General features: G+C 42.4%; 1 protein-coding gene across 10 annotated transcripts; it reads left to right on the top strand.

Moving 5' to 3' along the window:
* The first annotated feature begins 24,738 nt into the window (after positions 1 to 24,738).
* Positions 24,739 to 95,721, top strand: hspa12a (heat shock protein 12A). 10 transcript variants are annotated; one of them, XM_040033849.1, is made up of 14 exons: positions 24,739 to 25,123; positions 31,171 to 32,193; positions 49,925 to 50,001; positions 50,436 to 50,560; positions 55,438 to 55,624; positions 68,847 to 68,951; positions 69,384 to 69,500; positions 77,642 to 77,813; positions 77,965 to 77,973; positions 84,815 to 84,904; positions 86,401 to 86,505; positions 86,583 to 86,841; positions 89,792 to 89,895; positions 91,609 to 95,721. In XM_040033849.1, exons 3-14 carry the CDS (start codon positions 49,930 to 49,932, stop codon positions 92,238 to 92,240), a joined length of 1,977 nt encoding a protein of 658 aa, XP_039889783.1. In that variant the 5' UTR covers positions 24,739 to 25,123; positions 31,171 to 32,193; positions 49,925 to 49,929; the 3' UTR covers positions 92,241 to 95,721. The 10 variants fall into 10 exon arrangements, with proteins under 10 accessions (XP_039889783.1, XP_039889782.1, XP_039889778.1 ...); XM_040033848.1 differs by having other exon boundaries at positions 50,433 to 50,560; XM_040033844.1 differs by lacking the exon at positions 31,171 to 32,193.
* The last annotated feature ends 10,630 nt before the right edge of the window (positions 95,722 to 106,351 follow it).

The following is a 106,351-nucleotide window of genomic DNA, read 5'->3' as shown; positions in this document are numbered from 1 at the left end:
GGCCGCTCTTTCTGCTGCTGCTGAATTGTCTGAGCTGAGTTGGGGAAGTGTTAGTGAGAGTGTCACACACGCTGCATCAGCTCCGTCAGTGCAGCACAGGATGGCAGTCTGCAACAGGAAGCCTGCAGCCGTTCACAATGAAAGGATGAGCATGCTGAGAAATGGTTCAGTGCAAAGTGAAAAACAAACAATTTTAGTGATCAGATAGACTTGATGAAAAAAACGAATATTGGCGTTTGACGTAGGCAAAATGAATGACCCCAACAGGATCGAAGAAAGCAGCTGTTTCTGTGAAGGACGTGCGATAAAACACTTTCATGTTAGATTGGATTGTCGCTCCCTTAACCTGTAAAAAAAGTTTTCCCTTCCCATCTCCCCCGACTGTAGAGGAGGTCAGCTATGCGCCACGTTAAACAAAAATAAAAAACAAACAAACAACTTCATTAATTAATTTCATTTTTAGAATATTGCTGAACGATAATATTCTAATATTTTCTTGCGGTCTGGGAAATGATCAGGACAATATTTGGAATGAGGCCTTAACCCCCGCGCGTTTCATTACGCCCAGTGTCAAGTTATTACCGGCTGTGAATTGAACTCGCAAACATTCAATCTCACCACTGATGCCAACAAGGCCATAGGGCCGGCAGAATTCCTGACATCAGAAATATCTGACAACAAAAATACAGGAGCAAATGAAAAAAATATTCACAATGGCCAAGTTATGCTGAAATCTCCGCTGGCCTCTCCCCTCGCTATTGCTTCAACTTTATATTGAAAGCGCAGGATGCAGCAATCATCACCGTCATTACTGTGGAAGTGCTCGTCCCACACTTCCACAGTAAACTTTGGATTTGAAATCCCATTGGACAGATACTTTTCTTTGGACGAGCGCCTCGGGGGCTCGTTTTCTCTTTGTATTCAACATTTTGATTCATCATTAAACAACAAATTCAGCTGTAGTCCATTTATTCTGCTAACAAACAGAATCCAGTGTGAGCCTGCCGTCAGATGCTTTTATTTTGAAAAATGTCAAATTTGGTTTAATACAGGGAGAAGACAGGGGGGACTTTTGTGCGCGCATCGCAATAAACACTGGACGTGCAATAAGCAGTGACATAAGATCTGACAGGTTGTTGCTGTGTGCGCTCGTGTCGCCGCAGCTCGTGGCTTTGTGAGCCAACGTGTCTGCAGCGACGGCCAAGGGTGACATTTCCAGCAAGTGGCGCGGATCACTTCCACATAAATAAGGAAGGATCAGAGAGTCAAGAGCTCCTTCATGGACACAGAATGAGGTTTACGGTTCAACTGCTGTATACATAAACACACCTGTCCCTGCCTCTTACAGTATGCGCTCATAACTCGGTCCACACTCGGGTTTTCTCCATCAAATGTCGGCTTTTCAAATACCACGTCTAATGTCATCTCTATTATAGATTACAGATTACCAGCATCCTTCTAATAAACCAACAAATCACACACGGTGCATGAAAGACTATAGATACAGGCGTGTGTGTGCGTGTGTGTGCGCGTGTGTGCGCGTGTGTGTGCGTGTGTGTGTAATTTCTTTTCTTTTTTTGTAAAAGAACAGAATAAAGACCGTGAGATCAACGATCATTTATTTAGTTTGATTTTTTCGTTTCCTTTTCACCGGACGGTCACCTGTGGCAGCTGGGTCAGCAAAGGGCGCCTTGGTTCCCTCACCGAGCATATCCGGTGTCCATGGTACCAGAACTGTATTTATGCCACTACAGTAATTATGGAGAGATGGCACCGTGTCGTATTCTAAAGCCACCTCTCTGCGGTTAAATCATTTGAACCTTTTACTTCTGCTCATAAAAACATTTTCGTTCAATCGAACATCAGCTCTAAATCTCACTTTTAGATCAGGTCTGTTCTTCAACTCAAACGTACTGATTTTATTGCCCTAATTAAAAACGTGTCGTCGCTGAAAATCAGAAACTCTTCAGTTACACTGCATACTGACATGCATCTCATCTATCAGGCCTGGAGCGAAACCTTTAGAAGTAAAACAAACTAAAACTCATCCAGGACTGTCAAACTGAAACACTTTTAACACACCAGCTCCTAAAAATGTCCATCTCTGTGCCCATGAAGCCGAGCCCAGCCTCCTCCTGGACGCTCTCACATCTGAGACTGTAATGGGCCCATCATCCGTTCCTTTTTGTTCGTCCTCTCGGAGATGGTAGGCTACATCAGCAGGGTGCCTACGGGCTGATAAAAAAGAGATACAACAGCAGCTGCCACGAAAATGATTCGCGTGTGATGACTAGTTTGGGCTAAGTGACACAAATGGCATATGAAATTGTGCTGCGTGAAAAGTGTCTAGCGCTCATTTGTCACTTAGAACTCTGAATGTCTTTTTTAAAGTGCTGGTGCCCATTGAAATTGTCAGCTCGCAGTTACTGAGGAGCTCTGGGAATCCTCACACGGGCTTTGTTGGCAGGATGAGGAATACATTCTTCCCCGGAGGTTTGGCCAGAGGATGGAAGTCCTACCCAAAGCTTCTTGGAAAATCACAGTTTACGCCAAATTTTGGTGTTTTAAAACGAATAAAATGCTCGGGGATCGTATCTTTTGTAAAGAAGAAACGCACGACGATCTTTCTAATGTTAAACTGCAAGTGTTCTGTCTTTCTCTGCTGATCATCCTTTCATACAGGCCATTCAGAGTCGCGCAGACGACTCATCCCATCGCAGTGAATGGGATGGTAACTGTTTATGTCAACAAACACGGATCATTCAAACGAATTCCCGTTTTAATTATCAGAGTGCTGACGTTAAACAGCTTACGCGGGGTCTCCACGGGTCACGCGAATAAAAGTCCGGCCTAATTAGCGTATTTTTCCCCTCCAGCCCAAAAAAAAGAAAGAAAAAAAGCAGGGGGCTCGCCCAGCTCTCCGCATGGTCGCCTTCTCTAATTGCGTCTAATTAAAATCCCATAGTCATGTTTTCAAACTTTACCAGGTGTGGCTTGAATGGGAACACTGGTGAGCTTCGACAGTCTCAGGCTGATATCTACACAAGAGTCGTTTGTGGTGGTGAAGCGCAGCGCTGATGTGATGCTACACATTTCCTCTGAATGTTGCTGTGTGTGTGTGTGTGTGTGTGTGTGTGTGTGTGTGTGTGTGTGTGTGTGTGTGTGTGTGTGTGTGTGTGTGTGTGTGGCCAGATTTCTGCTTTCTGGACATGCAGAATAAAGAACAGCAAAAACAGCTACAGTCGCAACAGGACGGCATCTCTCTGTAATCTCCTTTTTTAGATTAGTGATCCTCATCAGTTTGATGCCAACACACACAAACTTGTCACGGGTTCAAATATTCTGCAGCTCTCTCACACACGGCTTACGAAATATTTTAAACGTGTAATAAGTCATCAGTTTTTCCATAAATGTTATAGTTCCCATGAATTATGAGGCAACTGCAGATTATCAAAAGGCTTAAGAGTCCACAGACATGTTTTAAACAATCTTGTTACATTTAAACCACTGTAACGCACTCATATGTCGTCATTTGTCAGCCGTGCTTTCTCTGCGTACACACCTATGTTTTCTCCACGCGTGCTTAAGCAGCCTAAATCCCCTTAATCGAGGATATGGGATTTATGTGTGTGTGTGTGTGTGTGTGTGTGTGTGTGTGTGTGTGTGTGTGTGTGTGTGTGTGTGTGTGTGGGCTGAAGCGAGATGCAAATAAAATGGATTCACCCATATTTATATCAACGCTAAAACGATAAGTGGGTGTAGTTCCCTGTTTTCACAGGTGCATCCAGAGTAAGGCAGCCCGAGTGAGTGCGGGTGGCTGTGCCGGCCATAGCCCCGTATTCAGACTGCAGCAGAGGGAGAGCTGCTGGGGAACTGTTCACCGTGCTTAGGAGGACGACGTATTCAGGACCGTCAGAGACGACTCAAACGTTAGTTTGCACAATGTACTCTATGGCACATCTCTCTCCCTCTGTCTGTCACTCACACACACACACACACACACACACACACACACACACACACACACACACACACACACACACACACATACATATATATATATGTCATAATGAAATACTTCTTTCAGGCCAGCAAGGTGTCTCTACTTTCTGCACGTACCGCCCTCTAGTGGCGCACACAAATACTTCATCTTCTTTACCGTCATCCCATAACATAGTGTGAAGTTTGAAGTACAAAAACAGAGAGATTTCTGTGTGTATGTATATGTATATATATTTACACACACACACACACACACACACACACACACACACACACACACACACACACACACACACACACACATATGTATGTGTGTGTGTGTGTGTAAATATATATACATATATACACACACACACACACACAGACAAATGTATATATAGGCCTATTTGTCTCAGCAGACAAATATTAAGGCAGGAATTTACTTCGGTGTCACAGTGTAACACTTCTTTATAAGAGGAGGATTTACCTCATTTTACACACACAAAATTAGTTATTATTTCTTTTTTTCTGGTGACATTATTTTGTAAATTTTGTAAATCTAAAATCAAGTAATCTAGGCTACTTTATGAAAAGAAGTCAGGTTTGTAAAATGCACGATCCTTTTTAAACCATGTTGAATTACAGGAAGCAGAAGCAATGAAAAAGAAAAGGCTGGGTTGTAAAAGAATATTTTCTATATTGTTCTCTTCTTCTTTATCAAATATAACCTACATCATAAGGTTAACACAAGTCAATGTAGGTTTAGTAAATTGTATCGTTGTGTATTTTTCAAATGTGTTTTTTTGTTTCGCTGCACTTTTTTGCACGGTGGCTTTAAAGTGTTTTTATTTTATAATGATAATGTAGAAACATGCTTGTAAATTTAAAGACCATTTTAATTAAACCACTGCTTTAGTTTTGCAACGAATGACATCAGTTAAAGGGTCCATTTGTAAACATCGTGGTCACTGTCAGTGCTAAGCTAAAAGTGCTTTATCAGTGTGATAATACTGTACATGTGAAGTGTTGTGCATGAAGACAAAGAGAAATCTGACAAAATGTGCAGAATATTACTCGCAGATTTTTTTTTAATTTTACTACACATTTTAGGACCTTGTCTATTTTTTCTCTCATGGAGAGAAAATCCAACATTCACATAATAGAAATTTATTTTTAAAGAGCTTAAGAAATTAAAATAGGCTAAATTAATTTACAAAATTAAATAAAAACACACACACACACACATACACACACAGACAAGACTCAGTAAAAACTGCAATAGCTCAAAAACTGCTAACAAGACATTTTTGTTTTCAATATTAATTAAAAGTGTAATAATTCCATAAACCTTAAACATACAATTGCAATTTCTTAATGAACTGGGTAGCTCTCTATAAATGAACACATTATGATTATACTCAAATCATGCACGTGAGCAAAACAAGTCAAACTCACTTACCCTTTGTGGACTCCATCCTGCAGACAGTTTTGGTTTTATGTGCAAGATTTTTGGGGGGATGTCGCCCTCTTAAGTTTTTTGTTGTAACCCCAATTTACTACTCAAAGCATAAGAAAATTACAGTTTTAAAAAGTGTCTCCATCTCTCTGGATAAGAATGAAGAAAAGACAAAAAGTCATATTTTCACTGGAACTGTCCTTGGAGTGCAAAGCCAAGAAGCAACCTCTGCCCTCTCTGTTTTCAAGTGGACATCAAATGAACTAAAGTTTCTCTCATCTGTCCGCCACAACACATCAAGACATAAGGCAGTGTGAAACAATACTGAAAGACACAAGTGGGGAAGGCCTAATACTGAGCGGCCACTAGATGGAGTAAGATGCTGAGCATCCTGTGAAACAAAACTCATCCTCAAACGATGCCAACCTCAAACTTTGGATCATCCCGAGGATAAAACACAAACAAGCACACAAAACAGAAGAAGAAATACACCAGGTCCTACTGATCTCACGTTAGTGGTGCAGTGTAGTGGAGGTCTGGGAGCTTTCTCGAGCACTTGTGACCATCACTTCATTTCTCACATTCTGTTGATTTGCGCTACACTCCTTGAAAACCTTTAAAAAACAAGCATCAGTGTTATCAGAGCTACAATTCAGTTTGATGTAATCCTGTCTTTGGTTAGGGGGTTAACCTGTCTAAATGTGCACACATTTGGAGTTTGTGGACTGAAATGGTTGTAAGTGAATGAGGGGTTAATTTTGGCCAGGGAGGTCCACGAGGTAGACTCAGGTTTGTCTTCCTTTTTTCGTTTTTTATGGCTTTGATTTATTTGTTAATTTAATTCAAGTATTTATCTTTAGCATGATTAGATTTACATTTTTTTATATCTGTGCACACACGCTCGTGCATCATATTTATTGTTTGTTTCTATGTTTCTAAAGACTGAACCAAAACTCTTTGAAACAATGTTACACCTCGGAAGTGAGAACGTGTTGGAAAAGCGCATCATTGTGGGCCGAAAACACACATGGTGCAGTGAGAGGAGACACAGTTGGTCTAATATGGGCCATAGGAAGCACGCAGCAACACTATGTAGCAGCGTGTACCTCTGCGTGATTAAGTAAACTGATAATATGTTGGGCATGCTAATGTTTACATATGCCACATACTTATCTAGTAGATTTTACATTGTTGTGTAATTTTTGTGCATTTTGTTGTGTTCAAGTGACACAAATTTGTTCCATAGTGGTGTTGCATAAACACTTGTTATCTCTGGGCCATGATACAAAGAACCACATCCTCCTATTTGTGGTTGGTTTCTTCTTCTTTGTCTCTGATTCTGTTTGTTGTTTTTTGCACACTTTGACAATTTCTGACATGTGGTGTTTGTGACTTCAGAATCGTTTCTTACCAAAAAGATTTTTGTTGCATACTTGACATCAGGAGGAAAAATTAATTCTGGTAAAGGAGATGAGACAGCACGGTATCTATATCAGAAGGCTAGGTGGGAGCATCAGGACAACGATATCAGAAATGTCTTCTTGGAGAAATATGGGTTATTATCTCTCTGTAGGGATCGTTCTGAGGATGATTTGGACTCTGAACATAATATAGACACAATAGACATTTAATATTTTGTCCAGTCAGGACATTAGTCCATACAAATAAAATCCTTTAGATTGTTGGCAACCCAATGGCAAAATGTTACAGGAATGTTAGCCTTAACTCAGTCATTTAAGAATAGGTCCATTTATTTTCTAATTGATTTTTTTTTGTAATCTTTCATCAGTCATAGGCATACTGATTCCATGTTATCAATAGCATTTGCTTGTATATTAAGAATTTACCAACAGTGAGTTGTAACCACTACTACTAATTTACTCTTTAAATTGTTTTAATTGTCTTTATTTTTTCTAGGGAGTTCAGGGGCATTTAGGGCTTCTTCATCTTCCTCAGAAAAAGCTTGTAGATGTTCACCAACAGGCATATGTGGCAAGGACCTGACACACACAAACAGCTTGAATGTCCATTTTATTCACAATAGCCACCAGGACAGCGACAACAACAATAATGGAGGCTTTTCAGTCGACGTGTCTTATGCTCAGCCCTCCTTCTCCGGTCCAAACAGGCTACTAAAAAAAATAAAGCATGATGAGCAAATTACTCTCAGCTGCCCTGCCAGCCTTCCCGGCACTGCACCACCCCGCCTCTGCAGGGGAGCCACAAACAACACACCGCCACATACTTCCACCACCCAACTGAGGGCATGGAGCCATCTGACTGAGCCTACTCCACCTCCCGTCCCAGAGGGTGTAACAGGAAATCAGCCAAAACCATCTGTGCCTCTGGCCTATGGATCATCTTGAGCTTACAAGGCTGGGGAGCCAGATAGCACCATCTAATCCGGGCGTCGACATCATTAATTAGGTGAAACCATTTCAGTGGTCTGCACAGAGGGTGGATGGGCATGCCAGGGGGTAAGTAATGAAAAGAGTTGACCGCCCACCGGATTGCCAGACACTCCCTCTCGACTGTGTTGTATCTGGCCCCTCTCTCTTAGATAGTTTCTGGATGCTGTAGACAACAGAGTGGTTGACCTCCCTTACCTCCTGGGACAAAACGGTCCCAGTTCCATGTTCGAGACATCTGCCTGCAGAATAAAAGGCAGGGAAAAGTTAGGGGTGTGGAGCAGGGACAGCAAGCCTTTTTCACCTGGTCAAACAGCGCCTGGGACTACTGAACTGGATCTGAGGCACCTTTTCAGGTGAGATTGGATAAGGCGCTGCTCAGCTTCACAAAGCCGAGCATGAACGAGCGGCAATAACCAGCCAACCCTCAAAACTCCCTCACCTCCTTTTTGGTCCTGGGACACGAGCAGGATACAATGGCGTTAGTTTTCCCGGTCTGTTGACACACCTGCCTGCTTCCCAAGTGGTAGCCCAGATACTGTACCTCTTTCTGTGCAATCGCACACTTCTTCATGTTGGCCGTGAGCACTCAGGTACTCCAGGGCTGCGATCACCCAGTCTACATGTTTTGCCCAAGTGTCAATATGGATGGTAACTTCATCCAGGTAAGCATTAGCATATGCAATGGCTGGAAAGTGGCTGGGGCTCCAAACAAGCCGAAGAGAAATGCAACAAATTGGTACAAACTGTACGGGTGGAGAAGGCTGTTTTTTTTTCCGGTGGAGACCAGAAAATCTGCCTGTAGCTCTTAGTTAAATCCAGTGTCATGAAAAAAACGAGCAGCGCATCACTGCTCCAGTGAGGGTAAGCATCAAACTGTGACACTTCCTCAACTTGTGGTAGTCCACACAGAGTTTTACAGACCCATCTTTCCTCACCACAAGAGCTATGGGGTTGCCCCATGTGCTGTGGCATTTTTCTATTACTCTGATCTCCAGCATAACAGCCAATTCCCTCTGAACTATTTGCAAATATGTTCAGGTAACCTGTCTGTGAAGGTTCTCAGTCATCCAGGTCATCGTAGACTAAGGAGCTTCAAAAGAAAAGCGTCTGGACTTCTTTAAGTTGCTTGAAGACGTTTCACCTCTCATCTGAGAAGCTTCTTCAGTTCTAAGGTCAAATGGTGGAGAGTCCCAGATTTAAGCCCTGTGGGAATTTCCCCCCGAGAGGGGCAAAAGGACCGCCTAATGATCCTCTGCCTAACGACACAAGCCAGGGTGTGAAACTGGGTGTGGGTCCCAATCAGCCAGAGTTTCGGGTGAGTTCATTGTGAAACCTGGCCCCACCTTATCATGCGAATTCCTGAGGTCAGATGGCCCAGGGTGTGAGTGGGCGTTAAGGCGTCTGGGGAGGGAACTCAAAACTGGATTATAGATGGCAGACAGTTGGTGTCGTAAGCCCCGCCTCTGTTCAAAGATGGTCGCTCACAGTGGACGTAAATGGCTTCTTTCACTCCTCTTTCAAACCATCTGTCCTCTCTGTCCAAAATGTGAACATTGGCATCCTCGAAAGAGTGTCCTTTATCCTTAAGATGCAGATGGACTGCTGAGTCTTGTCCTGTGGAGGTGGCTCTTCTGTGTTGTGCCATGCGCTTGTGAAGTGGCTGTTTGGTCTCTCCGATGTAGAGGTCTGGGCATTCCTCGCTGCACTGTACAGCATACACCACATTGTTAAGTCTGTGTCTTGGCGTTTTGTCTTTCGGGTGAACCAGTTTCTGTCTGAGCGTGTTGCTGGGTCTGAAATGCACCGGGATGTCATGCTTGGAGAAAACTCTCCTGAGTTTCTCTGATACACCGGCTACATGGGGGATGACAATGTTGTTGCGTCTGTCTTGTCTGAACACACCACCTCACAGTCAGCATCCCCCACTCGCTGTGTGACCACAAAGGGTCCCTGCTACTTGGCGAGTTTTCATTCCAACATCAGTGTCAGTAGAAAAAGTTCTCCTGGCTGTTGTGGATGCTGTAGGATATGCTAGCCCGTCCCATGCTGAGCTGTTGTGAGGTGGGACCCTGCAGAACTGCAGGGTCGGGATTTACAAAGTGTAAAGCTCGAGGCTTAATGACCTTTGTACAAGCACTCACACCTCTTAGGAGTGCAAAGCTACGAGCACAAACAGCAGTGTAGAAAGTTCCAGGCAGCCAGAGTGTGTCTGTCCAACCAATCAGAGAGCTCATTACATCACACTGCGTGGCTAATTTGCATTGCTTCAGGGTTTCAGAGATAAAATAGCTAATTCAGTAGTTAATCCAATAGTTAATCCCAAAACTAATCTATTTGCTAATATAATAGCAAATAGATTAGCAAACAGGAAAGGGAAATGGATTTTCAAATTAGGAGTGGAAATGCTATTTTAAATGTCAGAAATAAATCTTTGATTTTTAAATCCATTTACTTATTTCTGTTTTTTAAATTGTGTTTTAAAAATAAACGATTTTAAAAATCTATTTTTTAAATTTGAAAATTGAAAATGGTTTTTGAAATGAGGTTTTATTAATTGATTTGAAGTATTTATTTATGGATTAATAATTTGTTTGGAAATATTGATTTACAAGTAGTGTTTGTATTTTAAATTAAATTATTAAATGAAAAATTACTTTATACATTTTTGAATGAATAAAAGAATAAAAACATTAATTTGTAAATGAGTTTACAAATGCATAATTATACAATTGATCATTTAAGCACAAAATTCTTTTTTTCAATGTATGGAGCTCTTGTGGTCCTCCATATCAGGACACCCTGTGCCTGAGGTCGATGATCAATTTTGTAATCGTATCATTAGATCTGTGGCCATTCTTGACACTCGGGTGAATAGAGGGGTGAGCTTTCAATTGATCACCACCTGGTGGTGAGTTGGATTAGGTGGTGAGGGAGGACAATGAACAGGCCTGCTGCACCCAAAAGTATAGTGGGGGTAGACTGGGAATGCCAGCAGAAGCCCCAGTCCGCTAGATGTTCAACTGTTACCTCTGGCAGAGTTTCTGCAGCTTTCTGAGGGAGATTGGGGATTGTTATGATGATTTCTGATATGAGGTTCAGTTCTACAGTGGTGATCGCAGGGTGTGCACAGGTCAAGTGCCACTATGACCCTCCAGAAAATAACGAGGACAGGGGATGATCGTTCAGCTCTTTAATGGCAGATTTAGTGTGGGTGTGGGTATGTGTGTATGTGTGTGTGGTTCTACAAACTGAATGGAAAAACAGAACACAAATTACAATCAAATTATAGACAACAATAATCACCATATAACATATTACGGCCACATACTTGTCTTATAGGCCCTACTACTAAGCTGGCGGCCTTTACTTATAGTCTGAACCATATTTGGCAACAAAGAAAATAAACATCTTCCCATCACTTAACTCTTGTGCCCCACTCACTTATGGTGCCAACTAAAGAAGGCAAATACACATAACAAATCACCAACTCAAACCGAACTCAGTTTGGCCTAGGCAAACTTAGCTTAGCTATAGAAAATGTACAAACAGAGGATGTCCAGAGCGATAAAACATACAGGCTATCCTTCTTGCACAAGAAATATCCTGTAACTCACCAGTCTTATGGACGCACACTCTCATTGAACCCACATAAAACTGCTCCCGAGCATAACTTGTGATTCACACCGCCTCCATGAACACCATTTTTCATCCCAGTCAAAACATTACTCACAAAACGGCCGCGCCCTCTAGTGGCGAGACAGAAAACTGCAACACAGTCGCGCCTTCAGAACAGGGATATTGAGTCTGAATGGACCGTGTTCACCACCTCCATTGATGAGGCTGCTGCACTGAACTGTGGCTACAAAGTGGTTGGTGGTCCCTATGATTACCTATGTTAACTTTTTGTCTAAATTCAAGATGGTGTTAAATAAAGGTTCCGGCACTGAAGCCCCTGCACTCCGCCTGCTCAATTTCAAACAAGCTAAGCGGAGCATGTCTGATTACTCCATAGAGTTTTGGATTTTGGCTGAAGTAACTGGCTGGGGGCCGGAGGCATTTCGGAGCGCGTTGCTTTTCCCCGAGGAACTGAATGATGAATTAATCATGCGTGACGTCCCTGCCTCTTTTGATGAATTAATGTCACTGTGCTTCAAGGTGGATGGGCAGCTGCGTGCTTGCCAGGCGCCATGGAACGACAGCTCCCACGAGGCCGTGGGGCAACTCGGTGCGGGCTCATCGGCTGAACATGGACCCTTTCGGGCACCAGAGGGCGCTGACAGGGGGGAACCAATGCAGACTGGCAGCTCACATCTTGCAGCTGCGGAGCGCCAGCGTCGCATCTCAGCCGGGGAGTTGCGTAAAAGGTCATGCCCACCAGTGAGGGTAGGAGTACTGGTGGGCGAACTCAGCCATAATAAATCTCCTCCACACCTAACATTACCAGCCAAGATTTCTGTCCACACTAAATGTCATTCTCTCTCTGTTTTGATTGATTCCAGAGCAGAACAGAATTTCATTGATTAAGATTTAGCTCAGCAACTCTGTTTGAATACGGAAAACCCTTGCCTCATGCCCTGCGTGCCACTGCTCTATCAGGGCAGCGTCTTCCTGACATCACACACATCAGCCATTAGTCCTCACCCTTTCCGGCAACCATTCTGATGGAGATTTGTTTCTTTATATTCAAAGTCACTCAGACACCGTTAGTTCTAGGGAACCCCTGGCTTCAGCAACAAAACCCTCACATTAATTGGCAGAAGGGATGCATTACTGGAGGGGGGGGGGCTGTCACATGACCTGCCTTAAGGTTGCGTCACCTCCCAGCACATTGATCTCCTCTGAGCTGCCTGTGTCCTCCAATCTGTCGAACATTCCTCCTATTTATCACGACCTTGTGGAGGTTTTTCGTGCATAGGCTATATAACATTACAATTAAGAACAAATTACCCGCTGCCGCTCCTCACATCTGCCTTTGAGCTCCTTCAGGGGGCCATGATTTTCAGTAAGCTGGATCTGAGAAATGCCTACCATTTGGTCCGTATTCGCGAGGGCGACAAATGGAAAACTGCATTCAATACTGACCTGGGACACTTCGAGTATTTGGTCATGCCATTCTGTTTCACTAACGCCCCAGCAGTTTTCCAGGCACTGGTGAATGACGTTCTAAGGGATTTCATCAATCGGTTTATGTTTGTGTACCTTGATGACATTCTGATCTTCTCCAAATCCCAGTCCAAGCACGAGGTCCAGGTCAGACAGGTCCTGCAACATCTTCTGGAGAACCGATTTTTCGTCAAGAGTGAAAAGTGTGAGTTCCATGTCTCCACAGTTGCCTTTTTGGGCTACATAATAGAGAAGGGGGACCTTCGTCCAGATCCGGCCAAAGTCAAAGTGGTGGTGGAATGGCCTGAACCACCTTGATTTTGGCCTTGATTTTGTGACTGGGTGTTATGCCACAGTCTAGGGGTACAGGAACTAAACATAAGGGTTAGAAAGGAAGTGACCCCGCCCTGGTCTCCGAAACCATACCCAGAAGCCAAATTTTTGAAGAGAAGTGTAGTTTAGTTGTGACCAGTGTTGGTCAAGTTACTTGAAAAAAGTAATCAGTAACTAATTACTGATTACTTCCCCAAAAAAGTAATCCCGTTACTTTACTGATTACTTATTTTCAAAAGTAATTAATTACTTAGTTACTTAGTTACTTTTTAAAAACACGATTTACAACCTGAAGAGGTGATAAAGTGATAGATCTTTCAGCCCAATTCTACTTTTTCTGCATAATCCATCATACAAAATGTAATCAAATGGAAAAGTCTCTTTTTAAAACTTGTTTTATTAGTTTTAATCTTTTAACTTTATGCATCAAGCAAAAGTTTAATTATCTGCAGCATTCTCTGACTTGAAGAAATTAGTTTAACATTTAAACCTATTTTCTGCACATTCCAGCACATAAAATAAAATATTTTTTGTGTTTACACTCAGTCTTTCAAATAGATGCAAGTAAAACACAGCAGAACATAAATAAAGTCAAAGACTCAGCGGTCCTTTTGCTCTATTTTCACCTGTAAAGCAGGACTACGGTAGGCGGAGGTTTACCCTGGTGCAGGTGTGCCGTGGTCAGTGGAAGAATCCGCGAGTTTCTCTGTGAGTTTCCCATTACGTCGTAGCTACTCGGTGCTTGCTCGGAAGTTTAGGGGATTTTTCGCTGTAAAAAGAAGTTTTCTTCCCACGCACAGCGGACACTAATGTTTTTGTCACTTTTTATGGAATCAAACTCAAAGTAAGGTCAGTACTTCCACGCTTTAAACGCTGCACGCTCATACTCTCTCTGCACTCGATATATGATCCACTGTTGATCTGCACACAGCTGTTGTCACTAACGGCGCACTCGCTTACGTCACTGTCGTGAGACATTCTCGCAAAAAATCACGGTTTTAGTAACGCAGTAACGCAGCGTTCCTACGGGAAAGTAACGGTAATCTAATTACCGTTTTTGCAATAGTAATCCTTTACTTTACTCGTTACCTGGAAAAAGTAATCAGATTACAGTAACGCGTTACTGCCCATCTCTGGTTGTGACTACACTGAAAACTTAACCCCGGGGTGAACAAAGCCCAAAATAACAAACAAAACACGCCAAGTCAGGAAAGGAAGTGCTATCTAAAACCGTAGGTGAAGCAAAAAACAAACAAAAGACAAATGCTACACCTAAAACCCTAACTGAAATAAACAGAAGAAAACAATACAAGAAAAATTACCGCAGCTCACCCCTTCTGTTTCAGCGCCTATTTACAAGTGAAAACTAATTTGCACACTATATACAACCTCCGTAAATCTCAGGAATAACACACACAAAACACACGGTTTGGAAGCCAGGGTCAGGTCTGCTCCTGCTGGTGAGGGACCATACAAAACAGCCACATGATCAGGGGACCAATCAGCCGCCACCAGCTCTCCAATCAGGAAGGACCTGTAGATTCTTAAAGACATAGCACGGAAGAAAACTCTAGACGGCCAGGGCCATAACACCGGGCTGCCTCCCTCAGCAGGTAACACTGTAATCCTTACCATAATTAATCGTTTCTCCAAACCTGCCCACTTTATAGCCCTGCCCAAGCTTCCCACGGCCCTGGAGACCTGCTGCTCACCCAACATGTCTTCCATCTACACGGGATTCCTTCTGCTGGTGAGGGAGAAGGAATCCCCTTCTTAAGCTGTATGCCCAGCTTAAGAAGGTATGTTTTAGCCATCCTGAGATAAATTGAAGCCTGTTCGCTAAGACGTAGTGCTGAAAGTTAGGCAGTTCTAGTCCTCCTTTATCCTTGGTCTTTTGTAGTGTTTTTAAGCTTATACGTGGGGGTTTATTTTTCCAAAGGAATTTGGACATACATGAATCTAGAGATCTGAACCAATCTTGTGGCGGTTTAGTTGGGCTCATTGAGAATAAATAATTTATTTTTGGTAAGACCATCATTTTTATAGCGGCAACCCTTCCCATGAGTGATATGGGTAGACATTTCCATCTAGCCAGATCACCTTCTACCTTCTTTAAAAGTGGGATATGGTTTAATTTAGTTAGATCTGCAAGCTTGGGAGAAACATTAATACCTAAATATTTTATATTTCCCGATTGCAGTGGTGTAGAAGAAGAATAATGGAAGGAGCAATTAATTGGAAGGACTGTAGATTTTGACCAGTTAATTGAGTAATCTGATATTCTTGCAAAAGAGTTTATCAATTCAATCACCCCAGAAAGATTGGTTTGTGAGTTTTGGAGAAAGAGTAACACATCATCCGCATAAAGGCTGATTTTATGTTCCATGTTCTTGCATTTTATGCCCTTAATTACTGTATTCTGACTAATTGCTGCTGCTAGTGGTTCAATAAAAATTGCAAACAGTGAAGGGGAGAGTGGGCATCCCTGCCTGGTGCCCCTCAGGAGACAGAAGCTGGAGGATGTCTGGTCATTTGTTCTGACACAAGCTGTTGGGGAATTATATAATATTTTTAACCAGTTAATGAAAGAGGATCCAAAACCAAATTTGTGTAAAGTTGCAAATAGAAATTTCCAGTTAACTCTGTCAAATGCTTTTTCTGCGTCTAGAGAAAATATTGTAGTTTCGATGTTTTTACTGCATGAGTAGTCAATCAAATTAAGTAATCTACGTGTATTTGTTGATGAGTGCCTACCTTTTATGAAACCAGTTTGGTCAGGATGAATTAAGAGGGGGGTTATTTTCTCCAGTCTCTTTGAGAGAGCTTTGCAGATTATTTTAAGGTCTACATTTATAAAGGATATTGGACGATAGCTTGAGGGATATACAGGGTCTTTGCCTGGTTTTAGCAGGAGATTAATGTTTGCAGAATTCATATTTGATGGAAGTCTGCCCTTTTCTTTGATTTCCAACATCTTGTATGAAACCAACCCTCAGTCAACATCGAGTCTGTCCCTATGACAACGGTTAGTCCACCTGGTACCAGTTCAACCATCAGTGATTCTGGGGCACCGGTGGACTCTCAAATGATAGCGTGCCCCCTTGGCCGGTGGCGATGCAGAGACACCTTTGAAGGGATGTCCGGCTGTTGGCTAATCTATTTCTATTTCTATTTATTTATTTATTTTTATAGCACTTTTAATTACAACAGAGGTGTTGACCTAAGTGCTGTACAAACATACAAATTACACAATAAAATAACACAATAAAATAGCAATATCAATTAACATCAATGCCAAATAGCTAATAACAAATAAATACATAAATAACTCTCATGCAGTATTAAAAGCCAGTGAGTAGAAATGTGTTTTAAGATAGGATTTAAAAAGGTTAAGGGTAGGAGCCTGTCTAATGTGGAGAGGCAAATCATTCCACAATTTAGGCGCTATGACCGCAAATGCATGATCACCTCTAAGAACCAGCCTCGAACTTGGTGTGGCCAAGAGCAAAATCGCCCGATGACCCGATCTAAGAGCTCTAGGGGGCATATAAGGCTGCAGTAGGTCTGACAGATACCCTGGGGTCTGTCCATTCAGTGCTTTATAAGTCACCAATAATATTTCATAATTGATTAAAAACGTACAGGGAGCCAGTGAAGCGAAGCAAGCACCGGGGAGATATGTTAATTTCTCTTAGTTCATGTCAAAAGACGAGCAGCGGCATTCTGAACCAGCTAGAGCCTTGATAGACAAATCTGACTAATGCCTACATATAAAGAATTACAATAGTCCAGTTGGGATAGGATGAAAGCATGAATTGCCCGTTCTAGGTTTTTAAAAGACAAAAAAAAAGATCCATGCCATGAACTTATACCACGAAGCGTGCTTATCACCCACGTATGCATGGATGGCCATTTTGAGAGTTCTGTTCACTCTTTTGGTCTCTTTAGTTTGTGGATGATAAGCCTTAGTGAGGCGATGGGTCAACCCAAGAGTGGAGAGAACATTCTCAAACAGTTCACTGATAAAAGGTGAGCCTCTGTCAGAAAAAAGGTACCTAGGGGCCCCGTGTCTAGCAAACACCTCGCTATTGAACTTACTGGCTGCCACTTAAGCAGTCGCATCCCGAACAGCACACAGCTTGATCCACTTGGAGAAGTAGTCCATGAAGACCAGTATGTAAGGGTTCACCAAAGCTGTGTGAGGCAGTGGTCCGACAAAATCGAGCCCTGTGTACACCCAGGGTGTAGTGGGGACCATGAATCCCACTGGCTTTCTTTGACTGGGTTTTGTGAGTTGACAGACTGGGCATGACAGAACGTAGCGCTCAACCTCAGCTGACATCTTGGGCCAGAAAAACAGAGACTGCATTCTCGCTAGTGTCTTAGCAATGAATGTGAATCTTGTAAGCAAACTTGCAGCTTTTTCGACTTATTCATGCAAGTTTTCCACTTTAAGGTTGAGGTCAAGAGGTGTAGAGTGAGGGATGATGTACTTTGTCAGGCTTGGAGCTTCAGCATCCGAGTCGCAGCCATCTTCCTCATTCCCTATGTCTGGGTGGGACGCCATTTCAAAAGTGTGTGGCCGAAACGACTCTCTCCCACAAAAGCGTTCACACACCGTACCTAAGCATCAATATCAGTCAAACGGCGAGAGTCCGTGCACCCTCCGAGGCTTTAGTGTTCCACCCTTCATTGGCTACCTGTTAAATCCAGAATTCAAAATCCTGCTCCTCACATACAAGGTCTTAAATAATCAGGCCCCATCTTATCTTAATGACCTTGTAGTACCATATCACCCTATTAGAGCACTTCGCTCTCGCTCTGCAGGCCTACTTGTTGTTCCTAGAGTATTTAAAAGTAGAATGGGAGGCAGAGCCTTCAGTTTTCAGGCCCCTCTTCTGTGGAACCAGCTTCCAGTTTGGATTCAGGAGACAGACACTATCTCTACTTTCAAGATTAGGCTTCAAACTTTCCTTTTTGCTAAAGCATATAGTTAGGGCTGGACCAGGTGACCCTGAATCCTCCCTTAGTTATGCTGCAATAGACGTAGGCTGCCGGGGATTCCCATGATGCACTGGGTGTTTCTTCTTCACTCACTATGTGTTAACAGACCTCTCTGCACTGAATCATATCTGTTATTAACCTCTGTCTCTCTTCCACAGCATGTCTTTATCCCGTCTTCCTTCTCTCACCTCAACTGGTTGCAGCAGATGGCCCCGCCCCTCCCTGAGCCTGGTTCTGCCGGAGGTTTCTTCATGTTTAAAGGGAGTTTTTCCTTCCCACTGTCGCCAAAGTCCTTGGTCATAGAGGGTCATATGATTGTTGGGTTATCCTCTGTATTATTGTAGGGTCTAGCTTACAATATAAAGCGCCTTGAGGTGACTGTTGTTGTGATTTGGCGCTGTGTAAATAAAATTGAATTGAATTGAATTGAATTGAATACCTTTTCCTTCTCTGTCACATTGGGCCTGCCATTTTTCCTTTAACGTCACCTTTACTGTTTTTTATATTTATATCTACATGACTTCTTCTTGTTGCACTTTTGCAAACTTATCGGCCTCTTCCTTTCCATCTACACAGATACGTTCAGGAACAAAAAAAATGTATTTCTATTCCTCTATGTTTGATTCTATGTATTGAATGAATTATATCAAAACAATATCTTGTCTTCCAAACACATTACAAATATTGCCATCAGTAATTTGTGTATTCATTGCAAAGCTTCTTTCTGGAATACCAAACACAACACCCACTTTTTTATCTAATAATTTGGATGCATCAGTACATATTTCCACATGTTCTGAATACTTTTCCCTTATATGATCACATACCTGGGTTTTTACTCAGCCCTCTTTGCGTATGCAATAAATGAAAATCAGGAGTTGTTTGGTCATATAGCAATGGCAATAAAACTGAGAATGGTACTGCTCGACTTATATTTTTGTTACTAATTTGTCTCTCATTCATTTTTCCCTTATAATCCAACCAAAACTGATTATTTGTACACTTCCTTTTTCTTGACAGGTTTAATTATACTCTGTGCTATATATGCTATGTCCTTTTAACTTTACTAAGTAATTTAAAGCAGTTTGGTGTCTTCTGATTTCTAGCAGTTGTTTACCCATTTTAAAGTCACAGTGTGGACACTGGTGTAGTTTGAATGACCCCACATCACAGCCTCAGCGCCTGATACAGAATTTTAATTTAAAGCTATTCAACAATGTTTTAGCCGCTGAACCACAAACCAGAACTGATCTAATGAGACCTTTATATAAAGCCTTTAATGCTGTCCACTCTGCACCCCACTCGCTGCCTTTTGAATATCTTAAAATATTCAAAACCCTTTTACATTTCTCAGTTATTTCCCCAATGTGTGTTTTCCATGTAAGCCTTTTATTGCACCAGATACCTAAATATAAAAAAATCCACCTTTTCTGTTTCATTTCCATAGAATTTGAGATTAAACTGCTAATCTACTCTCTTTTATGTCAAAATAATCCACTTTGTGTTTGTAACAGAGAACATAAATCCCCATCCCAGAGCCCAACCCTCCTCTTTTGGAGTTCTTGCTGTACTTCAGTCATGATGAACCTTATATTTCTTCCTCTCTTCCAAATGACTCCATCATCTGGAAACAATGAAACTCCCATTGATTATATTATTAAATACCTCATTAATCAATATGGAACATATTATTGGACTAACAATACTTGTGGATTACCATTCTGTATCTCATAACCTGTACTGAACTCTCTTCCTACTCGTTCAAACATTCCTGATCCATTTCTACATTTTTCCTGTCGATCTGATGCAGCTTGACCAGGAGTCTTTCTTTCACATCCTATCATGTGTCTTCTCAGTATCTACAAACACAGCTGATACTCTCTCCTTGGGTCGTCTTACTTCATGTTGTAGACACAGAGCTGGATCCATCTTGCTTCTTCTTTCCTAAAACCACTATGAGAATATTTGATCCTACCATTAGTTTCTAAGAAATAATCTTTCATTCACTATTTTTTCCATTATTTTCTCCTAATGAGATGTTAAAGTTATCGGCCTGTAACTCTCAGCTAAGCTTGGATCCTTTCCTGGTTTACAGATGGAACAACAACAGCCTTTTCCCACTGATTTTTTTACTTTCATCCCATATTTTGTTAGATAATTTTACTATTCTACTCTTACCAAACTTACCAAGGTTTTTAATCATGCAGTAACTAATTAGATCTGGTGCTGGAGCTGTATTACTTTCTTTAAAGCATTATGTAACTCTGCTATTGAAAACATGACAGTTATCAGTCCTTCATGTTCACCTCTTTCTTGTAGGGCCTCCAAATGTTTCCTTTGTGTTTCTGCATTATTTAACTTTCTATGCTGTGAACTTTGCAAATGTTCCTGCCAATAGTTCGGCTTTACTTTTGTTATCAACTATTTATCTTTCATTATTGGATAACCACACTCTTTCCCGTAGACAGACATATATTTATTAGTTGTCCGGACTCACTCCAAAGTGTTACAGTATTTCATCCAATATTCCCTCTTATTCCCATTTTAATTATTCTTCTAACTTCTGCCTGTTTCCTTTTAGAGCCTTACATTTTTAACACACATTATTATTATTTTCAGTGTTTTAAATGCTTTATTCCTGGCTTTAATTATGCTTTACATTCTTGTGTCCAACACACAAGAATGTCACACACTAACTTTTCCTTTTTATTACCTCTTTTCTTTGGGATAGACTTTAAAGTTTAACTGATTAATTGGCTGATCAAAATCAACATCTTCCATCTCCATGTTGTCATTATGATGCCCCATAAAATGCTGTGTGAGTTAAGTCACTGCACCAAACTGTTCTCCCTCCAATCCAAGAAATGGAATTCGTTCATTTCTCTCTTCTTTAACTTTTTACATGGATTATAAAAACGGATTACTTTGATGCTTCCTTCCTTAGACCATACCTCCACAATCATTACTTCAAATTCGACTGCCGTGGTTAGTTTATTATACTTTACTCAATGAACATTGCACATTCTCGTCCATTTCCACCAACTCTAGAAATCTAGATTTGGTTTAAACCAATGCGTACACATGATATCTGGATTTAAATTTAATGAACACATCTGTGCCCTGAAGCACCTGTGCATTTGCAGCTAAGTTCCTGGCGTTCCATTGAAGGATTAACATTAAGGTATAACGTGTGAGTCTGATGAACCTTCTCCATGACTAAGATCCCAGGACAGATCCTTCATATCGGAGAACTGATCTTTTTTGTTTTGGCTCGTTCTGAACCGTTAATGACAAGTTGGACTATTTGGATTCCAGCCTGCTAAGTGCTTTTTCCATCTGGTCCTTGTTCTTTGTACCTCTACAGCCTTCCTTCTCGCTGACTATTTTCCTTTCCTTCCTTTTTACAACCCGTTGGTAGTTTTGTAGTCATTTACCAAAACGACAGATGGTGAGTATTTGGCACTTTTCTCCCCAGTAAAAAAACAAAAAACAACACAACAAATCAAACAAATAAACACAACACCCACTGTAACCATATTAATTTATTTCCTTGTAAATCCATAATCTAATAAGACATAGTACTTTCCTCAAATGACACAGTGTGTAGTGTCTTATAATCCTTATTAGACTGTCTTTGGTAGCATAAATAAGCAGGTCAACTAGTAGTTACAGTATGTAAAAGCTGTTAAAATACAGGTAATATAATAAATACTGCACAGTAAGGATCTGTAAGACTCCCACATGTCTAAAACCATAACTGTGAATCATTTAACCAATAAAACTCTTAAAAGTCATAACATAAATCAGCTATGATCATGTAGCTTAGTAATAAAACGTTAGAATTATTGGGCAGTCAAGAACATCGTGTGATTGTTAGTGTGCAGTAAATGTTTATACACAAATGCATATAGTTATCTTAATAATAAATGTAAGTTAATTTCCATCAGTTATAGTCTTCTGTTCATGCATGAGTCACTCAAACGCACCACTTCCAGTACAAGATACAGATTAAGGAGAATGCCCCAGTTCACCTGAAAAGTTTGGTACCAGTGCTGCAGAAAGTGCTGGAACTGGGAATAACTAAAGTTTCCAGTAGCTAGTGGTGCATCCCCACTGTTCTGACAAACAGAAAGATTTTTGTATTGATTTCTGGGAAATAAATGCCATTTCTAACTTTTATCCTAGAACTGGTGACCGTTTGGATAAAGGATATGTGGACACCACCCAATCATTTCCTGTTCCCACCACTGAGAGGAAGGTGAGAGGTTTGTAGGCCTGGTTGGATGGTATAGAAAACTTTGTGTCCCGATTTGCAGAGAGAGTAAGTTGTGTTGAATGACCTCAGCAAGAAATTGGGTCCTAACAAGGTACACTGAACAGAGGAATGTGAGAGAAGCCATAATCCCCCAGCCTGTTCTCCACAGCCTTGACTTTGACAAGCAATCATCCTGCAAACAGATGCAGAAGGCGTTTTTTGTTTGCTGCTCAAAGAGGCCACTGGTGCTCTCAGAGCTGCCATGTTTGCTGGTAAACTGAAACTTTGATCAATAAAAATAAACTTGGGCTGCACTGAATTGAGTACAGCCCATGCAGCATGGGCTGTATACAACCCTGGCAGCATGGAGAGCTTTGATGTTTTGCCACGATGATCCATATTTCTATAACACATAGAAATCTAGTCCAAACTCCACAGGATGACGGTCCTGCCCTGAACACACTGATATGCCCACTCTCAGCAAAATTTAGAGCGCCACCTACTGGAAACAAGAAATGTCAGGTCAACATGTTGCCACTTAAGAAGCATTGCTCCTCCTTCTCTTCTGTAGGGCTAGCTAGAAGCTGAAGTACTGCGACTAGAACTTTTGGACATCTGCACTGGCCCACGTTAACACCCGGCAGCAGCAGCGCTCTCTTCAAATGTTTGAAAGTATCACGCCTGGTTTGAAAATGTAAAAAGTAGAAAGTACAGATACTTTTGTTAAAATCTAGGATCTAGAAAAACATCAGAAAAATAAATACTCAAGTAGAGACAGCTACCTGAAAATAACGTACCTGCAGTAACGACGTATCTGTACTTCCTTACCTCTCACCTGTATTATAATGCCTTGTATACCACTTCACACAGACTGTCACAATCTGTATGGGGTATGCAGATTGTGTTTGTGAACTGGACCAAAGAGAATCACACACATGCAGAATAATAACCAAACCTAAAATTCTAAAATTCACAGATCTGGTTCATTTTCTCACTGCACAAATTATATATAAAGCAATAAATAACCTGCTTCCTGACAATATTCTAAAAATGTTTTCTAAAAGGGAACGGGGATACAATTTGAGGGGGGGATTAAATTTAAAACATCCTCGTATCCATACAACATTAATAAGTTTTTGCATCTCTGTGTGTGGAGTGAAGCTGTGGAACAGACTAAGTAAAGATATGAAGCAAAGTCCGAGCATGGCGCAGTTTAAACAGCGGTTTAAGGAGATGGTTTTTACAGGGTACAGGGAAGAGGTAGAGATTTGATAGGGTGTTCTTGTCCAATATTTTCATGTGTGTGCGGGTGCACGGGTATGTTGGTATGGGTATATATATATATCTGTAGGTTGTGTATCCTTTGAGGTGTTACTGGGGTTATTGAAAATGTGTATATGTGCGTATGTGTATATATGTATGTATGGATAGATAGAAACATATATGTATATATATAAAAAAAAGTACACATGACATATAATGTAATTGCAAGGAGGTATTTCTGTAGTCTATTGATACTAGATAGTGGAAAAGGGGTGGGATTAAATAAGATTATGCTCCTTTTTGAACATGAAAGTTATTTGGAGTTGTGGTTGCTCGTGTTCCTTTTGTTTTGCTTTGTTCATTTATCTCTTTTAATTCTATGTTGTTGTACTTTTTCAACATGTTCAAAATAAAGATTCAATCAATCAATCAATCAATCAATCAAAACCTAAAGACAGTTAAACAGAAGTATCCATCCATCTTATCCGGACTGGGTCGCGGGGGCAGCAGCCTAAGCACAGAAGCCCAGACCTCCCCAGCCACCTCCTCCAGCCTGTCCGGGGAACACTGAGGCGTTCACCGGCCAGCCGAGAGAATCTCTCCAGCGGGTCCTGGGTCTGCCCCCGGGGCCTCCTGAAAAACCCAAAACACAATAATAATCCGAAGACTCGGGACCATGACAACAAACATGCAAACGTTTGTTTGTTTTTTAATTAAAGTAATTAAAGTGGAGGGGGGAAATGATCGACTTGTATGACTCTAACCTGAATGTATTTCACGTATTCACTCGTTTGGTAATTTTTTCATGGGGTTTTAGTTACACTAGTCTGAATGCTGGTACAGTAGGTAGTGGGGGGTACAGCGGTAGTGGGGTACAGTGGGTAGTACTGCATCTTTTGCGGCTGCACCGAGCAAAGCTGCCTCAGACCGGACAGGGGCAGCATTCCTGGTCAGGACAGCCATGAATGTGATGGGAGGGGCGGACAGAGCAGCAGCAGCAAATCTGGGGTCCAACATCCTCTGTGCTGAAGCTTTTCTGCACCTCTCCTGCTTCTAGACCCTCACGAACCTCAACCCTGTCCACGAATATCTCCAGGTCTTATGCACACAACGGCAGGCGGTAAAGCGAAGCTCGGGGGGCACCGCGTTAGTGACGAAAACCACATTTTGTTTGATTTTTCCCCACTTTGGCCCGGTGCGCCTCAGCAACCAGGAAAATTGCTTGGTGTAGCTGTATCGGAGAGAAGGCTCGAGAGGAGGTGAAACTGCGGGACACGATGACCGAGAAAGACGCATCGTCAGAGAAGATAATCTCAGGTGAGTTAGCTTATCCCGTAGCCTCTACAAACACCTCTGTCGGTACAAGCCGCGGTGCTCTGATAGCAGTTGCGCAGCTGCTTTTCGGTGCAGTCGCCTGTCAGACGCGGAACTCTGATATTTGTCCGACGGTGGCACTCTGCGCTTCGGTCTAGTTCTGGCCAAAACGCGTATGCGACACCTTTGCTGCAGTGCAGAGAGGCTGTGTGCGCTTTGAAACCCTGCCTGGGATTTCCAAGGGCACTCGTGTTGTGCAGGACCTCGCCCGCGGACTTGCACCGAGCAGGGACATGTACGAACATGGCGATGTTAAAAGTTCTCGCTTTCTCTGGCTCGTGTTTTCCGACTGAGCTCGGTGTGGCAGGTCGTTACCGCAGACACAGACCAGGTCTGTCCTCCATGACGGTGCGGGGTTTGGTCACGTGGCCCATCCCACCGGAGCTGTGACTCAATGCAGCAAAAAAAGAAGTCTGCACCACATCCTCAGGTACTGCTCATCCCCGCCCAGTCGGAGCTGGCGCGGCGTGTGATGGAGCTGGAGTCCTGAGCTGTGGTTCACATCAGCGGCGTGCATTAGTCTGCTGTGTTAAAGTTGGTATCAGTGGCTTGAAGTCGGTCATTTTATTATTGCTTGCTGAAATAACACAATTGTCAACAGTTCTGTGTGTCGCACTCCAGATGTACATTTAAGCATACCAAGCAACATTTATCAGAATCAGCGCACTTTATTAATCCCTAAGGACATTATGTGGGTTATAGTTGCTCCACTATAGTAACAGAAATACTTAACAATACAATATGTTACAGATTTACAGACATCAGAAAAGACTTTTATTTTGACAGTTTCAACCTGTGGGGTCACCCGGCACCATTTTATACGATGTACCCCCCACCAGCACTTCTCTACCTACAGCATTTTAATGATTTCTTGTATTATATATGAGCTGAAGTTGTGCTGTTTGTGTTGTGACGAGTTTGAATTAGGCAGAAATTCCAAAGCCCGGCTGGTTAGAGTGTGCAGAAGCTCTTTCCTCACAAAAACAAAAGAAAATGAAAAAGCCTGGGCCGGAGATTGGCAGCTCTCCAGACTTATGTAACGTCACTGAATGAAAGCCATAGAGACTCCACCCTGATGATGTCTCGCAGGAATCAGAGCTTCATAGAACACTTTGTTTGGCTTGGACTCAGCTAAAAACGACTTCTTGTGAGAGTTAATCTCCTAACTTGTGAGGTAATAAAGTCATATGACCATGTGTTTATCTTCCATCTTCACAGCAACACTTTGGTTGGCGATGCTGTACTGGATGAACTTTCGTAGGAGTTCACACAGTTCCCAAAAAATGGAAAGGTTGCCAAAGATACAAACACTTCTTCATGTCTCACTCAGCCATGATAGTCTGCAGCTGAATGATGCCTGATTTGCTGCTCTAGAAGATAGAAGGAAGAAAACAACACTTTGTAAAGTGGCTGAATCAAAAAGACAACATTAGCCTGCTAAGAACAAAGAGTTTTGGCGTTTCAGTCAGTAGTTTACAGATTGACCTAAAAAGGAAAAGATACTTGGATCAGTCCTGGGAGAAGGCACAAATCCCTTTGGGCTATGATTCAAGGAATATGGCATAAAAAAAACCTTAAACATGTGGCACTACCTGCTGTGGTGGGCCACATGTTTAAGGTTGCCTCGACAGCATTTATGATGTTGTTCCCGCTGTTTGTAGCACTTTCAGTTTCAGGAGCTAAATTAGGCACAAATCGGAGCTCCTTCTATCTGTTGGTAATGTTCTCGTGACATCGCACCCAGGCACGTCAGGCATACTAACTACAATTTTACTTCCCTAAACAGTATAGACCGTGTACTTTAAAGACAGAGTTGAATATTTTCAGAAATATGTTTATGCATATGATGGTAAGTCTGGATTATCTGCCTTCATATCACCCTAGCCCAGGGGTGGGCAATTCCAGGCCTCGAGGGCCGGTGTCCTGCAGGTTTTAGATCTCACCTTGGGTCAGCACACCTGAAACACAAGATTAGTTCGTTACCAGGCCTCTGCAGAACTGCAGGACATGTTGGCTGTATCCCAATTCAGGGTCTGCAGCCTTAAAGGTCCACAAGGGCCGCGTACTTAAAGACCGCTAAGGCCGGAAGTGCGAGGCTTGTGAAATGGGACGGTCTGGTCTCTGTCGCGCTGCCCAGGTTGCCTAGCAACCATGATACTAACAGCTGGAAACGTGTCATACAGCTTTGTTTGACAGAAATGAAGGAGAACATATTTTGTTCATTTGTTTGTTTCTACATGAGCTTTGATCATTCTCTGTGAGATTAAGCTCAGCTATTGGACGGCGTATATTTTAAAGTAAAGGCTTTAAAACCAAGTTAGTACAAACGTCACTAATGTCACATAACTTTGCCGACATGTGGCCAACAGTAATGTTTTAATGTTCTTCGTTATTAAACATTTGCACATAAATAAGTGACATTATATTCAGTACATACTTAAAGTTTACTCTTCGGCCGCCCCTCATCCGCCGTTTTTTTTCGGCAAAATTATCCACACCCACCGCCGCGCTATGCATTCTGGGATATGTTGGGCCACGAAGTCTACACCGCCACATCCTTAAAATTCAGGGAAATGAAGGACGCATTTGAGGGCTACATTTCGAGCAGCCTTCGAATTGGGACAGCCTTCGTCGCGTCGCGGTGACGTAATCGGCCTTAAAATGCGGCCTTTAAGGCTGCAGAGCCTGGATTGGGACACAGCCGTTGAGGAGCCAATTTAGCCATTTAAATCAGCTGTGTTGGTTCAAGGACACATCTAAAACCTGCAGGGACACCGGCCCTCGAGGCCTGGAGTTGCCCACCCCTGTCCTGGCCTTAGGATCCTCTGCTGTCACACCAACCCTCCGCATTTCCTTTTCCTCCTCCCCTCTCTCTTCATTTGTCTTTGGCTAAAAGTAGCACAGTTTCCACCGTGGTGGTCATTGTTGACCCAGGCCTTGACTGATCCAGTGTGGAAATGTTAGCGATTATCAGCATGTTTGATTTGTCAGAGATGCTGGATGCCCTTCCTGGTACAACCCATGCTGGGTTTAGGAGCAATACTAAAAGTACGCTGGCTTGTGGCTCCCTCATTATATTGGGGTGGGGTCTTGGCTCTATATACTAGACCAAAAACAACTTGCTAATGGCCAACCTACCACTGGCCTGGACTCACTGTGCGAATTAATAAACAGGGGTTTCTGCCACGGCGGCTCGTATGCCTGTGTGCTGCTGAGGCCATGGAAGGCTGGCTGAGGTAACGCTGTGCAGTTATCACACACATCTGTACATGGAAGTTCAGCTTGACCGTGTTTCTGTCAGTCTGCAGCACCATCTTTACAAAACAACTGTCTGATACATTGAATGACCATATATACATTTTTCCCCCTGTGGGCCTTTTGGTATTTCAGCAGTTTTCTGAGCTCTGTGCTGTGGGGGTCACTGTGGGCTGTTTGTTATGACCGTAAGGATAACGAGTGGGGATAGCTGGGTCCTGGAGAGAGAGAAGCACCTCACACATGTAGACCTACCCAGCTTTACACAATGTTAAACAGCGCATATCAGCTTTATTGCTGCTGATTACATCGTAGGCTTAGCAAAGCTTCACAGCAGAATCAGCAGTTAGACAGGACGATAAAGGAAACTCACTCACGCCAGATAAGAACTGCTGGGATAACTGGTGTTGCCATTTATGCTGTTCTCTGTCTGGTGGCTGTTTATTCAAGTCAGTTCTGTTTATTTAGCGCCAAATCACAACAACAGTCACCTCAAGGTGGTTTATATTGTAAGGTAAAGACCTACAACAATACGGAGAAAACCCCCCAAAATCAGACGACCCCCAAATGAACAAGCTCTTTGTGGACATTGGAAAGGATGAACACATAAAGAAGCAAACCCCACATAACCAGTCGCTCCAGATATTTTTGCCACCATCCCTCAGGTGACGTTACACGGCTACAACATGGAGGCGTGGTCCTGTGGCTCTTATAATCAAACAAGATTATTATAGTTAACGAAAACTAAAGTAAAAGCCAAAATTAGATGTGCAACAACGTTTTAGTTAACTGAAATCAAAGTGATGTGATTTTGAAGCACTGGCTTTGATGGACATGTTACCAGACTGGGAGTCAGCTGCTTTGAAACAGTTTTGTGTTTTTATTGTAATACCTATATTTTTTCTAAATCTGCCCCGAGGCATTTACCATCCATACAATAATAATTACAAGGCCTAATATCAACACTGAAACTATTAAAGCAGAACTAAAACAAGCAAACTCACTCTGGAAACAAAGTGAAACTAAGAACAAATCCAGAAGAACAAAGTAGGAACAGACTGCATCATGCACACATGCATCGGGGTGTTGTGGGTATCATGCCCAAGGTTACTTTGACATGTAGGTGTGGAGAGCCAGGGGTCAGATGGCCCTACAACCTGAGCCATAGCCACACCTTAAGATACAAACACAAAACTATATTCACTCTCACATGGAAAAAAACCACTTATCTTCCTTAAAAGCAGTTGGTCCTCAGCAGGAGCTACTGCTTGTGGAAAACATTGTCAGAAACACTTTGCACATTTCTTTCTCATGTTTAACTGTCAACTGTAACTTGGTGTTCACTCAGTTATAAGTCATTGCTAAGCATGGATGGATGAGTGTGGGAGCTTTCAGAGCCAGTGTGTTACCTGCACTAGGCCAATGCAGGCCACACCCCATGGAGAAAGGATGTAGCGGTGATACTTAGCCCCTTCTACTTACAGTTAGAAGGGGCTTTGTGGAACTTAACCTCAAAATACATATAAAGACATTTGTTAATCAATCACCGCCCTGCCTGAGCAAAACACCAAAAAGAGGGAGAATCATCCCACTCCCATAAAGATGTGCCGTGGAATGCTGGAGAGTAAATGGGAGCCAGAGGCTGTTTCCAGGATTCATTCTCTGACATAATCCATGTGTTGAGGGAGGGGCTGATCTGCAGCGGAGCGGGTCACAGGATGGGGGAGGGGCTTCTGTCAGGCAATCAGATAGTAAGTTTTCTGGAGGGAGTGCGGAAACAGCTCATTTGGAAACAAAACATTGTTAGGACGTCTGCGTTGTGCCGTATTCCTACACGACTCTTAACATTCTGCTGTCTTCTTTTGCACTGCCCAGTCAAACAGCGTGATTCTACAAACTATACAACATTAAATGCACAGTTTCATGTGTTGTTTCATATCCTGTTGATGTCTAAAAGTCATCAGTTTGTTAGTTCTTATACCGCGCTTTTCTACTCTCCCTGAGCACTCACAGCACTTTGTACAACATGCCACATTCACACAGGCACCTTTTTCTCGTCTGTCTAATATTCACACTCCAATCAGAGAGCTGTTTGGGTCAGTGTCTTGCTCAACGATATTTGGAGACTAGAGCAGCCAGAGATTGAACCACCAACCTTACTAATAGTAATACTTCACTATTATGTTTTAATAGTAGAAAACCTCTAAGAAAAACCAGTTTGAAGTGTCATGTGTAGGTCGTGGCATCTGCCCAGAAGTGTCCAGTAAATGCTAGTTTCAGCTAGTGAGTATAATGAACATTGTGTATTTAACAGTCAGTGAGCACTGTGGCAGAGACCACTGCCATCAGACGAGAAAGGTTTCATGACATCTTAACAAAAACATCAGAACAGAGTTGTGTGTTGATACACACTACCAGTCAAAAGTTTTACAACACCTCATTTTTTCCAGTTTTTTATTGAAAATTACTCTGTTTAACGTCTCATTGCACTCTGAAATGAAAGCATGGTACAAATAAGCAACTGGAGTTAAAAAATAAATCATGGAATTAGTTTATAGACCAAAATGCTTTGCTTTCACTCTTCTGTCCAGTTCATCCCAAACCAGCTCGATGGGGTTTAAGTCTGGAGCCTGTGCTGGACACTCCGTGTTTCCAAACTTACAGTCTTGTTCTTTTTTCCTGAGGTAGTTCTGGCACAGCTTGGACTTATGTTTTGGGTCATTATCTTGCTGTAGGATGAAGCCCTGACCAACTAGGTGCATACCAGAGGGTCCTGCATGGAGCTGCAGAGTGCTGTGGTTCTGGTTCAGGGAGCGTCTCTGTACGAGTCACCGACCCTGGATCCAGCAAACGGCCCCAGACCGTCACACTTCCTCCTCCATGTTTGACAGTTGATGCCACACACTGTGGACCCATCCTTTCACCTACTCCACGGCGTACAAATGAATTGATGAACTGAAGATTTCAAATTTTGATTCATCAGTCCATAATACCTTCTTCCAGTCTTCAGTGGTCCAATGTTTCATGGCCCAGTCTTATTCTGTTTTACCAATGGCTTTCTGGCTGCAGCTCGTCCTGTCAAACCTGCAGCTTCTCTTCACAGCTGAAACTGAGACTTGCTTACTACAAGCACTACTAAGCTGCTTGAAGCTGTTGTCCTGTGAGCCGCCTATCACTGATTCAGTTGTGACTTAGGGTCTGCCAGACCTCTTCCTGCCAGAGTTCGTTTCTGAGTGCCTGTACTCACTGACACCTTGACTTTCTTTGCAGTCTCTCTGTAGGACAGACCAACATTTATAAGTATTATGATGGTCTGTCTCTCTTCCATTGTTAATCGCCTTTTTCTCACCACTTCTGTACCAAAACACTACTTTCTGCAGTACAATACTGTTCAGCTGATGCTCATGAGGGTCTGGTACCACAGTGTGTTCAACACTGCTTTATGCAGACAGAGGGGGAAGTAATCCAGAAAAGTTGGACCAGCTGTAGGAGTTAGTAGCACCAGCTTACAAGACTTGATCAACCTCCATTGCTGCAGAACAGCTTTAAACTGTTAACCCATGTTGTCCCTGAAAAACGTCTTTTGTATAATTCTGAAATGTAAATTGTTTTTCAGTTTTGGGTAACCTTACCTGTTTTTTTAACCTCTGGCAGTTCACCACTTACCTTTGGACCATTTCAAGCTGTTGATTGGACCTGAACAACTTGAATTGCAATAAACAGCTGGAAGAACTGGGCTGTTCTGAAGCTTTTGACAGGTTGTGTATATATAAACTGTAAAATAACAAGTTTTGTAAATTGCTTTGTAAATTTTAGAACAGAACATTTAATTGTCAGTAGATATATGATGCATCAGAAAATAATCTTTACACTTGCAGCTACTGTTCATGTTCATACTATAACAAGTTTTTCAGAACTATACAGGCTATACTTCAGACTGATCAGTCGTTTATGCTAACCATTTAGCACACAGGTATCAGATGTTTATGCTGCCCCGGGTTCTAGTCTGTTACTTACAAAGCTGTGGACTGTTGGATACATTTAACATGTTGTGTTGTCCTAAGCTATTGTTATTGTTACAGAATCCGTGGATGTCGGTTTATGTGTTTTCTTGGTTCTGTAACCCTACTCTAGGTTACAGCCATCGCGAATCTGTCCCACAAATGTGAAGCCTCGTTGCCTAGTTATGAATATTTGCTCAGTCTTAAATAATTCATGCTGTGTTTCAATATGCACACATTCCAGGAAACGCAGGGCTGCAGAATCTAAAAAACATGCATGTGATACAGTAAGAGAACTCCAGACATGCTAACTACGAACAGGCTCCTGTTAATGCAGGTTTGATGGAGTCAAAAATAACTCCAGGTAATGATGATATCAGCGCTCTATTTTTATCTAACCTGGGTGTAGGGAGTTATCTTCAGTGCTCAGCCCATATCTGAGTGCAGCTTTTGTTGATGTCAGTTCTTCCATTACAGACAGGCAGGAAGGAAAGCCATTGTTCTGCAGAGAGTTTGAAGGCATTTCCTTCGTGTGACCTCTTCAGGAGGCTGCGTTCTTTCTGTCTGCCATCTTTCTACGTCGTTACTTATAGAAGTCTTTATTTTAGTGTACAACAAATTGGGTCTTTCAAATCTAAATATTACACTAAAGGTTATGATGTCTGTGGCTACTTTAAGTTTTATCGTGAATTGAGTTTGAAGTACTTGGTGTAAGAAAAGAAATGTAAAGGGTAGCTGGCAGTCTCTAATCATGTTACTGTGACCACTGAGCAGGTGGTGCTAAAGTTCCTGGTAAAAAGAATTCAGATCCAAATGTTATTGGACATCACCTGAAAACTTAAATGTTAATATAAAAATGTGAGAGGCTAAGAGGGGCTAAGGCCAGGAGCGCTTAGGAAGCAAGTGGGTGGATATGAGGATTTGCTGCAGACACAGACCTACACGACACCGCTGCCTGAGAGGGTGCTTTTGGTCCGGTGGTATGAGCCATTTCAGTTAGACGTGTTGGTGCCAGCCCTACTAAACATGATCGCCGGTGCAGTGTAAAGGGTCATCATGCCAAACGCAGTGGTACAGGGATGCACTTTTTCCTGTTCAGGTGTGATAGTATAGCCATAGTACTGATCCAATACCAGTGTGATTCCTCAGTATGAAGAAGGCCTCAGACTGCCTGTGTTATGGCTGTTTTGGTACCATTGTCATGTCACAGGGGTTGTATTGAAAAGATAAAAAGTATGTTGTACAGCTCTCTCTCCATGCCCTTTCATATAATATGGCTTCTTGAAAAAAACCTTCAATGTCAGCTTTGACTTTGTGCTCTAATAATGAAGGTTTTCCAGAGAGGTGGGCCACAGAGAGACTGGAAGTCCCCCAGCTTTCCCCTGTCATCACCTCTGAGAGGGTTAAAGGCTCTAAAACAGAGTCGTTAAAAAGATTAGTGTCGGACATCTGTGTGTGTGTGTGCGCACGCATGTCTGTGTGTGTGACTTTTAAAGTGTATGATTTAAGAAAAGGAAGCTGTATTGGCTTTACTGCAACTGACAAACACGGGGGAATACTTTATTTTACATTTTAAAAGTAGAGGGGGCGTGGTCTGCGGTGCAGGGAGGGCGGACGCACCTGCACGGCATCCTTAATCACGCCCACCGAGTTAAAAACACGGGGACTCAGGGGTCGGTGTGTTGTTAAAATGAGTCTTAATGTGAAAAGGTGCTAAAGACACAAACCAAATGAAACATGAAGTGAATTCTATCCATATGTGATTGAATGTTCAGATGATTTTTCTTCTCACCTTTGTTGTGTTAGATCATAGATTTAATAAGATGGGTGCAGCGTCAGGCCTGGACCTGCTCCAGCCTTTCTCCTTCAAAGGACAAGAGAATAATCAGCATTAGCTCAGAGTAGGTTAATTACATCAGTGTAGTTCCATTCATTTGGCGTTTGCTTTATTAATCTGCTTTAATAAATATCTTTTAATTAAAGTGTAAACTGGGCAGCACGGTGGTTAGCACTGTTGCTGCACAACAAGAAGGTCCTGAGTTCAATTCCACCATCAGGCCGGGGTCTTTCTGTGTGGAGTTTGCATGTTCATGTACCCTGCCTCTCGCCCAATGACAGCTGGGATAGGCTCCAGCGCCCCCGCAACCCTGAAAAGGAGAAGTGGAAGCAGCTGGATGGATGTTTAAAGTGTAAATTGTGGAGGAAAGAAAGGAAACAGCAGAAGATATTCATAGGCTATCAAATCAAATATGGTTAACTTGCATTTCATTTACAAAAAAGGGAACAGTTTCTTTTTCATCATAGTTTCATTTTAGTACAGAAAATAACTGTACATCAAAGTTATTTATTGACCTGCTCGCCGTCAGACTCATCCGGGCCTTGTTTTTGGCACAAGAGCCACATTTCTCACTGATGCAGGAGAAGCATTAAAATCTATGTGGATGTGACCCCTGAGCAGTGTAGCAACACTGTGTGAAAGAGAATTTCTCCATGCCAGTAAACAAGCCGAACAAAAAGCACAATGACACAAATGCAAGAATCACTCGTTTCCACTTCTGCCAACTAGAGCTTATGTTCTAAGTGTTCCTTAGATGAGACAAAAATGGGAAAAGAAACAGAAAGAGGAGCGTGAGTGTGACCCAAACAGATTAGTTTGTTAAGTAAATTAGTGATGAGATGCTTAAAACGGGCAGGAACTAAACTCAGGGAGCTGTGAGGGGTGGAGACATGCTGCTAAGAGAAGATGGGAGCTGAAATCTCATGTTGCTCGTTTCATCTTTCCCATTAATAATGATGTCATGTAGTATGACTCAGGATCATCGCGGGAGAAGAGTTTAAGGAGATATTCACTCTCATGTTCATCATCTTATTTACTGAGTGATAGAGAAATATATTACAAGCTGAGAGGAAGGACCTCATAATGCCTTTGTTATGAGCTGGTTCATGGACTGATTCTTATATGGCACTTTTCTGCTCGACCTGGTCCCTCACAGCACTTTGTACAACCTGCCCCATTCACCCAGTCACACAGGCACTTTCTGCTGATGAGCCACGCCCAGTCACGAAGCACAACTACAGTCTTTCACAGTCGTTCTGCTTCAAAGCCACACGGTCAATTATTTAATGGCAGTGAGCAGGAAGGGAGAAGGGACGACTAGGACCTCAACGCTATAACGTCATCATCAGATAAAGATGCAAAATTCAAAAGAGGAGACAACGTAGAGGTAACAGTGCACATGAATATAGTGATTAGAACTAAGTTAGAACTTACTTTTAAAGTGCTGGACTAACCTTTTATACTAATGAGGATCAATATCTTTAATACTGTTTTTACCTTTACTGTTATACAAAGGGTTCAGAAGGGAGTGATTTTACTTGAAGGATATTTATTAAAGTAATTTAACAAATTTAGCAACAGCAGGACCAAATATTTCAAGATTCAAAGTGTTTATTGAAGCCTAGAAATATGGTATCTAAGCAGATTCTTCCTCTGGATGGCATTACCTTGGCCTCCAGTAACGCTGTGAGGAACCTTGGAGTCATTTTTGACCAGGACATGTCCTTCAATGCACATATTAAACAAATATGTAAGACTGCTTTCTTCCATTTGTGCAACATCTCTAAAGTTAGAAATATCCTGTCTCAGAGTGACGCTGAAAAACTAGTTCATGCATTTATTACTTCCAGGCTGGACGACTGTAATTCATTATTATCAGGAAGTCCTAAAAACTCCCTGAAAAGCCTTCAGCTGATCCAAAATGCTGCAGCAAGAGTCCTGACAGGGACTAGAAAGAGAGAGCAGATTTCTCCTGTTTGGCTTCCTATGGCTTCCTGTTAAATCCAGAATTGAATTCAAAATCCTGCTCCTCACATACAAGGTCTTAAATAATCAGGCCCCATCTTATCTTAATGACCTTGTAGTACCATATCAGCCTATTAGAGCACTTCGCTCTGCAGGCCTACTTGTTGTTCCTAGAGTATTTAAAAGTAGAATGGGAGGCCGAGCCTTCAGTTTTCAGGCCCCTCTTCTGTGGAACCAGCTTCCAGTTTGGATTCAGGAGACAGACACTAACTCTACTTTCAAGATTAGGCTTCAAACTTTCCTTTTTGCTAAAGCATATAGTTAGGGCTGGACCAGGTGACCCTGAATCCTCCCTTAGTTATGCTGCAGTAGACGTAGGCTGCCGGGGATTCCCATGATGCATTGAGTTTTTCCTTTCCAGTCACCTTTCTCACTCACTATGTGTTAATAGACCTCTCTGCATTGAATCATATCTGTTATTAACCTCTGTCTCTCTTCCACAGCATGTCTTTTATCCTGTCTTCCTTCTCTCACCCCAACCAATCACAGCAGATGGCCCCGCCCCTCCCTGAGCCTGGTTCTGCCAGAGGTTTCTTCCTGTTAAAAGGGAGTTTTTCCTTCCCACTGTTGCCAAAGTGCTGCTCATAGGGGGTCATATGATTGTTGGGTTTTTCTCTGTATCTATGAAGCGCCTTGAGGCGACTTATGTTGTGATTTGGCGCTATATAAATAAAATTGAATTGAATTGAATTGAATTTATTGTCATGTGCACAAAGAAATCATTTCTCTGTACAATGAAAGTCTTTCTCTGCTGTCCACACATTAATATGTGCAAACAGAACTAGAACAGGTAAAATACAAATAGTATAAATAAATAAATGGAGACAAAAATTGAAGTGTTAAATAGATGTGTGTGCAAAAGAGCTATGAGCTCAATATGCTGGTTTAATATGTGAGATGACCTGATGTGCAAAAATTATTATTACTGTAAAATAGGTCAGCTGTTCAAGAGTCTGACAGCAGTGAGGAGGAAGGAGTTGTTGAGTCGGGACGTTCTGGATTTCACACTGTGTGGGGTGTGTGTGGGGGTCTTTGAGGGTTTGTATTTTGGTTTGAGTCCACCTTGTTACTTTAAAGTTGAGTCCTTGTCCTTAGGTGGTGGTGGTTTTGGTTGTTGGATCGTGTCTTTGCTCCTGTATCTTCCTCTGTGTGTCTGTGTTCATATAGCTCTGAGTTCCTGTACCTTGCTATCTCTCTCCCTCCTCTCTGCATCTCTGTGTTCTTCCTGTGTTACGTTTACGGTCCGCGTCTTGGGTCAGTATTTTCAGTTCCGTGTCCTTCCTGTCTCGTTATGCGTACTTGTCCTCAGCTGTGCTCCCCGTGTGTTCCCACTTGCCTCATTACCTTCTGTGTATTTATGTCAGAATCTCCCTCTGTTCTGTGTGGCTTCGTCCCTCAGTCTTGTGGGCATTTCCCTGTGGTTTGCCCGCCTCCTTGTGAGTTAGTTTTAGTTCTTCCCAGTGTACTTTCGTATCGCCTTTGCCTTTCTGTTAATAAAGTCGTGTTTTGAGTTTGACCTCCCGTTTACGAGTCCAGCATTTGGGTCCAATCCTGCCTGCCTGCATACATCATGACACTTTGTCCCTTCCAGTGATCACTGCAGTGTCGTCCGCGAACTTCGGTATGGTGTTATCCCTATTGGAGGCAAAACAGTGTGCAGGGCTGGACTGGGACAAAAAATCGGCCCGGGCATTTTGACTAGAGACCGGCCCACCAAAAATGTGACGTCATTCAGGGGTAAAACCGCAAAGGATTCTGGGAACTTGTGGCAAGAGGTACTAGCGCATGCAGGCTTTCAATAACTTCATAACTTCTTACCTGAAGTTCAGTTCCTCTGCCACTATGACCGCCGGCCGCCTCGGTCTCTCCTCCTCTTGCCTCCCCTTTCCCTTATCCACCTGCTGGCCTCCACCACTTGCTGATGTTGCTAAATCTGTGGAAGCTATGCCATAGCTACCGCCAAACAATTCAGTTATTTTTACACATTTGGCAGCGTCTGCCTGAAGGGCTTGTTTCTTTTTGGCCCTATTTTTTTCTGCACCTCCTTTCCTTTTTTTGTTCTCCATTTTCTTTAGTTCGTCTATAAGATTGCTAAACAAGGGGGAGGGTGCATCCGACCTCCTCGGCTGTAATTGGTCCAGCCCAGAGTCAATCATGACCAATTGGCCAATCCAACACCTTTCATTATTTATACCCTTCCAAAAAAAAAAAAAATCGATCAGCCCATAAAAACAAAAAATCGCCAGCGGCCCACCGGGCAAATGCCCGGAATGCCCGATGGCCAGTCCAGCTATGACAGTGTGGGTCAGCAGTGTGTAGAGGATGGGACATATAGTCACAAAATAATGATTAAATCACCTAAGTGTAGTTATCTAATTAACTTACTCTGAGCTGATAGTTAGTGAGCCAACATAATCCCTCTCAATCCAGTTATATCGAAATATTTACTTCTTTAAAACTTTATCACTCACAGTTTACTCAATACAACTACACACACACACACACACACACACACACACACACACACACACACACACACACACACACACACACACACACAAACAATCCCTGTGTGAAAAACATTTGAGAAAAGGAACATCATATCAACAGTGAAATGTGGTTGGTGTTATCTTTGGCAAATATTTAAACTTGTTTGATGATCTGAAACATTTAAGTGTGACCAACATATAAAAAGGAAAACAGGAAGGGGACATGTATGTGGGAGCGTGTATGTGGGAGCGTGTATGTAGGAGCACGTATGTAGGAGCATGCAGTGGCTGTAATTGCTAAAAGGCTGTTCCGGCACGACCAGGACGACTGTGCGTGGGGGTCTCTGCATAGCTTCTATGAATGTGTGCTCAGATGGTAGAAGAAACAGCACATTCTCTCCTCATGCTCATTTTGTTCTTGCCCCTGATGAATGTGGCTCTTTGATAGCTGATGTGTTTTGTGTTTGTGCCCTCTGGTTTGCTTCAGTGAGTTTAATGAGGTCCCCCTTCTGCTATTGTAATGGCTGCCAATCTTTGTGTGTGTCTCATCTTTGCATTTTCATATGCTGCTATTTTCTATCAAGAATCTTCTGTTTCTGTTTAGTGCGAACTTTGATTTGTTTTTGAGTTTATGACAGTGAAAAGTGAACTAACACACATAATAGGGTCAGGTTAGGTTGTTGGTAAGATTGGCTGTCGAGTAAGAAATAAAGGCTCTTTAATTTCTTTATGGTATGTAGTATGGTGGAGAGATGGAACCACAAATCCAGAACAAATGCATTTCATGAAAGTTATAAATGATTTTATAAGTATTTGAATCCCAAGCAAAACACAACTTGGCACATGGTGGAGAAACCCTTGCTGGTTAGCACAGTGGTAAGATGTTTCTTGTGGATGGTGTGCAGTGATCTGAGGAGGGGCTTCCTTATCACAGAGGAGGAGAATGCTTTAAAATCAAAGTACAGAGGCAGGCCTAGTGGACGTCTGGAGCTCTGTTTCCTGAGAGAAGGGATTTCATGTTTTACTCAAGTAGACGCGGATCCTACAGAATCCACTTATTTTTCAGCTCAAATTCAGAGCTGTATAGAATTGGAAATATAGAGACACTCCCAATAACATTATAAGATCACTCCCTACTCCTCTGGAACAAAGGACACAAAGGACCAATCAGAGCAGTGGAGATGATATGCATCCACTTTAAATGATAAGGACTTCACTTCTTTGTAGCCTCATTCAGCATTGTTTACTGCCACGTATTCAACATACATGCCTGTAAACAACACTCCAGAAATGTCTCCCCTTTTAATTTGGGATTGTGCAAAAACATACCTTCAAGAACGAATGATAGCGTATACAAGCCAAACAAAAAGAATTGGAAAACAAGGAAAGAAACCTGATCATACGCATAAACAGCTGGGCTCAACAAATATTCTGAAGGAACTGAGTACAGCACATAGAGAACTCAGTAACTTATCCGGTCTGTAACTCATTAACCATTTCTGGGTCCAAAACTCCGTCCGCTTCAGGTCCCAAAGCCAAACAGCACTGCAGCATCACTGAGAGTTAAACTGTCTAAATTCTTTCATCTGTAATAAAATGATCAGCGTTGCTGCTTTACCAGGTGTAACAATTACGTTTAACATCCAGGCATCCATGAAAACAGGATTTATTACATTTAACAGAGTTAGAAGTTACCAGGAAGTTAGCGGAAGTTAGCTCGCTAGTTTCGCTAGTTAACTAAACATGATGTAGCACGTTCTGACTGAGAAATTTCTGAAAAATTCAAACGTACAGCTCTGCTATCACTTCCAACATAAATGAAGACAGAAAACTAAACAGCAGTGACGTTTGTAGGGTTACTGAAGTTGGGCTAGCTGGTATATGCTACGCGATCGCTCCTTGAGCTGCTCCAATCAGCTGATTGTGAAATGAAAATGGCGCCTTTGCTCGGCTTGACTTCTACATGCCTGCGTTGTGTTGTATTTTATGCTATTATATCAGCCCTGACGTTTAATTTATGGAGCTATGCTGCTGTGATTTACGTTGTTCCTTCCTTACTTCTTGCTACCTACTAAACGTGCCCTAGGCAATTCCAAGAAGAAATCGAGGAAAAGAGGCTGTAGGGCCGGCATCCAGGTACACATTAGATGAGCCTACAGATCGGCGATTTCCCGACTGGTCTGCAGGCGTCCCCGGTTTCTGCTGCCGGTTACCCTTCCGGATTTGGTTGGAAACGCATACTCGCATCCACTACAGCGTGGATCCTGCCCATCTGATGCTCTATTTTTTGTCGATTACCTCTCCACCGCTGTGTCCTTGCAGCCTGCATCGCAAAACCGGTGGTTGGTCCCGCCGGTTCTGTGACGCTGCTGGAAACCACGCTTGCGGACACGGTGTTTGCTGTCAGTCGGATTGCGCTCCCGAACGCCCGCTCCATCGCAAACAAATCATTCTGTCTGAATGAGCTCTTCACAGGAAAAACCTGGATTTTCTGTTTCTCACTGAAGCATGGCAGAGGGATGGCGAGTTTATTCACCTAAACGAGCTGCGTCCTGCAGACTGCTCCTACTTGGGCACCCCCGTTCAGGTCGCCGTGGTGGAGGACTTGCTGTCGTCTTTAAGGAGAGTTACAAGCATGCAAACTGAAAACTATTCTTCTTTTGAGTCGCAAACAATTAAGGTGGGCTCTACACCTTGTGTTTTAGTCTATCGCCCTCCTGGCCCTGCTACTGTGTTCTTAAAGGTTTTTATGAACTTCTTATCTTCTATTATCAAGCTGGAGAAAGTTTTAATTCTTGGGGATTTTCATATTGATGATGCCTCATCTAACTCTGCAGCTGAACTTTTATCTATATCTAATTCTTCTTTTAACTTTGCCCAACCTGTCTCTGGTCCAACCCATTTAAAAGGCCATACCTTGGACCTTGTCTTTTCCTTGGGCCTCAACATTGGCAATGTGTTTGTTGAAGATGTGCATTTGAGTGATCATAACTGTATCTTTGTTGAACTTAATTTTAGCTCTAAACAAACACCTGTGAAGTTAAAAACTCATAGACACATCACAACTGAGACTACTGCTGAGAGGTTCTTCATTATGTTTAACAATTCTCTACTTTATACTGGAAATGATGTAAATACTCTTATTCAGTCCTTTAATAGGGAATGCGCATCCATTTTGGATCAAGTGGCACCTATTAAAACAAGCTCGGCCTTACAAAAGAAGACATGCCCTTGGATAAATGAGTCTATCTTAAGCTTAAGGAGAATATGCCGCAAAATAGAACGACTATGGAAGAAAACCAAACTTGAAGTACACAGGCTCCATCTTCGAGATCTCATGCTCTCCTTAAATGATACAGTGAAAACTGTTAGATCAGAATATTTTTCTAGAATCATATCAAAAAACAAGAGAAATCCCAAGTTTCTTTTTGACAAAATCAGTGCTATTGTGTTCCCAGATGTGGTACCTTTAGATGTACACTCTAAGGTAGAAACTAATAAACTCCTCTGATCTTTTGTTGATAAGATTAAAGAAATCAATGCTAAAATCTCCCCAAAGTTTTCTTGTTCTCTGAGTGAGGCACTCCCTTTGTACTCCTGGTCGACTTTTACAACTGTGACATATGATGAAATAGCAGCCCTGGTAGACAAAATGAAGCCGTCCTCAAGCCCCTCAGACATTATCCCCACTATGCTTTTCATCAATGCTTTTGACACCATTGGTCCTTGGGTTGTGAACCTTTTTAATGTTTCTCTTCAGACCGGGGTGTTCCCCAGCTTTTTTAAAGATGCCACTGTGGAACCAAGGCTCAAAAACCCAATCTGGACCCAACACTACTTCAACATTTAAGACGTATCTCCAACCTCACATTTATGTCAAAACTCTTTGAGAAGGCAGTTGCTGTCCACCTTACAGCATACTTGGAAAAGCACAACATCTATGACCGTTTTCAGTCTGGGTTCCGTAAATTGCATTCCACTGAGACAGCACTACTGAAAGTCACTAATGATATTATGATGTCAGCAAACTCCGGAGAATACACAGTCCTAGTCTTGTTAGACCTTACCTCAGCCTTTGATACAGTCAATCATACCATCCTGATAAACAGACTGAGAGACCTGGTTGGGATGTCTGGCTCTGTTCTACACTGGTTTTCATCTTATATAACTGAAAGGAGTTTTAGTGTGTCTGTAAATCAGATCATGTCGGAATATACAGAGCTGCTGTGTGGAGTTCCTCAGGGCTCTGTACTGGGACCTATTCGGTTTTTAATATACATTCTTCCTTTAAGCCAGATCATGCATCCATTGGACGTAAAACATACAGCTTATTGCACCAGCAGCATCTGCTCTTATATAACTATCATTAGCTTACAGCATTAAGTGTTTAAGTTGCTAACTAAAACTAAAGACAATATGACAGTTTATTCACTTTTCGGTTTTCGGTTTCAGCCAAACCGATTTACTCAGGAACAAATAAAATACTGAAAAAAGCCAAACAACAACATTTTTAAGTTATCTAAGTGACTTATATATCATGTTTAACCTGAGTAGAGAAAGACGGCAGTGGGTTTGAAAATGATTTGCCGGGAGTCCGGTGTTCTCACGGGCTCTAGTGAGCCTTGCCCCCAGCTAGCTATTGACCTGGTGGGTAACAGACGTCTCCGAAAATGTCGGAGCGCTTTTGAATATGTGGTGTCTTGATAAACTGAGCAGATATTTGAGGTTTACACAGCTACATTCTCACCTGAAAATATGTTAAACATTTATTTTGTGACCCAGAAAGAATAATAAGAGTAATATTAAAACTAACTAGCTGCCGCCATTGTTGGAAACTGAGCAGCGACGCGCTATGAATTCTGGGATAGGTTGGGCCACGAAGTATATACCCGACCCATCCTTCAAATCTGGCGCATTTGTCGGCTGCATTTGTCGCTGTCTTCGAATTTGGACAGTGTCGCTGTAACGTAATCGGCCTACACATACGGCCACAGGAGGATGCGGTTCCTGAATTTGGACACAGCTACGATACCGGACACAGCTTCTTCTTCTGCGGGGTTTAACGGCAGCTGGCATCCTTGTACATGCAGTGCTGCCATCTTCTGTTTCAGTCCGGATCTTACAAAGCTTCAAATGACACATCGACTATTAAATTAGTCGTCGATGATTTTAATAGTCGACGTAATCATGACTAGTCGACTAATCGTGGCAGCCCTAATGATAATACATGGTTTTGTCTGCACAAGACTCGACTCACTGTAATGCACTCGGCTCTCACTCACTGTAACGCACTCGGATCTCACTCACTGTAACGCCCTTATGAGTGTAACACCGAGTGTGTTACTCACTGTGACGCACTCATGAGTGTAACACCGAGTGTGTTACTCACTGTGACGCACTCATCAGTGTAACACCGAGTGCGTCACTCAGCTCCTCACTCACTGTAACGCCCTTGGATCTCACTCACTGTAAGGCACTCGGATCTCACTCACTGTAACGCACTCGGATCTCACTCACTGTAACGCACTCGGATCTCACTCACTGTAACGCCCTCGGCTCTCACTCACTGTAACGCACTCGGATCTCACTCACTGTAACGCCCTCATGAGTGCAACACCGAGTGTGTCACTCAGCTCCTCACTCACTGTAACGCACTCCGATCTCACTCAGTGTGTTACAGTGTGGTTTGCTAAGCAGACAACAAAAAACACCTTACCCGTGTGGTCGAGGCAACCAGAGGGAGGGCGCAATACTCCAACAATGGCACACTGTGTATGCTGACCGTCTTAAACAGAAAGCCAGCTTCATCAGCAGAGAGTCGACATACCTGGTCATCACCTGTTTACACTTTTACCTTGGGGGAATAGATACTGGACATTTAAAACCAGGAAAGAGGGAAGAGCAGCTTCCTCCTCATGGCTGTGGCCTTTATTAGCAAACTGTTGGGACTGATTTAGTGCACGGGCACATGCACAACTTTGCAATCCTTGCAGTCATGTAAAAAAACAGAATGTCTGCACTCTCATAACAACAACACAACGTTTGCAAATATTCCTGTTGTTTGTGCATAGCTCTTTTTATTCTTAGATCTTTATATTAGTTTTTTGCCTTTTTAAAGTGAAGTTTATCCCTTTTTGCTGGTTAATTGTCACCAAACAAAATGTCTTTGTATCTTTCTACAATGACAAATATATGATCTTAAATGTTGAATGTGCCTGTTCAGCTATGTTATTATGATGTCAGTTGTAGTGCTGGGTGTCATCACTGATTTCTACAACAGTTCGGAGTAACAAGATTTCGATTTGATTGAATTCAATTCAGTTTTGACTCAGACAGGCAGAAATATTACATTTATCTTGGATATGTACTGCTGAAAGAAGCTTGTAAATTATAAATATTTAATTCTAATTTTTTTTGACTGTTTCTCTGTAATTACAAACTCGGTGTAAACTATCTTGGTATAAAACAAAGCTGACACTGTGAGACTTCATCAGAGGTGTGAGCATCACAGCAGATGCCTTTGTGTCAAAGTAACTGAGGATGAAACAGAAAAACATGATGGAGATTTTCCTGGCCTGGCTTTTTATAGCAGGATAGGGAGAGCAGATGACCACGAGGGGATACCTCTCCATGGGGGAGCTCGATGGCCAAGTTGTAGGACATGTTGGTTGGACCAGTGAACATGATACTGGTCTGGTATCAGATTGGGTAGGGATCTGAAGTGTGTGTGAAGTGACAGGAATGAAACGGTCGACCGGGGTTAACAGAATGTAGAGAAGCTAGATTTTGGTCAGTGGAGTTGAGACCTCGAGAGAGGTGAAACGCTTCCTTAAGCAGGAAGCCAGAGGCGGTGCAGCTGTAGCTCTCTGGAAGCAGAAGTGTTTAAAGACCCTTCAAGGTCGTCACATAACTCGTTGGTATGTCTTTAGAGTGAGATCTACTGTCTCATTCAGTCTCAGGAGCCTCACATCCAGTCATCTCATCTCGGACGTAATCGGCCAATCCCTCCATTAAAATTGATCAGAGTTTTGAATTTCTGTAACAAACGTTTGACAAGTTTGCCTGCTGCATGCCTTTTCTAGTGTTTTTGAAACATCTTTGAGTTCAGCCCTTTGTAGCCTGATTCTTATCATTTCCATCAAATGATGTGGCATGCTTCACATTCCTAACACATTACACCATCCATAGCAGTGAAGCATGATTATTTTCCATTGAGATCTGATGTGTTTTCATTGTCTTATTTACTATCATCTGATAAATTTCTTAGCTATATTGTTTTCTCCTTATTCACCTTGTTTTTATGGAAATGTGTTTCAGTGGTAGTGATGCAGGAACTGTGTTGCACATTAGTGCAAAGCTGTGACAAGTTAGTAACATTTTAAGCCATGTTACACGCAGCTTTCTTTTCAGGGGCATGTGTGGATAAATATGACAAATATGCATTTGATACTTGCACATATTGGTAGCTTCTCATTTACCAAACCTGAACGTCTTTCCTTTGTGTGGTGGATAATCGTGCTCATACTGTCTCAACTCTCACAATCCAGAAATATGTACTGAACAAACTTGTGACAATGAAAGCTCGTTTACAGAACGCCTGGCATTAAAGGAATGTTTGGATGTACATAATAATATTCATGTCCTGATCGTTAACAATCCTAAAAGCCATTGGGGTGCTCTATGGCAAACAAATACTTTAGCTTGTGTTCCTTGAGAACAATAAAGATATAGACTCTGCTCTGCTTGTGCTTTTATTTGACCAAAAAGGGCAGTGAGATTAAAAAGCGTGCAAGAAAAGCAGGAACACTCCGACCTGCATTGTACTTAACTCGATGTGCTCTACAGTCCCTTATAGTAGTATTACCCTCTTGGTCCTTGTCATTGGTTGGCTTGAACAAAGCATGGTCATCTGGAGGGTTTTCTGCCAGATGAACAGATCTAACCCTGACCACAGGCTTTCCTGTGTTGCACCAAAGCAAACTGCAGGAGGAAACTAAGAATATTTTCCAAATGAAATTGAAATGATTAAAAACACATTTCTAATCTGTGGATCTCAGTCCCCTGTCACTTGTTTGACCCAGTCATCCACTACAACGTGCCCTCAGTGTGGACTCTTCATACTAATTTACCAGGCTTTTGTCTCTTTGTTTAACAGGTTGATGAAGGATTAAATGTTACTTTTTGCATTTTCTTGTTTGATCATTTGGAAACATAAGGGCATGACTAATAGTTTAACCTTTACGTTGGAAAATGAAATCTTAGGTTTGAACATCATATAGAGTAAATGTAATAAATAACACTTTGTTTTTAAAGCTTAGTTTCTATTTTGCCTTAAAATTGATAGATTTGTGAATTAAAGTTCAGCGACTTGAACTCTATAAAAAGTTCAATGAACTTTAATTATTTTTAGTGGATTGAATGCAGTTTAATTTAATGTGCACTAACAGTCCATCATGTTTGTTTGTCTAAAATATTTTCAATCGATAGTTTTCATATAGATAGTATAGAAATGTGATTAATGGGGAAGAATGATGACGTGGTTGGACAAACCCAGCAGTGTTATCACTGTATGGAAGACACAGGGTTGCCGCAGGATGACTTAAATTATTGTGTGATTGTCGTGGATGAGAGAACGGATGAATGCTGGAGGGGAAGAATTAGAATTTCAGCGTAAACATGCCTTAGACATTAAATGAATCATTGAACAGAAGTGAACACTCTGCTGGCACAGAAAGATTGAAATATTATTTATTATAAGATTACCGTTACTTTACTTTGCTAATTGTGATGAGATTTTTCGACCCTTTGTTGGGAATAAAACTCCAGGTTGTAAAGTGATTTGGGAGAGTGGACTGTGGCTAGATGGAGTCTAGCCACAGGTGGTCTGTAATTCTGCACTGTAATTGCCTGGCAAAGTGTATTATGGGTCTTCAGACCACTCATCCACTCTGTAGGGGATGACAAGAGAAAAGGGTGAATGAGCTGGAAAAATAGGATGGATAACACGATGTCCCGCCGTGAGACAATTCTGCCAGACACTTACAATATGTCTGGGGAGTATTATTATTGTATGCATTCAAAGAACACTTTCACTGAAGGTTATTAAGCCAGACTAATGAAAATGATGGAAGCAAATGGGTAGACAATCTCCTATTCTACTGAAATGCCATTGTGTTTTGAAGACAGGTGTAACAGACATTTTCTGCACTTTCCACACAGAAAATGTTGTCATTTGGCTGTTTGACACCCACAAAGCAGCATCCTTTCACTTCTGGGCCATTTACAGAGTTCATGGTCAGCAGCGTCTGCAGGAACACGGTTTTCTTTGGTGTTCTGGGTCATTTTTTTGGTGCTTACCAACTATGGAAGCAGCATGTCTTAGTTTCAGAGCCTTATTGCCTTCTTGTGTTCAAGAAAAAAGTCAGTGTGACCATGGAAATCTTTAGTCAGCTGGCCTTGATAACAATTTGTTAGGTTTATCGTAGTATTGTGCTTAAAGTGTGCAGCTAATTTAAGTCAGTGGCTAAGCTAGGCTTCTGTTAGCAGTGTCCTTTGAATTACGGTGTCGTCTGGATGGAGATCAGGACAAACCTGCTATTAGTCGCTGTCAGTTGATTATTTAACCAACAGGAAGTTTATTTTCAGGTTTAATTAAGTACTAATTACTAAGTTAATGTAAGTCTGTCATTTTTAAATAAAATAATATCTAAAAGTTGTCCCCTAACAGGAGTATGGCTGCATCGCAGGGTTGAGTCAGGAGTCGACTGATGCAGGAAGCGTGCTGTGCATGTTGTTTTTGTAGATGAATGAATGGTTGTCTCCAACAATGTAACATTTAAAAAAGAGTGCGTATGGCCTCAGCCTTAGAGGCTCGTTTGTGGGTAATGTGAAAGGTCAGAAAATACAAGGAGATACATTGAATGTTTTAGTTTGGGATAAAAAAGATGAGCAGGAGAGAAAATGAACCCGTATCATAAAAATGTTCATTTAACTAGCTCTATATCATATAGACAGTGCTGGGAAGGTTACTTTTAAAATGTATTCCACTACAGATTACAGATTACAGATTACATGCCCCAAAATGTATTTTGTAACGTATTCTGTTACATTACTCAGTGAGAGTAACTATTCTGAGTACTTTGGATTACTTAATATATTATCAAGCTTTTTACAACCACATGAATGTACTATTGCTGTGATTTATTACTATTACTGAAGGTTACTCTCCACACCAACACCAGCTAGATGTTTAAATCTTAATATAAATGAGTAACAGTAGGTGGACATTAGGTAAGGCTGCACTTTTTGCAGGGATCTCGTGTAGAAACTATTCGTATATAAAACAGGTCCGCGGCTCCGAACCGTAGTAAAGGGACCTCTGGCTAATACGTCGGGTTCGTGTTGGCTCGTAGCTGAAAACTAGCTTTACTTTGTTGTCTGGGTCAACTTTGCTAGCGAGAGACAGAGAGAGGCGTTGAAAGGCTCCAACTGAACTTATTGTTTCGGAGGAAAACACGAACACAGCGTACAGTCGAGTCTTAACAGCTTACTTACAGCTGGGCTCGTCAGGCTCTCTGTTTGGCTGCAGTGGTTATTATTATATTTACATGCTTCATACCTGGAAGCATGCCTGGAACAGTCTGCCTATTACCATCATATTAAATCATTTTTTGAATAATACTTTCAAAAAATCTTTCTTCACGTCATTATGCGGGCTGCAAGTAGAGGTGACCTGGGCCGCGAGACTGAGACACAGGCACTGAATGGCACCTTTTTAAACGGTAACTTTTCAACTGTAACAGAATACAGTTACTCATGTTGTATTTTACATACGTAACACCGGTACATGTATTCTGTTACTCCCCAACACTGCATATAGATGTATAAATGATGACCTGCAGATCTGTAGTCCTTGTTCACTGCACAGTAGCAAAAGCTTACAGCTGCACAAATGCACGGCATAAAAAGAAGGCGCATAAAATGAAAACGTGTAAAAGGAATAAATTTCCTACTGATGTTCAAATAAAGACATGCTTTAAAAATGACACGACAGCGTGTAACTTTATATAAATACTCAATAGAAAGTGAACTGCATCGTAGGACTGCATAATAAATCCTTTGCTGTCTTCATGTACAGATGCAATGGCTGATCCTTCTCCAGCAAAGAGCATGGGCGACCCTGGAATTACACCTCTCTCTCCTTCACACACTCAGGTGACTCATGTGTTCATGTTTGTAATTATTGTTCCTACAGGACGAGTGTGATCTGACACGTTTCTTGTCATTCTGGTAATCTGATTACCGTTGTATCATGCTTGAGTGCCACAACACCTGGCATTGGAGGGTCATGGTCTATTTAACATATCCTACAGCAGTAACAGCAAAGTCCTTACAAACTGTTAGGTAGAGACCGTCTGCTCTTCACTCATATATGTTACGTAACAGCAGGACACCAAGACTGAGTAAATGCTGAAATAAACCTGCAGTCTCCATCATCATGGTGCCATTCAAAGTGAACACTGAACATCCTGCAGATATTTACTCATTTTGATGTTATTATTTTTTATTTGCATATACTGATTGGTTGTTTTGAACTCATCATATGTCCTAACACCATCAAACTGTCTGTTCCTCTTTGTGCACAGCAGAATGATACAGACCAGGTACCGTCAGGACCGTCCTTTGTGGTCGTAGTTGCCATTGACTTTGGCACCACATCCAGCGGTTATGCTTACGCCTTTGCTAAGGAACCAGAGTGCATTCACACCATGAGGTAGGCTGACACTGCAGTGGAAACTGAGGTGGAATGTGATGGTGGGCTGGTGGTGCACTGAACTTGATCAGTTCGGCTGTGAACAAAAATTAAAAACAGTCTTTTATCACCAAGGCGGAAGGAAGATGTTCTGGCAGGCAAATGAAAACTAAATGTAGCTAATTGGACATGTGACACAGAAAAGTGTCAGCAAAACAGACAAAAGAAGGAAGAATATAAACTTGAAGTTACTTTTTAATGTTTAATCGATTGCGCAAATAATTTAAAAGATTCATTTCATGATGAACATCCAGCATAAAGGTAAAAACATTGCTTTTGTTTGCCTGTTGGAGTTTAATCTGTGAGACTGTGTGCGGAGACCTCTGGCAGGCACAGAGGTAACTGGAGCTGCACAGTGCACTGCCTCAGCCCAGGCAGCGCTGACACCGTGCAGTTCCCCGGGGGCTACCTAGCCCCTGGGGAGGCCCTGGAGTGAATAACTGTACCTAAAGCAGCTAAGTTGTGAGAAACACCCTGGGTGGGAATGAGATTTTCTCCCTGCATAGAGATAATGGATGGCTGAGAGGGCGACAGAACTGGAGATTGAGCTACAGGTAGCAGGGACGCTGAAGACTGAGCTGAATGCTGCTGGGCACGGCCCCGGAGTAAATAGTCCCAAAGTCAGAAAGCCCACGATTAACGTCTCTTTCACTCACCACAGCCGGCAATTCAGAAGTCTCCGGGTCTAGCTGAGGCGAAGGGCGTCGGCGGCATGATCGCCGCTTCCCTTTTGAAGGCTGGACCGACGGGCCGGACAGAACGTCCTCCGGCGGGCTGGTCGGTTTGTACTGTCACGGCTCGCGGGATGAGCCGTGTGGACCCAAGATGCTGGCAGCTGAGATGCAGGGGAATTTTATTGAAGGTGGAGATACAAACAGAAACGGCAAAGGCGTGGAGGAAACTAAGCAAAACCTAAACTGGAAAAAACCAACAAAACAAACCTGAAACGTTAACTGGAGACCCGAGGAGAAAAACATAGGAACACGCAGATACACGGGTTGATGGAGGGAAATAACGCAGACGAACCGGCAACAGGCTGGAGAACACACAGGGCGTAAATACACACAGCAGTAATCAAGGGATGGGAGGGCAACACAGCTGGGAGAAGTCAGAGCTGATGAGACAGGGGAAACTTACCGAACACACTCACATGAGACAGAGACCTTCAGAATAAAACAGGAAACTCACAGAGCCAGACAAGACACTGAACTTAACAGACAGATTCACAAGCAGAGTGACACCATGGACAGACGGAGGGAACACAGAGAAGTGTGAGCACAGAGTAACTCTGGGAAACCAAATAACAAAACCTAAAAACAAGGACTCAGCAGTACTACAAAACTATGAGCTAGAAATACTAGGACAGAAACCAAAACACAAACACTCATAATTCATAATAACATGAAAAGTAAAAGTACAAAACCCAAAAACACTGGGTCACCGAACCAGGACTGTGGCAACAATTGTGCCGATTAGTTGGTTAGTTGACTAGTAACTGCTCAGTCCTAATATACAGATGTATATGTATATATTCATGTCTGACCTCGAGGTGATAACTTAGACAGGAAGTCACCTAGGATTTTCATGTTGGTGCCCAAACCACCTGAACTGGCTCCTTTTCATGTGGAGGAGCAGCGGCTCTACTCTGAGCCCCTCACTCTCTCTCTAAGGGAGAATCCAGCCACCCTTCAGAGAAAATTTGCTGCTTGTATCCATGATCTCTGTCTTTCCGTCACTATACAAAGCTCGAATGCTTGTGCTCTGTAATTGACAGCTAACTATTTGTGCCCTCCTCAACAAGACAGACTGGGAAGACTGGGAACATTGTACAGGGATCGTAGCAACGTGCTGGCCATCCCATACTCCCAAAGCACCCCCCCAGGATACTCTGGGGGATGTTGTCGAATGCCTTCTCCATATTAACAAAAAACATGTAAACAAGTTGGGGAATCCCCCTCAAATATCATTTAGAACTGGCCCAACGTTCCAGAATGGAAACTGCATTGTTCCTCTTGTATCCAAGGTCAAACAAACTCTGCACCTTGGCATAGACTGTTCTCAGAGAGGCTTAGAGTGCGGTCCCCTGGAGTTGGAGCACATACTCCGGGCCCTTATTCAAAGATAGGAACTATCACCCCAGTCTGTCAGTCCAGAGACACCGCTCCAGATCTCCTTATGATACCATCACTGTACGTTTAGGCATGCTACGCTTGGTCTGTCCAGGACTCGCCCCCACTACCTGATCCAACGCACCACCAGGTGTCTTGATGCTCAGTTCTGTGCATCTGGGAGAAACGTTTCATCACTCATCAAAGTGACTTCTTCAGTGGCCAGTCTTTTAGTGATAAGGATGTACACATCCTGGAGAGAGAGCAACACTGGAAGTCGCTTGGATGAGTGACTTTCAGCTTCCTATGAAAACTTCTTACCCAAGACCAATTTGTCTTGGGGACACCCTACCAGGTCTCGGGTGAGTCTTGTACTCAAGGTCAAGGTCAGAGGTTATGTTCTCTGAAAATCTTGTGACTGTGACAGCTTAGGCAGGAAGTCACCTAGGATTTTCAAATAATTCTATACGTGCATCTTTTAGGACACTAAAAGCTTTAGAAGCACAACTTCATATTAGAAAGTTATAAATGTTTCTGGATACTGGATTGTCAGCTTTGAAGCAAAGCCATGGAAAACTAAGACATAATGAATTCTTGCTTTTCATTGTGTGTTAATGAAATATTAAAAGTAACAATACAAGGAGTTTTGTTGTGATGATGGTGGGGTCGTAACTCCACAACAACACCCTGAAATGTCTTCAGTTTAATACAAAGGTTTGTGTTGAATGTCCCTCAAAATTACCAAAAAAGAAAGAAATAAGAGAGCTGTACAGTTATAAGTTCAGATAAAACATTCACAAAGGCAAAAACATTTTGATATATTAAATTCATTTTGAAATGTTAAATATCTTCTGCATCTTTTAGCCTGAAAGGATTTTTTCCACAGCTCTTGAACTTTTATGGGCTTCCTGATCTTGTCCTTGGGTGGGTAAACTGTGATTTCTGTTCAAGTTCTGTTTTTATTTGATTATGTTATTCTTGCTTTAAGTAATTAATATTACTAAGTATTAAGCTATTAGTATTTGAATAGAGCTGTTTGTTGAATTTAATTGAATTAAACAGAGAAGACCTTTAATGAGGTAAACTGGAAGCAGCGATCACTTTTGGGAATCAGATACAAAACATATTTTAGCTTGTTTACCACATAATTCAGTATGTGTTACTGAATACGCAGCGGTCGAACAAAACAGTACAGAAGAAATCCTATATCACACGTGACATTACCATCATGTGAGGGGAGGCTCGAGTGAGTACGGGCAGACTTTTTGTTGGTGTTCTGGCTAAAAAAGATTAAATAGGCTACTGTGAAGTCGTAACCACAACTTTGCTTATTACACAAAGAGATACAAAAGATTTATTTTTTTTCTGGCACTTAAAAATCGTACGAAAACACCAATAAAATCCATTTTGTGAAAACTAAAAATAAATAAATAAAAAAACGGAGCACTTTTCAACTTTAAGGACATGTGTTGGAATGACCATAAGTCCTTGACTTAGAGACTCAATAATTATTGTATTGTTTAAAACGGTATGCATGTATTACGAGAGCCGTAACAGCTGAACAGCCCTTTGTCTAGACTCGTCGTCACCAGGGATTGCATTTATTTTTCCAAGCTGCTCCAACACTGCCTGCTGGCATTTACAAACAGCAGGAAATTTGCCATTTTAAAAAGTGTGATCTGTACTTGTGCCCAAATTCTGCTGGTCCTCCGGTAGAACCAGTCGCTGCAGACAAATTATATAAAGGAAAATGAAAACACCTGTAAGCGTTTAGCTTGGATATGTCCGAAGGCCAAAGGGGAAAAGGCGGAGCCAAAAGCAGACTGAAGAGATGGGAAGGTTCACAGGAATGCAAGGTTTATTTAATCTTTTCCTCAGGACAATTAATCACAGGTCCAGGGGAGAGACTAGAGTCACTGGCTTTACTAAAACAGGGGAAGAGGTCTAAAAATACTAAAGAAAGCAATTGTGGAAACGATAAGTGTTCGCATTCTGATTGTTTTGTGTGATTTTGAGGTGGATGGGCTCAACCTTGGAGGAGAAGTGCATCAAAAGTCTGACGAAAACATGTGACCGAAGACCAACTCCTTAAGGCTTTCCTGGACAAATTTCAAGTTGCTGGGGTCAACCACCTCAAAACTGTACCCCAAAGTGTAAAACGTGGCATTTCATGTTCCCACTAGGTGGCGCTGTGCCCTCTGTCAAATAAATCAGTTGAAATGTGTTCAGGGGCTGTGGTTTAGACTGACCAAATATGAAGCCGATAAAATCCCAAAAGTACAGTGGCTGGTTATGGCAAGATCGTAATTTATAATAAAAAAAACTTTGAACAGGTGTGAGGCATGTGCAAATTTTAATGAGTTTGTCAGTATGTTAAATCCTTCAAAAAGGCAGTGAAAGACAGAAAATAAAACAGTGATTACTACAGGGCCTTCACACTTTAAGGTTTAGAGGCGCAGGAACAATAGGGCCCTAATAATAGAAGTCCTCTGTTTGTCCATACGTGCTGGGGTGTGAGCCAGCCAGTGGGTTCATAAGGCCTCAGAGAACTCAAAGAACGATTTAAAGGTTTATTTACAAGTTTGCCGTGAGTTGTGGAATGATGCTTAATTCTTCCTGAATAATCAGTCCTTACCCAACATCTGTGACAATCGTTAACAAGTTTAGCTGCTGTATTCACTTAAAAGCAGATTTACTGCACATATATTGATAACTGTCGTTTTTTTCCAGGCGTTGGGAGGGTGGGGACCCAGGCGTATCCAATCAGAAGACACCGACCACCATCCTTCTCACTCCAGACAGGAAGTTCCACAGTTTTGGTTATGCGGCTCGTGACTTCTATCACGACCTGGACCCCAGCGAATCCAAACACTGGCTTTACCTTGAAAAATTCAAAATGAAGCTCCACACCACTGCAGTAAGAACACTGACATTAAATTTCACTTTCTAGTCTTTCTGACCACTCATACTGCTTCACAGTAAGGATAGCCAGTCATTAGCATTATTCTATACATACTACTTAAAATCACACACTAATATACAAAACAGAGGAATTCAGAGTCATTCATTGTTCAGTATTTTGCCCAACACATAGCATATACACACATTACATCATGAGTATAGCAGCTCGTTAGGTCACTCTTCTTCCAGGCGGGATCAGCACAGGCACACTCCGTCGTCACCACTCAGTGACTCATCTGATGGAAAATGTGACGGTCCTGCTGTTCGGGCAAGCTAATCGAACAAATCTTAATATCAGACAAAGATGAACCAAGTAAATACAAAATGCAGTTTTTACTGCTCAGGTGTAAAAGGAGGGCGTTCAGTGTGGACACCCAAGTTTGTGAAAGGCATATCTCAAGAGCAAGGCAATGTAACATTTTGAAATTGACACCATAGGCATATGATTTTTATAGGTGATGTGTTCTAGCTTGCACTGGTTCATAGTGGAGTGTGAAATGGTAGGAATGAGAATCAGCCCCTTCAGAAGCTATGGGTCCTTAGCAAGAAAAGGTTGGTGTGCCCATTCCCGATCGGTGATGAGTTGTTGCCCCTAAGCCTTACCCTCACCTGTGGTCATTAGTTTTGAGTAGTGACGGAACGGATGAGATTGTGGATACAAGTGGTGGAAATGGCTTTCTCCAGAGGGTCGATGGATTCCTTAGAGCAAAACTGCTACTCCTCCACATCAAAAGGAACCAGTTGAGGTGGTTTGGGCATCTCATAAGAATGCCACCTGAGCACCCAGTGGGCGAGATGTCCCAACAGGTGTCCGAAGATGTCCGAATGCAACAGTGTTCCCCTGTATAGGCTGGGGAGAGGGAGGTCTGGGCTTCTCTGTGTAGGCAGCTGCCCTTTCAACCAAACCCCATATAGGCATTTTTCCCATTGGGAGGAGGAGTCGTTAACCCGAGTGAGTGGTTTTGTAGCAGGAATGGTCCGAGCTGCAAATCCAGAGCTCCGAAGCAAACGTTGGGCAGGTGAAAGGCAGTGATAGTGGACGAAATCCAAATTCTGAATCCATCCATACATCCATGTAGATGCTAAGAATGACAGCCTCAACATGGCATTTAACCTGTTACTAGACTCAAACTGTAAAAGAACCCACCCACCACTTTAATCACACTCTAGATCTTGTTTTAACATATGGCATAGAAACTGAACATTTAACAGTGTTTCCTGAAAACCCTCTCCTGTCTGATCATTTCCTGATAACATTTACATTTACAATAATTGATTACACAGCAGTGGGGAGTAGACTTTATCACAGTAGATGTCTTTCTGAAAGCGCTGTAACTAAGTTTAAGAATATAATCCACCCACTGTTATCATCTTCAATGCCCTGTACCAACACAGAGCAGAGCAGCTATCTGAACGCTACCCCAACAGAGGTCGATCATCTTGTTAATAATTTCACCTCCTCACTACGTACGACTCTGGATACTGTAGCTCCTGTGAAAACTAAGGTCTCTAATCAGAAGTACCTGATTCTGGATGGCATTACCTTGGCCTCCAGTAACGCTGTGAGGAACCTTGGAGTCATTTCTGACCAGGACATGTCCTTCAACGCACATATTAAACAAATATGTAAGACTGCGTTCTTCCATTTGTGCAACATCTCTAAAGTTAGAAATATCCTGTCTCAGAGTGACGCTGAAAAACTAGTTCATGCATTTATTACAGGATCAGACCAGTAGCAGAAGTGGTAAGTGAATTATGTGTGTACTCAATCCATGATAACAGGGTGGACCAGGACAAGGGGTTATGTGACAGCACGCAGTGGAGTGTTGAGTCTAGTTCCTGATTTAGCCTTTCTGTTTGGCTGTTGGTTTGTGGGTGGTACCCAGAGCTCAGATTGACTCTGGCGCCTCGAGCTGTGCAGAATGCTTTCCAAACTTGTGAAGTGAATCGGGGACCTCGATCTGAAACTATTTCCTGAGAGATGCCGTGGAGTCTGAAAACACGATCGACTAATAGCTGAGCATTTTCTATGGCAGTGGGCAATTTTTCTAGTGCAATGAACTGTGCTGATTTAGAGAACCTCTCTACGATGGTGAGAATGACATTCCTCCCCGAAGAGGCAGGGAGACGGTGAAGAAATCTAAGCCTATGTGTGACCAAGGGTAGTGTGGTGTCAAGGTAACTTTATTCATACCCATAGCTAAATTTGCTTTACAGAAAAAATGACAGCATTTGGCATCCCTTCAAAAACACACATACCTAATAAAGATATAAACCTCCCTGTGGCACATATAGTAATTTAATATTTCGAATCAAAAACAGTTCTTATTTAGTTCAGTGACAGCAACAGGGACAAAGCTGTTTTTATAACGCTGTGTCCTGCATCTCGGAAATAGAAACCTCCGTCCTGAGGAAAGAAGCTGAAATTCACCCCTTAGAGGATGGGAACCATTTTTAAGGATTGATAAAGCCATCCTCTGTACCTGCTCAGAGTACAGGGAGGCTAAACAAGACTGTGGCTCTCCTAACAGACGACTGGACCATCTCACTATCTGATTCAGAGTTTTTCTCTGTGACAGAGGTCTGACCGAACCATGCCACCAAACAAAAGGATAAAACAGACTCAATAAAAGAACGAAGTTAAAATGTTTTGGTCAATGTGGAAATGAGCAAGTTTCCTAAGACAATAAAGGTGCTGGTGACACTTTTTACAAACTGATTTGCAATTTTGATCAAAGTTCAGTTTTTCATTGATTATGGTCCCAAGATATTTATATGATTGTACTTGCTCTATTTTCTGACCTTTAATTAAAGTGACTGCGTGCCCATTTTGTTGTTTCCTAAAATCAACAACCATATCTTTTGTTTTAGATATGTTCAGCTGGAGATAAGACTCCTCCCACCACTGAACAAAGTCATCAATGACTGGACCGTGGTTAGTTTCACCCTCTTTCAGTAAGCTGACAATAACAGAGTCATCTGCATATTTAATGATGGCCCTGTTTTCATGTCTGCCCCGACACATGTTTGTATAGACAAGTGAATAATAAGGGCGATAAGACGCAGCCTTGAGGAGAACCTGTGGAGGAGAACACTGGGTCTTTTAATTAAAATATGGGGCTGTGTTGTATTAAAAGCCGAAGAAAAATCAATGAAAAGAAGTCTTGCAAAAGTCCCTTTACTCTCTACATGTTTAAGAATTAGATTTAGTAAAGTCAAAAGTGCATCCTCCACTCCTCTGTTGGGCCTGTATGCAAACTGCATTGGATCCAGCTGACCTTCAGTCTCTTTCATAATCACATTTCTGATGATTTTTTCAAAGACTTTCATGACAACTGAAGCGAGGGCAACAGGCCTGAAGTCGTTTAGATTTAGGGACAGGAACCACGACTGCTTCTTTCCAAAGAGAGGGCACATGTTGTATTTGCAAGGATTTGTTAAAAATAACCTGAAATATAGGACTGAGTTCATCAGCACAAGATTTAATTAGGCGGCCACTAATATTATCAGGACCCTGGCTCTTGTTCACACTGACTGTATGAAAGGCCTTTTTGACATCGCTGAGTTCAATGATAAAGTGCTGAGTATCTCTCAGTTTCTGTTTCAGTTCCAAAATATCCTCGCTGAAATCAGAAGAACTAAAACGAGCATAAAACATGTTTAAAGCGTTTGCAAATCTCTGTCTGAATTAAAACCATCTAAAATGATCTGACTGCTGCTCTGGGGATTTTGAAACCCTGCTATGGTTTTCATACAAGTCCAGGCAGACCCAAAATTTTTTGCAGCACATTTGCTTTCAAGAAGGTTTTTGTAGCTCTGTTTTGCTTTCAAGATCTCGATTTTCAGTTGGTGGCTGTCTGAAAATCGGTAACAGCCCCCTCTTTAAAGGCCTGTCTCTTTTTCCTTAAACAGGATTTGACGCTTTTAGTGACCCATGGCTTATTGGGTAGACTTTAACGCGCTTACGGGGTATAATCATGTCTTTACAAAATACTGCACAAGAGCTAGTAACATCCACCAAAGCGTCGAGATCATCTCCACAAGACTGAATAAAAACTTCCCAATCTGTACACTTAAAACATTCCTGCAAGGTAAGCACAGATTCTTCTGACCATATGTCAACATCCTTAGTCTTTGTCTTCTCTCGTTTTAAGACCGTTTTATAGATGGGCAGAAGATGCACACAGTTATGGTCAGAAGATCCCAGAGGAGGAAGCGGGAGGGATTTATAAGCATTCTTCACCGATCTGTAACAAAGGTCCAATATTTTATCCCGTCTGGTAGGACAGGATACATATTGATACAGATTGCCCAAAGTTGATTTAAGAGAGACATGGTTAAAGTCCCCCATTATAAAGTTTGGTGCATCAGGAGAAAGCGCCTGCAGCTTCTGCACTACGTCTGAAATGATGCTGCAGGTGGAGGCGGGGTGAGCCCTGAATGTAAGCTATGGTAATAAAAAGTTGTGGAAACTCACGAGGGAGATAAAAAGGGCGCAGCGACACGGATAAAAGTTCAACATCTGGTGTACAAATACACTCTCTAACAGTCACAGCGCTACAGTAACGTTTGTTCACATACAAGCATACTCCCCCTCCTTGAGATTTCCCTGTTACCCGTGCATCCCGATCCTGGCGAAAGGGAGCTCCAAAACCGTCAATTGAAAAATCGGCGTCCTGGTCCAGCTCCGTCGGACATGTCTCGGAAAAAGCCATCACTCAGCTGTCCCTGAAGTCTTTCTGGAACCTGACGTTTCCCTGGAGTTCATCCAGCTTGTCCCTAAGAGACTGAACATTTCCAAGGATAACAGACGGCAGGGGAAACCGACTGACCTGTTGTCTCCTCAGACGCAATTTAACACCTCCACGTCTCCCTCTTTTCCTCTTCCTCTTCTCACTCGTTCTGTTAGAGTCTCTATGTATAAAATCCGGCATACATGAGGTGAGGTCCTTACCATCATACGGTAAGTTAAGTTGTAACAGCTCGTCGCGGGAGTAAACAATCCTCAGCTGACTCACGGCCTCGCCCACATCATCGGAAACAAGCCAGCACAGTAGAAATCCAACCACAGTGAAGAAAAAAGAATCCATGACGTTCTCACTGTTGTGGAGCGTCACTTTGTAAGAAAACTGTCACTTCCTTCAACCAAAACACATGCCAGCGATAGAAACGAAAAGAAACGATACGAACTTAAAAACTTAGGATGCCAAGCTCTCGCTCACTGCCGGTCGCTGCGTGCGCATGCGCCCTGGATTGGTGTGGTTAATGGGTGGAGTAGGCCTGAGGTGCTTGGTGGAGGACTTGTTACAGGCGCAGGCAGGACAAATGGCAACAGACTCTCTCACATCTTTGTTTAGGGATGGCCACCAGAAATGTTGTCTGAGAAAAGTTATTGTCCTTCTCACTCCTGGGTGGCACACGAACCTTGGATAACCCAATGGGCCCGATGGATAACAGCGGTTATCCATCGGGCCCACTCTGCACATCCATCCCAATCGATATTTCCCACATCATAATTTTGTTCTGCGGTGGGAGAAAAAGGCGCTCGGCTGGAGTTTGCCTTGGGGATCAGACCTGTGAGACAGTATGCCCCTACACCAACCAGGTGGTGGGAGGACCAGGTGAACGGTACCTTGGGTGAAGCGAACCAAGGGAGCGGAGCGGCGACTTGGCTGTAGTTTCTTATGAATTACCTGTGGGAATTGGCAAACACTAGAAAAGAGTTTTGGTCAAGGGGCCATTTGAGCATGCCAAACAAAGGGTGAAAGCACACGGATAATGTGAGCCATGGTTCGTACTTGGCGTGTTGTTGGTTGTAGTGTTAGATCGCACAATCGGGAAGGGAATAAGCTGGAAAATGGGCTCTCTTTTTATCGTTTCCCCTTCTAGAAGCAACGTCAGGCATCACATGTATCGGATATTACCAAAAGAAGACGTCAGGCCTGGATAGCAGCGGTGAGACGAGCTGATATGGAGTTCTCTACCATAGATCTCTGTTGGTGTACTGCTGGATAAGATAGTTAAGATTTGCTGCATTTTGGTAAATATGTGCCCAAGTGTGGTTGTCAAACCTCGGTGAAATGAAACTTGCTCTTGTTAAATATTCTTAAAAATGCTGTGTTGTTTGTACAGTTCATTGTAACCCATGTAACTTTCTATGAAGTGTTTTCAATAAAACGGAAAGGACATACAGCGGGGAAAATAAGTATTTGACACATCAGCATTTTCATCAGTAAGGGGATTTCTAAGTGGACTATTGACACAACATTTCCACCAGATGTTGCCATCAAGCCAAATATTGAATTCATACAAACAAATCAGAACATTGAAGTATACAAGTTAAACCATAATAAATAAAGTGAAATGACACAGGGAATAAGTATTGAATACATGAAGATAACAAGGGGCAAAATGACATAGAAAGCCAGGAGATCACCTGAAATCTGTCAGTATTGATAGAGAAATCCTGTCCCCTATCAGTACTAATTGATATCAGCTGCTTTAGTCCTAATTGATGGCCTATAAAGGCTCCTCATTACCCAGAAGGCACACAGGAAAGACTTCATGATGGGTAAAAGCAAAGAACTCTCCCAAGATCTTCGTAATCTTATCGTTGAAAAGCATTGTGATGGGAATGGTTATAGGTGCATTTCCAGAATGCTGAATGTTCCTGTGAGCACTGTGGGGGCCATTATCCGGAAATGGAAGGAGCATCAGTTCACCATAAACCTGCCACGATCAGGTGCTCCACGCAAGATCCCTGTCCGAGGAGTCCAAAGAATAATCAGGAGAGTTCTCCAAGAGCCAAGAACCACTCGGACAGAACTTCAGGAAGACCTTGCATCAGCAGGTACTGTTGTTTCAAAGAAAACTATAAGCAATGCACTGAACCGCCATGGCATCCATGCACGCTCACCACGCAAGACTCCATTGCTGAACAAAAAGCATGTCAAGGCTCGGTTAAAATTTGCGCAACAGCATTTGGAGAAGCCTGTGGATTATTGGGAGACTATAGTATGGTCAGATGAAAGCAAAATTGAACTTTTTGGCAGCCATTCTACACACCATGTTTGGAGAAGGAATGGCACTGCTCACCACCCCAAGAACACCATACCAACAGTTAAGTTTGGGGGTGGTAGCATCATGGTTTGGGGCTGCTTTTCAGCAAGGGGTACTGGCAGACTTCATATTATTGAAGGCAGGATGAATGGAGAGATGTACCGGGACATTCTGGATAAAAATCTGCTGCCATCTACCAGGAAGCTAAAAATGAAAAGAGGGTGGACATTTCAGCAAGACAATGATCCCAAACACAAGGCCAAGGTAACAATGAAGTGGTTTCAAAGAAAGAAAATCAAGTTGCTTGAATGGCCCAGTCAATCACCTGACCTAAATCCCATAGAAAATCTATGGAGAGAACTGAAGATTAAAGTTCATAAAAGAGGCCCAAGGAACCTTCAAGATTTAAAGACCGTTTGTGTGGAAGAATGGGCCAGAATCACTCCTGAGCAATGCAGACGACTGGTCTATCCATACAAGAGGCGTCTAGAAGCTGTAATCACCAACAAAGGCTTTTCTACAAAGTATTAAATAAAGTGTGTTCAATACTTATTCCCTGTGTCATTGCACTTTATTTAATATGATCCAACTTGTATACTTCAATGTTCTGATTTGTTTGTATGAATTCAATATTTGGCTTGATGGCAACATCTGGTGGAAATGTTGTGTCAATAGTCCACTTAGAAATCCCCTTACTGATGAAAATGCTGATGTGTCAAATACTTATTTTCCCCGCTGTATGTTTTTTGGTTTTTTATTCAAGACTTGTTCAGATGTACTTAGTAAGTACATACACATGAAATGCAAACTATTAACATGGCTACGCACAGCTGGCATCAGTCGTGACCCACAAAATAAAACACTGTTAGTTATTTAGAGCAGCCCTTCTTTTGAGAAATATTTTCCCACTAGTTCAGGAGGACTTTCGGACTGCCTCGAAGAGATTCTGGCAAACCGTCAGGCGTCTCAGGAGGGGAAAGCGGTGCTCTACCTGCGCTGTGTATAGTGCTGGCGGAGCGCTGTTGACGTCGACTGAGAAAATTGTCGGGCGGTGGAAGGAATACTTCGAGGACCTCCTTAATCCCACTGACACGTCTTCCGAGGAGGAAGCAGAGTCTGGGGATGAGGGGTATGACCCGCCAATTTCTGGGGGCGAGGTCACTGAGGCAGTTAAACAACTCCTTGGTGGCAGAGCCCCTGGTGTTGATGAGGTCCGCCCCGAGTTCCTGAAGGCGCTGGACGTTGTAGGGCTGTCTTGGTTGACACGTCTCTGCAATGTTGCGTGGAGATCAGGGGCAGTGCCTGTGGACTGGCAGACCGGGGTGGTGGTCCCCATCTTTAAGAAGGGGGACCGGAGGGTGTGTTCCAACTACAGGGGGATCACACTCCTCAGCCTCCCTGGGAAAGTCTATGCCAGGGTGCTGGAGAGGAGAGTTCGTCCGCTAGTCGAACCTCGGATACAGGAGGAACAATGCGGTTTTCGTCCTGGTCGCGGAACACTGGACCAGCTCTTTATCCTCTCGAGGATACTTGAGGGTGCATGGGAGTTTGCCCAACCAGTCTACATGTGTTTTGTGGACCTGGAGAAGGCATTCGACCGTGTCCCTCGGGGTGTCCTGTGGGAGGTGTTGCGGGAGTATGGGGTGTCTGGCCCATTGCTACGGGCCATTCAATCCCTATACAACCGTTGCAAGAGCTTGGTTCGCATTGCCGGCAATAAGTCGGACTCGTTCCCGGTGGGTGATGGGCTCCGCCAGGGCTGCCCTTTGTCTCCGGTTCTGTTCATAATTTTCATGGACAGGATTTCTAGGCGCAGCCAAGTGGCGGAGGGCTTTCGCTTTGGTGGCCTCAGAATCTCATCTCTGATTTTTGCGGATGATGTGGGTTCTGTTGGCTTCATCGGGTGAGGGCCTCCAGCTCGCACTGGAACGGTTCGCAGCCGAGTGTGACGCAGCGGGAATGAGGATCAGCACCTCCAAATCTGAGGCCATGGTTCTCAGCCGGAAAAGGGTGGAGTGCCCACTCCGGGTCGGGGATGAGTTCCTGCCCCAAGTGGAGGAGTTCAAGTATCTCGGGGTCTTGTTCGCGAGTGATGGGAGAAGGGAGCCGGAGATCGACAGACGGATTGGGGCTGCGGCTGCAGTAATGCGGACGCTGCACCGGTCAGTCGTGGTGAAGAGGGAGCTGAGTGTAAAAGCGAAGCTCTCAATTTACCGGTCGATCTACGTCCCTACCCTCACCTATGGCCACGAGCTGTGGGTAGTGACCGAAAGAACGAGATCGCGGATACAAGCGGCGGAAATGAGCTTCCTCCGAAGGGTGGCTGGCCTCTCCCTTAGAGATAGGGTGAGAAGTTCGGCCATCCGGGAGGGGCTCAGAGTAGAGCAGCTGCTGCTCCACATCGAAAGGAGCCAGCTGAGGTGGTTCGGGCATCTGGCAAGGATGCCCCCTGGGCGCCTCCTGGGCGAGGTGTTCCAGGCATGTCCCACCGGGAGGAGGCCCCGGGGCAGACCCAGGACACGCTGGAGAGATTATATCTCTCGGCTGGCCTGGGAACGCCTTGGTATTCCCCCGGACAAGCTGGAGGAGGTGGCTGGGGAGAGGGAGGTCTGGACCTCTTTGCTTAGGCTGCTACCCCCGCGACCCGACTTCGGATAAGCGGATGAAGATGGATGGATGGATGGATGGATAGTTCAGGAGGACACACCTTTTGGAAGAAGTCTTGTGCTTTCTTCAAACGCGGTTCCCAGAAATCCACATCAGGGAAGATGCGTATCACAGCAAACTCTCTTTGTGGCCGAAGGCAGAAGTCTGTCCTGTGCAGCCAATGCCTGCTTTATGCTGTCCGTTCAGTGTTTAAAAGGACAGTTAAAATCCAGATACATCTTCCCACAACAGTCACACATTGTGAGTCCGTCTGGAGATGCTCCGAGTTCTGGAAAATTTGTGTTCACTAAAAAACCGCATAAACTTTGCTGCCATTGTCTCGGTGTAGGCCTTTCGTGCGTCCTCTTCATGTGTAACGCCCCATCTTGTTTGCACAGTAGACACAGACTTTTCGAGGTTACACACACGATTCACAACACTGGTGTGTCCAAACTTGTAGCAAGTACAGCATGCATCACTGAAGCTGCGACTCTCCCTGCACGCCAGCGAAACCAAGCAGGGGTCTTGTGCTGAAATCTGTGTTTGTTGTGATTCGTGCCCTGCTAAAATAGTGCCGCTCTCCCACAATGCATTGCGGCTTTACGTCAACTCCAAAGCCCTATAGAACCACATATTATAGAAGCCAAAGGTTCAAATTAGTTGGGAGCACCTTCACTTTGTTTTTCACAGAAAACAGTTCTGTATACTGGATACTAAATTGCGTTAACATCAACGGCTAACGTGTCTAACATAGTGTGAGAAATGCAAAAATAAAGAAATAACCAGGGGCAAATATGTTTTCTGTGCTCTGTATTTCTGCCGATGGCCTTTGGCTCAGAGCCCGTTACTGCTCATAATTACAACACACTTTTCTACCACAGTCAACAGCAGTGTTGGTCAAGTTACTTGAAAAAAGTAATCAGTAACTAATTACCGATTACTTCCCCCCAAAAGTAATCCCGTTACTTTACTGATTACTTATTTTCAAAAGTAATTAATTACTTAGTTACTTAGTTACTTTTTAAAAACACGATTTACAACCTGAAGAGGTGATAAAGCGATAGATCTTTCAGCCCAATTCTACTTTTTCTGCATAATCCATCATACAAAATGTAATCAAAGGGAAAAGTCTCTTTTTAAAACTTGTTTTATTAGTTTTAATCTTTTAACTTTATGCATCAAGCAAACATTTAATTATATGCAACATTCTCTGACTGGAAGAAATTAGTTTAACATTTAAACCTATTTTCTGCACATTCCAGCACATAAAATAAAATATTTTTTGTGTTTACACTCAGTCTTTCGAATAGATGCAAGTAAAACACAGCAGAACATAAATAAAACCAAGGACTCAGCGGTCCTTTGGCTCTATTTTCACCTGTAAAACAGGAGTGGCGTGGGCGGAGGTTTACCCTGGAAGAATCCGCGAGTTTCTCTGTGAGTTTCCCATTACGTCGTAGCTACTCGGTGCTTGTTTGGAAGTTTAGGGGTTTTTTCGCTGTAAAAAGAAGTTTTCTTCCCACGCACGATGGACGCTAATGTTTTTGTCACTTTTTATGGAATCAAACTCAAAGTAAGGTCAGTACTTCCACGCTTTAAACGCTGCACGCTCATACTCTCTCCCCTCGATATATGATCCATTGTTGATCTGCACACAGCTGTTGTCACGAACGGCGCACTCGCTTACGTCACTGTCATGAGACACAGTAACGCAGCGTTCCTACGGGAAAGTAACGGTAATCTAATTACCGTTTTTGCAATAGTAATCCCTTACTTTACTCGTTACCTGGAAAAAGTAATCAGATTAACGCGTTACTGCCCATCTCTGTTCAACAGTTACTGAAGTAAAAGGATCATTACGTGGAAATTCAGGGAGTCCCTCCGAGTCTCTCATAATCAGCTTGTTTTTTGTACAATATTATTATGATGAGGAGTTTTCTGAGTTATAGGCCCTCTATAGAGATATGTAAAAATGTTTCACTTTCTATTTTTTTTTTCCAGCAAGTACAGGTACAGACGTGAGCCATGTGAAGTTTGAAAATCGAAAAAAAGACCACTGCCATTCAGCCCACCGTGAGCTTAAATATGTGGCTACTTGAAACATGCTGTTGCATCTGATAGAGACCTTTTTTTACATACATTATGAAACTGAGTGCATCTAATGGCTGTGAGTCCTTCAGTGTCAGAATAGTTGGTGTCACTTCACAGACAGACACTTGGTGATTTTTCCTCCAGCTGTTTTTGTCAAGTTTAGATGTTTACCCGTGACTCATGCATGTTACAATAACTGATAAGCAGAGGTGTGGACTCGAGTCACATGACTTGGACTCGAGTCATTAATTTTATGACTTTAGACTTGACTTGAAAAAATGTTCTAAGACTGTGACTTGACTTGGACTTTTACACCAATGACCTGGGACTTGAATTGGACTTGAACCGGTTTACTTGAAAAGACTTGATATTTCACCCCAAATCTAAAATTTAACATGCATATTATATAGAAAGTGTGCACCATTAATTCAGTTCATTCATTCATTTATTCAAACCACACTCCGTACATATGTGTGCGTGAGCTGTAGCACAGCCAATCAAATTAACCAGATTTTTTTAAGAAGAAAAAAAAATGCTCAAAAATGCTGCAAAGAGTTATTTTTTTTCAGGTACATAAACTATGAAGTAGTCAACAAAAAACCGAAATGCAATATGCAAAACATGCAAGAAGAGAATCACAGACAGAGATGGAACAACTTCCAACTTTGTCCGACAGTTGAAGTTGCATAAAGAACAGTAGGTGGTGCTTCTCTTTTGCTACGATGGGATAGCTGACTTCATCTAACTAGCAAATGTTGTCCAGGCTACGTTGATGATACTGTTTGGTTTTAATGTGTATGATATTTTTGTCATGCTATTTTAAAGCCGGTCCTACAAGCGCATCCAAGAATAACATGCAGCTTATCTCAGAACTGTCGGTGAAAATTATTCTTGGAGCTAAGTTTAATTGAGCTGCATCTTATAGAGGTGCAATTTCACAATTTGTGTATAATTTCTAAGTTCACTATTTCGTCATGTGTTGAGAAAAACACAGATTTAAAAATCACATGGTCTAATATTTACATTTAGCATATAACTGCAACATGCTTTTTTCCGTTTTTTTTTTTTTTTAAAGACTCGAAAGGACTTGAAATTCAAAGTTTCAGACTTGTGACTTTACTCGGACTTTTACACCAGTGACTTGAGACTCGACTCTGACTTGAGGGTAAAGACTTGAGACTTACTTGAGACTTGCAAAACAGTGACTTGGTCCCACCTCTGCTGATAAGTCTAAATTGGTCATGGATGAGAGGTCGTTAAGAATGTATGGAGTAGATTGTACAGCGTGGCGTGGTAGTAGACGTGTGTGGACAATCCACAAAGGGAATAGAAAAGAAACTCGCAGTGAAATATTGACTGTGATGTCTTCTCTCTGCAATCAGAACCTGTCCATCAACACTGACCTCCATGCAGCTAATGGGAAGCGTGTCAAAGCTCTGGACATCTTTGCCTATGCGTTGGCTTTCTTTAAGGAACAAGCACTGAAGGTAACACATGTTTTCTGTTCTCTTACTCATGCAAAGTAATATTTTCTGCTTTGATTAAGCTTCTGTTGACAAACATTGGGAGATGTGTAGAATTTAAATCAAAGCAAAATGCATTGATTAGCAAATCCTTTAAGGCCTATTTTATTTTCTCATTCTGAATTTTATGCATTTTAGTGTCAAAGCTTTATATGTTAGTAATTCTGTTGGGCACACACTGAGCTTTAGCCTGAAGCCTGAAGCCCATTCATAAACACTTCACAAACTTGTGACATTATAAATTAAAGGGTACTACAGTGATAAAGCATGCACAGTGGACCAATCAGAGAGAGATGACTGCTTCTAAGCTCAGAGGTTCTGACTGGTGGCATGAACTCACAGTTAAACCTGAAATGCATAAGGATTAAGTGGCACGTTTAAATATTCTTTCAACAGGAGCTGAGTGATCAGACAGGCGGCGAGTTTGACAACAGTGATGTCAGATGGGTGATCACAGTTCCTGCCATCTGGAAAATGCCTGCAAAGCAGTTCATGAGGGAAGCTGCTTACAAGGTAGACTCCTCCCCCACTCACCCACAAATGTGGTGGTGATTTTAACATTAAGTAGAAGTACTGTTGAGTGTCGTTGTGTCCATACCTGTAAATCCATCCATCCATGTTCTGCTGCTTATCTGGGTTCCCAGTCACAAGGGCTAAAATCTAATCACAGATACCCAGACCTCCCTCTGCTTGGCCACTTCCTGGAGCTCTTCTTGGGGGTACACTGAGGTCACTCTAGAGATATAATCACTCTAACGTGTCCCGAATCTATAAAAATCCTCCTGCCAGCTGGACATGGCAAAAACACCTCACTTAGAAGATGTTGGGTCTGCCCCACATAGCAAAATTGGTATGGCCCAGATCTGGCCCAAACAATGTGCTTACACATGGCCCACATACCGCAAAGAATGACGGCCCTTTGGTGGCCCAGATCTGGTTTGCCAGATGTGGCCCACACATGGGCCAGCACAAGGCCAGTTGCAGACACGCTGGTGGTCCTGTGCTGGCCCATGTGTGGATTACCTCTGGCAAACCTGATCTGGGCCACCAAAGGGCCGTCATTCTTTGCGGTATGTGGGCCATGTGTAAGTTGTGTGCAGACACCCTGACCCTGTGTTGGCCCAGACCAGTTTCAGCTCTGGCCCCAGATGTCAGCCTAATGTGTAGCTTAACCAAGACATGTGCCGGAACATAATAGTGCAAAAGTAACATGACAAAACTCTGTTCAGACAGTGAATGGATTGACTCTTATATAGCACTTTTCTAGTGTCCCAGATTAATCAAAGTGCTCTATACAACATGCCACATTCACCCAGTCACATAATTTTCTCTAAACAGAGTGCTTCCTAACTACATTCATGCACATTCACACTCTTGACATGCAGACTGGAGGAGTCAGGGATTGAACCACTAAGCTTCCGATCAGTAGGTGACCTGCTCTACCTCCTGAGCTACAGCTACCCACTGGCAACGATGAGTAAACCGTCACTAGGTTTTGGATAAAGTGTACACTCACAAACCTGTCAAACTTGCATTTGAAACATTGGCTACCATAGCAGTATAGTATTGCAACATGGCATTTGGGTCTTCTAACTAAAATAGGAAAATAGGAACATAAATAGTGCCATCATTGCCAGACCTGACCCACATCTGGTTAACACACACCCTGCCATGACACCGGTCAGTCAGAAGTGCCGGCTTGATGCCAGGTCCAGGGACGACCTGTTTTTTATGGGCCTGGGCCACATACACCAAATCACAATTGGCCCAGATATGGCATGCCATCACATAGACAGTGCCATCTATGCCAGGCCTGGCCCATATCTGGATGACATACGTCTTATCATGCCAGAAGTCAGCCAGCAGTGCCTGCTTGATACCAGATCTGGGCCAGACCTCCTTGCTATGTGGGGCGCTTCTGCAGGCCCGCTAGTTCAGAGACTTATCACCCATGAAGAAAGCAAAACAAACAGTTCAACCGGTTTTAACTTGCTAGCAAGGGGAGCCTGTTTGCAGCGCCTCTGCCCTCGGTCTCAGACCACTCCAAAGAACCATCTTTCCCTGCAGCCTTTTATTCTGTGACACACAGTTTCACAAACACACATTGTAAAAAAAACCCTGTGGTGCGTCATAAAACTAAGGCACTGAGTGTGTGTTTGTATGCATGTAGAAGCATGCGTTTGTGGATGTGGGTGTTTTTGTGTGATTTCCTGCTGATCACAAAGGGTCCTCTTCCCTCACCCTGTGTATGGCTTAATCCCTCTAACGGTCTAACCATACACAAGCACAGGTGAGGTCATAAATGGCAAGAAGTAAACATCCTCACTTAATAAGAAAGCAGAACCTTCACGTAGGATGTGCCTGCAGTTAAACACTATAGCTATTGCGTCCCCCACCTAGATGTAGGGAAGGAACAGAAAAATCTGTAAACATACAGGTTAAAACAAGGTTTACAAATTTAAGTACTACAATGACAACATTTAACAATTTCAACCCAACAGAAGATGTCTAAGAAAATTCACATCTTGCCTGGTAGGCAAAAGGTCCTGTGTGAGGGGATGACTAAGAGCAGTCAGAATACTTGGATGACAAAACCAGAGGACCAGTTTACCTGGGACAGGGTTACAGAGGCCCCGCCCTGGCACCCAACCAGGGGCAGATTCTCAGGAGCGAGTGAGTGACCCTCCAATGTAATTCATATGTGACACAAGCGCCACAAAAACGGTGGACATTGAGGCAAGAATATACCTGCTCAGACTCATGGACCACGGCGGTTTTTTTGTAGCCATTTCTCCCATTGCTGCGTTTCAAAAATGCCGTTTTTGATTTTTGTGAACGAGACACTCTCGTGACTCATCTAGTGACACGGCTGACCAGCCAATCAGTGGCATGCAGTCTAACTACGTCACATTTTAGTACCTGCTCGGATTGCTTGAAACCCCAGCACACCTGGTACTAAAAAAGTACCTGGACCAACTTTGTTGGAAAATGACAATGGCGAGGTTATTCCTTCCCTATTGTAGCACGCTGCAAAAAGTTTAGAGATCAAGAGCTAACACAGTTAAAGGCAAAGCTTAAAGATTTAGAATAAGAGCATATAGTTCAGAAAAATCATTCTAGTATACAAGAACTCAGGAAAAGAAAACAACAAACAGGTCAAATGAAATGAGGTTTATAAAGCAACGTATTAGGAGGCAGGCCCAAAAGCATCATAACTGCTAGCTTAGAAAATAATATTCACGAGATTAAAGATCCATGAAAACAAACAGCTACAACCTGGATCATATTTAAAGAAAACAGTATTATAGGTTCCTTTACTCCCAACAAGCGCAGGACACCAAACACATAATTAATGACTTTTTAACCTCATTGGCATTCAGTCCCTCGGCATTGGTAGGATGAGCTCTTATTAGCGATCCTACTGAGGTAGGATGGATTTAAGGCGTCTCCTGTCGTAGACGGGCTGCCACTGGAACGGTACCAGTCTGTGGGGGAACATTTACTCTCTATTGTAGAGATTAATATTTTTCAAAATACAAGTCAGCTGGTAATCATTACAAATTAAATAATTGGGAAGAAAACTGGCTAGAGACTAACCAAGCTCTATGATGCTAATTATAGTTGTATCAGTAAGGCAATTACAGAAGACTCCCTATGGAATTAAATCAGTTCAAATGAATATGCTCAGATAATGCAAGAGATACAATAATATGGATACTGAATTAAAAATATCTCATGATTCATTTGGAATAACAAGAAACCGAGGGTGAAATTCTCTGTCTGCCTGAGGAGAGAGGGGGGCTGGGCTCCGCCTTTGTTAGGGTTTACTACTCTTATTGGCCTCTCGTATGTTGTAGCCTTATTATGAAGCCAAGTGAAAGAACATTGAACTTTCTGCAGTAGATAAACCAATACAAAGAAAGGCATTCATTCGATGGGTAACTCTGCCCCTTAAAATACGACTAAGGAAACAAAAACCTCTAACCTACAGGATGAATGAGGCCAAATTGCTCAAATATCTGGGATATGACTTTGCACCAACAATAGAGATGGTTCCAGCTTCTTTAGGTGTGACCTCCACATATAAAGTCACCAAACAGGGAACTATGTGACGTAACAGCCTGTGTCAAATATACAGACTGGAAAAATGATGTTTGTAGATATATCATCAAATCTGAGATTTTTTTGTGCAAAGGAATTAAGAATTCAGATCTTAAAGACGTATCGCACATTACTCCAATTTATATTAATACATGATGGCTTAATAAGTAGATACTTTAGTGTTACTTCACTGAGCAAGGACAACAGCGACTACATGAGACAACGATCAGAAAGGACATGAACATTTCCTGAGGATACTGGAAAATCTGCCTACAAAGTCAGGATCTACAAATGCCTGCACTTGCAGAGATTTTTGTTGGGAAAACATCTTTTGCTTCAAAGCAAAGCACACAGTTGATGGATGATGTGAACCCTGCCTTAGTTGTGCTTTAATCAACTGCAGTGGGCTTCTCATGATCCCAGGAGCTTCTTCCTTGTTGGTTGGAGGTTTCTTCCTGTTAAAAGAGAGTTTTTCCTTCCCACTGTTGCCAACTGCTTATTCAAAGAGAGTCATTTTATTGCTATGTTATTGCAGGATCGCACCATTACAGTTCAAAGCACTTTGAGGCGACTGCTGTTGTGATTTGGTACTATATGAATGGTACTATGTGGATGTCACATTTTGGGTTATTTACACCAAAATACTCAATTTTGCTCTACAAGGGCCTGATATCCACTTACGAGGACATTATGCTGCTACTGTTCTATCAAATTTTAAACAAATATCCTCGTATGTGGCTCTGATTTTTCATAAAAACTAAAATAATGTAAAAAAAAAAAAATCTGGTAATTCTTTGTTTTTACATTCATCGGGCCCCAATCAGCCCAAATATCAAAGAGAAATTAAAAATGCTGCCGTGGAAGAGTTCAGGTCTTAGGAGGTTAAATTGAATCAAACTCTTTTACATTTCAGTCTTAGATCAGTTCAGAGAAAACTTCTTGAAATTGTAGGAGACAATGCTGCTGTTTGCACCCCTCTGCACATTTAGAGGACAACGTCTGAATGCATTGTTGAGACCATGTTTTATAAAACCAGTGTTTCAGGCTTTGCATCTGTAAAAACATCTTCTTAATGTTATGCTTAGATGATAAATTAGCTCAAGTCAGACTTGAAATACATTGTTGGAAACCCTGAAGATGATGAGGAAAATGGAAGTTTAACAACAAACTGCTTGGTTGAAACAAGTCTTAACTGTTCAAACCACTAAATGGAAATTCTTACAAAGCAGACTTTTGGTATTAAATTTGTTTCAGGTGACATTTACAAGATCTGTAAGAGTCTTTGTTGATACCACGGCATCATGTTTGTCTCTGACTGCCAAACCCGTTGTATGGCTGTAGCTCAGGTGGTAGAGCAGGTCACCTACTAACCAGAAGGTTAGTGGTTTGATCCCAGTCTGCATGCCAAATATCTCAGGCAAAGGTACTACTCCTATGTTTTTCTGATGCCATCAGGGAACGTAAATGTTAGACATTTGAAACAGCGTATTAAAAAGTGAAGGAGGTAAGTTGTGTGAAGTGCTCAGAGTAGAAAAGCGCTGTATGAGAATCAGTCCATTTACCATGGCTGAATGCGCCTGGTACATGCGCTGGACACATGTGCTGCAGCTGTCCAAGTAAAAGTTAGCTGAAGGGAAAGTTGTTGCCCTGCTGGAGATCACTAAGTTTGGGTCAATACAAATTTGGTTTCCACTGTGCCACTCAGCTCCTACATTTTCCACGTCTCCAGCTGCTTTTAATTGGTGGCAGCATTAGTTACAGTAAAGCCACTGCTTTCTTCTCTAACTGCTTCAGTGCAGCTTCTCTGGACTTTCTGTTCAAAGCAGAGCGGCTGATTTTGTACATTTAAAGTAGCCATGAGATGAAGTAAGGAAAGAAAACTAAAGGAAATGTGAACAACGACACAAATGTGAGATGCAGTCGTTATCACTTTCATCTTTGTTTTGGTGGACTGTGATTTGTAACAGCTGCAGTTTTCTGTTCTGTGCTTACACTGCACGTGTCATTCCTCACCAGCAGTTCTTAATCACTGCTTCGTATCACAGCTAATGTGCAGCATTAGTCACAGCACATTCTTCACTCTTGATTGCAGCGTCGTATAATCGCCATATTATGCATTCATTGCATTCCTTGGCCTGTTGCTTCCTGTGAGTAGAAAAAGTTGTTAATTGAACTTTATTGTATTTAACTTGGGACGGCTGTAGTCAGATTTATTTTCAGTTCAGTTTTATTCTTATAGTCCTGATTCACAACACAAGGCACCTCAATGAACTCTGTATTTAAAGTTTGGCATATTGTTAGAGAGATAATCAAACAATGTTCCATCCACCTTTTTATTTTATTTATATTATTTTTTCCCCTCATTGTATTTTGTTTTCTCTTCTTACTTTTGCACCTTTGTGGTCCAGCTACCCAATTTCGCTGTGCAAGAAACTGCACAATGACAATAAAAAGCTCTAAGTCTCTCAGTCAGTGTTTAACAACAGTGGGAAGGAAAACTCCCCTATAAGAAGAACGAAACACCAGTAGAACCAGACTGAGGCACCCGCTGGGGGTGAGGATAAAACAACTAGAGCAGAGAGAGTGAGGACAAAAGGCGGCCTATGGGAAAAAGAGCAAGAGTTTAATATTTACTCATGATTAAATATAGTGGTGTCGAAAAAGGTGAGTGAAGGAAAAATGCTCGGTGTATGATGGGAAGCCTGCCAGCAGCCCAAGCCTATTGGAGCATTACTAAAGGTGGTCATTCAGCACTAACTAAAAGGAAAGCTTTAAAGCTGAGTGTGTGCCTGTTTCACTAATCCAAACTGGAAACTGGAGGCTCTGCCTCCCATTCTAATTTTAAAAATCCTAAAAACCAGAAGTACAACTGCAGTCTGAGACGGAAGTACTCTGGTAGTGATGATGATCAATTAAATAATCTATAAATACATGAATTTGCTTTTTTAGCTCCACTCCAAGTTAGGTGCACTAATAAGAAAGTGAAATCAGTCGCCACCGGCTGCATATATACAACAGCAAACAGCACCTGGAAAGAATGTGCAACAAACATGTGTGAGTGTTTGTGTAGATGTCTTTGACATCCTTATAGTGAGAGTGAGAAGCTGCAATAACACAACCAGGAGCCGCAGGACCCAGGAGACCATAGAGTACTGATCCGAGGCTACACATCACAATGACAACTGCGTGTCCACCCCAGGACTAAGAAGAGGGAGGCCCAGATGAAGCACCATGGCTAAAGATCAAGAGCCCTAGAAGACCAGAGGCAAGGGGCAGCCCACCCTGCCATAGGCCAGCCATCCCAGCATGAACGGGGCTGCAGGTGCCCAAAAACCACCCAACACCAAGCAGATCCACCTCCCACGTAGAAGAGACTGAGCCACCCCAGACCACAAACTAGGGTGCAGTAAGGAGTCAGCAAGTCCCAGACCACATCAGCCCTCTCTGAAGTGTGGGTGAGCAGCCTGCAGCAACTGTGCTGCGAGCTGTGTCCGTGTTATATGGTCCTGCACGCCTGTCCAAATGCTCTGGCAGTGAATATGTGAAGACACATGGTTTAGTTATGGTATCCCAGCCTCACCCAGCTGTGCCTCTTAGGGACTAGAAAGAGAATTCAATTTAAAATGATGTCTTTGCTAGACATGGAAGCAAATACATCATTTATACTCCTTACTTCCTTATACATTGCCAAGAAAACTGTTCTGATGAACTGGAAACCAAAAAACTGCTTATGTGTCAATCTATATAGAAATTTACTGCATGATCAAATTAATCAGGAGGAAACTTTTGCTTCTTCAAAAAACCAATGACTTTGTTTCTCTCTGGTCCCCACTGATCAGTTACATCACCTAGTGGGGGTGGGTGGCTGTATTTTCTTTTTCTGGTCAATATATTGTTGTAAGTTGGTGTTAGCTGAGTCTGTCAGAGAGGTGTTTATGCTAAACCTTTAACGCTGTTACAGGTCTTACTGCTAAAGCTAATGAAAGGCAAATCAGAGAGTGTTACGTTTCCACAGAGTGTTTGTTCCAGCTTTGTGTTCTGGCTTTTGTTTTGTAAACTTTTATTCTTGATGGTGTGTTTTTCTATTTAAAAATCCATATGCTTGTCTAGTGACCAGTCCATAAAGGGTTTATTAGGCATCAGTGAAAACAAATAGTGGATTTTTAATTGTTGCAGCTCTCTTCATGAGTGATGTAGTGATGTACGAATAACCAGAAGAAAAACTTCTATATACGCTAAATTGTGAAACAGTGTAAGTGTCAGACTAAAAAGAGGAAGGTTTTAATTGTAAATATTTTAATTGTGACAAAGCATAAGAGACCTGATGAGCTTGTAGCTTAAAAGAGAAAACCCCATTTTCTCAGGGGGCTGTAACCTATCCCACCTGTCACAGGGTCAAAGGTGAGGTACAGTTGTGACTAATAATTCAGCAAACACGGGGTACCTCAGTGTATACTACATGTGGACACAGTAGAAGAAGCTGAAAAGACAAAAGAAACCTTTTCTTGTCCTTTAAAGCTGAAGCGCATTGTGTTGTGCATATTCTTGTCTAGTCTGGTCTGGTATCCCGGGAAAACCCTGAGCAGCTGATCATCGCCTTAGAACCTGAAGCAGCATCAATCTATTGCCGCAAGCTCCGCCTCCACCAGATGGTGGACCTGGGCACCCAGACCACACAGAATGGCTTCAGCCCCTCTGACAATGTGGGCAGTGGGATGAGCCAAGGTATGTCTCATTAACAGATATAAGAGATTATTCTGAAGCCACGAGCATGTTTTCATTCATACATGCACACAGTCATGTTCAGTGTTTGATTTCCGATGGCAACATTGTTACTGGCATCATAACATTTTCCCTTATGTTGTTTTCTTTATAGCATCACCAGGTAATTATTACACAACTTTTCAAAAACGATTCAAACGCACACCAACTCGTTTCTTTTGAGTCTTCACATTTCCCTTTATTTTTGCTTCTTCTCTGAGAATTGTGTTGTACTAATCAGCTTCTTCAGATTTATTATCCATCAATCCGTACATTTTCTGTCACGTATCTAGGTCACGGGGGCAACAGTCTAGACAGAGCCCAGACCTCCCTCTCTCCACCATCTTTTCTAGCTCCTCTGGGGGACACCAAGATGTTCAAAAGCCAGCCAGGAGATGTAATTGCTCCAGTCTGACCTGGGTTTGCTCCCCGGCCTCATCCTGGTGGGACATGCCCAGCAAATCTCACCTAGGATGTGCTCAGGAAGCATCCTGGTTAGATGCCTGAAATGGCTCCTTTCCTTTTCGAATCTGAGGTTTGACTAATAGATCCTCTCCAGCTCTCTGGCATACATCCTCCCAGGGGGCTGAGAAGCTTGAGGCCCAAAAGTTGCAACACACTCTCTGGTACACCCTCTTGAAGAGGGTCAGCCAGTCCAGAGGCAGTGTCCTTGCAGTGTTGCAGATGCGTGTCAGCCATGCAACACTGCAACAGAAAGTTGGGAAAGTCAGGGTGAATCTTGGATGTTGGATAGAAAACACTCTGCTTCACGGCTGAGCATGTCAGTCCCTGCAGTCACATCCCCTCCACATTAGTGTTAAAGTTTCCCAGTATTAAATTCGGTTCTTTTGTATTCTTTACGGCCAAAAAGACACAGCTCAGAAGTGGTCCTGAACACAAAACACACAACCCCAGGTCTGAAGCACAAACGGAAGCCTAGGTATTTATACACTTGCTCTCTACGTCACACCACACTTTACGTTTCGATCAAACAGCCTAGTTGGTTTCACTTTCTACTGCAGTTACCACGCTTCTGCAAAAGCATGCAGTCTCCTGTCAGCACTTTTGGCACAGAGTGTACTCAGAGTTAGGCCTTTCTTATATAAAGCAATATAATCAGCATATAAGCATTTAAGATTATAAATGTAAACCTCAACACCAGTAAGACAGTCGAGTCATCAGGTGGGACCAGTGTCTCTCGCCCTCAAACACCAGTTTGGGCGCTCTCCCACCAAAAAGTGGACGGCACATATATCTAAAACCAGTTTCAGCAACTGGGGGTTGGACCACCAATACGTCCACCTTCAGCTGCTGCCTGGTCCACAGCGCACTGGTCCCCTGCAGCCCCTCCTGTGTGAAGGGGTACAACCATGTGGCTCGTTCGGGCTGAGCATGGCTGGGCCCCGCGGGCTAAGGCCAGACCACCAAATGCTTGCTCATGTTGCCCCCACTAACCCAAAACATAGGAATGTCATTTGCAATCGAAATCTGTGCAATAGTAATTAGGGCTGAAATTACATGAAATTTCAACCTCCCATCTGAGCAAAATGACTTTATGTTATGGTTTTATTAGGCCTGGAACGAGTTAAACATGTGGCCTGTTTTCTATGCTTCCACATTAAAAGCAGGACAGAATCGTTTCTAGTCTATCAAGCAGTGTGCCAATGATGCAAAGTGAAAATGTTAAACTGATCTATACAAAAAGGAGCAGCAATGAGCTCTCTGTGCTTTCTTTCTCACGTATTTAAGTTTTATTTGGTGCAAAGCATGTGTTCATCACCACAACCAAAACAGAAGACTTACAAGGTTTATCAGTCCTATCGTTAGTCTGCATAAAGACAAACTCCACATTCAAAGACTCATTTTGGCCCTGCTTGTTTCCATTTGCATTGTTGGGTCTTTTGTGTATCCATGGATACGAATGAGTTTGCTCTAGTTGTGCACCTTTGCAGCACACTTTTATACACGTGCACAAGACCAAAATATACTGCTTGTATACTGCATGTATACTGCATGTATACTGCATGTATACTGCTTGTATACTGCATGTATACTGCTTGTATACTGCTTGTATACTGCATGTATACTGCATGTATACTGCTTGTATACTGCTTGTATACTGCATGTATACTGCTTGTATACTGCATGTATACTGCATGTATACTGCTTGTATACTGCTTGTATACTGCATGTATACTGCATGTATACTGCTTGTATACTGCATGTATGATGCTTGTATACTGCTTGTATACTGCATGTATACTGCATGTATACTGCTTGTATACTGCTTGTATACTGCATGTATACTGCTTGTATACTGCATGTATACTGCTTGTATACTGCATGTATACTGCTTGTATACTGCATGTATACTGCTTGTATACTGCATGTATACTGCATGTATACTGCTTGTATACTGCTTGTATACTGCATGTATACTGCTTGTATACTGCTTGTATACTGCATGTATGATGCTTGTATACTGCTTGTATACTGCATGTATACTGCTTGTATACTGCATGTATACTGCTTGTATACTGCATGTATACTGCTTGTATACTGCATGTATACTGCTTGTATACTGCATGTATACTGCTTGTATACTGCATGTATACTGCATGTATCACAGTGCCAGAAAACCGATTCTGTTCGTCTGAAGATGGCAGTTTCAATGGTGACAGTTTACCTACCAATCATTATGAAATTGAAGCCATTGTTCATTATTAAGTAAATAGTGCTAGTTTATTGTGTATAATGGGGGGAAACTTGAATCCAGCTGAGTCTCAGGCTCAGTCTTGGATGTGTGATGAAATGTTTCTGACACTGACGACGTCCAGATGAACAAAATCAGCGTTCTGGGATTTCCTCACCTGGATGATCGAGCACGCATCATCATATCGCTCTAACACCTCGCTTCCTAAAAGGCATCATCAAAGCTTTAGAGTAACATATGTTCCATTCAGTTTGTAGGGTTAATGCTAAACAGTACACTGCCTGTACAACACAAGCATGAGTTCAGAATAGAAGAGTGTGAGTGCTGGCACCGCCTGCAGCTCAGACCTCGGCTACAGGCAGGCATGCTATAAAACACAGAAATGAATAGAAAAATCACAGAGTTTGTGTCATAGCTGTGTGAAGGCAGGAGGGAATGGTGAACCCAAGAGCAGGACTCACGGAGGCAAATGTGAACTCAAAACACCCGGCTTTATTGGGAGATTGCAGACTGAACAGAAAACTAACTAAACAAAGCAAATAAACTAACAGGCAGGCAAACAGAACACAGAGTCGAATGAGGGACGACGCAGACACTAAATACAAGAGGTGAACAGGACTAAGAGGAAACAGCTGGGAGGCACGGCTGACACTAATTACACAGATGAGACAGGGAGAGCACAAAACTGAGCACACTGACATAAGACACAGACCTTCAAAGTAAAACAGGAAATGCACAGACTGGACTCAGAGGGACATGCATCAAAACACAAAAACATGATCAGAACGAACTAGAACACAAGATCATAATAATAATAAACACAAAATGCTGAGTCAAATGACCCAGGACCATGACAGTTTGTAATCGTAGAGAAACCATTCATTGGTTTTGTCATATTCAAGCAGGAAGCACTCAGGGCTTCAAAGATTCAGAGCAATTGAAAACAGACCTTTGAAATGTGCGTTTTTGCAACAGACTGTACAATTCAGGTGACAATGAATACATCAGGAAACGAGTGTCACTGCATTTGGAGAACATATTTCTAGCTGTAACTGGATGCCTTGGAAATGGTCCCCCAGTACAAACAACAAAAATAAATAATAATATTAACCCTGTTGACATGCCTAAATGCAGTGAGATGCTGCCATGAGAATGGCTGATTAGAAATCTACCTGACAAAGTGTCCTGTAAGTGGTGACGGTCACTCCTCGGTGAATACGTCTCAGAGTAGTATTATTAGAAACAATGGTTTAAAGATGATTTAAAGACTTGGGTGCCAGTTCTGTCATTTTCTGAGCTTTCCTTGGAGATAGGAGAGTCCGTTAGTCCAACACTCTGTTGGAGGATCCCTGTGAAAAGTGCATGCATCTCATCTCACAGTACACACATGAGTCCATAACAAATAAGCTGTCAGAATATTAAAGACTATTGGAACACGACTGCAGTTTCCTTTGGATGTGGATTCCCACTGAAGCATATTCTTCCTCACATGGTTTAGTCCAAATCACACATCTGTAATGTTTTGTAATGTTTATGTTATTTCTATATTGATTGGTTTGGATTGATCTTTCAGGTATTATTTAGCCTGAGATTCTTGTACATAACTACTGATTGTCCATCCCTCTCTGCATCATGTGTAATTAAAATTCTTTATAGTTGGACTGAACATTTTCATCGTCAAAGGGACCTGCTCTGGTAAAAATGAAAGTTTACACTAAATGTTTTTAGAAAGATGAAGTCAGATAGCACTGAGTCTCTCTGTTAACAGGTTAAGTACCACAGGAGGGCGCAGGAATTAAACCTTTACTTAAAAAGCATCATTAGCTGTCTCAGCTAATCACAGAACGATCTCTAAGCTTCCTGTTAAACCTCAGTGTTTGTTACTACTCACGATAACATTTTATTAGAGAAGTAGCTGCATGCTGCAGGTGCTGCGCTGCAGTGGTTTGTATCATATCTGTCTAATAGACTCCAGTTTGTGCATGTAAATGGAGAGTCCTCTTCACACACTGAGGTTAATTATGGAGTTCCACAGGGTTCAGTGCTAGGACCAATTCTGTTTACATTATACATGCTTCCCTTAGGCAGCATCATTAGAAGACATAGCATACATTTATATTACTGTGATCTCTGGCTCTGTTTCAGCGTTTGTCTTTTTGACCTCGCACCTCTTCCCCAGCTGGTTGTGTCAAATGAGCCTCATTCCCAAGCCTGGTCCTGTTTCTTCCCATTTGTAGCACAAAAAGGACCCATCCACACAGTGCTGCAGGATGAGTGATTTTATTTACATGGTCTTTCTTTATAGCAGCTTTTCAGCTGCACATCTCTCTCTTCCAGGCCACGCCACCTTCTAAAACAGGAAAGTGTGATGGATGTCAGGTGTGCTGGCTGGCCTTTACACCTACTCATGTGCTAACTTTAGGCAGTCCTTGCTAAAGTCAGTTAAAAACATTTGTCAGAGCTGGGAACGCACCTAAATATTGCTCTAGGTCAGGGGTTTCACACGATGTAATTATTATGTGTGAGCCGAATCTTCACCCCTGCTGAGAATCCATGCAGGTTAGGGTGAGACTTTGACGGACACATCATGCAGCCAATCACATGCAAAGGCAGACTGGAATCGTACCATTGTGTGAAAGAAGGAAGTGGGGCAGATATTCCAAGACAGCAGGTGTAGTAGTACAGGCCAGGTACACAGAGACACTGAGGCATTTAAACCCAAGTGGGTCGGGAAAAAGGCAACGAGCGAAAACATAAAGTGAGCGGAATCTGTCTGCATTTCAGTGACGTGGAGACTTGATCGAATCAGGAGCTAAAGTCATAACCATTTTTATTTTCAGCAATTTTCCATCATGGAGAACAAAAGGTTTGACAATTGTCCAGGCCTTAAACCTCAGCTTAACAGACTTAACTTTGATCGGCCTCTCACCACGGACAAGCACAAGCATAAACTTTGGACCTTAAACTGTAAGTTTCACAGTTCTACACAAAGTAATTAAGAGCAATAAACAATTAACTCGTTGAACCTCCGTTCCCCTCACCGGGGGTAAAAGGGAGAACAGCTGGTTTAACAGGATGTACAGATCTGTTATTTAAACATAGATGTGTGGTATCCATGGAAACATCAGAATCTCAGCTAAAACCCCACAAAACCATGAAACAACAAAAACAGCTAAAACAGCAAACAAAGTTCAGGTAAACAGAGAAAAAGAGGATGTTCGCCCACAGAAAAGTCTTTAGTGGGACTGTCGGAACAGCTGTGACGTTTTCTCTAAACACTGTTTGAACCCTATAACACGGTGCATCAAAACTGGTCCACACATGACGGATCGGGACTCGGCACAGAGTAATATAGTATGCACGGTGACGTGCCTGGATGATCGCCATGAATTATACATCAGGGAAGCTGAATGGGCTAAGCTAAGTAGATGAGGCCGCCTGTAAAGGACCCTGCAGTCGGTTTGCTAAAGCTAAATGTGTGGTCGAGCTATTGGTTATAACATACAAAAAGCTGGAGTGTAAGCGAGAGTTAAAAATCTGCATTTTCATGCTTTATTCTTTTATCGTCTCTCCGGCTCATTCCAAACCAAACACGTGTGGATGGACACATCTGTGGGACTTCAGATCCCAACTGCATGTCGCTGGCAGTGGATCAAGTTTGCGACTGCAAATGCTGATTGGTTGATAAGACATAACCTCCCCATTATGCAAAAATCACTGGTATGCAGCACCTGTAGTTCAGGGTTGGTGACATCACCAACACGCTGCAGACCGTCTGTGGTGATAATGGAAAATACATAAACAGAGTTAATCTGCAGACGAAAAGGGAGTTTTGCCTTCCCACTGTCGCCAAACTGCTTGCTCGTGGAACGTTGTCCAATTGTTTGGGTTTTCTCTGTATTCTTGTAGGGTCGTTAACTTACAAGCTAAAGTGTCCTGAGGTGACTGTTTTGATTCGCATCTATATAAATAAGACTGAATAGATCCATTTTCCACTTAGATTCTGTGCATGACGTTGTATATCATGTTCTGTAGTGACTGTATGTATGTATGCCAACCAAATGACCCATTTAATAATCATTTTAATGAAACTGTTCCTGAAAAGATCTCTATAGAGATCCTGCTCATAGTATGGATTCATCGCAGGCTGCTGCTTGTCTCACACTCCACTGTATATGAGCCCCACAACTTCTCATAGCAACGCTTCCTGCCTTTATCAGACTCACCAGAACACTCTCTTTCTGTTAACAAGCAGCTAAGGAGCATGTACGGCGCAACCGGCAGAGTCGCACGTTTTTGGTGGAAAATGTCATAGGGGAGCTTTGGTCGGAGCTGGAAGAAGGTAGAGTCTCTCTCTTCTTTTACTCATCTGTTCTCTTTTACTTTAGGCTGCCTCCTTTGGCTCTTTCATGTACTGTCATCCTGTCATAGATTAAGAGATTATGATGCTGATTAAGGAATCAGCATCATAAACCTAATATTTAGAGAATTGGCACCAAACGTATAAAGAAATAAAAAAACTCAAGTGTTCAGAAACACTGACATAGTTTAAGCATCGTTCAGCTGCTGGCTTGGCAGAAGGTAGGGCCACACATTTGATTTGGCAGTTTCTTACCCTTCTGACACAACCACAGCGGGGATGTGTGTCCAGCATGGAGCCAAATAACACTGATGCAGTTTGCTAAATAAGTTCATTTGATTCCACTAACTGGGAAAGGCTGGATCAGCCAGAGGGACGCATTGCTGTGGTTGGTTGTTATGTTGTTGGTCATATCAGAATAAACAGTCACCTGACAGGATATTACAGCCTCCCTATAAAATTAGTTTCTGTTCCTTCAACACACACATGTGGTTTTAGAGCCACTTTAAACTGAGCTCGTTTTCATTTATTTTACAAACCTTTCCTTTTAGGTGGGAAAAGAGCCCAGCTGAAGAGGTTTTAAGGCTTATTCGGGATACCCATCGGCAGTGCAGCTCTATTAAATTAACACGTAAACCATTTGACTGGTTAGCAAACAACCAATCACAGCACAAACCACTGGAAAACCTGCTTTACAGGCTTGATAGCTCATTAGCATCTCTGCTCTTGAACACTGGACAAATGCTTACCTGCAGCTGACAGTATCAGTCTGCTAAACGCCGTCCTGCTAGCGAGCTTTAATAACCACGGGAGCTGTGGTTTCTGTGCTGTTCCCATGTCACAGCCGAGTGGCTGTGCTGTTACACACCCTTCATCTTTAAAAGTTCTAACTAAAAATTGAAGACTGACTTTAATACAAAGACTATAATTATTGCTTTCAACATGGATACATATTAACTTTTTGTATCATATTTGATACATGAGTTTCTGAGACCTGTATCTCATCAACATGATCAATATTTGCCATCATTTCAAAATGTTATGGACAAAACTCTTTTTTTGTCTAAAATTAACATCGTTGTTATCAAACAGTTGTCAAAAACACTCAATGTATCAAATGCAATACAAAACATACACATAATAAAAATATATCAAACACAACACGATAAAGCAAAAAACCCATTTTGTGGATTTTGTTATAAGGGTTCATAAACATCTCAGTTCTAAAAAATCTGAATTTTCTGGCTATTTTTTGATGGGTCTTACAGGGTTAATAGAGAGGCTATTAAAACTGTTAGCTCCACCTGTCCTGAGTGGTTTGCTTCCTTCTACACTGCCTCAGAACTGCGTTCACAAGGATTTAGGTCAGCAGTGCTCTCACTCCAGAAGCAGTAGTGCCAGACAATGTTCCTGTAGACGACACAGTGCATGCACTTTGTCTCATGCCACGCTTCTCGCCTGCTCACTTCTCTGTACAGGTGACCGATATGTGGTGGTGGACTGTGGTGGAGGAACAGTTGACCTGACTGTCCATCAGATCCGTCTTCCAGAAGGACATCTGAAAGAGCTCTACAAGGCTTCGGGTAAAGCACGTGTAGCGTAACACTTTGCTAAAGCATCAGACCGTGTTCATGTGACTCACAGCTGTCTGTTTTCTCAGGTGGCCCCTATGGGTCCATTGGGATTGACTATGAATTTGAGAAACTGCTGTGTAAGATCTTTGGCCAAGATTTCATTGACCAATTTAAGATAAAGAGGCCAGCTGCGTGGGTGGATCTGATGATTGCATTTGAGTCTCGAAAGAGAGCTGCAGCCCCTGACAGAACCAATCCTCTCAATATTAACCTGCCCTTCTCCTTCATTGACTACTACAAGAAGTTCAGGGGCCACAGTGTGGAACATGCTCTGCGCAAAAGCAAGTGAGTGTAAACAGAAAACCCAATCCTGGACTGACATGAGCGTCTGTATAATCCTGACACCAAAAAGATGCGCTCCTTTGCTTTTGATTCAGATTTAATCTGAATTATATTGACTCTGTGATTTCATGTTGCAATATTTCTTGATCATATTTGATTCTGTACATGATCCAAAAGGTTGATTCTGTTCATCTGGACGTTTTCAGAAACGTTTCATTATCATCAGGGGGCTTCTTCAGTCTCAGCTGACTGTGGGTTTCCAACCTTATAAACAGGACATCAGGGGACATCTCCCAGCCCACTGATGAACAATGGGCTGGGAGGCCAGTTCCTGAGTACCATTCTAAACACTACGTCCAGATGAGCTGCCTTTTGGGATTTACTGACCTGGATGATTGAGCATCCATCAAGACAGATTATGCACATATTAGTTTTTTTAGCTTGTCAACATCTTGACTAAGATGAAATTTTAAAAGTGTGAAAAAGTGTTTGTCCCCTTTATTCAGTTGAATTACTCTAGCAACCGCCAGGCCTGATTCCTGCCACACCTGTTCTCAATAAACCACTTAAATAGGACCTGCCTGACAAAGTGGAGTAGACCAAACGATCCTCAAAAGCCAGACACCATGACGCAATCCAAGGAAACTCAGGGACAAATGAGAAACAAAGTAACTGAAATCTCTCAGTCTGCAAAATGTTATAAAGCCATTCTAAAGCTGTAGAACTCCAGCGAACCAAAAATGACAGATATTATCCACAAATGACGAAAACACGGAACAGTGGTGAACTTTCCCTGGAGTGGCTGGCCAACCAAAATGACCCCAAGAGCACAGCAACAACTCTTGCAAGAGGTCACTGAACCCCAAAACAACATCCAAAAAACCACAGGGCTTACTTGCCTCAGTTAAGGTCAGAGTTCATGACTCCACCATAAGAAAGACACTGGGCAAAAAATGAGTTCCAAACCACTGCCGAGCAACAGGAACATAAAGACCCCTCTCAGTTTCTTGATCTTGAATCATCTTGATGAGTCCCAAGACTTTTGGGAAAAGCAACATGTTACCAGCAGTAAAATAAGGTGGTGGTAGTGTGATGGTCTGGGGCCGTCCTGCTGCTTCAGGACCCAAAGACTTGCTGTGGTAAATGGAACCTTAAATTCTGCCGTCTACCAAAACACCCTCAAGGAGAATGTCCAGCCATCTTTTCAAGACCTCAAGCTGAAGCACACTTGGGTTCTGCAGCAGGACGATGATCCACAACACACCAGCGGGTCCACCTCTGAATGTTTCAAGGAAAACGAGATGAAGACTTTGGAGTGGCGTAGTCAAAGTCCTGGCCTGAATCTGATTGAGATGCTGTGACATGACCTTGACAAGGCGACCTCGACAACCCTCCACAGCACTGTAAAAGCCAGTTATCAGAAACGCTTGATTGCAGTTGTTGCTGTCAGGGTGGCCTAATCACTTATTAGGTTTAGGGGGCAATTACTTTTTCATACTGCTGTAGCTAGTGTCTTTGTAACACTGTAGGCTGTGCTAACATGTTAAGAGGCTAAGAGATGCTTTAATTTTCTGGACCATCGCCTGAAGCAAAAGTCTTTTTTTTTTATTTCTATCTCTGACTTGCATTAATAAACAGTTAAACTCTTGCATTTTTAGTCCCATTTGTAACAAACATGTTGTGTCTGGATTAGAATAAAGTGAACAACAGTTCAGTTGTATCTAGGGATGGGTATGGTTTAGGTTTTATCCGATACCAAACCGGTACTTTTGAAACGGTGCCGGTGCTTAAACGGTGCTTAAGAAGAGATTTGGCCTAAAACCCTCACAAAATGTTAGGCTTTTCTGCACTATGGGGCAAATGGTAATTTGGCTGGGGCAGTGCTTAAACAATGTTCAGCGGTTTTTTTGTAAACGTAACCATTGTTAGCCTTTTCCTGCAGCTCTGGGGCATTATATGGTCTCACTCTTGGCTGGGAGCAGTGCTTAACAATGGAAACAACACAAACTTCGTCCAAAAACCTCTCATGTTTCGCTGTTCCTCTTTTCTTTTTTCATTTCGCCTTTTTGTCCAGGGTGAAGGGAGCATCTCCATCAAACAAGAAGACAGCCGCATGTAGCTATGATGATGTTTGCTAGTTCACCTTACATGCATTAATGTAATAACGTGGTTAGCCTACTCAACGTAAATTACACACGAACAACATTAAGCTCCTCACGCAGAGAAGAACGGCTGCTGCTGCATCATCATCCTCATCATTTCTGCTACACTGGCAGGGCTAGGGGCCAGGACTCTCCTCTACGGGTTTTTGGGGATGTTGCTAACTCCGGGTCCGATAACAGGCACCACACCCGCAGTAGATGTGTGAGGTCTCGCAGCAAGCTATCAAATACGGTGCATTTCTCGGCTTTTAAAAAAAACGCTATGCGTCGCCAGGTGTTTCATCAGATTTGAGGTGTCACCTCCTTTGACAGCATCACAGTATCAGCTTAAAGCACTTGTTGCAGGCTGCTGAGTTTGCATCTTTTGCTGTGAAGTACAGCCAGACTTTGACCGCTTCGCCTTGGGCATTTTTAATCTGTAGCTCTGCTCTAAAAGAACGTACGTACCTGGACCCGCCTACTATCCTCGGAAACGTAAAATGATTGGCTAGAATTCATCATCAGTGTATGACATCTCAGGAAAAAAAAGCACTGAAATAAAGCACCGAAATGTGCGCTGCTTTTCGGTCTGGTTACTACCGTTTATGTCAGAACCGGTGCCGGTACCCATCCCTAGTTGTATCATTAGTTACATTTTGTGCTGTCATTTATAAATATGAGTCTTTGCCATTTTGTGAAATTTGACACTTCAGTGATGTTTTGATTTGATCATTTCTTGTAACTAACTAATGATCTGCCTGTGAACTGAAATGAATACAGTGTATGTAACAGATGTTCTCCTCTCTTTACAGTGTGGACTTTGTTAAGTGGTCATCTCAGGGGATGCTGCGGATGAATCCAGATGCTATGAACTCCCTCTTTAAGCCCACCATAGACCACATCATCCAACATCTCAGTAAGCTACATTATAACACCTGCATAAACACGTATCGCTCACCTTAGAGTTAAGAAAGTTGCAAAGTAAATAATAGTATTTGTATTGCTAATAATAATACATTAAAACTGCAATGCAACTTATAAGACAACCTTTAGTCACTGTGCCACTACTCTCAAGTAACTAATGGGAAAATGACCCTTACGTGTACAAATGATCGTATAAGTATTGAACAATGAGTGTCAAAAATCTTCACTGGGATCAGTAACATTCTGTTCAATGTGTTGTTGTTGCTCAGTTTCAAACTGACAGGGTTGGTCACTCCCTAACTCCAGACAGCCTAGATCAGGGGTAGGCAACTCCAGGCCTCGAGGGCCGGTGTCCTGCAGGTTTTAGATGTGTCCTTGATCAAACACAGCTGATTCAAATGGCTAAATTATCTCCTCAACATGTCTTGGAGTTCTCCAGAGGCCTGGTAATGAACTAATCATTTGATTCAGGTGTGTTGACCCAGGGTGAGATCTAAAACCTGCAGGACACCGGCACTCGAGGCCTGGCGTTGCCTACCCCTGGCCTAGATACTCCACAGTTTGTTCAACCACATGAAAGTAGGTCACATTTCTTAAGGATGGATGGGCCTGCTTCAATACAGATAGTGATTATAGCAATTTATTATAGCATAACATAAATAAAATAAAACCCATGTAGCCTCCTCCCACAGCTGTTTTTCTGTGACATTTGTAATGCATTTGTAATGCAGACAGTTCTACAACTGAATTTAATTCAGTTTAATGTATAAAGTGCTAACTCACATCAACAGCTGCCTCAAATTGTAAATATGTTACAGTAGTGGAGAGAAACCCAGCAGTTAGACAATGAGCAAGCATTTGGCATCAGTGGGAAGGAAAAACTTCCTTTAAACAGGAAGAAACCTGCGGCACATACACTTGTATGTGAGGAGAAAGAGTTTGAATTCAATTCTGGATTTAACAGGAAGCCAAAGAAGAGAAGCTAACGTGGGAGAAATCTCGACCTGCTCTCTGTCCGTTCATTCAGCCCCAAAGTGAGGAATCTAATAAACAATCTGCCTAATATCCATGTGTTGTCTCAAGAAAGACATCAAAGGAAATCCACAAACTTTAATGAAATTTAAACACCAAAACAGGTAATTGTATTCTTGCTCCCGTGTCAGAACCAATTTAAAATGAGTAAGTCCTGTTACAGTGGAATTTTCAGCCTTGCGTGACAGCTTCCTGCCATCATTGTGTGTATGAATCGCACTGATGAGCGAAAACACTGAGAGATAATAACATCGATTATCTGATTGGAAGGATTCTCTAGAAATGGGAAAGCATGAAGACTTTTACAAGAGGAAACCTGCTATGGCCAGATTATGATGAGGATCTGTAGAACAGCAAGGCCAAGCCTCATAAACCATGTTATTTTGGTGACAGGTTCAATTCGATTCATTTACATAACGCCAAATCACAACAACAGTTGCCTTGAGGTGCTTTATATTGAAAGGTTAACCCCGTGCAACACACAGAAAAGCCCAACAATCACATGAGCAACAGTGGGAGGAGAATAAGGCGTCCTTCAGAACCAGGCTCAGAGACTGGTGCCGGTCATAAAATTCAAATTCAGCTGTTTATCAGTGAAAGAAAGATATAAACAGCTGTGTATCAGTGCACTCACTGGGTATGAATAAAAGGCATTTCTGTGTTTCTCCTGCAGCTGAGCTCTTCGAGAAGCCAGAAGTCAGTGACATCAAGTTCCTGTTTTTAGTGGGAGGTTTTGCCGAGTCTCCCTTGCTGCAGCAAGCTGTCCAGAACATGCTTCAGGGCCGCAGCCGCATTATCATTCCCCATGACGTTGGCCTAACCATCCTGAAAGGCGCTGTTCTGTTTGGCCTGGACCCCAGTGTGATTAAAGTCCGCCGCTCGCCACTCACATACGGGGTTGGTGTCCTCAATCGTTTTGTGGAGGGGAAGCACCCACCGGAGAAGCTGCTAGTTAAAGATGGAACACGCTGGTGCACGGACGTCTTCGACACCTTCATAGCTGCGGACCAGTCTGTGGCGCTTGGCGAGATGGTCAAGCGGAGCTACACGCCGGCTAAACCTTCCCAGCAGGTTATTGTCATCCATGTTTACTGCTCTGAGAAGGAGAATGCGGGCTTCATCAGCGAGCCCGGTGTCAGGAAGTGTGGGACACTGCGCTTAGACGTGAGCGGAACAGAAAGTACAGCGGCACGCCGAGAGATCCAGACGCTCATGCAGTTCGGCGACACGGAGATCCGAGCCATGGCAGTGGACGTGTCTACCGGACGCACTGTCAAAGCTAGCATTGATTTCCTAAGCCATTAAGTATCAAAAGAGAAGTCGTGCTCCAGTCCGGAGCTGTGGAGACGGACGCTAACAGCTTACACATACATACAAACACATACCTGTAGGGGCGTGTACCGGGAAGGTTCAGTCGCTCTTCATTTAAGCACTAAAGTGATGATGTGTGCAAACTTAACTCAGACATTCAGCTTTAGAATCCGCGTATCATCGAGGTAAGAAGAGAGGCACTAATGAGAGCTTAGTATGTTTTAGGTTCGTCACTTCACCACATCTGTCAGGTTTCGTGGATAAGCAGCTTTCTAGTGGTCATTCCCTCCAAGGAAACCCCTGAACCCAGTGATGAGGCTTAAAAGCTCCTGACAGAAGCTTCTTCATACTTTAATCTATGTTATGCAGATCTACTGCCTCTGGCACAGAGAGGAACACATACGGTGAATTCATCTTTGTTTGTTGTTGTTCTGTTCTGAGACTATGAAAGGGTCAGTAAACATCCTCAGAAGAGCTACGCAATTAATGTTCTTCTATATAAACTCGTGTCATGTTAGTAGTTCTGCAATATTCAGCCCTTTGATTGGTTCCCTCGAGGGCAAAACACACAGTTTTCCTTATACATGGCCAGTCTGCCAACTGGACGACTTGCAGTCATCTTCCATTTGTGAGATTGCTAGCTTAAAAATAACTAGCATTACTATGTAAAAATGTTCAGCTATGGAGGATTGATGCAAAGTGTTAACGCTGTGACATCTTTGGGTAGCCGCTACAAGTGAAACCACGCTGACTCGCTAACATTTACCAAAACTAAAGTTACAAATATACACTATATCATTCTTAATACGTTGAGAACGCACGCAAAAATATTAATTTGAGTCATTTTGCTCATTTTCCATTAATGGGAGATGTGAGAGTAGTTCATATTTTTAGATTGAATTCAGCTTCCAGCATGGGCTGACTCTCACTGTCAGGTTCATTCATTCATAGATTTCATTATTACAATCTATGAAAAACGTGTTTTACATCCTGCATAGACTTTTAATACTTACATACATAAGAGATCATATTTGTGCTTCGCCTGTAGCAACATACTTTATGTTTACAGCCTCGTGTAGGGTTTGGTGCACTCATGGTAGTCACTGTACCATCTGTAGAAATATGGGTTTTTACTCAACCGAGGTTGCTGATTTTTTCAACTTTTATTAGCCTTTGTCCACCGCTGGAGTGGAAAGCTTCTTCTACCAGGAAAAACATGCTGTCCTCTTCATGCTTTGGTTTCATGATCAAGCCTTTAGACCCAGTACTACATAGACGAAGGGAACCCGTGTAAAGGCTGAAGGTGTGGTGATTCTATTGCAACTACATTTATAGTAGTATATTTATAAAGTATATAGCCACTTTACCATTAGGCTGAATCATGCAAAAGCACCAGCTTGGCCCTTTGATGTAATCCAGTGTTATATCTGATTCCAGTAATGTGAAATGTGCTGCAAGCTCAATCCTAAAGAAAGAACAACCATCAATCTGCTTAACTGTGGCCTTTATTAGTTTTTGCTTCTGATTATCAGCTGTGGAAAGAATGACCCCGCCCACTCGACCTCTTTGATTGCACGTATAAGGTGCAGCAGGCCAGTTGAGGCAAACAACAGTGTATTTATTTCTGTAAATACAGTATTTAAATATTGTACAGATTTTTAGCATTGTACGAGCAATTTCAAAGCCAAGAGTGCATATGTCTGTGTTTTTGTGTACGTGCACATGAAGGAGAGAAGAAAGCTCGTGTTCTGTCACATGGACATCCTCAACATTTCTTTCTCACCAGCCAGAACGTGAGAGTTAGAGGCTTTGTTGTGTTCCTTCAAAGACTGGATGCGTCACCTTACTGTCACTTTGCAATCACACAAAAAAGCTTGAATACCTTTGTCCTTAAAAATATTTCAGCCCGTAGGGTTGCATGGTTCCACGATCTGAATGTGCACGGCCCAGCTGGACCGCACACATTCAGATTCTCTTCATTAAAGTGTGAGGCACAGTCACCAATAATCATACAGGTAAAATCTCCAGATCTCCAAAAAAGTCTCAATCATGATAGTGCCTAGCATGAATAAATGTGATGTTCAAATTCTGTCACCGCCAAGAACATACAGTGCTTACTTTCACCTGCAGCTCGGTTCATAAAGACATGCAATGGAGGAAGATCTCTATTTGAATAAGCAGAAAACGATCGAATTGGAACGTGCAAAACCTGATTTCATAGCTTCGCCTGTTTTTGACTTAAGATTAATTTGTTGAAACGTCCATAAGATTCAGACGTTAACTGTTGGCCTTTCTAGTCTCAGTGTTGCACAGATGTAGGAGGCAGTCTGCCCTTTAACAGTCGTTGCATTAGGGCCACATTATTGTTTAAATTTCATGCTTTGGAAAGTTACAAATGCATACTTTAAGAAAAAGTACAAGTACTTTGACGTATACTCAGTATACATCAGCACCCCCAGGTGCCATCATTAGAGTGGCACCTGTGGAGCACACTGACAGAGTCAGCAGGAGATTTAGGAGGAAAAACACTCAGTCTCAGCTGCAACAAACTCCCTTTGGGTTGTTGGATTATATAATCACACTTTTGAATTTCATTTTTTCACTGCCATGGTCCAGATATGCAGCAGTTATGAGTTATGTCTGAATTATTACGGATTTCCTTTGATCCTTTGTTTAAACTGTGAATTAAAGCTGGTCTCGCCTTTCAGTGTAAGTGTACAAAGCTGCACAAGCTCCAGTGCCCTCTGCTGTCTTCAGCACTCTTTCTGCGATGCACGTTTTGCATGTGTCACATAGGAATGGCTGCTATTACTAATACACAAAACCACGCTTAACTACTGATGTTTCCTCTGGTAGTGTCCTCTTTTTGAGCTCTGGTGTTTGAGCTCAAGCGATGGCAGCTCATAACAAACATTACTGATAACTGAACTAATAAGCTTTTATTTTACACGTCTCTGTGTTCACAAAGCATAAATGTAAGACTCTAATAGCACCGTGGTTTTCTTGTTTAACATTAGATGATTGCTATGTGTTTTGTACACCTTTGAGTGTTATGTGATGCACAGGGTACTGTTATGTAGCAGCTTTTTACCCAAAGCTATAACAAGATTAGCAAGATTTAGCTGACTATCTGACTTTAGCTGACTTTATTCTTGGTGTGTGAAGCATCATTTTTGGTCAATGAGTCAATGATTTCAGGTTATTTGGATGTGATTTGAGTAGCACTCTAGTCAGCTTGCGTTGTCTTTAAGCATCTCCTTAAGACTCTCTAGAAAATCCAAGAATTCAGAAGATTTCACAGCTAAAATCACAGAGCTTGTTGTAAGGATCACCTCAGCCACTCTGGAACGCAAAAACTAAGCAAACTTTATTGTTTAAGCAAAGACATTTTTATGTTTGTTATTTTTCATGCAGTACTATGTGTATTTTACCAATGCCAGATATTCACTGTCACTAATAAAATGTTTATTGCAAATTGTTTGCTGTACTTTCTTCAGCTTAGTTAAAATGGGGTCATTTCATAGGTCTTAGTAGCAGAGCCAAGGCAACCAACAATTAAAATGTTAAAGTTACGCAAAGTGTGTTTATCTATGCTAACATGTGCAACCACAGCCTGCGTGTTACTTGTATGATTAGCTATCTAATTTTAGATTTAGACCTTTGTATTTCCTAACACACCGACCAACGCTTTAATGGTTTTATCAGCAGGTCTGTTAGAGCCAAGCTGACAAAATCTGAAGAACAATGGCTACATGTTTGTGAAGCAACACTGCCACCAAGTGGCTCTAATGAGGAATGAGCTGGCTCTACCCTGGCTTTATTATTGTGAGACGTCAAGGACTCCACTTTTTTAAAAGAAAAAAAGTTTGCTCGTAGGACTAGCATGTTATTTTTGACATGAGTTCTCAAAGCACTGCAGACCTCATTTTAAAGGCTGCAAGTCATTTGCATTTTCATTGAATTTAGTTAATTATTTAGAAGATTATGTGGGAACTGCACCAGAAGTGGGAAGTTACAAATTAAAAATACTTCACTGTATTTAAGTGTAGGGGAAAGTGGTCTTGTTTCTGCAAAGCCATAGAGGAAATTGGTCATGTGACTGCACATTTTTGAAGAGTCAGAGAGCCTCATTGCAACAAAGCCAAATCCTACGACTACGCTGGATTGGTTGAGATGGTTGATGGTTCCAACAGTGGTGCAAGTTTTTAAGGTCAAGTAGTAATAGGTCTGTGAATGGAAAGCCCAGCTTCACTTTCAAAGAAGATGATGATTGAGTCATCCCTAGTGTATAAAAACACTACCCACATCACAAAAACTTGGTGGTAGTGGGTAGCATCAAAGAGTGGGATGTTATGAAGTAGGCCAGATCTGTGAAGACAATTGCAGTTCATTTCGTCTTCATTTGAATTTCATTTTGTTCTGAACATGTGGCCGTGTGGCGCTAGGCCTTGTTTAATAAAATTGACTGTGGGTGTGCTTATGTGGCGCAACTGGCTTTTAAAACTTACCCCGCACTGGGGGCAAGGTGTGCCACAAGACCACTTTGTTTCAGATCCACAGTGATAGTTCCCAGGGATGCACAACATCCTGAAACATCCTGAAATATAAGTACATGTTTTAGTTGGAAGCATTACTGTCACGGCCTCACTGTAAGTAAAAACTGGCACAACTCACCCCACTCTCTCCTAATTTTAAAGGGTCTTTAATTTATTTGTCTGAGCCTTCTAATACTTAAAAGTATTTGTTGGGCAGGCAAAAAGTCACTGATTTTGATTCTAGCTAACAAATGTCTGGTTGGTTGGCCATCACCATTTTGTCCATCTGTAACTGGAAATCTCAAATTATCTTAGATGCTTGCTGGCATCTCCAATCAGGAATTCCCACACCCGCCGATCCAAAGTCCCCCCGCCCATTCCCCGCCCAGTACCTGTGTGCAGAAGGCACTGAAGAAGATGAAGAATGGACCAGATGACATCCCAGCCAAAATATGGAAGATGCGTTCCTAGCGGATCTCCTTAATCGTATTGCAGCCGAGAACAAGCCTTCCCAGGCCTGGACAACCAGCACCACCATGCCGATCTGGAAAGGCAAGGAGAATGTCAGCCAGTGCACCAACTATGCGTCGATTCGACTACTCTGTCATGCCATGAAAATCTTTGAGCGAATCCTGAATAAATGCCTTCGTGATATCGTTGAGCTTACCCCAAACCAGTGTGGATTTGTCAAGGGCTCCAGCACCACGGATGCCATTCATGCTGCTCGACTGCTTATGGAAAAGCACAGGGAGAAGAACGGGATGGCGTATGTGGCATTCTTGGACCTGGAGAAAGCTTTCGACCGCGTCCCACACAGCCTTATCTGGAAAGCACTTAGGTCACATAGCATCCCAGAAGAATAAGTGCAATGGATGCAGCTACTCTACCAGAATGTCACCAGCAAAGTCATATGCCCTGCAGGTACCTCGTCACCGTTTAGCATCACCATCGGCGTCCACCAAGGTTCAGCCCTGTCACCCCTGCTGTTCATCCTCTGCATGGACACAGCAACGGCCGACCTACAATCACGAATACACTGGAGCTTCCTTTACGCTGACGATGTTGCATTTGCCGACCCAGACCACCTGCCCCTCCAAGAGCAGTTGCAGGAGTAGAAGGACTGGCTGGAAGAAAGTGGAATGCACCTGAACACCAAGAAGATGGAGTACCTAAAATGTGGCCCTCGGACTCTGGGACTCTGCAATGATGCCCCACTCATGGATCCTGGAATGATCAACAGGAACTTAAGAGTGTTCACCAGGAACTCAATGGAGATATGGCGTACTACACTAGAGGCCAACTTCAAGCCAATAGTACAAGTCCTCTACCAAGGAGATGCTCTCTCCCCACTGCTGTTCTGAAGCTACTCAGAACTGAGGGGACATTGCAGACATAGAGGACAGCTACAAGTACCTGGGGATCCCACCATGAAGAGGCCGCTAGGAAAGCTGCAACCACCAAGTACCCACAGAGGGTCAGCCAAGTCCTGAGGAGTCAGCTAAACGTTAACAACGAGATCCGGCCTATCAACACCTACGCCCTGCCCGTGATCAGATACCCTGCTGAGATAATAAGCTGGTCAAAGGAGGAGATAGAAGCCACTGACGTCAAGACCAGGAAGTGCCTGATCATGCATTTTTTTAAATACTTTTTTAAATCATAAAGTAACTATGAATCTAATGTAATGCTGTGTTTTTTATATTGTAAAATGTCCTGCAAAACAAACTGAAATATACTATGTTATTCAAAACACCCAGCAGTTCAGTGTGGGACAAATAGCTTTGCTTGCAGTACTGTGGTGAATTTACAGTAAAGCATTGTGTTGCACTGCTGCATAGTGGCTGTTGTGTTCATGGGCAGAGTTAGGTAACATCAAGTGTAGCAGAGATGAATTTGAATTTAAGCTAATGACGCTTAGATTAATTCACTGAATTCAATGTGTGTGTGTGTGTGTGTGTGTGTGTGTGTGTGTGTGTGTGTGTGTGTGTGTGTGTGTGTTTGTGCATTCTTTGATATTGTTATATTAAAGTCTTAGAAATTAAGTTCAATTCAATTCAATTTTATTTATGTATTGCCAAATTACGACAACTGTCACCACAAGGCAAGATTGTATCTCTTTGTATCTTTTCATATGGCAAATCTATTCTAATCCAGTGTAATAATGTTGTGTTGCACTTACAGGATATGGAGGCTAAGATGTGGGCCAAATCTAACAGCCTAAACATTTTGTTAGCTAAAGGATTTCAACCTGCATACAACCATCTGAACCAAAACATTACAGTTCTCTGTACAGACAAAAATGACTACACTGACATTTACACAATATCCACAGATGTGAGGAGCTCAGTATAAAGGCTCATGGGTGTATTTTCCGTTTTAATATGAAAGACATGGTCGTAAGTAAATCTGACTGCTAAACAAGAAAGAACAAAACAAGCTGTTGTTTCTGCTGTGCTTTAAAGGTTACAAACCCCCATAGAGGAACCAATTTTCCATTAAATTCAGCTTTTTCTCTTTCAGTTCTCTTCAAACACCACCACCAGTGATTCACTCAGCTGAATATAAAACTAAACACAACCACTTATTCAGTAACCAGAACACATTTATGCAGAGTGTGTTATTCTTACACAAGTGCAGGTAGAGAGCTACTCGACCCTTTACAGGGCAAGGTTGTTTTTAGCTTGGGTATGGTGTTTGTGTGTGTGTGCCAGGGTCAGTAGAAGGGGCCTGTAGAGAAAGGGTGAGAGAGTTGGATAGGTGTGGCCAACTTCCCTCACATAACAATGAAGCAGAGTAGTTGCTACAGCAATGTGGAGGGACCCAGACTCTCCAAATGGCCTTTTAGTTGCCAGCTTAGCTGCCCTCTCACTTATGCGTTCTCTTGCAGTTAATGGCAGAGTTCAGAGCAATATGACTAACCAATGAAATCACAGGACAATAACAGGCAGCTTGACACACGTGCTCGTTAATGATTCCTGTCATTAAAAAAAGACAGAATCTAAGTTCAACAACCTAATGGAAAATTTGTGGAACCTTCTTAAATTATCAGGAAGTTTTCACCTGTAAAGGAACCCAAACACAGGCTCACTGAGGGAGAAAGACTGTGTTATTATCTATTAGAGGTCATGGTATTACGAGGTGAACACAGATGAAGTGAAAAAGCACATACATCATATACTGATATTAATTATTTCACATAGTTACTGTTGGATTTATTAAGAAAAAACTGAATCAACGTACATATATAGGTCAAAATTGTAAACAAGCTTCTGACAGGGTGCAATCTTCTTAGCTTGCTCTTTATTGGATAGACAGACAGGAAAGTGAGGAAGCAAAGGTTGGACTCAAACCCAGGCCTCTACTTCATGCAGCATGTACTTGCCTGCTCGCCCACTGAGCTAAACTGGCACCTTCCAGTCTAAAAGCGGTTGATATAATCACATGCATTGATTCTCCACAGTGTCACAAAGACATTTATTTGAATAATCTAATGTATACTATTTATTTTTTTCAATGACTTATCTGCACTTCAGGTTGACAGTGATCAGTAAAAATGTTTTTCATGCTTCATGATTATATTACACACATAATGTGTAAATGTTATTTCCATTCTGTGACCTTCTCTATTGTTTAGATTGGCAGTAATCAGTGAAAATATTTCTTCAACAAGAACCAGCACTAGCAAACCTGGTCAGTTCTTGCAAAGCCTTTCCCTGTTTGTTGCCTAGCAACATGATCATCAGAAATTCTGAGGCTCTTAATATTTTCAGAGGCACTTATTTTGAACCCAATTTCAACCCAATGAATGAGAACAGAGCCTGCATTTCTATGGCTGGAGGTATGTAACAAGTGCATGTGTAAAATCTCATATTTTTTTAAAAAATGTAAAAAATAAAAATGCCAAAAGCCCTCATCTTCTCCTCCTCATACGTGCCGTCACAATCATCCCACAAAGCAGAAGTTTCATGTTAATTCTAATAAATTTGCTCATTCTTTCAAGCGCTTTAAGTGCTCAGAGTAGAAAAGCGTTACATAAGAAGCAGTCCATTTACCATTTGATTGATGTTATGTATACAATAAGCCAAGATTGCCCTCAATGAAATCTTGCATCAGTGTAGCAACATGATTGATCCATATGTTTTCCATTTTTACTCCTGATTGGTTCCTTTGGTGCAGGGGTGGGACAACCACCAGCTTTGCCCCTACCCCTGACTGTACTAACATTTATATAGTACATCACTAGTTTTACCATCCACTCAAAGCACTTTAGGAGGAAGCTGTTTTGCTTGAGTTCTGTGCCCCCTACTGGGCCTCGTGCACATTTGCTGAAGGTTTCCTGCAATTATCTGCTGCAATCCTCTTTGTTGCTCGTGCCTTTGAAAACATAGTCTCTGAAAACTTGTAAACTTTGGTATATAGAGTAATTTGTTAGTAATATTTTTAGATCTTGATTGATTTTCAAAACGTAATGATCATGAAACTGACCTCAGCCCATTGTTGGTCAGTGGTGCTAGCTCACAGCTATGACATTAGTAACCCCATACACCAACACTTTTATGAAACATGAGCTATCTTACTTTTATATACACTGCACACACATATAATATTATATATTTCTGGTTTATATTATATTATATTATACTTGACATTGTTGAAATTAGTTACTTTTGTTTGTATCTTATTTCCTCTACACTCCACGTCTCTGTGTCATCCAGCACAAACAGAGTGCAGACATCATTTTCATATTAATGATCATGAAACTGACCTCAGCCCATTGTTAGTCAGTGGTGAACGTTTCACTCATTAAGCTCATAAGGTTGGAAACCTGCAGTCAACTAAGACTGAAGAAGTCACCTGATGATGATGAAACGCTATGTCCAGATGAACAGAACGAACTTTCTGTGATACTTTTGTTTGTAGTGTGCACATGTCACAGGGTGCTGTGTATTAGTTGGAGGGACCAAAAATGCAGGATATCTTAGACAAAGGTAAATTCAAAATGCAGCTTTATTAGCTAGCACTTGGAAGCTTAGCAAAAACTCAAGGCAGAGTTACCTGAAGCTGACTGACTGAGAGACTGACACAGACACTGACAGACTGGAGCCCACACGACATGACGAGTTACGATGATAATCTGATGAACAACAGAGGGAAACTGAGGACTCTAAAACACATGAGGTAAGTAGGGAGCTGGAACACAGCTGCGGAAACCATGGGCACAGGTAACTAAGAAAGACTAACCACAGGGGAAACTGAACATAACACACACAGGACAAGAGAGTATCAAATAAAACCAGGAAGCTTACGTTGAGACTGAGACATACAGACTTCCCAAGGTGAAAATAAACAAAGTAATTTATCTTAAATGTGGTATATTTTTTTTGACTTATGAGTTGCCTTTTTACTTTGTCTTATGGTTAAATATTATTAATTCAAAGTAACCATTAATCAAACTGTTGGTTCTATTTCTGTGTTGTTAGAATATTTTGTTAGTATTTTCGTTCCCCCTATTTGACACACTTTTATGTCATGTCAGGATGGTCAGCAATGTGATTATTTGAATACGTTTTAAAAACTATTCTAAATATAGCAGAAATAGACGTGATGAAATGTTATATATATCTTAGTTTATAAGAGGGTAGTACATACAAAAAGATGGGCAGCTGTAGAGGTTGTATCTGATGTGTTTAACATGAAACAGGAAGTGTTAATCTGGTTAGAATGAATCCAGACATTGTCACCTGTTAATCACCCGTGTTAATCTGGTTGGACTGTCACACTGACAGCGTAGCACGAGCGGATTAAAGTGCGTGCTGTAGTTGTAGTGCTGACTATCCTCACATCATGTCAGAGTATGCATGCAGAATAATTATAACGGTAGCAAAAACATTAACCGAACACTTTAACATTGTTGAAATTACATACAGTGGCTTGCAAAAGTATTCGGCCCCCTTGAACTTTCCCACATTTTGTCACATTACAGCCACAAACATGAATCAATTTTATTGGACTTCCACGTGAAAGACCAACACAAAGTGGTGCACACGTGAGAAGTGGAACGAAAATCAGACATGATTCGAAACAATTTTTACAAATAAATAAGTGCAAACTCCAAAACACAACAGAAGTGCTCCAGGACGCTGGGGGCAGTGTTGAGCTTTTGTTACCTAGTAACTACACAAGCCAGGAAGTACTAATGACCGGATTTGGGGTCTGCAGCCTTAAAGGACGCATTTTAAGGCCGATTTAAAGCTTTCATGCTTCCATAAGCAGGTCCTCTTAGCGTGGACCCTCATTTATAAACACAACTTCTCACCTCACAGATACCTTATCTGGAACAACAGAGATATTTTATATAAAAATAAATCACTTTTCCTGGAAACTTGGGTCCAAAATGGGATCCTATTGGTGGCTCAGCTGGTTAGTAAAGAGGGACAACTACTTACTTACAACGACTTTATTGCACTATATCATTTTCCAATCAGTGTTCAGGAATTCTCAATGGTGCTTGGTGCCATACCCTCAGGGACTTTAATGTTATATAAAAACACTGACAGCTCAATATCTACCTCAGTCACTCTCCCTGATCCAGCTGAGTCACCAATAGGAAAAATCTGCTTTTCACAGGAACTTGGTCACAGCAATAAGAGAATACGTAGTTTATTCCAAGAAGATATCGTCTCTCTCCCATATATAATATCTTATTGGAACCGATATGTTCCCGATATCAACTGGAAGACAGTCTGGATGGTCCCCCATAAATATTTGATTGTAAATAAGGTGAAAGAAGTCTCTTTTAAAATTCGACATAAATGTTATCCAGCCAGTCACTACATGGTCAAATTTAAAAGGGACATAAATACTAATTGTACTTTCTGTGGGGATCATCCAGAAACTGTGACACATCTTTTTTGGTACTGTTCTTTTACACAGAGATTCTGGAAGGAATTTAGCAGCTTTGTTATTGTCCATATTTTAAGGGAGTTTTCTTTACGATGGGAAAATGTTTTATTCTGTTTCTTTAAGTTCCCCAAGAAGTATGAGAAATGTTTTTTATGATAAATTTGTTAATACTTTTAGCTAAAGTTTTTATCCATAAATGTAAGTTTCATAACAAAACACCATATTTCTGTCATTATTTTAAGGATGTGCAAATGTACATACAATCAATATCAGACTCCACCAACAAAAAGGTTCTCAAAACAATATATGTATGTGAATTTTTGCGTGTATTCTTATAATTGTTACCTTTTTCTTTTACCCTTGGCTTTTTGTGTTCATGTTCTGTTGTTTTGTATACTTCATCTGTTCGTATGTTGTATACTCATCCATCCATCCATCCATCTTCATCCGCTTATCCGAGGTCGGGTCGCGGGGGTAGCAGCCTAAGCAAAGAGGTCCAGACCTCCCTCTCCCCAGCCACCTCCTCCAGCTTGTCCGGGGGAATACCAAGGCGTTCCCAGGCCAGCCGAGAGATATAATCTCTCCAGCGTGTCCTGGGTCTGCCCCGGGGCCTCCTCCCGGTGGGACATGCCTGGAACACCTCGCCCAGGAGGCGCCCAGGGGGCATCCTTGTCAGATGCCCGAACCACCTCAGCTGGCTCCTTTCGATGTGGAGCAGCAGCTGCTCTACTCTGAGCCCCTCCCGGATGGCCGAACTTCTCACCCTATCTCTAAGGGAGAGGCTAGCCACCCTTCGGAGGAAGCTCATTTCCGCCGCTTGTATCCGCGATCTCGTTCTTTCGGTCACTACCCACAGCTCGTGGCCATAGGTGAGGGTAGGGACGTAGATCGACCGGTAAATTGAGAGCTTCGCTTTTACACTCAGCACCCTCTTCACCACGACTGACCGGTGCAGCGTCCGCATTACTGCAGCCGCAGCCCCAATCCGTCTGTCGATCTCCGGCTCCCTTCTCCCATCACTCGCGAACAAGACCCCGAGATACTTGAACTCCTCCACTTGGGGCATACTTGTTGTATACTCATTGTTTGTTAAATAAAGTAAAATAAAAATAAAAATTTTTAAGGCCGATTATGTCACAGCGACACGACGAAGGCTGTCCCAATTCAAAGGCTGCTCGAAATGCGGCCCTCAAATGCGTCCTTAATTTCCCTGCCTTCATGGCCCAACGTATCCCAGACTTCATAGTGCGGTGGTGGTGTGGATAATTTTGCCGAAAAAAAACGGCGGAAGCGGAGCGAACGAAGAGTAAACTTTCAGAAATAAGTACTGAATATTATGTCACTTATTTATGCGCAAATGTTTTTATAATGAAGAACATTAAAACATTACTGTTGGCCACATGTCGGGAAAGTTATGTGACATTAGCGACGTTTGTACTAACTTGGTTTTAAAGCCTTTAAATATGCGCCGTTCAATAGTCGACCTTAATCCTACAGAGATTGTGACGATTCTATGGATAATTAAAGTCAGTCATATATCCACAAACACAACAAGCTGAAAGTCAGTGATGCTGCTCGGTTTGCAGTCCTGAACATCACGGCACAAGCAGGATTCACTGCACTGTTAATGTTAGCTATGTTATATTGCTGCCTCTGTTCGGTGGTGTCGAGCCAAACGGACTTTAACGTGTGTTTGAACGAGCTGACGGTTCACTCGTTAAGCTGAAAGAAAGATGCTTTAATCACAGCAGTCACACATGTGTCCACTGTACCATCTGGGAACTCTTCTTGTTTTCAAATTCAAATTCAAATTCAAATTCAAATTTTATTTGTCACACACACACACAACCATACACAGTATGACATGGAGGTGAAATGCTTGTAGCTGTGCAATGCCCGACCATTAAATGACAGAAGAAAGTTTTACAATATTTACAATTTACAGTTTACTACAAAATTTACAAATTAACTTAGGAATTTACAGTAAAGAATGTGCAAATAGCAGAAGAGATTATAAAGATAAGGATTATAAATTATAGGAATTATAGGAATTATAGGAAATGTGTGGTGGTGCGTGTGGTGGTGCGTGTGAGAGTCCAGTCTTATAGTGACGTGTTTGGGAGAGTCCAGTCCTACACCTGGTTCAGGGCCCGAATGGCCTGGGGGAAGAAGCTCCTCCTCATTCTCTCTGTTTTGGCCTTAAGGGAGCGGAAGCGCTTCCCAGACCTCAACAGTGAGAAGAGTCCATTGTTGGGATGGGAGAGGTCCATCATAATCTTCCTAGCTTTGGACTTGCACCGCTTGGTGTAGATGGACAGCAGGTCAGGGAGCTCTGATTGAATGATGCGTTCTGCCGAGCGCACCACCCTTTGCAGATCTCGTCTGTCCTGCTTGGTGCTGTTCCCAAACCAGGTGCAGATGTTTGCCGTCAGGACGCTCTCGATGGTGCAGGAGTAGAAGTTCTTGAGCACCTTCAGTGGCAGATGGAAGTCTCTAAGTCTTCTGAGGAAGAAGAGACGCTGACGGGCTTTCTTAACCAGGGTGTTGATGTGGCAGGACCATGACAGGTCCTGAGTGATGTGGACACCCAGGTATCGGAAACTGTCCACTCTCTCCACTGGCGTGCCACTGATGATGAGGGGTTTGTAATTCCTCGCCTGCTTTGTA

Source organism: Simochromis diagramma, unplaced genomic scaffold, assembly GCF_900408965.1.
Source record: "Simochromis diagramma unplaced genomic scaffold, fSimDia1.1 OVJJ01000176.1, whole genome shotgun sequence".
NCBI classification, from domain to species: Eukaryota; Metazoa; Chordata; class Actinopteri; order Cichliformes; family Cichlidae; genus Simochromis; species Simochromis diagramma.
The sequence above is the reverse complement of the archived record's forward strand: the minus strand, read 5'-3'. Positions and strand labels throughout refer to the sequence as shown.

What these genes read in the sequence shown, in the direction of transcription:
- hspa12a (XM_040033842.1), top strand. Translation starts at nt 25,084, where the DNA reads ATGACCGAGAAAGACGCATCGTCAGAGAAGATAATCTCAG. An exon ending in AGAGCTCTACAAGGCTTCGG is followed by an intron (nt 86,506 to 86,582) that starts GTAAAGCACGTG and finishes CTGTTTTCTCAG; the next exon opens with GTGGCCCCTATGGGTCCATT. An exon ending in CATGCTCTGCGCAAAAGCAA is followed by an intron (nt 86,842 to 89,791) that starts GTGAGTGTAAAC and finishes CTCTCTTTACAG; the next exon opens with TGTGGACTTTGTTAAGTGGT.